General features: G+C 30.8%; 2 protein-coding genes across 9 annotated transcripts; one reads left to right on the forward strand and one right to left on the reverse strand.

The window, feature by feature from the left end:
• The first annotated feature begins 8,104 nt into the window (after positions 1-8,104).
• LOC118179824 (uncharacterized) lies at positions 8,105-25,234 on the forward strand. 2 transcript variants are annotated; one of them, XM_085822313.1, is made up of 3 exons: positions 8,105-8,464; positions 19,764-19,950; positions 22,928-25,234. In XM_085822313.1, the coding sequence occupies exons 1-3, from the start codon at positions 8,389-8,391 to the stop codon at positions 22,974-22,976; spliced, it is 312 nt and encodes a 103-aa protein (XP_085678439.1). In that variant the 5' UTR covers positions 8,105-8,388; the 3' UTR covers positions 22,977-25,234. The 2 variants fall into 2 exon arrangements, with proteins under 2 accessions (XP_085678439.1, XP_085678440.1); XM_085822314.1 differs by lacking the exon at positions 8,105-8,464 and adding an exon at positions 10,547-10,646.
• Positions 21,276-117,534, reverse strand: UbcE2H (ubiquitin conjugating enzyme E2H). 7 transcript variants are annotated; one of them, XM_085822307.1, is made up of 8 exons: positions 117,293-117,526; positions 115,969-116,045; positions 96,066-96,140; positions 95,918-95,957; positions 70,704-70,756; positions 56,724-56,852; positions 53,783-53,937; positions 21,276-33,565 (listed from the first exon to the last, which is right to left on the reverse strand). In XM_085822307.1, exons 1-8 carry the CDS (start codon positions 117,517-117,519, stop codon positions 33,530-33,532), a joined length of 792 nt encoding a protein of 263 aa, XP_085678433.1. In that variant the 5' UTR covers positions 117,520-117,526; the 3' UTR covers positions 21,276-33,529. The 7 variants fall into 7 exon arrangements, 5 of the variants coding, with proteins under 5 accessions (XP_085678433.1, XP_085678435.1, XP_085678434.1 ...); XM_085822309.1 differs by having other exon boundaries at positions 115,969-116,103; positions 117,293-117,457; XM_085822308.1 differs by lacking the exon at positions 53,783-53,937 and having other exon boundaries at positions 117,293-117,508.
• Positions 117,535-119,084: the final 1,550 nt, after the last annotated feature.

Below are 119,084 nucleotides of genomic sequence, written 5' to 3' on the forward strand. Positions count from 1 at the left end.
AGTAAAATAAATAAAGAAGAACTGAATTAAATCTGATATAACGTTATCAAGATTGATATACCAAGAGTTGCAATCCCCCCTTCAATTGAAAATCCTTCTGTATTCAAAATTAGCTGATTAACTATTCTTAAGTTTTTTTAATTTAATAGTAATTCGGATTCTAAGCCTGATGTCGTTCATTATGACAGGCTGGCCCGTTCATGCGGACGTAGTATGTAGTCGCCATCGTGTGTATAATATAAACAGTATACTAAGACCATGGTCTTATGTGTATATAAATTTATAAATGTTTGTTTTGTTATGCGTTTGTTTATTGGTTTAGTATTTAAATTTTTGTATGTTATTTAGTGATACTGTTTTAGTATTGCATTGCTTCTTCGTAAGTACAGTTTCTTATCAAGGAGTTTTACTGCCCGAAACGTGCAGTCCTTGAGAAGGTGGCAGTGTTGCAAATTTTGTATAATGTGACATTAACGGCCTGAAGCTTTACCGGAAAAATAAGATTACAGGGGCAAATCTAACATTGAGGTAAATGTTATCTTGCTAAATTGGTGAGATATTGCCAAAGTGGCAGTAATTTTGGCGTCTAATTTTTATCGCCAAATTTCGCAACATTTTGATCTGGTCCCTGTTTTAATGAAATTGGCCCAAAAGCCTATGTAACTGTAACCCGCCCATTCTCAGTTTTGAGTTCGAAGTATCTTGAAGACATCTGTATACTTTGTATGTCTGTCTTTTAGATGTGCTTTGAAGTAGTTGTGTTTAACATTCTTAATAGTTTGAAGTGGTAAGTACTGACTGTGTTCTTTCATACTGAGAAGAGCTGATGTGCTTTGCAGTAGTTGTGTTTAACATTCTTAATAGTTTGAAGTGGTAAATACTGACTGTGTTCTTTCATACTGAGAAGAGCTGTATGAGTACTTTTTGTGGAAAGCTCCAAAACTGTAAAGTATTTCTTTTATGAAAATAAATTTTATCAAGCTATCTGGTTGCATTCAGTCCATTACGAGGCCGTATGCATGCAACGTTATGGAAACAAACTTTGCATTATCTTCATGGTTTCTAAGAGTGTACTTGAAATTTCCCTCTTAATTTTTATTTGTTATTAAGAAACTTAAATAATCTATCATAAATATTGAATACCATAACTTCATGTCAAGGAAAAAAGGGTCCTAATTTTACATTATTAAAACTTAGTCGAAGCCAATTTTCTGACATCTGTGTTACATTATATAGCTCTTTTAACAAAGGTCATAAATAGCTGAAAAATTTTTGTAAAAATGTGCACTGATTTGTAATTTAAGGAAAGGAAGCTATTAGCAAATCAGTATGGTACTGAAAACAAATGATAAATAAAACAGGGTTCGTAGCCACATTTTAGTTAAAAAAAAAGGCACCTATAAGCACATTTTAAGAAAAAAAATAAGCACCTGTCTAATTACATTATACACAACTGCATAACCTTAAAAGTATTAGACTTGTAATTTAAAATATGAGAAATTCAGTATTTATTACGAGAGAATGAGAATTACTCAACCATAGAAAACAATTACATTTTTTTTTTTTTAATTTTAAATAACAGTTCAATTTACAGAACTAGTTTACAATAAGAGGGGGAAAAAACTATCCAGAACTAATTTACCAATTAAGATTTACCATTATGAGGACCGTCATGCGATCCATATAATATTACAAGATTTAATGATGGAATTTCAGTTCAAAATAGAGAAAATAAATAATAATAAGCCATATTTATTATATTAGCTTGGCACCTAAAAATAAATACAATTTATTTTTCCACTCCTATTAATATTTAAATAATTTAACTTAAATCAAAATTCTGAACATGTTCCAAATTTTCATTGTGTAACAGTTTCCCTTAACAGATATTGCAAGCAAAGTAATTTAAGTAAAAATAAGTAAAAAAAAAGAAACTTTTCTGAAATCAGAAGGCGGGAAATTGCTTCATGCAGTCATTCTTTAAAAGTAAAGCTTAACTAACCGGCATACTCGGAAATTGCCGAATATCTGAAAATTCTGGATAGTCGAGCGTAACTGGTAAAAGAGGAAAGGGGAGTAGATTGTAGCCGTTTTTTAGATTTTTCAGCTAAATAATGCTTTTGACATTTTGATATGTGAATTATATAAAAAATAGTCCAATGGAACTGAAAAATAATCTGCTTAGCAAGCACAGTAAAACTCTTTTATCTCTGCGAAATATGGCAAACATTATTGCGCAATACATGAGCCTTAATTCTTCCGCATGTGATATTACGCAATAGGAATCAACAGCTACCGGTATTCGGACCGTCATGCGCCCATGTGGCATATTTATCATTGAGCAGGACACGTCGTGCTCCGCGCGATATCCGTACTACACTCATATTGATTAATAAAGAGATTTACCAATATGAGGTGTTTTTCATTCTAATTTTGAACAAACTGCATTAAATTTCTGGAATAGAATCATTCTTTGCTTGGATTAGTAGACCACAGAACTTTTAGTCCTATTCAATCCAGGTTGGAAAGTGACCAAAAAGAAAAAAAGCTGTTGCTTGCTTTGCTGCTAACTGTTACGGTTTTAATATTCGAGATTTTGTGGAGAAAGGGGAGAACACCCAACTTGCGTAGTGTTTAATCCATTTGCCAAAAAAAAAAAAAAAAAAAATCTGAAATTTTTCAGATTTTAAATTACGTCGAAAGGGGCGTTTTTTTAACGTTTTGAGTGTTACCTTTATTTATTAAATATCATGTTCTTTGCACTTAAACCATAAAATTCAGTTCAAGAGCAACATCGCAAAATAATGTTAAATTAAGCATATCTTTAGAATTTCCGATATACACAGTCTCGCGAGCTGGAGATAAAAGTATTTTTTTTTTCTATATAACGTTGCCATTTCTCGCTTTTAAAGCATTGAGTTTGTAAATCAAAAATTCGTTAAAGTTTTACAAAATATAAAATCTATAATAAAACAAATTCCAAATTTGGGATTTCAGATGCCCATATTCGCAGTAGGATTTCGTCATTCAAAATTCGATGGCTCTATGTACCATTGTTTTATCACAATGCGAGAAATAGACAATCATTTATGCAGATTTTTCATTATTTAATTTCTTCAAATATAATGCAGGACTCTAACATTTTGTGGCAACAGTTTGAAAAGTGAACCGACGTTTATGAGTCCTACGCAAAATGCCAAAACGAAAGCAATAGTCCTTCGGGACTGAAATCCCTTTGGACTAAAAACTATTTTGACTATTTTATTACTTTCACTTTATTTATGCCATTCTGAATACTATTCCTTAGAAAACTAATCTGTGTTAAAACACACCCATTTTTGAAGTTTATCTATACTTCAGCAGTTATTGTAAATATATTATAAATATTTATACATATGCTTATAATATAAGCATACGGGTATAATAAAGCCTATGGGTGCTATAATGTATAAATTAAAACTGATGATTTCTGGTAAGAAATTCTCAGATGGTTAAATGTATCAGTGGAGAAAATTATTTGACAGAAAAATTAATATTAAAATAAATTGACTGCGCATTATGAGATTATTATTCTGCAAAATTATAAACTCTGTCGAAGAATCAGCATTATGAAATATGTCAATTTTAAAACGGCACAATTCTCTGTTCTTTTGATTTACAATTTGACTGCAAAACTAAAGCTAAGCCGAGTTTAAATCAAGGTCTTCAACATTAGGGGCTCGTTTGGCAAACAGAATGCGAAAAATATAAGAAATACTGATCATAATAAATGCGAATATGAACTGACCACGTGGAACAAGAATGTAAATTATTAAAATCTTGATAAAAATTCAAACGTGTGTAGTATTGGGTAAGAGCAAAAGAATACGGAATCTACCTGAATTTCTACCGCTTTCGCAATTTTTTGAACCTTGAGAACGACGTGCACACCAAAAGTTATGTTAATGCAGAGAAGAGAAACAAAAAGCGATTTCTGGGAGTATGATTCACCATCTGACGATCCATATAAGGAAGAAAAGTTGTTTATTTAGTTTCGGCTTTGGTACAGGAAAAAATGTGCGTTCGTTAAAAAGAAAAAAGCACTACAAAAAATGGTGCTACTTTGGTAAACGGTTGCACGGGTTTTTGGTGATTTACGTTGGCGCGATTTGTACAAACGTCAGTCATCTTGAAAAACGCTGTTTTTACGCATAGTAAAGTATTCGAAACTTTAAAAAAAAATATATCATTAAAAGTAATGGATTAATTTTTTGTTGAAAATGTCGATTTTTAAGATGGCAGGCAAGTGTAAATAAATACATTTACTATGAGTATAAAATACTAAAGTAAGGTTATTATTACTTTCATATAGCAAAGAAGAGAATAAAAACATTGGGCCAACGTTTAATTAGATTAAAATATTATTGAAATTGAATATCGAATTAAAAACCATCGTACCAACATTTAAAAGAATTAGAATATTATTAAATTCAAATACTTTAAAATACGCAGTGGCGTAAATAAGGGTATGCAAGGAATGCCGTCGCATAAGGGCCCGAAGGCTTAGGGGGCCCTTAAATATTCTGCTGAACTACATTTGCATGTTTAAACCTAAAAGACGGATTCCATTACATATATATAGAAGCTTTAATTCATTTTCCCTTGATGGATTCGGAATTAGAATTTAAATAAAAGAAGATTAACTATTATTTTTGTGTTTTATCTTGTATTTTTTTCCCTTTTGCTTATCATTTATATTTTTACAATTTATACTACTATAAATTCTTATTTTAATTTTGATATGTTTTGATTTTGTGTTAAACCCCTTTTACACGTTTGTTAATATAGTTGAGGAATAGCCTTGATTTGACTCCAGTTCACTTTTAACTTTAGAATCTTTAAGTATATTTAGATAATAGAATTCGTTTTCTTATAAGTTTTTAAGGGCCCCCTACCTATATGGTGCAGTGACGCAATTCTCTGTATGACGTAGATAGGAGGCCCTTGTAAGCACCTGAAACAGCTAAATTCAAGTGATTGCAAAAGTTAAAATTCCAGCATTCGACTATGAAATAATAACTTCATGACCTACCCCACTTTAGGGATAGCAGTAAACGGAAAATAGGAAAAGTTCCTTTGTATTCCTTAGTCTCAAACCTGAAAATTATTAAAGACGACCCCCTAAAGGAAAGGTTTCTCCTTTTGCAGTCCCAAATCAAAAAGCAGCGGAAGTGGAAATTAATTGTAACTATTTATTATAAAGTACTTATTTTATATATTCATTTCTTTCTGTATAATTCACTTTATCATTAATTGTAACTATTTATTATAAAGTACTTATTTTATATATTCATTTCTTTCTGTATAATTCACTTTATCATCGAATAATCAGTAGACATATTTTCTAAGTATAAATCAAAGAAGTAACTAGGCAGGATTCTTTGAACTTTGCAAGTTAAGAGAAATCGTGGTATATTATTTGCAGTTCGTAATATTCATAATATGTCATTCCGGTAACGTTTAATTTTTTGTTCGTATATTGAATCTCTTACTAACTTTTCCATTAAACGCAAGTCCAAAAATCAGTGCTAATATTCAATTTGAAATTGAATTTATTAATGTGAATGATTCTTAGAATTTAAATTAACATGTATTTCGTTGGTTCGCTATAAACGGCGTATCAACTTTCAAATTGTTGCCACCAAATAATTTCACCCTGCATTATTTTTAAAGAAATTAAATAAGAAAGAATCTGCATGTTTGAATGTATAATTCTCACAATGTAAAAAACGATAGTATTTGTAACCTGTGCAGTCGCACCAAGAGGCAAGGTAAGGGACAGAAGTATTTTGGATTTAGAAGCACGATTGACAGTACAAAACGGAAAAGTTAAAGGCAGATCGATTTTTTTTTTCCTCTGTTTTTTACAGTAATAAGCTGGAGGGGGGGATCATTCGTAAGTATTAATTGCTAATTCCAGAATACATGCTTTTATTTCTTAAGGACGCAAAATCATTGACGTAAGCTGAGTAGTTGTGGCATGAAAGGACTTTGCCCAACCCCCATGTCGAAATGCCGTTCTAGTCCAGGAAACGTAAAGAATTTATGGCACCACATTTGGAAAGGAGAGATTTCCCGTTCGGCTTAGGGATCTTTGAATGAATTCAAGGTCCGAAGAAAGAGGGTGAGTTTTACGACAGGCTACGAACACACAGATGCTCAAACATTTAAGCGGCCAAATATTTCAGTTAATTTCCAGCGTAAATTTAATGAAATTTTTTTCATTAAATTTATCGAAATTCGTTACTTTTCACTCCATGGGGGTAGGAAATGGAATGGATGAATATTTTTACTTGAAATAATGAGTAAATAAATATTTATCCAATTTTTCATATTAAAATTTTCAAAATATTCTCACATTGCAGATAAAATGCAGGTTAGGAATTCTTTAAAATCCCTGATCCAGAATTAAATCTGAAAGCACAGAACTCGTTTGAGGATTTGCTTTAGAAAAGAGAAGAGCTGTATTGTTTCGTAACCTGTAAATTACCTATCTACCAAAAATTCACACTTTTGTAAAAGATAATTCTGAAGACATTAAATTTATTTTGAAAGTAATATATTGATCTCTCTTCGTTCGAAAAAAATATAATAAATTACAATTTTTTTAACAACGTGAAACATTTAAGCGTATAATTGAGTAATGCGCAATAATTTGTACGCTATTTAAACGGAATTGAATTGAATTATTATATAATAATAAAGCACTTGAGAACTATTCGCCTAAGGGGACGAACGCCTTCATGAAGTACTTTCTAATCGTTATTTGAAATTAAATTTTACAATTTACTTTACTTTTGCTTTTAATTTACTTTCCACAGCATTCAGTACGTGAAATCATCAGTAATAGTATAATAATGATAATAAAAATGGTATCACACAACTAAAAGTATATACTACTTCGTAAATTTCGATAAATTAATTACTAAAAATATTAAACATATCAATGGCAGCGTTGCTCTAATAGTTTTAAGTTGCATTTCAACATCTGAAAGAACGCGAATTACATTGCTATTTTCACTACACAAACGAATGGAATATTTCAGAAAAGAATGCTCCCCGTTATTGAAATATTTCAATAATTTTTGCAAATTAAAAAATTTAATTAACACGTTTTAATAGTAAATGATGCAGTTTTCATTCATAAAATCCCTTTGTACATGATTCTCTTTCATTTCAGCATCACTGTATAACTTATCTAAGACATAAATAGCTTCCATTAATATATGTTCCCATACCTTATATTTATTTTTTATATTTTTGTCAATAAATTAATGATTAAGATAAAAAATTGATACTGTTTAATTTATAAGCAATGTAAAGATTGAAAATCTGAAGTCATTAATTTCTGAGACATAAATAGCTTTCTAAGACGCAAATAAAACAGATAACAATAATCATAAATATTGAAGCTCCTAAAATATATGCGCTTTTCCTAACTGATTTTTGCTTTCTGATCACCTGGGGTACAACAAACCTATTTTCATTAGATGAAGGTTTTCGCATTTCTCTACGAACTACGCAAAACTTGTTTCATACAATTTTATTTTTACTAATTATGAAGAAACTTTATACTTGTTTCCTAAACAAGTATTTATGTGTACTACTTTTAGAATCCATGCGACATAGTGTGAGTACTCATCTTCAAATATACGTTAGTGTCAATAAGCTTAACTCTAAATTACTAAACATTTCTCGGACCTTGAAACTTAAAAGAAAATCGTCATATTTTGCTACAGTGGGTATTTAAATTTAGATAAATCCTCATACCATAAATATTTTGTGTTTAATTTTAAAATTTCCATTTCGTATTACACAATCATTTTCAAAGCTCTTTGGATACATATCAATAAAATTTGTTTCTACCTGTTTATGATTTCATCGTAAACTTGTGAAGAATTTTCTAAAAATGTTCGAATATCCATAATTTTTACTGTTAAATATTTAATAATTATACATTAGCTGAAATGCATTTATAATACAGGGGGAATGTAGAAAGATATTGTAGGTGATGTATTACGTATCACTAGAATATGACAATAATAATAGTACAATTTGACTGAAGGGAAAAAGGAAAAAAAAAAAAAAAAAAAAACAGATGTTTCAGCATTTTAAAAGGGAAATGGACAACGCGCATCTTTACAGTAAAGTCTTGGATGAAAGTTTTACTGTGACTCAACTTGGGAAGACACTGGAAATTTATAGCGGAGGCGGGGCCCCTTTCTTCGTTAAACAGCTGCATTGAAGTGTCAAACGTATCAAGTATACTGTACTTGTAAATTGGCTGATGACTCAGAACAGTAAACTGAACTTAAACTTGCTCTTATTCTAATGCTATTTCTCTAGTCTATGGCGAGAACAAACAGAAGTTTCTCTTTTAAATTAAATTTCAAAGTGATCTCAAATATAATTCTTCATTATAAAGGTAAGTTATTGATTTGTAATAATTGTTAATAAAGGTAAGTTATTGATCTAAATTAATCATAAACTAAATTCTTATAATTTAAAACTTGCAATTCAATTCAGCTAAACAACTTTTAATCCATTTATCTGAAAAATAAAAAATTATCACCATTAACAATGCAGATGTCTACTAATATTAATAATGTATTGTTATATTAACGTGAAATATTTTATGATAAATATGAAATATAAATATAATCTATGTTTCATTAAGAAATAACATTAAGAAACATCATAACAGGCCAAAATTAAAAACAAAAATTTTTAAACACGTCCTGCGCTATAGTGCAGGATCGATCAACCCATCAATCGGATCGGCAATCGAAAATCAATCGACTTGAACGGAGCTCATCAACATCTAAAAAGCGTTTCTATTAATATGCAAGATATGAGAAACAAGTTTGAAGACATCATGAAAGAAGCTGACTTTATTGCAAATAAATGGGGCATAGAAACTAAATTTGAAAAATAAAAGAGAAATAAAGAATCTAAAACACTGTCATTGTTAACAAATACGGAAATTATTAATAATGTTTTAAAAATACAGAAAACATATAAAGAAGACTTGCACCAGAAGTACAACTTTTATTATTTATAAATACTTTCAGAACAGAAATCCAAAATTTGAAATCCGTTAAGGATTTAGCTAAATTAGCAATGGTAAACTATTATGACATGACAAGCAGTTATTCGGGTGTGTGCAATTCACTTATATTGTATTTATCATAATCTGTAACCACAGCCACTACTGAGAGGTCATTTTCAATACTGAAACTAATAAAAACAGTATGACACAAGATCGGTTGTCAAACCTTTCACTATTAAGCGTTGAAGCTGAGATGGCTGAGAGAATGGACGTCTAAGTATTGATAAACAATTTTGCGGAAATGAATGTTAGGAGACGCAAATTTTAAAACAATGTTTTTTTTTTTTTTCTTTATGATGAATTTTGGCCACCAGTGTTATCATTACACTTATTGAGGAAGAAAAAAATTAGAGAAGAGCAGTACGGACTGAAGAAAATTAAAAGGAAACAGTAAAAAACTTTAGCATTCATATTTTTTTTATAAAAATCATGTATTCAACTAATTTAATGTACCAAAAGGTTTTTTAAAAAGACAGAACAAAACTTTACCATACATATTTTCTATAAAAATTGTATGTTCAAATAGTTTTCTTTACGAAGTTTATGATAAATATGTTTTATATTTAACAAATGTTTTATATTAATCATTTACATTATAAAAGTTCTTATTTATTACTTGTATATTATTGCATAAATCATGTTCGTAAGGTGAGTAAATCACAGAGTACTATACATTAATGTAATAGCTTTTTTGTACATTTATCAATTATCTTGCCTGTCAGTTTCTAATATAGCTAATTATTTATAAGTTTGCTAACTTAAGCGAAAAAACTTAGATAGGCGCAGATTTTATATAAAAATTTAAAACGTTAGTATGTAAAACTTCTTGAATTTTATATAAAAATCTCCGCAAATCCAGGCTTTCTTCCTTTTCTTAATGGTATACGTTGACATGTTCCTTTTTTTATATAGACTTAATCATTTATTATCAGTATGCATCTCAGTGAAAGGAGAGAAAAATCTGTCTCTCGCACTCACACAAAAAGTCTTAAGTAACTGAATTAAAATCGTCTGACGTCAAAGACCCAGACTAAAGCAAATTTTCATTTCACCAGTTGGTCAAGGGAAATTATTTTCCTTTTTATTATTTCTTCATGTTACGTACCTTACAAGGTTCCCTAAGAACGTGCTTTTATTTTTTAACAATTAATCCAGATGTGATAAAAATCATCATGAAAACTTTGGCTCCTGGAATCCTTGATTTTTAGTCCAAAGGGACTTGAGTCCCGAAGGACTATTACTTTCGTTTTGGCATTTTGCGTCGGACGGATAAATGTCGGTTCACTTCAAGGAGGTTAGAATAAAAGGAGGGAAGGTTCAACTCAAACGGTGAAGCTTGGCGGCCATGTTACTGTTATCACTGTGACTTGTGCAAGGAAGTCTGTAATTGTAACATTTTTTTTTTTTTTTCCTTTTCTTTTTGAAGCATGTCTGCTTATATTGCATATGGATGCACAAATAGATTTTCGAAAAATATTCCTGGGATTACTGTTCACTCGTAAGTATTTTCTTTTTTTTTATGTAATTTCATAAATATGTTAAAAAAATGTCACAATGTTATGTTGTTTTCTTTCCAGATGTGACAAAAAAGACTTAATAATAATCGAAACATGTTAAATACAATACATTTTAATGCTTTTGCTTACAGCTGGTATCTTCGTTCCTTAACATACAATGATATATGCTAGGATTATATGCTTGCTGTATAATTTGAACGCTTAGATAATTCGTTTTATAATTTTCATGAAAAGTAAGAAATCAATTGTTACTATTTTTATGAATTGTAAAGGTGTTAAATAAAGCAACGCTTTTCCTTATGTATTAATTATTATTCATTCTTAAGTTTTGTGAACTGTTACGAATATAATTTGTGCATTTGATCAAGATAAACTGTTCTGTTGTTAAAATGTTTTTTGCATAAGCTTACAAATTTCTGGGCAGTATAGCGATAAACGTAAGTAAAATATTTACACAATTGAACATTTGAAAAGATATATCCAAAAATTTATATAGGTATATTTCTGTAATTCAGTTTAATTCAAGGTAATTTCTTTGAGATTCATAAATATGAAACGCGCATAAACTGAAATCATTGAATTCACATAAATCTGTTTTATTTTATTAAGATTTATTTTCTTGTTGATATAAGGTTGTTGATTGTGAAAAGAATCTATTTAAAACTTTCATTTAAAAAAAAAGCAACATGTTACCATTTTTTTAGATAATTATCTGCTATTAATTTCAGGTAAAAATGATTCTTTAATAAATTATAATAATATTGCGAATAAATCAGAAATATCACTTCTTAAAGAAACAATTGGAAAGTATATCAGAGAAGTTGCTAATAAAACCTAAACAAATTCTTGAAATTATGCAGAAACATAATTTGTAAAGGCTTTAATGTTATGCACATGCATTTAGATTTCGAAATATTTCTTAAATGATTTTCTGTACTTAGTAAATTACAGATATCACCTGTATAACTTTAAAACAAAAAACTAACAATAGCGAAGCATTTCATTATAAATTTAACATATTTTTACTAGAAAATTCATGCATAGAACAACTTAACACGTACGTTCCACTACCGTATTGCAATGTTTTGAAGTAACAAACATGGACGCCGCTTGTTCCGTGGAGTTTCATTCCCCGATAGTGGAGGAAACTGCGAACCCTCCCTCCTTCTATTCTAACCTCCTTGGTTCACTTTTCAAACTGTTGCCATAAAATGTTAGAGTCCTGCATTATATTTGAAGAAATTAAATAATGAAAATCTGCGTAAATGTATGTATATTTCTCACATTGTCATAAAATAACGGTACATAGAGTCATCGAATTTTGAATAACGTAATCCTCCAACGAATATGAGCATGTGGAAGACCAAATTTGAAATTTGAAATTTGTTTTATGATCGATTTCCTATTTTTTAAAACTTTGACGAATTTTTGATTAACAAACTCAAGGATTTCAAAGCGAGCAATGGCAACGTTGTGCAGAAAAAACATTTTTATCTCCAGCGCGTGAGTCTCTGTATCGGAAATTCTAAAGATATGCTCGTTTTAAAACTATTTTTCGATATTGCTGTTGCACTGGATCTTATGGTTTAAGTGCGAGGAACATGATATTTAATAAAGAAAGGTAACACACAAAATGTTAAAAAACGCCCCTTTGGACGTAATTTAAAATCTGAAACATTTCAGATTTTTTTATTTTTTTTAATTTTTCGCGTTTTTAAATTTATTTTTAAGCGCATTAAATTTATTGGCAAAGGGGCCCAGGAAAATTTTTTGCATAGGGGCCCAAGAGTTCTAGTTACGCCACTGAAAATACGTTATATACAGCGCCGGCGCTAGATTATAAGCCCCCCCCCACTTCTTCTAAATTTTTGTATAGGAGAAGGAAGTTTTGAAGAAAGCATTTGTTGAAATTGATTTTAACAATTTATTGAGAATAATTTATTTTTCTGCATTTCATATTTACAAATTTTTCTATAATTTCTTTTGCATTTAGTTCTTGACAGATTTCATTTTCAATGGCAATCAAAGCTAAATTTATGAGTCTTTCCTGCGATATACTTGAACGTAAATATGTCTTGATCAGTTTTAATTTGGAGAATGATCTTTCGCTACTAGCAACACTAACAGGAATGCTAAGTAGTATTCTCAGTACGAGCTTCAAGTTCGGGAAGCACAAATTATTTGACACAATTAAGTTCAAAATATGGAATGGGTCATTCATACCGGCTGTAAAAATGTCTTTCGAAGCTACTATTTCGTCATAGAGTTATTCTGTGTTAATATCTTTATTGGCACCACACTGTAACAATTTTTCTAATTTATCGCATTTTATTTTCAAATTTGCGTTATCGATTTCTGATAAATTACCCAGGAAACTAAAGTTATCGCAGTGATTTTTCATTGCATCAAATCTTTCGTTTAATGATGTAGCAAGTATCCAAGCAGTATCTCCAAATTCTAAAAAAGACATTTGCCCTAAACTTTTCTTCTGGAGATTGAGGGGATTCGTCAGCATGTTCGTAATCGAAGTGACATTTCTTTTTCCTTCTTCGGACTTCTTCAACAGTTTTAAATTGTGGCTCGCCATCCATTTCTTCACTAAGTTCTTCAGCTTTCTCAAAAATACTTTTGTAATTGATATCACTTCCATATTCTTCAATGAATGTTTTTAAGTTACTTATTGCCTTTAAGGCTAGTGTAACACACACACCCTTTTCTTGCCATTGTTTGCTCACAGGATTAATTCTGCTTAGCAAATCGTGCCAAACTATCAAGGAACAAATAAATTTATAATCCTTGATGTTGGTACACAGACTTCGTGCTTCATGTTGCAGTTCGTTTGAAAAGCATTCATCTTCGGATATTTCGAAGAGAGCATCATAGATTTCTCCTAGTTGATATCTTAAAGGTCGAATAGCTTCAATTTTGCTTTCGCATCGAGTGTTTGAGAGGGGTTTTTAAGGTTAAACAGGAAATGTTTTTTTTAAAAGAACTGCCCATCGCTTAGGAGAAGAAGAAAATAAATTGTATAATTCTTGAAAACTAACTGTATCTGCATCGTTAATCATTAAATTTAAGCTATGAGCGACACAAGGAACATAAAACGCAGGAGGATTTATTTTTAAGATGTTATTTTGAAGACAATTTTTGTTCCCTTTCATATTTGCGCCGTTGTCATACCCCTGGCCTCTCATATCATCAAGGGGAATGTTCCACATTTACAACATTTCCATTACTGTCTCACACCTGTAGAATCATCAACTTTAATGAAGCCTAAAAAATGTTCCTTGATTTCTCCCACTCTATCACTGCAGAGGACAAAACGTATGACGGCACTCATCTGTTCAGTTTTCCTAATATCAGGAGTACAATCTAAAATTATAGAATAATACTTGGCTTTTCGAAGAGATAGTAAGATTTTCTATCTTATACTACTGCCAATAATTTGAAGCATTTCATTTTGACTATCTTTGCTTAGATAATGAACTTTGCTGTTGCTACCTTCAGGTCGTAATACTCTTTCTATGTGAAATTCCGTAACAGGGTCAAAATTTGCAAACACTTCCACTAATTTTAAGAAATTTCCTTTGTCTTTTTGGTACAGCACATCAGATGAGCCTCGAAAGGCTAAATTCTGGTTGCCAAGAAATTTTGTGATCTCAATCAGTTTACCAAGACATTTGACCAGAGTTTTTTTTTTTTTTTCATTTTCATACATCTCTTGTGTTTGGGAATCAATTGTTGTTTTATTTTTCAAATTTCTCTCAAGCTCTTTCCATTTTAAGAAATTTTTCATATGTGTTCTACTAATCTCATGCCTATGCAAGGGTTTAGATACATTTAGCCAATCATTATAGCCTTTTACGAGGCTACTACTGTCAACCGATGCAAATATCTTGCAACAGAAGCAAAAAACAGAATTTGTACTTATAGAATATAATAGCCATGTACGGGGAACTAATTCTCCGTTTTCCATTTTTCTGTTATAATATTGTATCACTAAATTTACGCCCATTATTACTTTTCGGATACATTAAATCTTTCCTTTGAATAGGCCCCATTTCAGACATTCTCACTTTGTCGCTAAGAGTTGGCCACTTTGCAGGATCATCAAAATCAATATAAAGAAAGGAATTTTCATTTATGCCAGTCTCTTCCATCGAATTACCTGGATAATCTCTAACTTCCGATTTATTTAATTCCATGCTTGGATCATCTTTCTCTTCCTTTGGAGTTTCATCAGTCCTTTCAATAACTTCATACAATGTAGCTGATTTTATTTGGCTGGATGATGTCTGTTCTTTTGTAATTGATTCTGATGCTGATTCAATGTGAGCATCATTTACGCCCGAAGAAGTCTTCATCTTCTTTATGAAATGAGACATTGCGTCTGCCTGCTTCTGAAGAGCAGCATCTTTCTCGGCTTTGCGTTTACGATTCTGTGTACCGGATGATTTCTTCTTTGTTTCCGTGTTATCAAAATTTCACACTGAAATTTAAAAATTCAGTTCTAAATTTTAAATATCTAATCTTTCTTTTAAAAATAAGCCATAACATAGAATAAAGATGAAAAGTTTAAAAAAAATGAAGCTAAGGAAAAAAATAAATTTTATGATAACTTTTTCGAGCGGTTGGGAAGTATTAGCATCTTTCTAACAAACGATAAGGAAAAGTTTGACCGTGTGGGATGGGTTAAACTTAATGCTTGCCAAGGGCTCTGTGTACAATGACCACCAAACCTCTCTCTCCAAAAACACTAGCTAAGTCTTACCTCAACCCAGTGTTTCTCAACCTTTCAGTATACGCGGCCCAATTTTCATCGCGCCCCCCACATATTATAAAGTGTATGCAATTCTAATGTATTTTGAGTATTTTTGACGCTAAATCTTAATTACTAATTACTTACTACTTAATTAAACTACGACTTTAATTTTAAACTTTAAAATTACCAAGAATACGTAAATTTATTCATATTTGGCAACGTCGATCCTCAGCATTGACAAAACAAGAATCTGTTGCACTTTTATTGCTGTTCTGTCCATCATCTCAGAGGCCCACCAGCGGCCGAGCGGTAAAGACGCTGAACACTGGTAGTTCGGTCCGAGGTTCGAATCCCGCGGACGGGCTGGCTGCATGGGCGTTTTCGTGGTTTTCCCCATGTGTAACGTGTATAAGAGCCAGTTTCCCTTAGAAAGTCCTCCACGAAAGGCATCCCTCCCCTCAGGCAGATAGCCCTAGCGTGCTTTGCCATAATTAAATAGACCAACACCCCTAGAAAGTCCTCCACTAAGGCATCCCTCCCTTTAGGCAGATAGTCCTCGTGTGCTTTGCCATAATTGAATAATACCAATACCAATACCATCATCTCAGAAATACTCGCGGTTTCGCGAGAAGTTCCAACTTGTCTCGAACATTCTGGAGTATCTGCGTGAATGTCTGTATGTCTACATATCGCTGCCTGGCTAGATGGCGGTGCATGTCGTAAGGATTACCGTTTTTGGAGCCAAGATGCCGTCTCAAGCATGCACAGATGTCACAAAATGTTTCTCTATAGGGAGAAGGAGGAAATTCGATAGCGCCAGTTTTAATTCCAGCCAGTCTCATTCGAGTCTATCCTTCTGTCGCTATCTATTCTACCGTGAATGTTTATGTTATATGTTTTCGTGTTAATTGCAATTCACCGTGTTAAAAATTCACGGAGGCAGATTTATGCAGAATTATGGATAGATTTTTAATCGGGCGTAAGCGAGCATTAGACGATAGTCAAGCATCAACAAGTACACAGACGAACGTGGTTCCGAAAATAAAATCAAGAATACTTAAATTTTGGATTTACCAGTACTAAAGTAAATGAAGAACAAATACCATTATGTATCATTTGCTCAAAAATATTGGCAGCAGACAGCATGAAACCTACTAAACTTCAAAGACATTTGGAAACACTTCATAGTGAGTATGTCAACAAACCCAGATAATTTTTCAAATTAAAATTAAAATCATATGAAAAGAAAAAAAACATTTCTATAAAAAAAACTTTCTCTGAATAAAAAAGCATTAATTGCTTCTTACAAAGTTTCATGTAAAATAGCCAGATGTAAAAAGCCTCACACCATTGCTGAAAAGCGTATTTTGCCAGCAGCAATTGAGATGTTGGAGATAATTTTGCAAACCAATTGCAGTCCATACCTCTTTCAAATGATACTGTTGCCCGTTGAATTACTGATATAGCTGAAGATGTACAGTGTCAGCTTTTCTCGAAGTTGCGTAACAAATTATTTTCAATACATTTTGATGAGGCAACAGATAGTAATAAAGACGCTTATTTCATTGCCTATGTTCGATTTTGTGATGATATGTCAATAGTAGATGAACTACTTTTCTGCAAACCAATAGACCTCAAAGCAACAGCACACGCATTATTTGCTATCTTAAATGATTTTATGAACGAAGCAAATATAGAATGGAAAAATAGCGTCGGAATATTCACCGATGGTGCTCGTTCAATGTTAGGAAGATTCCAAAGTGTACAAGCACTTGTAAAGCAAAAATCGCCAGAGCAACTGGACACATTGCATGATCCACAGGGAAGCTCTAGCTTCAAAATAAAAATGAGTCCTGGTCTGAATATTATGTTAACTACCGTTGTAATCGTAATAAATTATATAAAAATGAGACCTCTGAAATCAAGAATCTTTTCCGCACTTTGTAAAGACATGGGCGCAGCACATTCAGCGTTACTATTTTATTGTGAGGCAAGATAGTTATCACTTGGGAAATTTTTGCAACGTGCTTATGAATTAAGAGATGAAATCGCTATTTTCCTACAAGAGGAAAACAGACCGGAAGCCGAGAATTTTCGCGATAGTTTATTTGTGATGAAATTCAGCTACTTGGTCGACATATTCGATAAATTAAATAACTTGAATCTTTAACTCCAAGAAGCAAATACACATATATTAAATGCGAATAATGAAGTTAATGTTTTCTGTAGAAAATTGGAATTGTGGAGCAGAAATGTAAAGCAAAAAAACTTAACAATGTGTAAAAATGTGGATGATTGTATTAAAACTTACAAGGCCGAAGAACAACATGTAAAAGTGGTTTTTGTAACCATTGAAAATTATTTAGCCATGCTGACAAAGAATTTAAAAATTACTTTCTTGCTGACGACATGTACTAGATGCGTGACATGTACTTATCTAGTACTAGATGCGAAGAAGGGTCATTGTGAGTAATGAACAACGTCTGCGTATGTAGTTGGTGTAAGTACGGTATTACCTAGATTTAAACTTGCTCACAGCGTGAATTCCCAACTCGAACTTCTTTGTATGTTACTATTCCTGACGATTGACGGATGGGTGACAAGGCATTGATGGATGAGGTGGGGAGGGGCAACACGGTGTTGGGAGGGGGCGCGAACTCCCATGGTCCCTGTCCTGTGTAAGCATTCAAGGAACATTTTTCTTCCCCGATAAGTGCACATTCTTTTGCATTTAAAAAAAAAAACCTCTGTGTCGCTTGCTGGTCGGCGCCTGCCTGCAAAGAAGGCCTTGCGGGCCCGTTTCCGCCGGCCCTGGTTATATAGAATATAATTATTTAACCTGTTGTTTATTGGTAAGCACCACAAAAAAAACCAGAATCATAATTTAGATAACATCTTTGAAGGAATTCGAAGATATGAATTAAATTTTAAAACGGCGCGGAAATGCACAAATTGTCAGTAACCAATCAGGGAGCTGATTACAGCTCGTCAATGCACAAATATTCTATAACTAGTCAGAGAGCTTATTACATCACGGCTAGAATTAAAATTATTTAAAAATTCATACATAATAAAATCATTTTTTAAAAAAATGAAAAATTAAACTGTATTTTAATATTTAACAGCCATAAATAATGTTTTAAAACATTAGATTAAATTTATACATATTAAAACGAATTACTTTTAAAGTAAGGTGACGTCATTGATTACATCATCCACAACATAAAATTTCATAAAATATGATAAACAATAAAATTTTTATTTCAAATAAAAATGCAAAATTAAAATTGATTTTTAATATTTAAAAGCCATAAATAATATTTTAAACACGGAATTTATGCCCAATAAAACGCATTATTTTTTAAATAAAATGACAACAAAGTATCGGTTACCATAAATAACTTATCCAGCAATGGGTTTACCATAAGTTGTATTACTCGCCAAAGGAAAATCGCCAAAATCCGTGCAACCGTCTACCAAAGTAGCACCCAAAAAATAAGCACTAAAAACAAAAAAATAAGTGCTTCAAAAAAAGTAAGCACCTATAAGGGCTTTTATTTTTTATCTTCAAATATAAGGGCTTATAAGCAGTTGTAAGGACCGCTACGAACCCTGTAAAAGTACAACGAAATCTCAGTTAACCGGGCCTTTATCAACCTTGGTCTCTATTGATCGAGTCAATAATCAGTTTAAAGAAATATAATTGGAAAATGTAGTAATATTAGAAAGAGTAAAGTGAAAATCAGTAACAATTGGGAATTTTATCCATGATTGATCTGGTTGGCTTTTCTTATCAGTAACTGGTGATTTAACGGCTCTCCTGTTTTGTACTATGGTAGAGAACAGATTTTATACGTGTTTTAGAAATGAAAGCAATGCTAATGCTGTCAGTTAATTTTGAAACATGTTTCAAAGGATAACAGGCTGGCATTATGGAATAGTAGAAAAGAGAGAACTAAATTTTCAACTTTCGAGTGACAAAGGAATTATTCACCGTATAGATTCCGAGAGCAATAAAAACTTCAGCAATGTTGAAACAAAAGATTTGAAAATTAGTCACACTGAAGTCATGGTTTATTTTGATTATGGCAGGCCTGTCCGGTGTTCATGATGGACTCTCCTGTCTCACCAGTTTTATATCCAAATGAATTGAACTGTTTCATTCTTCAGAAAGCAGAAGTTTTAATTTAGAGAAAAGTTTTGACTAAACATGTATTGCATTCTTCCTTTATTTTCCCCCTGAAGCTTTAAATTTTTAAGTATATGTTTATAATTATCTTGAAACATTTCAAGAGAAGTCTCAATTGTAATAAACTTCTCTTTTTTATTTTCCCAGCTTTCACTTCTAGCAAAAAGAGACCTCTTTTGGAAGGGTATGGTGCATTTTTTGATGATCCAGTGACAATGGATGCATTGCATTCCCAACAGACTGAACTAGTTCTTCTTGCACAGTTGCACCTCAGTAGGTACAACATATTGTTGTGCTCTTTCTCAGCTGACTCTTCTCTGCAAAAAAATATAGGGTAACAACATGTTAATAATAATCTAAGTTTAATGTATTACAGATCTACACATATTGAAGAATACATCTCACTTTGTTTTAACACAAACCTTTGACACAAATTTGATTTAAAACGAACTTAAGTCATTCCGTGTTTGCACATCGTTTTGATTTACACGAGCGGGCTACACCAATTTTTAAGACTCCTTTCCCCCCAAATTCAAAGAGAAACAATTTTTATTTATGACGAAGTAAATGTATGCACGAATAGATTGCATATGAAGTAGTGCAAAAAAATGAAGTTCCTCTAACTTAGAGTAGTAAGTTACATGACTAAATGATTTTTTTTCCCCTTTTGTTTTATGTAGTGTAGATTTAGAATTTGGAACTGAAATCAACATTTTGTATCTTCGTTAGACATGTAGTTACGTACTTCTGTTTCAAAGTGAAGGAATCTTTAGTGAAATTTATGCACATTTATAAATTTTGGCGAAAATCAATATACCTAAGTTTACTAATTTTTCATGATTTCTTTTTGTTAGTAATAACGCATTTTTCAGTAGCCTTTATATAACGTCACATTATAAACACAAAACTAAAATGAAAGGATTTTTTTGGAACTTAAATTTCAAATTTTACAGTCTTTCTACTGAACAAGTTGGTACATCTGTAGGAAAGCAATTTAGTATACTACTGTATTTTTCATTTGCGAGTGACAGTTTACTTTGCCAGAAATTTTACATATGGAGTGGTAATACTTGATTTTATTAAAAATGCTGATAAATATTTTCAAATGCTTATGATGCAATTTTACAATTATACTTCATGTACAGATTGAAACTATTCAAAGTAATCTACTGAAAATTTGTGAAAGCATTCTTCAGAAAAATTCTTGATATGTAAATCAATTTAAAAGTTATCAAAACCAGAATATCATGCAAAGACAAGGAAGGAGCATTATTCTCAATGCTCATTTAAGCTCTTCTTGCAGATTTTTTTTACCTGCATTTAATCAAAGTGACAGTTTACTTTACCAGAACCAATGTTTATACATTGTAATATGAGTTAGATAGTTAACATTAATGTGAGCACGGTAAAATAGCTTTCTGTTGGTTACTGAATTTATTTTTAAATCACTAGTTAGAAGACAAAAAGGACTTTAAAGTTAACATTAATGTGAGAGTGGTAAAATAGCTTTCTGCTGGAACTGAATTTATTTTTATATTACTAGTTAGAAGACAAGGAGTATAGTTCTGTAACTGAATTTTTAAGTGATGTGTACAGATTCAAATGCTTGTGAAACATTACAATGTTGAACTTTGTATTCCTTAAATGAAATATTACAAATCAAAATAATTAGTGCTTTATTTATAGCAATTACTAACATATATGTATACATATATATATATATATATACACACACATAGGTACATATATATATAAAATACATATACATATGTATTTATAAGCATGCAAATAAACATTCTTACATAAAATGACAACCAACACCAAAATGAGATTTTTAATTTAAAAATTTCACATTTAATGAAGAGCAGGATGAAATTATAAGCTTTTACAAAAACAGCAAACACTTCAAAGTAAAAATAACACAATTATATATATATTTATATATGTACAAAAAATATTGCCTTTCTTTTACTAAACAAGTGATGCCATGCTCTGAAAGTTAAGTTTAAAAACAGTTAACAATTGAAAGTATAAAATTTTTTCTATCCTTCTGTAGATTCTTATGAAAACAGCATTAAAAAGAAAAATAAATAAAAGATATTTTCAAAGAGCTAAGTAATTTAACTTCAAAGATGCATATGTCAGAACACTGGAAGTGAAGATTTTTACTGCACATTAGCTCAGAAGTGCAATTAACTAATAGAGAGATCTTGATTACAAAATAAAGGCTAAACAAGATTGTTAAATATCTAGCAGTCTGTTAGAGCAACACTAACTAGCATGACAAATGACAGTGTTAAAAAAAATAATGCTAGAATTAATGGCAATGTGTGAAGCTGGAAAATTTTTAATATGGATGACACAGTTCTGTGAAAACTTTACTATATTTTGTGTCATTCACATATATAAAGTTACAGTTGGCTGGGTTATCGCACATGCCTGTACTAAATAAAATTAGTACTAAGTGAATAAATTTTTTTGGGGAAAAACCCCACAAATAGCTTTTAGTACACTTTCTACAATATCATGTATGAATAATTAAATAGAAAAATCTGATGAGCATTTCTTCTAAAAATTCTCTTATTTATTGGTATATTTAGCTTTCAATATACCAAGCTTAGCTTCCCAATCTTATTTAGCTTTAAATATAACAATTTAAAACAAATAAGAGCTTTATATGTAGCAAGCAAAAATGGTAACTCCAATAGAATTCTCAGTAACAACAAGTTAGTTCACTTAAGATTCTGGTTATAAGTATATATTTGTTACAGATATGCATTCTTGTAAAATTAAAGTGCTAACCAGAAATACTAAACTGACATAGATGTAAATAATTAAGATCTGCGCTCTATTTATTGCTGAAACGGCTTTTTAAGCAAAACAGTATTTTAGTTAAGGAATTATACTGGAATTGTAAGCCTCCAAACTGATGACTAAACAGTCTTTTTTACACATCATTGGGTAAATTATCATAAACATTGCATTTATGGTGCTTCAGTGTGTATGTATATATCTTTTTGGGATACTCTACTATTGTTTGAAATAATTTAAAAAAATTAAAATCATTTAATGCCTATCTAGATTCAAGGCAGAGCCATACTGAAAGCACACACACACACACACAAAAAAAAAAACTGTATATCAATGAAATTCACAAATACATCAAGAGATATACATTATGTCCTCTAAAAATATATGCATATTTTAATAGCTGATAACTAAATATTTCTTTCTTTCATGTTGAAAATATATCCTAAAGTACTACTGGAAGTTTTAAAATGTAATTAATGTATATACTAAATACATTTTAGGACACTTTTACTTCTATCACATCCACCTGCACGACTTGCCATCACTTGAACCACAGGAATCATATGGAAATGTTTACAATATTCACTAGAGATCCCAATGAAAGCCACAGACATCAACAAACCCTACAAAGTCATGAAATTTAATGCAAAAGTACTGCTAGACTTCAAGAAAATCTGTATGGCAAGATATCGTGAGACAGGAATTTTAAAATCAAGCATTCATTGTGTTTTGAAGCACTGTTATTAAAACAGATACTTTACAATTAATAATAAATGCTGCCACTGAAAATGATTTGGATTGGATACTGCAATTTTGCAAATGGTACTTGGCCAGATGTGCAAAGGATACACAGACTCCAAGAAAGACTGTCTGGTATGATGGTTATATTTAAAAGGGAGATTTATAAAAATCTTTCTGGTGATTCTTTTACATTAAAGAAATAAATCATATGTTATGATTATTCAGTATGTACGTGTATAGATCTTTATGGAATACTCTATATTCTAATAAGATATTTCAGCAGAAAAACTAAAAATTTATATCCATAGACTGTAATTCAAGTAATTGGTTAAAGAATTGTTAATAGATGAATGCACAGACAGATATATTATCACCAAATTTTTATACTTATTCAATTTTTACAATGTTACTTTGACACTAGAACAAAATTTTCCAACAAATTTAAGAGATCCATTACGAAATTATTTCATCACAGTGTCTTTCTCCATGTCACCCTAAAATAATTTTTTATTGATTTGAATCTTAAGACTCTTAAATTTTGTAAAATTACCATAAACTTATCAAAAAATTTTCTAATTTTTTTTCTTTTAAAACAAACAGTTGGGTACACAAGCCAAAATGCACAGTTTGCTGTCCAGTACTATATACTTAAAAAGTCTTCATTTAGCTTATTAGACTGCAGTTTTGCATGTCTCATAAAACTTGCTCATTCATCCCCTATGTTTAAAAAAAAAATCAAAGTGAAGATTGTAATGATACGTAGGATTGTAAAGCAATAAAAAGCAGATAAGAAATTTGATGCTGAACTGAATAAAACAGCAATAAATAAAAAGGAATATTTTTCACTCTAGCCTTCTCTCAGGATAGCTCTGGCTTGATCTCTCAAGTTAACTAAAATACTGTTCATATTACATAGTATTCCATTTACACTGTAAATATATATTTATACATATCCGTAAAGAAATCAATGTGTAAATAATCAAATTTTTTTCTGAACAAATAAAAAATTTACAATAAAAAACTAGAAGACAAAATTATAAATTATTATCTTATTCATGAGGCACAATAAATTAAACTGCAGCATGCAAAATCTTTGGAAATTTTTTTATGCTTTACAACATCGTTCATATGTGACAGGAAAGAAAAACAGCAATTACAATCATTACATGCTGCTGTACAAATTTTAATCACTAATAAAACTAAGTTTGATTTGCCTCTATGAGAGGCACTAACAGAAGCTTTTGATTTGAAGAAATAAATCAATAAGGGGAGAAAAATTACTGTTCAAAACTGCATCACATGTCTATAACAAAGGTCAATAACAACATTTCAATGAAATACAAACAATTTCTTTGTTGAAAATGCTTCTAACAATGATTATATATTTAATAAAATAAAGCTATCACTACATAAAACATTTTTTATATGTTCTTTATTTAGTATTTTGAAAGAACAACATAAACTTATCACCATTTTATTACATTAAATATGAAACTGCTATCACACTTTTCTTTAACAAATTAAAATTACAGATAATTGTAGCATTTACCCTTAACTATCAAAATGTCAATTATTCATTCAAAATTAACACTGCTACCATTTAATATTTGTACATTTAAAAGCATAAAAGAAAAAATGAAATGAAAAACTCTTTATTTTCAATTAAAATATTTCTCAAGTGGTTTATTTTATGCATTATCTCTCTTTCTCTCTCTCTCTATATATATACATAGAGAGAGAGAGAGAGAAAAGTAATAAATTTAGAACCAGTTCCACAAAGACCCAAAAGAAGTGAAATAATGTACCTCCTCTTAATAACATTATATCAGATTTGATTGCACTCCTCTTCCTATATATTTATTTTTTTGTGGGTTTTTGTATTATGCATTTCTTAAATTCTTCCAACTTGTGGTTAACTTTACACACTTTTAGGGAATTTTGACATCTAATAGCACTGATTTTCACTTCTTTTGGGTCTGTGGGATTGGTTCTAAATTTCTTACTTTTTGTCTACACTGATTAATTTTCAGCAACATATTCCACATAAAAAACTTGAGAAAAATAATTTTTTAATTGTGATATTATATATATAAACAGTTTTACCATGTTTAAAATAAAAAGACGTAGCAAATGTTGATGGCATAGCCCATACATAGATAGCTTAGAATGTGTTCCATATTGAAGAGGAAGTATTCTGATAGCGCAGAATGCTAAAATGTTGAATCTGTTATGACTAGGAAAATTGATAGCCGAGTAAGATTAAATATTTATTTTTATTTAGATTCACATTTGTGGCCACAATTCACTTGGCATTCTAATAATTAAAATATTTACATTTTTGATACTATTGTGATAGGAAGAGAACACAGTGAAATAACATCCAGGTAGCAACAGAGGTATAAGCGAAGTACACAATATCCAATATAGCAGTTATATAACATGGATTGAATGATCTAGAAATGAAGCAGTTCAGAAAAATTAGTACGATTATTAGAATAGAGAAAGAGATTAAGGATTACTGCTAATTTATATTACAATTTCGATTTACATATTTTTTATCTTATGAATATATTAAACACGGCAAGACTGTTTACTATTTCAGTAAATTCCATCTTCATGAGAAAAATTAAGATTATGCGGGATACATTGCAAACAAGAAAAATTTCCTGATAATTTTAATGCAAATATTGTATTAACATAAACTTATTGTATTATAATGATAAATAAAATTACTTAAGAATTAAGTAATTTTATTTATCATATATAATACATTAAGTTTATGTTACAGTTTAAAAGCTCAATGTGACAAAAATATTAAAAGAAATATTTAACCACATGGCAATTTATATAAAATATTTTAAATCTGTAATGCGTAATAAAAAATGAAAATTATCTCCGTGGAAATTCTAAGTGAAATTTAGAAAGCAAATGTACACTATTGTGGTAATGATTAATAGGAATTTGTGAATAAATATATTGTAAATACTAATAAAATAAAAGAATAAAACAAGAGAACTATTGCTGATAAATAGAGAGAAGGGAAATTGAATTCTCTCCATACAACCATCAATAATTCAAGATAAGAACGTTTCATCATCTTGCATATCTGAACAAATCCCCTTTTAAATTTTAGAAAATTTGAATTACATCTATATATATATATATACGTGTGCATGTGTTGCTTTTAATATGAGCAAAAATTATAACTGTAAGAAAGTATTTCACTGTAGTTTAAATATTCTCAAACTTACATTAATTTTCACAACTAACAGTTCTACTTTATGACAAAAGTAAATGCAATAGTTAAAATTTAATTATTAAGTATCACAAATGACGTTGAATTGAATATTTTATCAATATCTCAGTCATTAAACTAAGGATACTAAATTTTGAGAACTGCATGATCACTACAGGGCATTTGTTTTACACCAAAAATTCTTTCTCTACTACAAAATCTAACTTAATACTTACTAACTTGCTTTTATATATAAAACAATAAATTTATATGATGCTTAACCATCATTTTTGTACAGATTACAACAACTAAGTCAATTTATTAATTTATATTTAAAATAAAAAGGTAATTTCATTAAGATTAGAAAATCAAATTATACCATTTTATACTCTTATTGTTTCAATTTAGTAATAAATATTCTTCAAAACACAGGCTGCTTTAATAAAGTTCAAAGATCATACATGACTATGTTTAAATGAGCAAGTGACTTATCAGAGGTCTACCAGGGAAAGCAAAATTGTAATCAACTGTCAAAATTCCATTAAAAAAACTCCAAATGCAGCAACCGACTACAAAAAAGAAAGCAAAAGGATCATCCAATAATTACTGATAAAAATAAAAGAAAAAAAGGCCTAAATTTAATGGAGAATATATTGACAAATTTCTGTTTAAAATAACTTTATAACTTGCAAATTGAAAAGAAACTAGAAACAACCATCAGCTAAAAATGAACATGAAATAAAAACCGAATTATTTAAAAAAAAAATATTTTTGAATAAATTTGGGCCACTGAGTTTATTATAAAAAATAATTTATAGCACAAGTTTAATTTTTTTTAAATTCAAAGTTTTACTACTTATTATGCAAAAAATATATATTTTGAAATTAATAATATAACTGAAAAACATTTCAAAACTTTATCCCTATTATGCTTAGTCATTTATGATTTCTCTATGAATTCAAATATTTTTCAATATCCTTACAACCCCCCTTTTTTATTTGCTGATATATTTTTCTAAGATTCCTTTTTCACAACTGAAATTTCTACAAAAACATATGCCAGTTTTCAAGGATTGCACAGGCTATATTTTACACATAAATGAAAACTTGCAAGTTGCTTTCAATATACATAGCCCTTTTCTTACAAACCTTATCTAATTTTTAATGTAATTTTGCTAAGAAAATCAAAGCAAAATAATTGATGATGAAAAATGTAGAATATTTCAAATAAAAATAAAATAGAAAATAATAATAATAAAAAAATATGATTTTGATTTTCTTTATAAAAGAACTATTTTGAACAAACAGAATGATTTAATTTTTATAACTTACAACAGAAAGAAAAAAAAAATAGGGATTATTTGGGTTTTATGACACACAAAAATCTAACAAACATGTTTTGGAACATTTTAACGAATAAGGGGATATCTGTCACTCAAAAATTTCTTCTCTGACCCTCTATATACGATATGTTTTCTCTTCTTTTAATAAAAAAGCAATTATTTCAGAACTCCTTTTAAATGTACTCCTTACCTGGAAAAGTTTGAAAAATTCTTTTAATACTTAAGATGAGGTTCCATGATATCTAACCTTAATATTTTCTTTCTGAATAAAGTGTAATATTCTTGTATGAGTAAGATTATAATTACTTTTTTTTTGAGCTATTGTAAGGGAGAAAAAGAAATAATTTTAACACTCTGCATATGGCCCTTCTACCACAAAGACATGCTCCTAAGTTTTTGCATGGTTTTCCTTATTTGTAATTCAGATACACGCTAGCTTTTCTCAAAAAGTTCTTGGGATGTAACTGAAACTATTTAAAAAAAAAAAAAAAAAATAATAATAATAATAAAAAGCTTAACACCTACCTGGAATAAAACTACCAAATAATTTTGAATATTAATGTAAAATATATACTTATACATTCTGAAGCTGATTAAAAATTAATTTATGCTTCATTTAACTATATATCACAAAGTTGCCTAGTATTTTGGTCTCTTAACATTAAAAAAAAAAAAAAAAAAAAAAAAAAAACTTGCTAGGTTTAGCTGCATTTGGAAGGAAAAGGGGGGCTTCAGTTTCTCCGAAAGCCGAGTTTATATTTTTCTTTGCTAACAGTTGAAAGTTTATTATGATCATTAAGACATTTTCAAACAGACAGTAGTTTTTCATTTAATCCTGCGCATGTATGTGATTAGAACTTCAAATATGCATATTAACAGGTGTTAGAGATAAATAGAATGGTTCACAGAATGTAAGAACTGTGGTAAGCTGTTCGGTTATTCAAATATTATCCCTAATAGGCCCTTCACTAGAAGGAATTTCGGTACTGTTCTGTTATCAGGTTCGGATTCAGAAATGCATTTTTGTATGTAAGCATGCATGAATGTATGTGTTCATGTATGCATGTATATATATATGTCAGCACGAATGTGTGTGTATATATATATATACACATGTATGCGCATATATACATACACACGTGCATGCATTCATACATTTCTGAATCCTGTCCTGTTATCAGAATAGTACCGGATTTTCTTATTCAAAAGCTGCACTATTTTGTAGCATGATGAGAATAAATAATATTTCACAATCTGCATGGCATCTCAAATATCAGTGTTCAAGGATGTTTTACATTCTGTTATAATATCAGCACATAAATAAATGAACTTTCCACAAAAGTTTAAAACAGATTTAATCAGTTTTCTTAATATTGGGCATTTCAGTTTTTTCATTTTCTTTCGACAAAAAAATTCACACTTTTATCTTAAGTTCTGTGCAATAGAAACAGCAAAAATACCTGCTGTGGCTGAATTTGCTCAGACAGAAAATTACATGAGATAAATTTTCTGTCTGAGCAAATTCAGTGTGCTCGTACAAGAAACTTAATCTCTCACTCAGCTTTACGCAGTCTATGAACACAGTTTTTATATAGTTTACAATATCTGAATGATATGCATGTTCTAAAATTAAATTTAAGGAAAAAAATGAGTCTGCATTTCATAAATCTGGAAGCTCCCGATTTAAAAACATAAAAATCCTGAATGCTGGCTATATGTGGAGAATAATCCTCCCTGGCTTCTTCCCTTAGGTAGCTGTTCATGCGCTTTGCCCTTTCAAATTAAACAAAGATTGTGTACCTGATTTAACCCCTCCTTAACAATCTACTGTCATTCACATGCAATATATCGAGACTGAATCACTGATAATAGAAAATGGAATATTAAAGAAAGTTAACCAGGAATGAAAATGCGTATGTTAACATAAAACCACCCGTTACTTTCTCGGAATACAATTTAACATGCTAAAAAATATTAGCCAAACAATTTCACTTTAATAATATAAAATTTATCAATGCCTTACCCCCTCCCCTGAAAAAAAATTGTGGGAATACAAGCGTTTTCTACTTAAAACTGAATAACCAGACAGCCAAAGTTTTTTTTTATTAATTAAATTACACTTATTATGATCATATTCAGTGCTACCCTTTGGAATAGGGTCTTCAGAATTTTTTTATTAGCATAAAGACATTTATTATTTATTACGTGTAATAAATTACTTATGATCGCTGATCATGCAAGAAATAACTATAAAAGTATTTTAAATAAATAAAAGAACAATGCATATAACCACTATAACAGAAATTTACGGCATATATATATATTTCAGCATACTTAAAATCATCAAAATTTATAGTCTACTTCGTTTTGATCTTTGTAGCAGCTTTAGTGTTATCATGTTTGCTAAAAATGCATCATCCACTTCTTGCAATTTATAATCAGTTTTACAATAAAAATGCATTGCAGCTTTTTATAGTTTCATCATAAAGTCAAAACCAGTTTTTGAAAGGCCCTTGGTAAAATTATCCACTTAAAGACCTGATATAGCACAAATGGTTTAGAAGGCCACAGCAATTTACAATATGACTACAATACAAAATTTGTAAAATGCATGCAAATGTTAATTTCCTTAATACTGTAGTACTATAAAAGATTCATTACTTAAACTGTAATCTTGTCAAAGTATATTTACTTTAAATTATAGAAACAAATTTTTTTAAGCAATTGTAATTTCTTAATTGAACTAAGTAATAAGATGCAATTATTACTATAATTTTACATTACATATGCAGAATAAATGCAGCCAGTTTTTTTATATAATTACAGCTTGTTGAATAAGATGAAATTATTATTTTTTTAACTTGGAAAAATTTTTCTTACTAATTTAAGTTTTGAATGTATTTTCACCCAAAACATTTTGGTATTTCCTATCAGAAAACTGAGATTTAGATATATTTTAGTAGTAAACGCTCATAGTCATGCACAACTGTTTTAATAATCAATACTTTCTTTGGTCTCTGTGCTGAAAATTGACTTTTAATAAAAATTTACACTGCAGCCTTCTAAACTGTTTGTGCTGCATAACAATTCTAAAAATCAGAAAAATTTAAGTAAGTACTGAAAGTTTTGTGTCCCTGCTTTTTCTCTCAAACCAACAATCAAATGCAAGATGTATATATCAAATTCATATTTTTAAACAAATTTTACCTATTCCTTTATATATATATATATCTTGAAATAAAATGTAACTTACAATCATACAAATATTTTCTAATGATGAATTACATAATGTTTGTGTAATTAGTTTCAATCTGTTTACATTAAAGTATAGAACATAAATCTTGATCTTTTTCAGAAGGCCCATCCACCATTTTTTAAATATGTATTATAAAATGTTAAATTACAAAACATGATTATAGGAATTACTTTGTTTAGTTCACTAAATTTTTTTTCATTAATTAATATAATAAAAATATTTTTTTAGAGAATTTCAGTGTATGTAAATAATATAAAAAATCTTCAAAATATAAGTATTTGCTGCAACATAATATAGACACACACTTATGAGAGACAGAAAGATTGTGACAAAACTAAAAGTGATCCTCTCCCAAAAAATATTGTTTTGAATTTATTTTCAAGCAGATTGAAAGCTATAAAAAAAATTCTACCTCCTTTGATGATGAAAATAAACTTTCCGATACATTGTAAATGTGCAGCATAACAATCTTAACATATTCCAGTTATTATTTCTTATATCAGTTACAAGCAGCCTTGTATGATCAGAATAAGCAGCCTTATGTTTGCAATTCAAGTAAAATAATGTATAAATTTTATTATTAGAATATAAACATAAATAAGATATCAATGAATTGTTATTCCTATAAAAATAATTTGTGACAACAGAAACCAGAATATTAAATTAAAGATGTTAATAAATTTTAAAATTATTAATATTTTAAATTATTTAATAAATTAGTTTTTTCTGTTTACAAAGCCCTTGCCTTTTCAAAAACATAGACTATTACAAAAATTGGGATAGTTCAAATACTTTTTTACTCACCTACTAAAGCTCAATGATTTGAATAGGCTATATAGTAAACAGTTGTAATCATTAAGTAAGTTACAAGCCAACTGATTAACATAAAGAAATAAGTTATACAATAGCAACTGCTTTAAGTCTTGCATTCTAATTTTGATTTAGTGCTGGAGATAAAGGTGAAAATAAAACAAATTCTGTTCTTAAATGATATCAATATTTAATAAAGATTAAAAATTTGACAGCTGATCAGTTGTTGCTGACATAAAAAAATTTAAATATTAAAATGAGGTAAACAGGAACTTATTATATTTAGTAGCTTTTATGAAACAAAAAGTGAATTTATAAATAATGACAGATCTAAGAAAAATAACGAAAGTCAGAGAGCTCAGAACAGTCTGTTAAGCAACACAGTAATAAAATAACTAGAAAAATATGAATAACATTTTTTTCAAATGATATCAATTTTTTAATATTCACAAATAAAAGCTTTATTTAATTCAGAAGAAAATTAAAAGAGCAGTACAAGAAGAGGTGTGAAATATGATATTAAAAATAATCACAGAAAAAGATACTCTTTCACTAAAATATCAATTACTTATAGTATCACTTTTGGTTACTTTGGTATACCATTGTAATTTCATAAAGTTATCCATAAAAATAATTAATTAATTGGAAAATCTCAACAAACATAAGAAAAATACTATTTTCATTACTACAAAATTTCTAACAATACAAGACGCTGATGTTTTAAATAAGCATGACTGGGAAAAAAGTGATAATGATGGGGAAAAATATGTTTTATTATATCAATTTAGCCCTTAGGTATTAAAATATGAAATTAAAAAGTTAAACAAAACTTCTGCCAAAAAAATGTTACAACACATAGTTTATGTAGTTTGAATATTTAAAAAAATGAAGTTAAAAGTTTCAATCACTAACAGGTTTTTTTTTTAAACACAATTATATAAATCTGTTTAAAAAAATAAGAAATTTTAGGTTTTGGGATACACACAAATGAAATTCAATTAAAAATTTTTTATTCGAAAATGTAAAAGCTAAAATAAAATTACAACACTGTGATACAAGCATGGGTGAAGGACAGAGAAGAAATACAAGGAACGATCAGAATGTAAACAAAAAATAAAAATTAAAAGTTTAACTAACACACAAATTTGATTCAAATCGACTTTTCAAATGAAATTTAGAAACAGAACTGAAATTTAAAATATAAAAAGATCTAAGAAACAAAGGATAAATATGTTTCCTTCATTTCAGAATGCAAAAGAAAAAGGTGATGCAATTCATAAACTTTCTAAATACAAAATTTCAAACTTTATAATGTAATGCATATGAACTAGTGCAATTATTTATATAAGAAACAGTTTCTAAGATTGTACAGTTTATAGATGCATACATTTCACAGCTATTGTTATTTACAAAAGAAATCTAAACACTATTATTGAGAGCACTGCTGGAAAAAAAAAATGAACTGCAAAAACACGAGATAAAGCAGCCTCTGTCATATCTAACATGAAAAAATTTACACATGATTTCACTGCATGAGTCCCAAATTTAACCCTCCCCACCCCCCTTCCCACAAGAAGAATATCCCCAATGTTTCCCACCCTTTCCCTTTCCCCCTAACCCCAATTCTGACTTTGTTATAGTTCCATGTCTTGTGTTTCGTCATCTGAGAAGTCGCTCATAGAGCTTTCACTACTTGATTGATCCTCTTCTTGCTCTCTCAAAGCTTCTTCTGTTGCATACTTTTTGACATATTCTGGAGAAGAAAATAAGATCATTAAATTTCAATATATTATTTAACATATTTACAGACATCATTTACAAAAAACTAATCTACATGACATTTATGACATCTATAACTTTAGAAGACAACCAGTTGAGTTTTGGATATAATATTTAAAAAGAGTGGTTTCTGAATTTGTAGCAAATTATTATATGCTATTTTGTAGTATATATCTCATACCCATATCATAATTAGAAGACATTTTAGAAAAGTTTTCATGAATGTTGCCAGCATGTAATTCATTAAGAGTCTGTTCCTTCCAACCAATGAAATCTTGAATAGTTCACAAGAAAGATATTTTCTTGACTATTCTAAAATAGCTCTACCCTTCTCCTTCATGATACCAGGGTACAAAGATTTGAACAGATTTTAGCAGGATTTGTAAAACTTGCTTAAAGGTATATTACCAGTTGTATATATTATGAATTTTCAGATAACCACCCAGAGTTTTACAAACTTTTGGTTTCCCCTTCCCCCGGAGGGAGTCTTCTTAGATAAGTTATGCTCAATACTGATGCTTATTTTTGCTCTCAGTCATTTTAAGAGCTAGTCATCTTAGAGAGACTGTCTCTGTTCATGTCGATGTCTTTGCAATATAGCCTTGTGACTTGTGATGGGGTTCAGAGTCGACATTGATGGCATACAAGAGAGACTATGAAATGGCTCGTTGAAAGCCATGAATGCAATTAATTTTCTAATTGTGAGTTTGAAATACATATTTCAAGATTAATAATGGACAGTCCACTTATATATTATTACTACTTTAAAGAATTTGATATATGACAAGCGAAGAAAGAACTAGAGTTCATATATGGAGGGTTCTTCACTTTCAATTTCGCATAAGGACAATTGATTCAAGCGAGTGTTTCATTTTATACATTTATGATGAGTTCAAAACAGCTTTTGGTAAAAAAGAAGAATCTAAAAACCTAATATACTAAGCTAAAATAGAAGTTAGGAGATCCTAGTTGCTCTAAAATCATGATTTTGATGTAACTGAAGAAAAGTTTAAAAAGTTTAGAATCAGATTCTAAAGCTATTTTCGAAACCATTTACAATGTTTATGATGAAAAAGAAACTGATACTTATGCTGGTGAACATAAAGAAGTTATTGAAGTAATTTAAAATATGACACCTGAGATAAAAAGAAACCTGTGAAATTCAAAAAATTTAGTTGCCACTTCAGACAAAACTTTAAATGGAATTAAGACAAAAATATCCATAACCATTTTCAGTGGCAATTCACATGATTGGTTACCATTTCAATACATTTTTAAAGTCAGTATTCTTAAAAATCCAAACTTATCAAAATTTCAATATTTCAAATCCTTTTTAAAAGGAGATGCTGTTTGAATCACACAATATGCTGCTATTATGGATGCAAATTATGATCTTGCTTGGTCATTGTAAGAGAAATATTACTCAAATAAAATGGAACAAATCTACATGCATTTACAGAGATGATGATGATGATGTCGTGTCTATGACAAAGTGCAATTATATAGCTTCGAAGCTGTCAAAGACAGCTTTTGCAACCTTGGCAGCTCTATCAGTATAAAGTAGGCCCACTGGGTCTTCAATGCCGATGTTAAACAATCTGGCCTGGATTGCGCGGCAGCTGAAGATGTGCGATTTGGTGTCGATGTTCTCTGATCAAGTTAAAATCCATTACTTGTTGCTATGACAACAACAATGGATTCTGTTTTTGCTGATGATTATCACGGCGTCTAATACAATGCTCTGAGTGATGCTTACACTCGAATTTCGATCAGTCACAGCTAAAGTGACTAAGGCAAATGATGATGATGTCGTGTCTATGACAAAGTACAATTACATAGCTTCAAAGCTGTCAAAGACAGCTTTTGCAACCTCGGCAGCTCAATCAGTATAAAGTAAATCCACTGGGTCTTCAATGCCGATGTTATACAGTCTGGCCTGGATTGCTGGGCAGCTGAAGATGTGATGGCGAGACAGTGGGATGTCATCTGGGCAATGAGGGCAAATGTTGGTGTTACGCTGTCCGTCTGCAGAAATCCTCATCCCTTTTAAGTGATTTGTCCTAAGTCTAGTTATGACAGTCGATATGGCTCTGTCGCAGTTCAATTCCGGGATGGAGTTTCCTTTAACTTGACCGATTAGTCTTTGGCTGGCAACTGCATTGGCATCAACGAGGGTTAGGCAGTTAGATGGCTGAGGAGAATCACAGGATGCCTTTGCAAGCTCATCGCCTTCTCAATACCAAAAATATTTACATGTGCTGGTATCCATTGTAAGATGCAAGATCTTTGGGCAGCAATGATTTTGTTTATGAACTCAATGATCTGATGACTGAGTTGACATTTGCCCTTCTGGATCGCTTGCAATGCTGATCTGCAGTCAGAGAAGATGATGATGCCCTTGGAACTCTGGTCTTCTTTAGAGAGATGGATCTCCAGAGCACTTTTGATGGCGACGAGCTCGCATGTATAGTTGGAGGTGATTTTCTCAACAGGAATACTGTGGCATTTCCGCACTCCGTCTGGTCCGATGAAAAAGACTCCCGCTCCATTTACAGAGATTTTTTTAAAAATCGAATATGCAAAATGAGTCACCATTTGCCATATTAAATTTAACAGATCGCATGAGTAAATGCATTCAAACATTTGAAATATTAGAAGAAAAAGCAGATGGATTTGCATCTATTATTTTTCCATGTGAGTTGAATCAAAAGTTAGATGCTAACATGAAAATTGGTGAAAAGAAACATTAAAAACAGAGTTTGCCTAGTTTAAGCGAGTAATTAGAATTTTAATCTCATGCATTGTTTAAATGTCCTCAATTTAAAAAACTGTCCACAGATAAAAGGTTAGAAATAGTAAAAAAACACGATCTTTGTTTTAATTTTTTTTTTCCTGCTAATCACAGAGTTAAAAATTCTAAAAGAAACATCTCCTGTTTCTGATGTAAATACACAATCAAAGCTTGTAGTTTTTACCAGACAAGAATAAAACCAATTCTTCTATAGTTAAATATATGGACAGTAATTTCAACACATGCTCCAAGACTGATAAGCTGAGGGCTAGGGACAGGATCAAAGTGCTAAAGCACTCCACTGTAGAGATGAGACCTGTGAATAATAAACTGGGAAGTGTTTTGTTGAGTACAGCTACTTGTTTAGTGAAGAAAAAAATTAGGTCAATTTCAACAGTGCTGAACTCTTCTGGATCTAGCTTACGGGCAAAAATCATGCAGATAGGCTTAAAAAAAAGCGGGGGGGGGGGGGAGGTAGTTTTCTGTTTGAATGATTCATCTATGATGATTAAGGAATGCATTAAAACCAAAAACAAAGATCAAATTTTTTGAAAGGAACTGGATTTTCTAATTGTGCAAAAAATAAAAGATTTAAAACCACCCAAAAGTGTATTACCCCAAAGTAACATTTGTATAGAGGGATTAAATAATATAAAACTAGCAGATCTTAACTTTAATACCTTGGCTGAAACTGACTTTTGGCAAAAGTTTTTTTATGAGCTCTTAAGAGCAAAACAATTACATCCACAAGATTTGAAACTAGCTTTACAAAATAAAGTGCTAAAAAAAATGAACTTTACACTCTTGAAAAAAAAAAAAAAAAAAATTATAGAATTTCACATCATGTTAAATTTCTGAAAACTAATAGAGAGATTTTAATGAAATTTGGCAGGAATATACATTTATAACAGAGAAAGAGATGTAGTATTCAAAAATCATTTTATGTATGCATGATTATCCGTACAGTTCATAGTCCAGTAATGTCCAAATTCCACATTATGATATCGAACTGAAAATGAGAATAATATGGGATATGGTATCCTCTCACAGCCAGACAAGTTCTGCAGAATGATGGCACACTAGAGATTAGGCAGATAAGGAGTCCCTATGGTAGTAGATTCCACTCCTGCAGCAAAAGAGTTTTTAACTCTGGGATGATTCTCAGAGAAGGATGGCCACATGAAATTGCCCTCCCAAGAGCATCCTAGACATGCTTTATAAGATTAAGGTCAGGAAAACTGGCTGGGCAATCCATACAGTGAATATCCTACCTTTTCAGGTAATCATTGACCAGATGAATCTTATGTGGATGAGCTTGTTGTTTGTTAACAGGGAGCCTAGGACCAACTTCACCCATGAAAAATGAATACAAAGCTTCAAAATCTCACAGCAGTCAAACAAACACATGCAGGGGTGTGCAGGCACCCAACATAATGTTTGCCCAAACCTTTACACCTCCAGTACCGTAATAATCCTTTTCCTGATAAGAAAGGTATGGTATCATGTTCCAGACTTTTTTCAGACACAGGTACGCTGAGAATCAGCATTCAGACTGAATCTCGATGCATCCGTAAAAAAGCACAGTGCTCCACTGAAATTTGGTCCATGACACATGTTGTTTGCTCCATGTTAAATGTGGCAAGCAATACGCAAACAGCAGGTCTTCTGGCATACAGCTCTATCTTGTGAAGCCTTTCGGCAACTGCAGATTGTAAAACTCGGGTTCCATACAGGTTATGCGAGAGCTGTACAGGTCCGTGTTGCTGTGCTGAAAATGCCAAACACGATCCTCATTTATTATGGTGGATCTTGGACTTTGTCAAGATTTGCTTCAGATGGATCATTTCTCAAATTGTTTCACAAATTGCTGATGACATTGAGTGTTACTTTGAACTCTGTATCCATCTGTGCTTGTAACTGGCTGTCTTCTAATCTACTGACAATTCTCCATTTCATTCCATTCATGGCTACTCATATTACCCAATACCTTACAAAATGTACCCAATTCTTGCAAGAAACATGGCAAAGGTCATGAAGAAGTATGAACACATAAATCGGTAAAAACCCCTCATGTACTCATAGCTTCTTCACAATCACAGCTCCGCAAACATGCAAGTGTATACTATGAAGAAAAAAAAAAAAGACAGTTCTATATCTCCCAATCTACTGGGACAATAGCGAAGGACAGTTAAATTTGGATGACGATAGCCGCTAATTTTAAAGGTTTTCCAATATCGCAAAACAAAGGTAAAATTTCTCAATTAACGGATTTGTAAAGAAATGTGGAGAAGCGGTAATAAATTAAGATGATATAAAAGAAGTTTTTCATTGTGATGATCTCAATCATCAATCAATGAATGTCAAAATCTGTAGTATGGTTTTAAATCCAGAAAATACCACTACCGATAGGGCAGAAAGTAACAGAGAAGTTATTGAAAACAAAAACAAAAACAAAAAATTCTTTTTTGATTGACAAGTTAGTCAGAATTCTTGACACAGCAGTTACAGGACTTTAACAATGGAATTGAACAAGAGATTATGTCTGTCTACAGAATTGAAGAGAAAGTATTAGCACAAAAAAACGAAGCAACTTAAACAACTTTACACTGAAAGAAGTGTATAATAAGGTCAGCAAATACATATTAAGCTTTTTTTTTTTTTTTTTTTTTTTGTAAATTTTGATCCCTTTAGATCATAAATACTTCATTATTTCATAAATCACGATTTTATATTTTTAATTTTATAATTTCTACATGTCATCTTACTAAATTTAAACTGATGATCTAATATCCAGAAAAATCCCAAATTCGGAATTGCCGAAGTCCAGACGGTACTGTATAAATTTTTGTTTTAGGTTGTATATAAATTGTTAGAAAGTACCAAAAAAGGTAGGTAATTTACAAGTGGGGGGATTAAGAACAGCTGAAGAAACTTTATTAAGATTAGTGCAAGGTAAGTATTTTAAAATCAAGATAAATGGTCTTAAAAAGTCAGGTATATGGTTCCAAAGGATAGTTCTATTAAGCATCTTAACTCCTTTATTCGACAAGAGGTAGTAAAACATAAATTAATAAAGTTAATAGTTAATAACTATCATTATAAATAACTCATTCCTTATTACATAAGACAAAAATTTTGGATGATATGCGGTAGAAATGTTTGTAGGAAGGTTGTAAAAATGTGTTCTCATCATTATGCCTTTCTATTCCTTTCCTATTATTCTGCCTTCTAAACATAAATTAACAGAGTTGGTAGTTAATTACCATCATTTTAAATACCTGCATGTAGGTTCTCAGCCTTTATTATATCATATAAGACCAAAATTTTGGATTGTAAATGGTAGCAATGTTTGTAGGAAGGTTGTAAAAATGTGTACAACAGATTTCAAGGCTAATCCCACAACAGCTCAGCAAATCATGGATTACCTACCTGATGAAAAGATTACAGCTAAATTTACACTTAACTGTACGGAATTTGGCTAAATCCTTTCTTATTTAAATACAAAAACAAGAGGAAATGTGCCGCCCAGTTGGTATAGTGGTCAGGGAAGCTGACTGCGATACCGAAGGGCCTAGGTTCGAATCCCGGAGAAGGCATGGTCGTAATTGTCCGTCCCTTCATAGGAAAGGCGATGGTGGCCCACCTATTAGGTGCCTCTATAATAAAGGAGACCACCACATCCGGCCTTGCATAGATTAATGGACTGGGTTACATTTGCAATTGTTCACAATCTGTCATTGGGGGGGGGACAAGAGGAAATGTATATATCAAAAGGTTTATATATGTACATCCATTTGGAATTGATAATTGTCCGAAGCATTAGTTAAATGTTCAAAACTATTTGGTGACCATGCTGATAATTTCAGAAGTGCAAATACAGAATTAAAAAAGTTAAACAAATTAGTTAATGAAAAAGATGAGCTTTTTGCTGACTATTTGTGTTCTGACAATATGCTCTGCATAAATTATTATAATGCAAGTTAATTTTATGTTGTATTACTTTTAGTTTAAATGTTGACTTATATGTTAAATGTTTGATTATAATTTTGATGATTTTATCTTAATTTGTTTACATACCTTTAAATTATAATTGTTTGAATTCTAACACATTGGAAAGCCGGGTAGTATGTTCACACCTATGACTCTGCAATGTAGCCATGTGACTTGTGATCTGGGTCAGCCATTGATGGCATACAAGAGATACTGTGAAACAGCTCATTGAAAGTCATAAGTAATTAATTTTAGAACTGTGATATTTAAAAGACTGTTGCAATCCACTTAGTCCACTTTTATTATTTTTGGAGATAAAACAATCTTCAAGAAAAGAATCTCTGCATATACCCTTACAAAGATTTACACAAGTTTATGAAATACTAATGTGTATAAAAAAGATAAATTCCAATCTAAAGTGGCCATGTAGCCAGCCCGTTCGCTGGATTCGAACCTCGGACCGAACTATCAGCGTTCAGCGACTTAACCGCCACTCGGCTGCTAGTGGGCGTCATTGGTTATTTTGGAATTATAATTAAGAAAATAGAATTTATTCATAACATTCTAAGAAACTTTGAAATTTAATTGCCAAACACATAATGCTTGGAGGGTTAAAACACCAAAATCTAACATTTTTTTCTCGTTTTTGAAATAAAAGTAAAAATAAGTGTTTAAAATACATTTACCACAAACATACAAAGTCTATCTATTGTTTATTTATTATAACAGATAGACTTTAAGTGTTTTATCAAACACACAAAGTCTACTTACTGTTTATCATACACCTGATTTTATTAGTTCTGTAATAAACTCTTATTTCTTTTATTCAGACATCATTTACTTTTTACTGAAACACAATTAAAAAAATCTGATGATAATAATAAAAAAAAAAATAAAATAAATAAATAAATAAATAAATAAATAAAAAATAATAAATTACATACATACATAATCATGGCTGTAGTTAGGATTTAATATCGAGAAGGGGATATTTAGGGGAAGCTGAGGCTCCCCCTAAATATGGCCATGCTCATGATATTTGAAAATAAAAGAAGATATTTCAAATGTGAAAAATGCCACACTTCAAAAAGATGAGAAAGTATATGACATACCACACAATTCATAGGTTTGAGGAATTATAGCAGTAAACAAGAAATCTTTAAATTTTCGAGTTTCTGATTTTGCTCTCAATTACTGTTTCAAACCACCTAATTTTAATCAGTTTGAATTTTGAATATTATTTTATATTTCACTACTAACTGCTCTTGGAAACTTCAACTAGCATTAAGGTAAGATGATGACTTGGTCAGTAACAGATGTTTTTCTCCTTATTAGAACTATGCTCTCAAAACTCTGCCATCCACATATTCATAAGCTCTGATATTTTCCACCTTTTACTGTGTTCTGCATTTGTTAAGTTTCTTAATGATTCCCTAGGATTTGTAAAATAATAAAATTAAATCATCTTCCTTTGGTACTTCATGTTACCAGTTTCTGTTTTTAGTGCCAAACATACAAAAATTGGTGCTACATCAAACTAGACAGTGACAACCATAATTAATCATAAAGCTTCATGAAAAGAATAACTATTTTGCATGTAATAAACAAATAAAATACACAATGTCAAGGTTGTCAGTGTTTAAAATGCACAACGTCAAGGCTGTTTAGTTCAATTCTCTCATGTTTTTGATTAAAAAAAAAAAAAAAAAAAAAGAGAATTCCATAAATTAGACATTATATATATAACCACTTGAAAGCTATTCATTATGATATAAAGAAGCTACCACATTTAGTAATTATTTAGTGCTTCAATGCATATTTGGTGAATGGTGCTGTAGTAAAAGAAAAGTACCAAATATTTCCACACACAAACATACATAAAGCTAAATCATACATAACTAATAAACATGGCTGGATAGAAATTTAAGGTCTTAAAAAGGAGAGGAAAAGAGCACATATGGTCACTGTACATTAACTTAAATTGTGAATGCAGTTTCCGAGTTTCATCAAAAACACTTTCTCAATATTTTTCTCCTTGCAAAAACCTTAAATATTTATTTCTAAAAAAACTCTCCAATAAACAATCATTATAGCTAATCACATATTAATACATAATTAGCATACTTACACTTTTACAGAATTACTAGCAGAATATTAGTTGCCTACAGAACTCTGGCTCAGAAATGTTTTAAAATATGTAAATACTGCCAAATTAAAAACTTTGAAAAACATATATTAAAAATGATAACACAGCTCATAATTTGTGAATCATACAGTACTGTCAAAAATCCTATAATTATTCTTTTCAATACAGAAAAACAAGATGCGATCTAGCAACTCCATTTTTGTCATGCAAACTAAGTATTTGCTGCTTTAGTCCATTACGTAAAACTAAGTAATTGCTGCTTCAGTCCATTACATAAAATTTGTGCTACTAAAACTATGAAGGTCATTTAGACCTACTATAGTTTTAGCAGCAAAGTTAACAGTCATTCCGTAAATTTCGCTAAAATGCTCTAATTATACGGCTCGTTCGAAAGAAGGAAAAAAATGCCATGGAAATGTGCTATATTTAAATTAAACACATCCCACTTAAAAATACAAACAGTGCAATCTTAGGTGCAGGAAATGGATTCAGTTTTAATAACAAATTACCCATTCTGTCTATCGTATCATTTTCATTGATGCTGCAGGAAGCCAAGGCAAAATCTAAATAATTCTAGAAAAAGCTCTCTTAACTTCTCTATTCGATTAAAATAATCCCTTCATCTATGCCAACAGTGACACTGAAGTGCAGCTATCCAGTCAATCACATTGCAAATCAACATACTTTTTTTTTTTTTTTTTTTTTTTTTTTAATGTAATGAATTAAAACTCCAAAGATGAAAACAAAAACAAAGAATTAGAACGGTTTCAATATACAGAAAAAGAAAGACTGAAATTAAAATTTAAAACAAAAAAATTTTACTTACATTCCAAGAGTAATTCTTTGTACACATCTCAATGTAATTTTTCAAAATGAAGTCAGAAATTAGATTATGATATTTAAAATTGAAGACTGCTTTAAATTTAGGAAACACAATAGCTAAAATATAATCTAATAAATATGGCTTTTTACAAATTTTAATGCAAATTATTTCATCTAATTTTGGCTGTATAAAACAATAATCATTCTGATGTATATATTCCTAAGAAGTTTGGACAGTACATTACTTTGAATGTCAAATGAAAATTCAGTAAGAGATAAAAATTACATAAGAAAAATAAGACATGTAATAAACAGACAATAATACATACAATAATAAGGAGTTTGAAAAAATTTTGAAAAAATATTTAAACATTTCTTAAAGAATTAAACTTTATTTCATAACCAGGGCTGACAAAATGTCATGAGAGTAAGAGGCATGTGTTTAAGACTTAAAGAAAGTTCAATAATTGTAAATATATTGTTGACTGTCTACAGATTCTTAAAAGATTAATTATAATCCAACCAAATTAGAGTTCTAGAGCTTTCCACAAAAATAATCATACAGCTCTTCTCAGTATCGTAGAGTACAATCAGTAAATACACTACAAAGTACTAAAAAGATTAAACACAGAGTAATGCAAAGGCAATCTGAAAGGTGAAAATCACATGCAGATCTCTCAGTACTCTGTACTCAACACTGAAACAACTGAGAAACTGATGCTCTTCTTGATCTTATACAGTTTACCACTCTCAATATTCTATACTCAACACTGAAGTAAACAACTGATAAGCTGATGTTCTTCTCGATTTTATACAGTTTAACCCCAGGCACCAAGAAATATCTAATGCTCTCCACTTCTCAAAATCACTGGAACACATGAGGAGTGAGTACAGTGTTGGAAAATGTTTTATGCCTTTAACTGTGGTGAGCAACTTTTTTGTGATCACACAGTATTCCTCTCTGGTTTAGAAACACATTTGCTCTAGTATGCTATGACATGTTCCTGTCTATTTATTTTGGAACAAAACAGTACCCAAATTCTCATTGCTCACATTCATGTCAAGAATGAATGATTTGTTAAGCTGAGAATACATCCCAATTGTTGCTGACGTTAAAGGTTACTTCGGTTTTTTAAAGGCATCTTCACACTCTTTAACCCACAAGAACTTTCACTCTCTGTTAGTTTGTTAAGGGGTCTAGTAATGGAAGAAAAGTCCTTCACAAGTCTCCTACAGTAGGTGCGAAGCCCCAAGAATCTTCGCAGCTGATGGGACATTTTCATTTGATTCACATTTCCGATCTTTAATTTGAGACATTTTTCATATCCGTACACACACCTTCACTAGAGATGACATGTTCAAGGTAGGTCACTTCTTGTCTGAACAAATTTACATCTGGCAGGACTTAACTTTAGATTGGCTTACTTCAGTTCCTGAAATGCCTTCCTAATGTCTTTTAAATGCTCTTCAAAGCATTTGTCGATCACGAAGATGACATCAAAGCATACCAGGCAGGTTTTGTAGGAAAGACCTCTCAGCATGACTCCCATGAGGCATTTGAAAATGGATGGCACATTACGTAATCCAAATGGTATCACCTTATACTGCCAAAGTTCTTGACCGGTAGAAAATGTCTTTTCTCACTCATCAGGGTATATCTTTACCTACCAATATCCACTCTTTAAATCAAGCATCGAAAACCACTTGCTTTCAAAAAGAGTATCCAGAATGTCGTCAGTTCTAGGAAGAGGGCACTCCTATTCCATCTCAAACATTGACTTGTCTAGTCAAATCATCTAGACAAGCAGTCAGTTGATCCACTGGTTCCTGGACATGAGAAGCTATGACTGCTGGACAGGAGGAGAAGAAAATTTCATGGTCTTTACAGGTTGCTCACCACAGTACCTCTAATTTCAAGGTAGACACTAAAGTGCTTCTCAAATTCTTGAAAAACATCATTCGCAGGACTTTCTGATGCTATCCAGGAAGTACTGCAGGGGTACGATTTCTCTTGTTTCAGATGGGCAGTCCAAAAAAGCGAGCTGCGACAGCTTTTGAACATCTGTGGCGAGCTCCTGGAATGTTTCCATGGGCTTCTGTTAGAGATATTTTAACTGAAGCATGCTATTTAAAAGACCGGCATGTACACACTTGCCAGTCTTTTGAATACTTCTTGCTCAAAACACAACTCCAATGCACTGAACAGAGCTTTGAAGTCTAGCCTTTTATTTTTGGACACAGGTTGATGGATATATGCTGCATCTTCTTTCAAAGAAGTGGTGAAATGGCAGGCTTTGGCTTCGGAATCCCATCCATTTGACACTACAGAGAACCGAGTCGTATACACTTGCCAGAACGTTTTTACATCATATGTGAACAGCTTTAAAGAGAGTCAGGACAGACAAATCTAAAGACATCAGAATTACTAACCAGCTGTCATTATGCATTATTTTGAGCTATTGATTTCTTTGGTGACAACAGCAGAAACTCTGTCATCAATTTGTTATTCAATAGTAGAAACTTTCTTCATTTTGTTATTGGACAGCAGAAACTCTTTCTTTGATTACTTGTTCGACAGCAGAAATTCTTTCTCGGATTTCTCCAACTTTATATTCAACTGTGTCTACTCTACATTCCATAGCCTCGAATTTGTTTTCTATTAGGGCAGTTATTTCTCTTTTCATTTTCTTTTGCAATTCTTTCATCTCTTCTTTGACTGACTATTGGCCAACTTTCATCTCATCTTGGATTGCTTTCATCTTTTCTTTAATGAATTCATGTCCTGTTTTCATCTCTTCTTTGAATGCAGTAAAGGCTTCCATGTGCTGTCTTAGTTGCTCCTTCATCGATCTTATCATCAGCATTCAATCCCACTGCTGACACCAAAAATTGTTGTGTGTATATAAGTTCATAATAGATTGAATGCATACAGAACCAATGACAGCTTGATAAAACTTATTTTACTAAGAAAAAAAGCTTTAAAGTTCTGTTACTTCCCACAAAACTTCTTATACAGCTCTTCTCAGCATCAGAGAGTACAAACAATAGTTATACTTCAAACTACTAAGAGCATTAATCACAGTATAATGCAAAGTGCATCTAAAAGGCAAAGCTCACATAGAGATCTGCCAATACTCCATACTCAAAGATGAATTAAACAACTGAGAAACTGATGCTCTTCTGGTTTTATATAATTTTCTCTCAGATAGTGAGGAATCTCTAGTACCTTCCATTTCTTGAAATTACTGGAATGCATGTGAGAACTGGATATGATTACAGTTACATATAGGGATCAATTACAGTTATGTAGTTACAACACCAATTACAGTTATACAGGGACTGGATGAAAATGTTGCCAGGTTTGACAACTTTTGATGATTTCTCAAATTTGGAGTTAAAAATTGGTCATTAAAGCATCTTCAGACTGGCAATATCTCGGCAGTTTAGCGAGATAGCCATTTACCTCAAAGTTAAATAGACGTGCCCCCTGTAATCTTATTTTTCTGGCAGACCTTCATCTCTTTCTAGTATTTTATATTACATTATATAAAAAATACTACAATTTCACTGAAATTATTTACATATATACAAAATTCATAATGATATTTCCCATAAATTTATATTTAGATCATTTTAAAAATAAGGAAATTTTTCAATTGAAAAGAAACATTTGAAATAAATTAATGAAAATTTCAACTTTTTAATATAATTAATACAGTTTCTTATAAACAAATCTCCTCCATATTTATGGAAGTGATATTCTAGTGTACACAAATTTGAAACTATTGCATGATGCAATAGAACACTTTTTTTTAAACTGAAGCATTTTATTTCTTTCTTTTTACTGTCCTTGAAAACATATGTAGAAACTAACTTCCCGTTCTAATATCAAATAATATCATGACATATCTGGCATGAATCATAGAAATATCTGGCATGAATCATTGAAATATCTAGCATGAATCATTGAAATATCTGACAGTTCACAAATGTTACATTATCAGCTGAAAAATGAAGAATTCTGCAATTTGTATATAATGTACTTGATTTTTCCCCCTATTGTTACTTTGCTTTCAGATTTTTTAATATGAACATGTTTGATGTTTGAAACAGAAGTTTCAGATTTGATGGTGTCTTTATAGATCTTACATTCAATTTTGACAGATCGTTCCATATTCCTTATAAAAAATCATACATTAATCCTTGATAATCTTTAACAGTGGGACATTTCTATATTCATATTATTTGCAGTGGAAGGTTTTAAGAAAAAGAAAGAAATTATGAATCAATGTTGAAATCAGTCATTTTTGTGGAGAAAACTTCCTTCTATATGACATAATTATGACAATGATGACTTTTGCCTAGGATTCCAAGACAGAATCATAAGATTTCCATGACAGGGTTCATAGCCACATTTTAGTTAAAAAAATAAGCACCTATAAGCACTTTTCAAGCACATTTTAAGGAAAAAATAAGCACCTGTCTAATTACATTATACACAACTGCATAACCTTAAAAGAAAAATTAGACTTGTAATTTAAAATATGAGCAATGCAATATTTATTAAGAGAATGAGCATTACTTCAACAATGGAAAACAATTAACTTTTTTTTTTTTTTTTAATTTTGAATGACAGTTCAATTTACAGAATTAGTTTACAATGAGAGAAAAAAAAACTATGCAGAATTAAACTATATTACACGATTTAATGATGATATTTCAGTTGAAAATATAGAAAATAAATAATAAGCCATATTAATTGTATTCATTTGGCACCTAATAATAAATACAATTTATTTTTCCACTCATATTAATATTTAAATAATTTAACTTAAATCAAAATTCTGAACATTTTCTAAATTTTCATTGCATAACAGTTTTTCCTTAACATATATTCCAAGCAAAGTAATTTAAGTAAAAGAGATGCACATTTCTGAAATCAGAAGACGTGAAATTGCTTCATCCAGTCATCCTTTAACAGTAAAAGCATAACTAACCCGCATTCTCAGAAATTCCCGAATATTCCAGATAGTAACTGGAAAAAGAGGAGTGAGGGAGATTGTAGCCGTTCTTTAGATTTCTCGGCCAAATAAATGATTTTGACGTTTCGAGCCAAATAAATGATTTTGACGTTTTGATATGTGCATCATATAAAAATAGACCAACGGAACTGAGAAATATTCTGCTTAGAAAGTACAGTAAAACTCTTTTAAGTGTTCATAAACAAATCTCAGATTGAACATCAACATTAATTATCAATGCAAAATACAGCAAACATTATTGTGCAATACGTGCGGCATAATTCTTCCATATGTGATATTATGCAATCGGAATCAACACCTGCCGGTATACGGAAAACAAAGAACTAAATAAAGGGGGGGGAAAAAAAAAAGAGAAAGAAAGAGACTTACTAATCTGGGGTGTTTCTGATTCTAATTTTCAACAGACTGTATTAAATTTCCAGAATAGAATCAATCTTCACTTGGGTTGGGTAGACTGCAAAAACTTTTAGTCCTATTCAATCCAGATTGGACAGTGACAAAAAAAAAGTCCGCTGCTTCAATATTAGAGATTTTGCGGAGAAACTCCCAACCTCCGTACTGTATAATGTATTGGCAAAGAAAATAAAATTATTTTGACTATTCGATTACTTTCCTTTTATTTAAGCCATTCCGAATATTATTCCTTAGAAAGCTAATCTGTGTAAAAACACACCCATTTTTGGAAGTTTATCTATACTTCAGCAGTTACTGCAAGTATATTATTATAAATATTCATACATATGCTCATAATATAAGCATAACGATCATAATAAACACGAATATGAACTGACCACGCGGAAGGAGAATGCAAATTATTAAAATCTTGATAAATATTCAAACGTGTGCAGTATTTGGGTGGGAGGAAAAGAATACCAAATGTACCGGAATTTTCTACCGTTTTCAATTCTTTGGTCAATAGAAACGACGTGCACCTGTCAGTACTCTCACGCGCACCATAGTTTACGTTAATGCAGAGGAAGGGGGAGAAAGCAATTTCCGGGAGTATGATTCACCATCTGATGTTGCATACAAGGAAGAAAAGTTGTTTATTTAGTTTCGGCTTTGGTACGGGGAAAAAATGCACGTTCATTAAAAACAAAGGATTAAAAAAAAAAGCACTAAAGGCCAAAAATAAGCACTTAAAAAAAAAAAAAAAAAAAAAAAAAAAAAGGCTTTAAAGAAAAAGTAAGCTCCTATAAGGGCCTTTATAACAAATCTACTGACAAAGTTTTCCTTCACTGATCATAAAATTCATATGCAAGTCCAAGATACATCAAATTCTTTCCCAAACCGAAGGACCTCTGTTCGGATGTTTTTCTTCTCTGAAAAAGATATCTTCAGCAATTACCGAGCCATCTTAGGATTAAAAGAATCTCTACAAGGAACAGAAATCTTCTGAGACATTGAATCATGGCTAATGAGAAATTAGAGAACTATGTAAATGAACCATAATGAAAAACTGGCTTAATTAAATTTGATAAAAATGTGAGAAAATATTTTTTTTACGTGAAATTCATACTTATAATTTGAGCTGCTCCGGTGTCCATTACTTATATGGACATATTGGTAATTCATAGAAACTGAATCATTTACCATTCCCTTTGTTATTCTCGCAAATTTCACACAGCTAATAGCTTGAGATTCAATAAACTATTACATGAAAAATGTCATTTAAAAGACTGAATCACTTATTAATACAGAAGAGTGTCACTTCCAGTTCCAAAATGCAATGATCTTTCAGGAATACTACTGCTTGTTGTAAATGAGCGACATTTAAGAGGCCATAGTTAAATGTCAAAAGACGTATTAGGTGAAATTGAGATTTATTTTTTTCACCTAAAATGTTATAAAAAAACTAAATCATTGAAAAAATTTTAAAAAAAAATTGCTTGGAAAAATTTTTCTCCTGTATATATAAAGATACCTGTCGACAAAAAACTCATAAAAGAAGCAAAAAAGAAACAGTTTTAAAAAAGAAAAATTACATGATCTAGTGTCCCATGTTTTTGCAATAATGTAATTAGAATCTTGAGAACATATATCCCAAGAAAGTGTAAAATATGTAAATAAATAGACAAAATTTTTCTCTTTCTGTTCCTGTAGGCTTTACACTGGTTATGTATGTCTTCCTCAAGAAAGTCTTACTGGTCTCAAGGAGACTGTACTAGTTGTTTGCTGAAGATGCCAGTTGTCCATTAAATTCATGCAGCAATGATCCATTCTATATATACTAATATTAAGTAGAACTTGAATTTAGATGATGAAAATGCACTGAATAAAACCAAAAAAATGTTCAATATTTGTCCCTACTTAAATATTTTACATGGCCATTTCATGCAGCATGTTTTTTTTTTTTTTTTTTTTTTTTTTTTTTTAACAACTTTCTATCAATGAGCAGATGGTATTTTGTTAGACATTCATACAAAATGATTCTCAAAAGAAAACCCGTTCATTTTGGGGTTGTTCAAATGATGTTTCTGTTCCTCTGAAGGATACTCTTATCATTCTGATTTATACTCAGATAAATCTGCACAGAAATTGACTGATTTTGGACTAGGTAAAGATGAAACATCTTTTAAGAATGGAGAAAATTCCTTCAAACCATTATGTATATTTTTTCAACTTTTTTACATCACACATGTTGTTTATGCAACTGAAGAAACAAAATGTTATGTGATTGGTACAATCCGTAAGAAAAGATTATGAATTTTTTTCATTCTACCTATAAGGAAAATTATAAAAGAAGAATGTGAAACAGATGACATCACATTTGATAAGTTTGATGGAATGACAATTTCATTGTAACTATGACAACTAACTTTGATACAGAGTGGCCAACAGATACTTAAGAAAAGAAAAAAAATCTATATCTGTAAAGCAACTTAAACTCATCAGAAATTACAACAAATACAGTCAAAAGTCGTTAATTCGGACACCCATAATCCGGAATGACCTATAATCCGGACCTCAAATCTACAAAATTTCTGCGCATGCGTCGCTCTGACGCATGCTCATATGCGCCAGAGCGACGCATAAGACCTTTACGGCTGCGAATATGCGTGTGCGCATGCACATAATACGTTTACGCAAGCGCGTTTAATGTATAACGGACGGTATAAGCTAAGCTGAAATTATCTAATTCAGGTAATGTTGCAGATTGCGTTGTTCCTTAATCTTCGAATTGGATCCGGCTTATTATTTTTTGCAGACTGTTACAGCAATTTTATAAAAGTAAGCTTGAACTTTCGATTATGTCAAATAGAATTTCCGATATATATTTACTAATATGTAAAGGATCTACAAAGCGAAAGTATGTTTCGAAGTCCATTAAACCAAAAGTGGAATTGCTGCAAAAGATGGATAAAGGCATATCCTTTGATTATCTAATCATTCCGAAATATGTTTATCAATTTCACGCTGCTCTGCGGGGGAAGGGAAACGACACGGCGCGCAATGAATTGGAAGTTGATCTGTCAGCACTATCCTTATCTTCAGGGCAGATGTTTTTATTTTATTTGTCTTATAATTCCTTACTAAATGCAGTATTTTATCTCCATGTACTCCGTCTTTGATATGATTTAAATCAAATTCCTCCTCATTATAATTCGCTTCCGATAGTGAAGAAAGTGACACAGAGGTTATTGAAAACGGAAAAATTTCGATTGACAAATTAGTCGGTATTCTCGACACAGCAATTATAGGACTTGAACAGCGGAACTTTGTAACTGAAGAAGAAATTATGTCTGTTTATAGAATTAAAGAGAAAGTATTATCACATAAAACAAAGCAACTTAAACAACTTACATTGAAAGAAATGTTTAATAAAAAAACAAATAAATATTAAGCTTTTTTTTTTTTTTTTTTTTTTTGTCAATTTTGATATCCTTTAGATCATAATTGTTCTTTATTTCATAAATTACGGTTTCATATTTTTAATTTTATAACTTCTGCATGCCATCTTACCAGATTTAAACTGATGATCTATAATCTGGAAAAATCGATAATTCGGAATCGCCGAAGTCCCGACGAGTCCGGATTAAAGACTTTTGACTGTATATGGGTGGTGTCCTTCTGGACAATTTTGTTGCACTGTGTATGAAGTGCAAGTAAAAGGGAAGAAATGGTGATGGCTTATTTTTATGATTTATATTGATGTAGATCAAATATAGGGAAACTTTATAATATTGCAGGTTATCCAAAAATTCACAGTTAGATTTTCAAATAAGTGTTGCTGAAAACAAGGGAAGAATATTCTGAAAATCGTAGCCTTCATCATCACATGCTCATAACGTAAGCAGATCATTTTCTTTCAGAATTTAGCCTTAAGCAAAATGAGAAAGAATTTCACAAATCACATTATCCAGATAAATTCAACAAACAAAAGAAAAAGATGAAAATACCATGATAGTCAAACAATAACTCTTTGTAATAAATGTAACGCGACTTTGGTAACCAAATGTTTCAAAAATTTCTGTGTATTGCAAAAGTAACTGGTTTTGACTAAATGTTGTGTTTCATAACATTTTGTATTTTCAATAAAAATAAATATGAAAGATGGTGCAGCTTATGAGCCACAGTTTAGACGTGTCTGTAATATGTTATGCAAGGTCTTTTATTATCATCCGTAGAAGAAATTTGTGTAAGCAGCGATATTCAAAAGCATTCAGCATTCAAACCATTTTACTTTTCAATCAATTCAAATAAAACCCACATATATCTATTTATTCAAATTCAAATAATAATAATAATAATAATAAAAAAAAAAAAAAAAAAAAACGCAGAAAGACATGCAGCTTCTACTGCATACAACAAATTAGTTTTGAGGATTATTAGGTAGGGAAGAAAACATATTAGAACAACACAGCATTTTTCTGGATGAGAATAATATAATCTTAATGCTTCAGGGAATTTGTAAGAAAAGAAATGCATAGAAATAAATCTAACTGAAAATTTTTAAATAATAAATATAGCAAACATTCAGCATTAATAACATATATTAGAATATGGGAAAGGGAATTTAATACATTAAAATAAGACTATAAAAAGTGAAATAATCAATGCAAATTTTTGAAATTCTGGTATGTTTAACATTACATGCAATATCATAATTATATGCTCTACTGAAGCACTTTTTAAAAACACTGCATTCAAATGCATAAACCTTAATTTTTTGCTCAAAAGGAACATTTTCCTAAAAACAATGGTTGAAATGACTACTACTTTCAGAAAATAATACAGTACAAAGTCCGTAATCCGGACTCATCGGGACTTCGGCAATTCCGGATTAACCCTTTGCGGTGCACTATACGTTAACGTCGGAATTTCAACACAAAAAGTTGTATGCAGTCTATTTAGTCCTAAAGGAGTATACAGGTAAAATTTTGTAAAAATTGCACTTACCGTTTTAATTCTGTGGGTGTTCCATGAGGTGGAACACTGCGCCGCCAGAGCTTTTAAAAGTGCGACTAAGTGAGCATTGCAGTGAAGTATGAAAGTAGTAGAAGCGTTTGTAAAAGAATGAAAAAACTCTGTATTATGGCTGTATACATGGTTTCCTGGATATACACAATATTCTTGAATATATACGGATAAATGAGATAAATATCTATATACACAAGCCCTATATACAAAAATATTTACAAATTTTCGGAAAGAGTTAGACCTTTCCGCGCCATTTATGGAAAAGAAATAATAAAAAAATTAACTACGATTAATATTAACAATAAAGAAAAATAAGCCTATAATATATACAATCATGAAAAATATCTACACAATTATTGAAAATAAACGGGAACGAGACTAAAATGTGACAGCAAAAAATTCGTGCAGGTCTAAAGTAAAGATGAGTCAAGCTGCTAATAAATTTCCCGCCTAAAAACTACTCCCAAAAAATTTGAGATGCCAATATTAGGGCTTTCATAACACAAAACACAGCTCACCCCTCAATACTGCTTTGTTTGAATTCATTCCCCCCCCCAAAACAAGGGAAACAGAAAACGTAAACAACGGATGTTCTCTCTCTCCTAAGCACAGATGTTCTGATTCGTAACAGCATGAGATCGCACCTGGTTTTATTCAATGATTCTGCGTATGGTTTTTGTATGAAAGATTAAAAAAAAATATAGAACAAATAATTTGGAGTACAGCCAGCAAAATTATGCCTAATTTTTTTTCCAAATAAAATTTTTTATATCATTAAAAAAATAGAGAAAATGACTTAAAAAAAAAGTAGATTTTAATAACACATAATAAATGAAAATTCTGTGTCTCCTTGTGATATGTTGCTATCTACTGTTTAAAAAGAAAAGTTCAAAGTATATTATAAAGGCATTTTTATCTATTTACGGTTGAATTTAAAGGTTTCAGAAGTGATTCAATTTGGGTGTTCCATGTAGTGGAACACTGAACCACAAAGGGTTAAGGGTTTTTTCCGGATTATAGATCATAAATTTAAATCTGGTAAGATGGCATGCAGAAATTATACAATTAAAAATATGAAACCGTAATTTATGAAATAAAGAGCAATTATGATCTAAAGGGTATCAAAAATTAAAAAAAAAAAAAAAAAAAGCTTAATATTTATTTGTTTACTTTTAAACACTTCCTTCAATGCAAGTTTAAGTTGCTTCGTTTTATGTGTCGAGGATACCGACTAACTTGTCAATCAAAATTTTTTCGTTTTCAATAGCGTTCTCTGTTACTTTCTTCACTATCGGAATCACGTATGGGTAAATGCTTTACTGTTTTTACGCGCATCAAACACGCATGAGTAAATGCTTTACGCGCATGTGCAAGTTTGTGGCTTTGAGGTCCGGATTATAGATCATTCCGGATAATGGACGTCCAGATTACGGATTTACTGTAGTAGCTCATTCTATCAGGAGTTTTCAAGCTCATTCTTCTTGCTTAAAGACGGCACATTTTTTATAACTAATATAAGGCTACAGGAATCAGTATGTATGAACTATTTTACCTTATTTGCTCTTAAGCAGAATTTTTTTAACCGTTTTTCTAAAATTTATGCTGTCCAAAAACTTATTTAATTTTTTTGAAACTGCACTGAATTTGTTTCTGTGAAATTCACAAAAACAAACTGTATTTTGAAAACTATTCCTTGCATATTGAAATGAATTTCTGTCACTCCTCTATTTCTGTCATTACACAGTTTTATAGAGAAACCTGATGCATATTCTATGTTGGGGATAAACTCTTACTATGGAAAAATCAAAATATTGTGTAAGTTGCCAAAACGAAACTTTATAATATGACAGCGAAAAATAAATATTTAATAAAATAAATAATTAAAATAAATTTTATTTTAATGTTATTTTTTAAGTATAATTTCAATATATTACCATTAGATTAATGAAATTTATCAATGTTACAATGTTTTAAAAAAATCATCAAAAAATTCCCAGATCCCGGAATTAAAAATTTTCTACAGAAACTGATCTTAAAATTGCTAAAATGTTGATAAGTCACCCAAATTTAGAACCATTTAATAAAAGAATTCACATCCCCAAAAGCAAAAAATTGTTTAAGAGCACTTCATTAGAAAAAAAATGAAATAATTTAGAAATGCTTATGTTTCACTTCTTGTCCAGAAACTCGAGTATATTAGAAATAGAAACAAATTATATAACTCATGAACCCATTCAAAGATAACCATACATGTTAGATATTGCCATATACATGCCTCCAAAATGCTAATTTACACTCAAAATGGCAGTTGTAAAAGCAGACAGAAATTTCATATGATTAAAGGACCTTTTGCCGATTGTGGAGAAAATTAAGAACTTTTAAGGACCAAAAAACCTAAGGACTCTTAAGGACCGTACGAACACTGTCATCATGGAGGACTTCCTACAAGAAACTGGCTTGGTTTTGTTAAAACATGAGAGGAAACTATGAAAATGCCTATGCTGCCAGTCCGTTCACTTGGAATCGAACCCAGTCAGAAGTACTAGTGTTCAACGATTTTACCGCACAACTGTTGGTGGGTAAAATTATACTATGACATTTTTATTGAAAGTAATACCTCTAAACTTAAAAATAGTGAGGCTTTAACTCCAATTTTTTTAAGATTTTAACAAGTGTCTGATTTCTCAAATAATACATAAAAAAACTGATTGACGCAAATAAGAAATATGTAAATATGTCATTCCAAAAAAGCTCCTTTTTTTGAACTCAAAAGTTGTTTATGTATGGATTTATATAATGATTAAACACCAAAATAAAATATAAAAGAAATCCATTCTATAGCAGTTCATACTACATACAACAGCCTTATTACCAATAAAAAAAAATATAGCTACAGAAATAATTCACTAAACAAAATTACCTTGTACTTTCTTTTTGTACTCTTCTGGTTTATGTAAATACATGGCAGCTGCATCCCCATTGAGAGGATCAATAGGATTAGGATATGTCAATAGTTGTGGAAGGAAAGACTCAAATATATTTGATAAGTCTGAAAGAAAATTATTTTAAAATTAAAAAAGTACTTAGAACATTACTAATAATGAAATTAAAGTCCAGTAAAATTTCAGATTATAAACATAATTAGAAGTGAATCTATTAAAGCTCAAAATTTCAATCAAGCCTTTAAAGGCATCAAGCTCTCCTTATAAAAATGAAGAGAATGATTTAAGTCTACACATACTTGTATGAAAGAAAGCAGGAAACCTGAAAATAACAAAAGTTTCCTCTAGTAAAACAGTCTGGGATCCCTTTGGTATGTGTTCATATTGTATATATATATACACATACATATACAATACACACAAATAATATATGTGCATTATGCACATAAAATAACTATTACGTTTAAAATCCATTTCATATTCTATTTGGATTAAACCATATGTAAAAACCAAACACCCAAAGTGCTAGAAAAAGGGGGCAAAACATGCCAAAACCAAAAATTAAATAAAAAATTTATATCTTTCGCTGCATAGCTATCAGGAGTTTGGTGCAATGAAAAAAGCAAATAAAACAGTCTGTTTCTGAAACAGTGGAGACACAAAGTTTAAAGCTTAAAGTAATCTCAGAAAAAAATCTAAATTAGAAAAATTAGAAACAATCACAATTAAGTTGAGATTAAAGTTTTAAACTTTGTGTCCTTATTGGTTCAAGAACATGCTGTTTTATTTGTATCTTTCATTTCATCAATGACCCGATGAGGATGCAGCGAAAAATGTAAATTTCTTACTTCATTTTTGGTTTTGGCATATTTTGCCTCCCTTTTTCTTAAAGTTTGCTAATGTGCTGCTTCTGGTTTTTGCATATGGTTCATTCTGAACAGAACAGGAGACGAATTTTATGGTATTATTTAATTTTTTTTTCTCATTATTACAACACTTGCTGTTGCTTTCAGCACACAACTGGATTAGTTTTAAACTGCATTTTACTTTGCATTTATTCATATATATATATATATATATATATATATATATATATATTTAATGTAAATATGTAATTTAAATCTTCAATTCTCTTTGTATAGCTTTCATTTAGTATATTATTTTTGAATATTTTACTATTCCCTTGATCTATTGGCCATCTTTCGTTTATACTAAAAAAATGGAGCCTATTTCGTTTCTTTAGACGTTTTTACAGGTCAATTGTGTGAAGAATGATACCTTTTAACTAACAAAACACATTTCCTTTTCCTGAACTTCTTAGCCAAGTAAAGCAAAGACTCAGTACTTAATCATTTTGTCCATCCTTTTAGAAAAATCTTCAAGCGTAGCCATCTTGTAGCTCATTGCCTCCAACTGGACACCCCTTTCTTCAAGAGCCTCCACTGGCATAGTGACATGTTTGGAAAGACCTGTTTCTTTTTAGAATGTGCTGCCATTCATTAAAAATGACACTTTCACTTTTCTGGTAACCATGCTGTAAAGCTGAATCAAGCAATGCAACCTTTTCGTAGCCGGATTTTGCAAGCCATTTTGCATCCGCAGCTCGCTTCTAGTCAAGGTAAAAATTTTGTCGTTCTATGGTTTTACTTAAAACATTTTAGCAAATTTGCTCTTCACCATTAGTAAATTTAGTTAAAAAAATGTTAGCAAAAGTTTATTAATTTATGGACTTGAGCTGGCACCTTTTTGCCTTTACAAATGCATTTATTTTATTCTAGAATGGCATGCTCCTTTTTAGGACATTTTTTGTATTTAAACATTTTACTGGTATTTGATAACATATTGGTTTTGCCTTTTGTAATGGTTTGTACAGTCAAAAGTCGTTAATTCGGACACCCATAATCCGGAATGATATATAATCCGGACCTCAAAGCTACAAACTTTCTGCACATGCGTCGCATTGACATTTACACGTGCGCATAAGACCTTTACAGCTGCGAATATGCGTATGCGCATGTGCAAAATACGTTTACGAATGCGTGTTTAATGTATAACGGACGGTATAAGCTAAGCTAAAATTATCTACCGTAATTTCCGGAAGAAACGCCGCGGCGTTTACGTGTTTAAAACTTAAATTTTCAGCGGGTGCGGCGTTTCTACCCATGTGGCGTTTAGGTGCACTAAAAATAAAATATTTCCTATGATGGTCATTGTACATAGTTTGGATGGCCTTGTCATTGTGCATAGACTGGTGCTGTTCCCACACAAAAGACCACTCAGTTGCTTTTCGCGAACATTATTTTGTTTACATTCTTTCCCTTGAACGGACCTACATGCCTTATTCACCCTAAACGAGATCTCAGAACAATAACATTCTTCCCCCTTTCAAATCAACATTCTCATCAGTTTGAATAGTCTCTCTCCTCTGCCATTCGATGAATCTTCCAGGACCCGTCCTCTCCCCACCCCTGCCTTTTCTGCAATTTTTTTCAAAGGCGGACACGACTCCACCTGCCTCGCAATAACGAACTCTGACATATTTCTCTTTCAACATGAATGGATTTTTCTTGGCATTCTGCCAGATACAGATCCCATCAGTTTGGGTACAAGTACTTGTTGGATAGTTTTTAAGTAAGAAAGGAGCGGAAAATTTTTGAAAATGTCCCTAAACGGCACAGAAGCTATACTGCTGGTTTTAAGCTTAATGTAATTTCACGTGCTGAACAAATTGGAAATCGAGCAGCAGCTCGAGAGTTTGAAGTGGACGACAGATGTATTCGACGTTGGAGAACTGAAAAAGAACTTCTTAAAAACAATATACAACAATTTACAAATATGGACTTTTTTAGTGGGTAAATATAAGTACACACGTGAAGGTAAATATATTTTCCACATTTCTTACCTTTAATTTATTTTTGAGTTATGGTTTCATTTCATGCATTTTTCTTAACTGGTGTGTCATATATCAGGACTTACATTGAGTTTTTGCATCTATACGGCTCACGACGATGTCACGCGCAATTTAATCTACTGCGCCGTTTCTGTGCAATTTTAATTTTTTTCCCGCCATTTTCTCGAGTGCGGTGTTTACGCTGATGTGGCCTTTCTCCCGGAAATTATGGTAATTCAGTTAATGTTGCAGATTGCGTTGTTCCTTAATCTTCGAATTGGATCTGGCTTATTAGTTTTTGCAGACTGTTAGAGCAATTTTATAAAAGTAAGCTTGAACTTTCAATTATGTCAAATAGAATTTCTGATATATATTTACTAATATGCAAAGGATCTACAAAGCGAAAGTATGCTTCGAAGTCCATTAAAAAAAAAAGTGGAATTGCTGCAAAAAATAGATAAAGGCATATCCTTTGTTTATGTAAACTTCAACGTTTGTTTATCTTTAACACCGCACGGTGCGCAATGAATTGGAAGTTGATCTGTCAGCACTATCCTTATCTTCAGAGCAGATGTTTTTATTTTATTTGGCTTATAATTCCTTACTAAATGTAGTATTTCATCTCTACGTACTCCGTCTTTGATATGATTTAAATCAAATTCCTCGTCATTATAATTCCCTTCCAATAGCTAAAAAAGTAACAGAGGTTATTGAAAACGAAAAAATTTCGATTGACAAATTAGTCGGTAGACACAGCAATTATAGGACTTGAACAGCGGAACTTTGTAACTGAACAAGAAATTATGCCTGTTTATAGAATTAAAGAGAATGTATTATCACATAAAAAAGGAAGCAACTTAAACAACTTACATTGAAAGAAATGTTTAATAAAGTAAACAAATAAATATTAAGCTTTTTTTTTTGTAAATTTTGATACCCATTAGATCATAATTGTTCTTTATTTCATAAATTACGGTTTCTTATTTTTAATTTTATAATTTCTGCATGTCATATTACCAGATTTAAATTGATGATCTATAATCCAGAAAAATCGATAAACCAGAATCGCCGAAGTCCCGATGAGTCTGGATTTTGACTGTATTACTTATTTCAACTTTCAAATTTTAGTGCATAGATAGCTGAAACAGGTTGGGAAAACAAATAGCACCTTTGTCTAATTACCTTAAAGAATTTAAGTTCTCTTTACCGTTCAAAGTCTCAGTGGGTTTGCAGGAATGAAACTTGTTTTAGCCTGTCTAGTTTCCCAACTTGGTTTGAAGCTTCAAAGTACTTTTCCCTTGACAAGTTCAGTTTCTGATACTCCTAGGTTGCCATTTTAAGGTATTTAGTAATTTTGGTTCTGAAGTTGTTTACATTTTGTTTATTAAAAAAATTTTCTTTTATAATGTGTTTCAGAAACAGAGATAGGTAGAGTCTAAATATTCTTATGGTTTTTACTAGGTATTTTAATCTTAACCTTTAAAATTCATTGAAAAATTAAGCAGTGCTAGGTGCAAATTTTGAACTTATTAGTTCTTTTGTATTTTTTATAAATTCAACTTAGTCTGCATTTCTAATTTCTCTCTCTCTCTCTCTCTCTATATATATGTGTGCGTGTGTGTGTGTAAAATATAAAATACCTAATATGAAAAATATAAAATATAGCTTCCAAATAATAAATTAATAGCCCTTTTAACTTCTGTTTCATTCTAAAAATAACAGCAATAAAATTTACTCCCTGCAGTTCTGATGTGCACTTGCCAAAGAAATCTGAACTCAAAATTCTGCACATTAAAGTGTTACGTGATCTGAAACGGAATTAGGTATAAAAAGGGTAGTTACATCAGAACTCCCTCTTCTTTTCTTTGTTTGTCTCTTCTGCTGCTTTCCGCTATGTCACTAGCTATGCAAAGTTTACTTTCCTAAATTTGTCCATTGTTTACGATGTAACCTGAACAAAATAAGGAGTTGCATAGTGCATCCACAGTGATAATGTGCATTATTATCCAGGAATAAAATTATTTGTGGAATTTAGGCCATGTCTGCAAGTTTTTTCTAGTTTATGCACCCATTGTTCTAACAATGCAGCAAAGTCTTCAAGTTATGCAGTCCTCTCCAACGCAAATCCGTTGTATCTCTCACCAAGTCATCTTACCACAATAAAAATGCAGTTTTATCATATCTAATGGACCAGTTTTATTTACACACACACACACATATATACATAAGCTCCTCATTCTTAACAAGAAATAATGTGAAGCATGATTTGATGGACATAAAAGCTTATCCTCCGATTAGTATCAAATATATTTTTAAAATGTTTTTTTCTCATGAGATAAGATTTTCTCCTCACCTAATGAGAACATTTATTATCTCAAATATGTACAAAAGAATAAAGTTTTGCAGCCTTAAAAACACTCAGCAAAGTATTTTATTTTTGATTAATTTAACTCTCTGGCATGCAGAACTGCTTATAAGTTGGTCTTAAACATTGTAGCCAATAATTATTATAATTATTTTACCAAGAAATGGTATGACACATAAGCAGCACTATGCTCCATAAAATGAAACTAAACTTTCATTGTAGATTATTTATATGAAATTTTTGTTAGTTTCCAAAGATACATTTTGCAAAATGTATGCCTTCAAATCCACAGAAAAGACTGTACTATGAGTGCGAGATAAAAAACCAAGAAAAATGCCTGGTAATCTTACGTATGCCCGAGTGTCTTAAGAAATTTTATACTAAAAGTGAACTGAATTACCTACCAGTATTCTCAGACATCACAATACAAGAGATGTACAATTCCATTATTTCAAAACATTTATCTAACATGAATAAAATTCAAATAAAAAAAAGTTTTGATTGAAAAAAAAAAGAAGAAGAAAAAAAGAAGCATGAGGAACAGCATTTACTATGCAAAAATTGATAAACCAGTGATTTTAAGAAAATAACAGTTATCTAATTACTGATTATGATTCTTGATAATCTAGAAAACATCCTTCTTCTTTTAATTAAGAGCAGAAAACTATTTTAAGATAACCAAGCAGATTGAAGGGTTAAGTACTTCACTCATTCTAATAGATCAAAAGTAAAACAAACCACTGCAAACAGTTAAGATCAGAAAATTGCCTACAGTAAAATTGGTGTGCAAATTTAAAACATTGCAAACAGTCAAAATGAAGTATAAATTTAAGACATTACTAAATACAAGACTTAAAGGTCTATTACAGAAAGACTGGCATGAACGACTTTATTGTACTGAAATTACCATATCTTAATATTGTACTGAAATTACCATTACTCGCTAAACAGAGTATGAAGTTTAAATGATTTAACAGATATTTCAAACTTCTACTACCTGACATCGGTAAATATTTAGGTTGCATTTTGTAAATTCTACTGACTTTCGAAATTTAAAAGTTTTGCCCATAGTTAAAAGTTGTATTTCCCCCCATTTTTGGTTCAACAATTCCCATGATCTAACATATTTTGAATTTATTGGTATTAGTTTAAGAATCTACCATTAAGAAAATCTGTTTATAATTTGCAAACAAGATTTTGATTTTACTGCCTGGTTAATTTCTTACATTCAGCTGTATTGTAACTTTTCAAAATATCAACTAAAAGACCAAGTTGGATGATGATGGATGTATGCATACACACATAAATGATAAGGAAGATGATGCTAGTACGCGTACATACATAAATTATTATCTATGTTTGAAACATTAAACACAAATTCTCAGCAAAAATGCTCATCAAGTCACATGGGATTGGTTTATCAACTACTCTTGATTCAAAGAAAGAAAAAAAGAGACTCTTCAAGTTTCTTGTTGAAGCTAGGAAAATTTTATAGCTGCAAAATTATTGAAAGAAGGCAAAATTACAAAATTAGAGAATACACTTAAAATACTTAAGTTTCAATGCAATGAAAGCCAGCTGGAAAATCCTCTTTCTAAAAAAAATCATCAGATTTATTCATAAATAAGTTAGTGCTGTTTGACTGTCTCCAAAAAAAGTGAGCTCCAGTCTGTTTAGAGAATTCTGGAGTGACCTGAAGAGATAAATATCCGAGGAAGAGAGAAAGTTCTGATGAATTTGGGGGATGACACAAAACATCCCAACTATACTCCATCAGTCTTTGTCTGACATTCACTGAAATAGGGAGCTGAACATTGCTATAATGGAAGATACGGTTTCAATGATTTGTTGGTTAGTTCTGAGCATTTTGCTTTCATTTCTGCTTTTAAAACTTTCATTTGGAAACAGTATTTTTTTAAAAACTTTTATTTTACTTTTATTTATTTATTTTTGTCTTATTTTGTGACAGAAATTCACTGCATAAAATTCCTTTGTAGTAACACCACACGCACAGAATTATTTGTTTTTTGGCATGCAGCCCTTCTCTTGATGTTTTTTTAAAGGCTCATTTGGTTTGCCCCATGATTTTTTTTAATCATGATATTACTGTATAGATCCACTTCTCTAGTAACGAGTCATTTAAAAAAATAGTCTTTTTATTCCTTTTCAGCAAAGAATCACATGCTGAAACTCGAGCAAACACATTTTCCTCTCTTAAAATATTGGGTACCCATGCCACTGGATTATATACCTGATCTTCTTCAAGTGATTATTTACTGTACTTTTCAAAATACACAGTCAGTCTGATATACCCTATTTAGACCTACCTCACTGAAATTTAGTACACACATCATATGGGTATAGGGAAAGGAAAACTGCAATACAAAATAATAGTTCAAATTTCAACTACCAACGAAAAAGAGGGCATGAAGAACAAAAAACCAAACTGGAAACAAAGAACTTTATTTGATTACATGTTCAAGCACCCTCAATCAACTCTAGCAACATGACCATGTTATACTTGCTTCCTTTTACTTCCACCATAGACATGATCTTTCAGATATCTCCACAACCAGAAGTCACAGGTGTCCAAGTCAACAGAACGAGGAGGCCAGGCAGTTGGAAAACTTCTTGTAATTATCAGAGCATCTACAAAGTGGGCACAAAGCAGTGCCTTTAATGGTCTGAAAATGAGTGGTGGTACATCATCTTCCATGGTGAGCATGGAAGCATTTTCATTCTTGGCAAGAATAACTTGCTACTGAAGAAGTTTGCAGCAACAAGCACTGATAATGAAACACTTTCGAGGCCTTGAGGAGAGTTCTCCTTGAAGAAAAAAGGACCAAGAATGAAATTAGCAGTAAAATCACACCATACAGCAATGTAACTAGGATGCAGAGACCATTCATGCACAACATTAGGATTTGCAATATCCCACATGCAACAGCTTTGAATATTAACTACTCCACCTAGGGTAAAATGGAACAGGCCATGCAAAGTCAGAGGCTATTTGGGCCAAAAGAAGGCTAGCAAAATCAGTGTGTTTGTCTAGGTCTGTAAGATGCAGCTCTTCTGGAACTTAGATCTTGTATGGTTATACCTTTTTAATGAACAGTAGAACCTCACGTATTGTCAACCAAGCTGAGAGACAAATCAGATGACACTGTTCGGGTACTTCTTGAAGATTACTGGAATCTCAAGAATCTGGAATCTTACTCTTTCAACCACAGAAAGAGCAACTTTGTCCACAGTTTCATTTAAAATCCATTTCTAATCTCTTCCTCGCAGAATACACAACTACTCAGTCTTTTCAAATTTAGTAATTATCTTTTTCAAACCTTGCCTTGAGATAGGCCCTTTTTTAAGCCATTCAAGGGTTGATATTCTAGCAATGCAGTTGAATTACAGCTGTTCTGATAAAGTAACTTGACCACTACAGCTAGATCTTTTTTCTGAAAGCATTATCTCAAAGATTTTACAGCAGTGACTACTGGTTTTTTAAAATGTTCTAAATTTGCATAACACCCTTTCTACATTGCATAAAAAGTATGGTTGGAACAAGGAAATTTGGCAAGTTTGAGAGGTGCTGGTGCAGGCAGAGTGATGTCAGCATGCATGGATTGATGCATCCATCTGCAAGCAGTGGCAGACCTGCAAGCCAATTCTGTGGCATGTTCAAGACACCCTGGATGTTCCCGTACCGACAGAACCATTTGCCGCTGATTGATGGCTAGTGGCCTGTTCCTGTAGTGTCCATTAAAAAGACTGCCAATGACCCCATATCACAGATGCCAACATCCGCAAAGGCGCTAGGCTCAAATAATGTGGATGATGGAATGGCACAGTGTTGTGTTCTCAGATGAGTCATGCTTCTGTTTCTCCAATGATAGTCGCTGCACACGAGTGTGGCATCAATATGGAGACAGGTCCAATTCGACAGCAACTGTGGAACACCCCACCGCACGACAATGCGGCATCATGGTTTGGGGCACAAATGCATATGATTCCAGGTCACCTCTAGTTCGTGTACAGGGCACTATGACGGCTCAACGATACCTGGATGTTGTGCTGTGGCTGGTAACACTCCCCGACCTTGAGGGAATGTCCAATGCTCTTTATCAGCAGGATAATGCCCGACTACACACTGCTCACATCAGCCAACATGCTCTTCAAGGTGTATGGATAACTTCCCTCGCCACCGTTCCCTCCTGATCTATCGCCAATCGAACACATTTGGAATGTGATCGGACACCATTTTCAGACCCTGCCATTACCAAGTTCAAAAGACGAACCGTGGCAAATGGTTGACAAGGAATAGGCAGGTTTTCTTCAAGACACTATTCGTAGTCTCACTGACTCTGTACCTAGACATCGGGTTTTGTGTATCACGATCCAAGGTGGCAACCTACTGAGAAGATGATGTTCTCGCTCTGTATTAGGCATATTATTTTGAAATAAAGATCATTTATTGTTTGTTTCTGTCTTTCTGTGTTCGCTGAGTTTCCGGCCACTCCCTAGTGTTGCATTTTCACTGCCAGGTAGTGTATATACCAAGTTTCAACAAAATAATCTACCAGAATGGGCTCTACATAACTCTGAATAGGTAACCTTAATTGTAATAGTCTGTACAATTTTGGATTAAGCATTAAAAAGCATAATTTGGGGAAAGATACTCTCATGTACAAATCATTACAAAGTATGCACAGACTTGAGTTTCTTTTTATTATTCATTATTTGTTTACTATTAGTGATATACTCATTCTTTGCAGGAAGGGAACAGCAAGAAAATATCTCTATATAAAGGAAAGTACTGAAAACGTTCATACATTTACCCCCTCCCCCCCTGAAAAAAAAAGTCAGTATTGAAAAAGTGGAAAATCGCTCATACAGTAATAAAATGTAGAATGTTAAGTCATATCCCAAACACATCCTTTTTGAAATGCATTTGAACTTGTTTGCTGTTGATCAGAAAATGAAACTAAGAGTTCTTGAGGAAAATTACAATTTTAGATACTCTCAGAATGAAATAAAAAAGAAACTTTAATGCTATCTAAAACTTAAGCATTGCATCTATAAGCGAACTTTTTCTGACCTTATTTCCATTGCAACTTTATGTAATATACGCAGTAAAATGGTTAAAGAAAAAACAGTGAAATTTCACAATGAATTATTTTTAAGATTTTATTGATATAAACATTTAGACGGGACGGAGTTTAATAAAAACTAACTTTTTTATTAGTTTTGCAGTTTGCCTTAATGTAAAATCGGCAGGAGTGGGAAGAAATATAATTCTACTTAAATGAATAACACTGATTTTAAAAATGAAACTCTAAGAACTATATATATAAACTTATCAAACTGCAAAAGAACAGCTCGTGAGCATATACTTTTTAATTTTTTAATTTATTTTCCCCCTTCCAATTCTAACACTATTGATATATGAATTAAATTAGGAGTAAACAACAAATCCAAATAAATGTTACAGCACACTTACAAAATGGCCTAATCTTTACAAACATTTTATGGGTTGAATAAAAGACAGAAAAATATTAAATGAGAAATGAATATGAAAGAAAGAAAACAGCACTGTGTATAGCAGATGCAATATCTTTATTTGTACCCCTTTACATGATTTTGCCTCCTTTTTTATGTCCCCTTTACATTATTTTTAGTAGAAATAGTGCTTTGAAGTGACATGATTTCCAAACGATATAATCTCTTCTATTTAAAATCATAATACTGCATACTTGAAAGCTATGGAGAAAAATCAGTATTTTTTTATCATATTTTGTTCTAAAAAGAGGGTGAAAAGGTTGTTCTATGATGCGTAAAATTTCAGAATTGTGTAACCAATAGACTGATGGATGTTGAAATTTTAAAATAATAAACACTGGTAAAAAAAAGGGGGGATTTATTTGATAGGAAAGGTCAGAAGTCGCCAGACTCTGCCAACCATGTGCACATCACAGTTCTTTAGATAATGACATTCACTATAAGTTGCAATCCGAAAATTAACTGAATCACCTTTCTTTCTGTAAACAATTGCTAAATTAAGCCAAGTTGGTTGCACTTAAGTACCATTCAGATAACTTTGTTTTATGATTAGATTTAAATCAAAAAGTAAATAAAGGATAAAGTAGAAATGCTATATTATTGAAATTAAATAAAAGACCGCTTTCAAATTTAACCAATTATCATCTTTCTCTAAATAAGATACATAATTTTTTTTCTTCCTTGCTACTCTTAATTTTACAGAAATTGTGAGTTTCATCTTATTTTTAAGTTCATCTTCTTTAAAATTACACTGATAAAAAATCATTTCATTAAAATGTTGTTAAATGAAGTAAAATTTAAAACATGATATTAGAATAAATTTTAATTATATGGATATACACAGAGTTGGGATTTTGGATAATATTATAATTACTTTGAATTCATTGCCACACATTTTAATGCTTAAATATATATATAAATGTTTATAAAATATCTACTCAAAGGAAGCATGTTAATTTTTATAATTTATGAACTTTTTAAAATTTTCATAAAATTATTCAAAATTAACGTTTTAAGAAATAATTTTAGAAAACTGAATTTTATTTGGATTTAGCTTAAACTGCAGACACACACACACACACACACACACACACACACACAAAAAAAAAAAAAAAAAAAAAGAAGGGAGGGGGGGGAATTTAATTGAAGAATTATCATACATAAAACAAAAATCATGGTAATAAAAATTTCAGAACAATTCTGAAAAACAACTTGTGCATTTTTTCTCCTTACAAAAAAAAAAAAAAAAAAAAGGGGGGGGGAAGAGGGATGCTGCAAAACTTGGTATTTTGACATTATAGAACTGAACTACAGGGCAAGAAAGCATGCTCCAACATATTTTTTCATAAAAAGTGCAATTTTTATCAAAAAAATTATGTTAGCATAGTACTTTACATAAAACTACATGCAAAGAAAGTCACGTTTCTGAGGTACATAAAATTTGATTTTTTTAAATTGACTGGATAACTAGAATAAGAGTTACACAGAATGGTCCTCCTTTTACTCGCTCAGAAATGGGATAGTATTTTTTGCAATTTGGCATTGGCAAGATACTAGAATTATTGGATTCAAGAGGTTCAACTAATAACATGATGTGTGCCCAATTAATTAAGACTTAAATTAATTTTTGTAACTCAATGCTATTATAATTTATTGGTTTATTAATTTGCAGCTTTAGTGCAAGTCATGGGCTTTTTAATTTACTTTTAATTACTTTATTTTGAATTTTTATTCTCACTAAATGCAACTTTCAGTGCTATTTAATAACAGCCTACTCTCTATTATTCCAAGAAGAATTCCAATTTTCTCGCCAATTTAAGCTAAACTTTCTTAACTGCACTTTACAACAACCCTTTTACTTCCATCAGTTAATACTTGAATTTCTAGTCATTTGGTCTTAAAATTTTGAAGGCAAGTTTGTTAATTTTAACTTACTAGTTTGATCTTTAAAATTTGTATTTAACTACATGACTTTTTTATTTTTTTTTCCCTTTGAGAACATACAGACTCCCCGTGCACCACATATGTACAACACGGGGCTTACAGAAGTAAGTTAATTAGAACATTAAAGGTTACATGTATAAATAAACATTAAAAATTACACGCATAAATAAAGCGAACAAAAGCAGAGAACAGCAGTCTGGACTTCACAACTACTACATGATTTAACTATATGATTTAAACATTATTTTTGATCTTCTTATGATTTTGAATTAACTTTTAATGTTCTAATATGTTAACTTCTGTTTTTGAAATGAATATGAGAGTGTAGGGGATATGTCTTCTAAAGTAAGCATCTCGTTCAGATTAATTGTGTTCTTAATAGAAACTTTAATTTTAAGATTATTTGCTATTTTATTTAACAAGATTCTAGCCTTAGATGGACTAATGTCCATATTTGAATTGAGTATTAATTTTGACTTCTGGTTTGAATCTAGCAAATAATTTGATGCTTACTTGGAAGTAAGATGAAACACCCTCTTAATTTAGTTGTTGTTAATCGATGGTAGATTCCTTTATCCCCTTGATAAGTCGATTAATCTGCGATCAATGACAATAACTACTTTTTCAATATTTAGACTTTAATTTTGTTTTGGTATTTTTGCGATTTAAAATTTTTCTTAGCAGATTTATAAACTAAGTTGAAATTACTAAATTCTGACTAAATTTTTTTTTTTTCATTCATGGCTTTAAATTGAATTTGTGTTCCTTGGAGATGGTACTTGGAAAATTTTCTTATTATAAATTATAAAATTTCATTAAAATGTTTTTGCAATTCAATGCATAACAAAATTTCAAGAAATACACGACCACTAAACTTTTATATTTTTGTCAACAAATGATCATTTTTAATAGAGCTAAACATTAAAATTTTGTCATTTTTATCATGATTTGGTACCTTATGAATACAAAAATTTTTTAGAACCAATATAATTTTAAGATATACAACATCTGAAAGCATGTTTCTCAATGCTGCTGCAGAAGTCATTCTTTAGAAGTTACAGTAGGTTTCTTTAGAAGTTTAGAAGCTTATATGATCCTTCAACAAAAATTAACTTACACAAAAAGAAGCATTAATGTTTCAATCAACACCAGCAATTACTTTATTTATAGCATGGATCTAAATGGGTAAGAATATAAAACTCATACCGTACAAAGCAGTCCATGCTTGATTTATTACATCCAGACAGACCGTTCCAGAGCTAAAAACAAATACATGTAAAAAATTTAGCCATACAGAATAGTTTTAAATACAACTATTACTACTACCACTAATAAATAATGTAAAAATGACTTTAGCACAATTCTTTCACATTATAATTTAAAAAATAGGGAATTCCTAATAATGACACAATCAATAAAATGATTTTCATATTTTGCATTCAATCAAAAGAAGTAATATGGACACAAATGGCCTTCTTGTAAAAATACTGTACATTAGTTTGATTTTTTTTTCAATAACATAAATAAAATATCCATATGTAGATCAAAAGCTAAATTATTCTATTAAATACTCATAAAAAACTGAAGTTCAAAAGAATGTAAATAAAAGATAAATTAATAAGGGTGAAAAGGAACACTAAAATATTGAAAGTTTAAAAATATAACAATGATACAAAAAATTGCACTGAACTGCTACTGTTTTAATTATCCAACTACGGCTGATTTTAACAGACGCATAGAAAGTCATATAAAAACACTTGCAATTCAATAATGGGAGTCGTTACAAACTCTTCTGTTAAACTTGCATTTTTTCGGCATGCCATAATTTTATATTTCACTCTATATAAAAACTGAAATAAACTAACAAAGAATGTAGTGTAAAAATATTAGTATGTTAAATAAATAAATAAAAAAAAAAAAAAAAAAAAAAAAAAAACAGTGTAAGAATAAAAATTTTCATTTACAAAAAAATTTATTTTTTTATTTAAATGTATCCTTACATATTTGTTGTATCAGAAACTAACAAAAATGAAAGCCTTTTTATAAAGAGATATTCAACTAATAAAATATTATTGCAGAACATTAATTACTTACAAACTTACAATACTGAATTAAAATTTAAAAGCCTAAAAATATTGTTACAATGGAAAACTATTTTAATTATACTCAAGCACTGATTAGGCCTCCTAGAATGCAATTTAATAATGGGAGTTATCTATTATTGAATCTAATATCCCAAGTTCTAAATAGCCCCCAAATTCTCTTTTCCCAGAATCCAGTTTTTATATTGAAAGGTCTGTTTACTATGATTCCAGTCCATTTACTCTGTTACAGTGCTTCCTATGGTTTTCTCTTTTTAGAGAGATTATGAAATTCTAAATATAAAGGTGAATATTTATACAGCCAATCCGTACAATTTTGCATACCCTGGCACATTTAGAATCATAAAACAAAAATTTCTAACACTATTTATTTAGTACTTGCAGTTGGCAAGACTAGAGAAGTAAAGTTTCGTACATATTGAAATACTGATATTCTGCCATAAAATTAAACTTTACAGCACATATTGGCAAAACGCACAGTTTTTTTTAATGATGATTTCTCCTAATGAAGATATATCATGAAAGCATTCACAATTTATCAAGTAACATAGATTAGAAACTTCTGGTCTCACAAACTGAAATAAAACTGCTGTATATCAGACAGAGAAAGTTACATGATCTTTCCAAAAACAAATTAGCTCAGTTTCTTAATAAGTTTTCTTTAACTTCTCAGGAAAATAATGATCTCTAATTACAATCTTCTTATATAGAACGCTAATAGACTTCTCTAATGACAAGTGTTACAGAACTTTCAGGAGTGATGAAGCGTGTGAAAAAATCCACAGGAGTAAAATGTATAGCTTTTTAGAATCACCCACCAGGGGTGATGAAAAGTGTGAAAAAAGCCACAGAAGTAAAATGTATAGCTTTTTAGAATCACCCACAAACTCAAGAACAGGACATATCAAAAGGCTTATTACGTTCAATATCTGAGACCACAGATTCGTAAATACAATGTATTTGAATTATAGTACTATTGTGTGATAAGACATATTCTTGGCATGTGGCATGAGTTTCATACAGCAATGATTATTGTTCGAATTATGTACTACAAGGAATACACAAGTTTGATTGCCAACACATAATATTTTGGAGTAATAAATATATGATTAGCCAATAGCTTGTAATTCTCATATCGTGGTACAAATATGAGTAATAGAAACACCCAACAGGCAACAAATCTTCAATGTACACAGAGTCAAAAAAGAAAATGGGACAGTTCTTTACCTTCCATTATACTATGGCGTTTCACAAAATTCAATTTGCATTTTTCACGTTTTGAAAGTGCAACTCAAGATACATATTAAGTTCATATATACATCGCTGTTCTCAAACATGTATTTTGACACAAAACTTACTTTTTTTTAAATGGCATGCCAATTTTTTCCCACATTTCTATTCTACAATTCAAATTATGCCTAAAAAATAAATTTTGCAAATTATGGTGAGGAATTTACCTAGCATACTTTTTGATTTTCCACAAAGAATAATTCACTCGGAGAACTTCTCAGTTGCAATAATCTTTTTACTTTCCTTTTGATTCAGCATATGTAGAAAAAAAACTTTTGTTTCTCCTTTCTTGGAAATATTCTTTAAAATTATTTTTTTAATCACAGTTATGTTTAGATAATTTTTCTTTTCTTTTTTAGAATTTTATTTTCATTATACGAGTAGCACAGTTAAATTATATTTCTGAATAATTATTTTAAAATCTCAAATACAAAATACTTCGAATAGCTGTCTTTTAAATTATGTATTCATTCGGACTGTGCACGTTCATATAAAATTTTTTAAAATTTAATTTTATTTCATTAACATTTCTTTCCAAAGAATATTCCGAGGCCCATTATTCAACAAGATGCATTTTAAGACTGCATAATATATTCAAAGAGCACAAAGCAGTGATTTCAAACTGGAATTCCATAGGCCACATGTGGTCTGTGAGTATATTACAATTATGTATTTGTTATGGTGTTTCAAAAGTTTTAAGATTTTAATTATTTGAAGACTGAGTTCACATTACTTATATTAACATTAAAAACTAACATGAATAACACACCAGGAAATCTATACACTGTCTTTTAAATTATGTATTCATTCGGACTGTGCACGTTCATATAAAATTTTTTAAAATTTAATTTTATTTCATTAACATTTCTTTCCAAAGAATATTCCGAGGCCCATTATTCAACAAGATGCATTTTAAGACTGCATAATATATTCAAAGAGCACAAAGCAGTGATTTCAAACTGGAATTCCATAGGCCACATGTGGTCTGTGAGTATATTACAATTATGTATTTGTTATGGTGTTTCAAAAGTTTTAAGATTTTAATTATTTGAAGACTGAGTTCACATTTCTTATATTAACATTAAAAACTAACATGAATAACAAATTCCATAGGCCACATGTGGTCTGTGAGTATATTACAATTATGTATTTGTTATGGTGTTTCAAAAGTTTTAAGATTTTAATTATTTGAAGACTGAGTTCACATTACTTATATTAACATTAAAAACTAACATGAATAACACACCAGGAAATCTATACACTGAACTAATTAATTTACAATGTGAAATAAATCATATTCAAAGGTTTGAAGATGTAGATTTAATTAACTTTTATTTCTACTACTGAAAAAATAAGTATGCTCAGTTATGAATTTGTGCCCTAAGAATAACGGCTTTATTTGACATTACACTTACACGTGAAAGGTTTTTCTTCACAGTTCAAAATTATTTGAAAAAGAATCAATTGACCAATGAACAGCTACAATTTGTAATGAAGATAATTTCTTATAACTTTTCTGTTGTATATATATGGACAATCTGAAAAATGTATTTATAAACACACAAACGTATTTCATGTGTTGAAGAATAATAATTCAATAAATAAGAGACTAAACTGGCATGATTGATTTTCAAGTTTAGTCCCACTTAAAAAATTTACTTTGAAAACCAAGATTTCATATTTTGTTTATTTTTAATTTAAAGTACATAATTAATGATTAATTAAATTTATTAGAAATATTTCAAATAAATGTCCTGAAATATTAATATTTAGCTGCTAACATATTTGAATTACAAAGTATAACCAATAAAAATATTTTGCAGGTACCAAAATTAAGATTTCAGATAGAAAATACAAATCTGAATTTTTATCCTTTGTATTACTAATATTGTCTATAATAGTACAGTCAAAAGTCGATAATCCGGACTCGTCGGGACTTCGGCGATTCCGGATTATCGATTTTTCCGAATTATAGATCATCAGTTTAAATCTGGTAAGATGGCATACAAAAATTCTAAAATTAAAAATATGAAACCGTAATTTATGAAATAAAGAACAATTATGGTCTAAAGGGTATCAAAATTATTTACAAAACAAAAGCTTAATATTTATTTCTTTACTTTATTAAACATTTCTTTCAATGTAAGTTGTTTAAGTTGCTTTGTTTTATGTGATAATACTTTCTCTTTAATTCTATAAACAGAAATAATTTCTTGTTCAGTTACAAAGTTCCGCTGTTCAAGTCCCGCAATTGCTGTGCCGAGAATACCGACTAACTTGTCAATCGAAATTTTTTCGTTTTCTATAACCTCTGTCACTTTCTTCGCTATCGGAAGCGAATTATAATGACGAGGCATTTGATTTAAATCATATCAAAGACGAGATGAAATACTACATTGAATAAGCAATTATACGCCAAATAAAATAAAAACATCTGCCCTTAAGATAAGGATAGTGCTGACAGATCAACTTCCAATTCATTGCACGCCGCTGCGGCGTTAAAGATAAACAAAGTTTAGATAAACAAACGTTAAAGTTTAGATAAACAAAGGATATGCTTTTATCCATTTTTTGCAGCAATTCCACTTTTTGTTTAATGGACTCCGAAAGATACTTTCGCTTTGTATATCCTTTACATATTATGAAATATATATCGGAAATTCTATTTGACACCGCTGACACGGCTTTGCGGGCCGCTGTCACGCTGGCGTGACAGCGGCCCGCAAAGTGTTAACAAACTTCTAATTTAGTTAACCTTAACTTTTAAAAAATACTCTTGAGTCAATGATAATTCACTAAAATCTCTTAAAACTTAAGTTATTAAATTTGCAAAAAATTTTTTTAAGCTGCATATTTTAATAATTGTTAAGATGACAGAAAGATATTTAGAAGATTTTATAGAAAATACGTTCCTTGAAAATTCGACACTTATGATCGTCTGCCATACCAAAGATTTAAAATCTGCATTTAATATATGATTAAAACATATCAGTAAGTGTGAAAAAAATACTATTATGCATAATAAGTAGATTTTAAAACATATTGATATAGCTATTGCAGTTTATTGATTACTTTTTATTTTTAAATTATGTTTAAAATTTTGGTGAATTATTGGTGATTAAAATTTGTACAGTCAAAAGTCGTTAATCCGGACTCGTCGGGACTTTGGCGATTCCGGATTATAGATCATCAGTTTAAATCTCATAAGATGCCATGCAGAAATTCTAAAATTAAAAATATGAAACCGTAATTTATGAAATAAAGAACAATTATGATCTAAAGGGTATCAAAATTTACAAAAAAAAAAAAAAAAAAAAAAAAAAAAGCTTAATATTTATTTGTTTACTTTATTAAACATTTCTTTCAGTGTAAGTTGTATAAGTTGCTTCATTTTATGTGATAATACTTTCTCTTTAATTCTATAAACAGACATAATTTCTTGTTCAGTTACAAAGTTCCGCTGTTCAAGTCCCGTAATTGCTGTGCCGAGAATACCGACTAACTTGTCAATCGAAATTTTTTCGTTTTCACTAACCTCTCTGTCACCTTCTTCATGTCTTTATCCATTTTTTGCAGTAATTCCACTTTTTGTTTGATGGACATCGAAACATACTTTCGTTTTGTAGATCCTTTGGGAGCTCCAGCATCGGAAATTCTATTTGACATAATCGAAAGTTCAAGTTTACTTTTATAAAATTGCTCGCTCTTACAGTCTGCAAAAAATAATAAGCCGGATTCGATTCGAAGATTAAGGAACAACGCAATCATCAACATTAACTGAAATAGATAATTAGATAATTTTAGCTTATACCGTCCGTTATACATTAAACGCGCACGCAAAAACGCATATGCGCAGTAGTAAAGGTCTTATGCGCACGCGTAAATGCCTATGCGCATGTGACAACGCGGCGCATGAGCAGAAAGTTTTTAGTTTTGAGGTCCGGATTATAGATCATTCCGGATTATGGGTGTCTGAATTAACGAATTTTGACTGTATTGTCTTTTAATAAATATTTAGTAAGAGGAAAATAAAATTTAATTGAAATATTTTTAATTTTGTTGATAAAAAATTTTTATTTTGCTAAAAAGAAATTCTGACCATCAAGCTGTTTCAGATTGGGCATCTGGCCAGCATGCTATTAAAGTTTTGAGACCAGTATCATGAAGAATGGTTAATACATCTTTCCGTGAAGATTCGGAAAAAACATATAAACGAGGAAGATATATAATAAATATTTTAATTTAGATACATATAATTTTCCACTGCTTTATACAGTTTTATCATCATGCCATTGTTTTACACAACTTTATCACCCTACTTTAAGGTATTATCCCTATTTCTCAAATTTTTAATTTTTTAAATTTCAAGATTAAAACAGCATAACAAAAAATTAATCTTATGATAATTTTTTTTTCTTAAAGCCTTATTGTTTAAATGATTTTGAGCATAAAACATGTATGATATGTCAATGTATTTTTAAATTTATACAGCCATTCAGTTGAAAAACAGTCATCCTTCATATTCACATGTAATGTATGCCTTTTCCTTTAGAACATGCCAGTTTGCAGGAATATTCGATGCGCTATATTGAATGAGAAACTTCAGTAAAATATGGTTTGAATGTCTAGATACTTTTGACTTGAATATGCAACTTCTTTGAAGTGGATTTTTCGAAAACTCTTATTCTATTTTGCAATTTCCTTCTTCCAGAAACATCTGTTTTCAATGCCAGCACAAGAATATTCCGCTTTTTCAACAGCTATACTTACATAAATTTTGTATTTTTAGTACAAAGGGGTAACTTGCCCAGAAGGACTATTAATTTCGTTTTGCCATTTTGCATCGATTCACGATAAACATTGTTTCACTTTTCAAATTGTTGCCAACAAATATTATTGCCCTGTATCCTGTATTATATTTAAAGAAATTAAATAATGAAGAATCTGCATGAATGTGTATATGTATAAAACAATGGTACCTAGAGCCATTAAAATTTGAATAATATAATCTTCCATAGAAATTTTTAAATTATTTCCATCATTTTGATTAAATCATTTCATTAAATCCATTCATTTGAAAATTATTTGCGATACTGCTGTTGAAATGAATTTTATAGTTTGAGTATGTAGAACATGATACTTAATAAGTAAAGGTAACACACAAAACGTTAAAAAAAGCCCCTTTAGATGTAATTTAAAATCTGAAGCCTTTCAGATTTTTTTTTAATATTATTATTAACTATCTTGGAACTTTAATTATAGCTTTCAAAGAGACAGCTTTTTATTTTCTAGACATTTTAGCTACAAATTAAAGCTTAAAGTAAAACTTGGAAGACAAATAGTTCAGTTAAAGTATGCTTTCCAAATGAAAGAGCTACAAATCATTTCCACAACATTTTTGTTCAACAGAATCCAGTATTGATTCTGTCCTACTTCACACAAGTCTTACCGACTGATATAATTCAAAGCCCCTGCTGCCGCTAAAGAATTTTCTGAACACAACCCTTCTGAGTCAGACGCGAAGAGAACACTTTTCCCACTCCCAACTAGAAAGAACATAAGTTAATTAATGCTTTTTCTGGCCTTTATATCTTCATGTACATTCACTTTTCTTATTATATATTTTTTATTTTTTGATTTGTTTTTACAAAGATTGCATTATTTTTCCTATATTTTGTAATTTTCTAATGTTTATTTCAATTACTTTGAATTCTATTTCATAATGACAATTTCCAATGCTTAATTTTTACAAATAATATTGAAATCAAATGCATAAACACGAGGGTGTCAGGGGACGGTTACTCAAGCGATATCAATTTTACTGCAGAAATTGCTTTTCACTCAAAATTGAATTAGCTAAAATACTTAATCGGAATGAGTTCTTTGGATCCCTTCATTGGTTCTTAATCCTTTCTATTCACGGAAACGTTTGACCAGACTTGAATTGCCGGTTTGGCATCGCCTTATTGCTCGAGTAAAGGACGAAACACCTTCGTATTTATTTCTTAATTATTGTTCATTGAACGGGAGTTAGTTTGTTCCCCTTGAAAAGTCAACGAATTTCCGATCAATGACAATGATTACATTTTATTTAATTCTTGCTTTTAATTTATTCCTTTTACAATTGAAATGTTGTTATTCCTGATTTAATTCCAGTCCCCGTTAAACATTTTTAACAATTTACATTCAAGTTACTTAACATCTTTCGAAATAGAACTTAGTATGGATTCACTCTTTTCATATAATTCTACTATAATTAATCTCAGGAGATAATATAATCAACATTATTTAGTAAATAAATTATTATTAACTTACTTTGCAGCAATTGCGCAAGTAGTAGAATAACTTGATTTCGCACTAAATGAATTTAAGATCATACAACATTTATCAAACAATGATATATATAACCCAAACTGTCAAACTCTTAAAGGCCCAGTTTGTTTAGTTAAATTTTTTTAACCTAATAACCATACACTGAGAGAAAAATGAATCCAAATATAATCAAGTTTTTATAAGACATACTGAAGAGACACACCCTTTATAAAAACAAGTACTAAAAATTTCATTTTGAATTAGTATCCATTTTGAACATTCGATATTCACTTATCTTTGAATTCTTAGTTCCCATAACCATTCTGTAAAAAATTTTGCCTAACTGAAGTTTTACTGTATATTCAGGGTATGACAATTAGGTTAGTATTAAAATTAGAAACATTCCAGAACTGATTCAACTTTCATAATGTAAATATAATATGTAATTAAAGAGAAGGCTTGTAGAGGTGTGTTCTTTGCACAACTCTACGAGTCGAATGCAATACTCATTTTATCCCTTTATTGTCAAAAAAAATTTCCTTTGAAAGGCCACTTAAATTTCTGGAAAGCAAAAATAATCAAAAGATGACAAATCTGGAAAGCATACGAGATGACAGACTACATACACTTATTTTTGAGTAAAAGCAACTCTACAAAGTGGTTATTAATTGGTGGGAAGATGCATTATCGTGAAATGCAGTGCATTTGGAGTAAACAGTTTCTGACTAAATACTATAATATTAAATCAATTTGCTTACTTCTTAGCCATTTAAAAATACACTACTCAGCCTAACATCTAATTTGAAGAATTGTTTTGATACCTCAGCTTGTAAGATAAAATTAACATCACTTAATCTAAACCCTTGTTTAATCTTAACAGAGTGAATAATGCACAGAGATAATCATCCCAATTTTAGCTTAGATTCCAACAAAACTATGTGACTATAATAATAGCAAATGTAACTAAACATTTATTTGCACAACTGTTTAAACTTCTGGCCCAAGCATGTAATAATACTTTTAATATTTGCATATCAAATAGTAAACTGGAGACTAATAACATCACTCCTAATTTAAGGGGCTTTACCAGTAGCAGAGGGACTAAACACTGCTGAATACCGATAGTTTGTCCTGAGTCTAACCCAAGTAAATGAGCTCAGAAAAAGACAACATTTAAATTTTAAAAATTATTTTAGAATTTTAATGAATCCTGATACAACAGTCATACGGTTAATCACATATCAAATCATTTGTATTTCACAAGTTCGGAAATACATTCTAAATTAGATCTTTAAGCTTATAATGAAAATATGCTACATAGGAAAACGCATTTTAAAATAAAAAATGAGTTTAATTTTTTAATTTAAAAAATGGTGCAATGATGCCAATGAGAAAAAATGGAGCAAGTGCATCATCTTAAATGTATTAAATAGAGACTGTGCCTTTGTTGGCTACCAAATCCAGAACAACTGAATATGATTTCTACATAACCGCTGAACTTCTGTAATTTGGCTGATTAATTTGATCACTACAGGATGAAATGTTTGTATCACAGTTTCTTAAAAAAGTAATTATTCTAAATCTTATACACAAATATACTGTGCCTTGGATTAAAAAGGGTCTTTGATGATAATATTAGGGACCTTTTCATAAATAAATAACAGTTTGTTTAAAAATATATTATATTGTTGATGCAACAAATTATCTTTGGATATAAAACATCTTTAGAACCACTTTCATTTGTTACATTTACAACACATAGAAAACTAGAGAAAAATTTGATTTTCTAGCCTACTATTAAACATTTCTGTATTAGTGAAAGCACTTGCAATATTTAATTACAGTATTTATATATGTTCTAGCCAGCTACAGCCCAAACAATATTTATAAGTTTTATGTACTGAAAAATTGAAAATAAATGAACTACTAATTTAATATACTGCATAATTGCTAACCTATGACACTCAAAAATCAGAAATTTTTTTTAAAGAAATCAGGAGGTTTTTCACAATGTTAAAATAACTTTTTAAATAATAAAAATATAGTTTTTAATAATGAATTAACTTTAAATAGTTACTAATTCTTAAATGGAAGCAACACAAAAATACCTTACACATAAAAAAAAACATTTTTATTACCTGCATCGTTTAAGGGGGGAAAAAAAAAAAAAAAAAAAAAAAAAAGACACTTTAATCAGTTTTCATACAAATGTTATAAACAGTGGCAGATTTTGCTTTCTTTAAGAAAGAAACTTCCTAATTTTGTTCACAGCAATTGCCACGTAGGCCTGCTTTCGCTAATAAAAGTTTTTCTAATGTGTCATCACTAATATTAGATCTAAATTTAGTCCTCTTTTTCTCAACAACACTGAAAATCCTCTCACATTCCGCATTACTATGGGGAACTGTCAAGATGGCCAACATAATTCTAGACAGTTCACTATATTTTAAAATTCCATTAGCACCTTTCAGTTTTCCAATTAAACTCCACTGGGTGTCAATCCTAGCCAATTTTATAACTTCATCCAAGTTTTCTAATTGTAAACTGCAAGATTGCGATTGCAATATATCAGTGGCAACATCATCATCTTTCATGACTAAAGTAACACAGGAAATCTGTTCAAAAAGTACTTTATATCAGAAAAAGATGCATTTGCTGGAGCAGAAACATCAGCAACTTTAGTATGCCAAATCACTTCATCGTTGACTGGAAATTTATGTAGTATGTAATCACATACTCGACAGAAGTAACGGATATTGTTCGGAAAACAGTCTTAACGCCAAAAAGGGGAGAAACAGCTTATTATGGTAGGCCATATTATGGTTGTCATCCAATGACTTCCTCTAGGAGGACAGCATGATACTTTTCCCCTGCTGAAGGGATTATCCGTACTAATATCTAACATGAAAATAAAACTTATTTTTGTCTTCTGAAAGTTCTTCCACTACTTTTGTAGTTGCAGCTCCTATTACCAAATCATCTTTCTTCTGATTTTCTATTTAACCATAAATCACATGATAGATAGAATTACAAGACAAAACACAGAATGGTTTTACAAACTTTGATAAAATGTCTTTAAACAGATCATAAATAATTGATTGTAAAACATGAATTAATGGAATTCTGCTTTGTAGAACTGTGTTAAGAACATCGAATGATGGCAAAATGAATTGTAAAAAAAGCAAAAAGCTTTGTTAAGATCCGAAGAAAAAAACATAAATATTCGTTCTTCACAAGATAAACTTACAGTAATCGGAAAATGTTTCATGTGTTGAGCAATTTTTTTAATTTGAGAGAAATTTGTATTAGTTTTATGCTTATATTTTGCATTATTATTTTGACAACTGCCAGTTGAATTGCTGAATGGTGCAGAAATTACTTAATTTTCTCAAACCTATTTTTAAAAATGGAAGTAGTAACTACATCTCCATTTACTTTAGGTATTTTATAACTTTCAATAGAGCCTTTTATCTTAACTCTCGAAGCATTTACTTCTTCTTTAAAAAATGCAAGACGTGGGTTCCATTGATCGAGGATTCTAGATAAGCATTTCTTTAAAGACAGCCACCGTGTACACACATTTCAAAATTTTTTCTCATTTCAGTATTATGCAGCTGTTGGAACTGTTTCAAATTTTCCTTCCTTTTAGAACTCCTTTCAAGTTATATCAACAATGTGTTCATCCACATTTATTGGCAAAGAAGCTGCCCCTTTTTCAGCTGCTAAATTTAAGAGATGACAGGTGCCCTTCATAATCTGAATTTTCCTTTCTTAAGATGCCTGCAACACCAGTCTTCAAGCCTACCATTACTGGTACATTATCGGCACCAAGTGCTAAGCAATTATCCAAAGGGACCGCATTTTCTTTTAAAGTTTTAATAATTAGCTGTCGTATATTAAAGCCTGTCAAATGTCTTTCTAAAGTGGGGACAGAAAGTAAACTGCACTCAATTTCTGAAGACTCTGGATTAAAGAAAAGAAACAATTGGATACAGTTTTTAATCGGTATTATTGCTTCCATCCGTAGAGAGGCAGAATGGAGCTATTTTTAATGCAATCAATAACTGAAGATTTATTTTTCAAACCCATTTCTTTAACAATTGCTCCTGTTTTGGTCCTTGCACTTGAGTATTTCCTAGCGATTTCACTATCAGGAAACATTTTTCTAAATAAAGCTGCCGCGTGATCCGATGCATTCAGTGGCAGGTTGTGCTCCAGTAAACAGGCAGAGAACAGACATTCTGCATTAATCACTTTTTTATCCTTTGTTTCCGAAGAAAAATTTAATTTTTCGTTTTTTTCAAAACAACTCATGTTGTCCTTGTGTTTTTGTGTACGCACAAGTTTGAGAACATCCGGCTTCCCATGATGCAAAATCGAAAAATCGCAATGACAGACAGTACACATCGCAAATTCATTACATTTTCTTGAAGAAATAAATGGAAGGAAAGTCAACTGTGTACAATTTTTGAAACGTACACGAGTATTTCACCTTTCTCGCAGATATAACAAAAGATGATAACATCTAAAACTCTTTCCCGAAGACACGAGTACTCACACAACTCAAGACAAGATGAACGAAATAATGAAAGAACATTCAAATAACAGCTTTGAGCTTGCTTTGTGCTCATTGGCTAATATATGCCAGATGACATGCAGTGGAGCTCGATGCCCATTGGAGAATGACATTTTTGGATACGTATGCTCTTACTCAGAAAGCAGAAATTCTCATCTGATTCGCAAGGTTTTGGTTTAGATATAATCTAGAGAAAATTCAATTGCTTTCAGATGCCCAAAATCACTTTTTTTTGTTTGTTCATATAACGAAGTATTAAGCCAAGTTCCATAAAAATCGTGAGAAATTTTAAGAATAAGATAAAGTCGGGAGAAATATATTGTAAATCGGGTTGGCGGGAGAGCAGTCAAAAATCGGGAAAGTTGGCAACTCTGGTACTGTATACAAAGTTGATAGCTGCAACCAAAGCAAAATATACGAGTTCTATGCACACCTGGGGGGGGGATCAATATGAATGAACTCAGTTTATTCTTTCTAGCAACAATCAGTTCATAATTTTGTTATTGCCAAACGAAGAAACAACAAGTTTGGACACTTCAGGTTAATATGCATACATATGACATGATTTAAATGTAATGTAATATAACAACTTTTTCTCTATATCAATAAAAGAATTAATGTGATAATAACATACCATGTCAATTATCTTAATCTGAAACAAAAAAGTTGTCATCAACAGCTATTTATTTAAAATACTGATATAAACAAAAAAAATTCGACATACAATAATGTCACATGAAATCACGTGCTTTCTTCAACCTCGAACATGACCGCATATAATAAAAATATATTTAATATTTAGCAACACTATTTTTATTTCATATTTTGAAAAACTTAAAAATGTTTTATTAATGAACTCTACCAATTTGAAAACGAGCAGTAGTAACCCTTCGAAATAAAGCACATTTTTATCTCTAGTGTGCGAGACTGCTGCCATTTTGGAAAAATATGGGTGAAAATAACAATTTCAGAGTTTTTAATTAATATATTGGATGATTAAAGTCATATGAAGATAAGAATGGTTGAAATAGCTTCCCATGGAATTTTTTGAATCCAGAGGGGTTCCTATCTCAAAACTCAACTCCCTGCCATTCCAGAGGAGATGATGCCACAAACAAACAGACAGATGTGCACAGATTTTAATAGTGTTATGAAATGTTTAGCTGCAGAAAGATAGCTTTCCTGCAAAGCAGGTTTAGGGTTGCCAGAAAATGACAAAGAAAGGCAGGTTTGTCGCATTTGGCGAGAAATCATCCATTTGGCGATATGCCAATTATACATATGGATATACATATGAAGAACCTTCTGGAACGAATTCTTACTGGTTTAGCCCAGAATGTTCTCAAACGCAGGCCAAAAGCTATATAACATAGTACATGGAGTTGTCATTCAGTCAGTGAGTGCTTAATAGAGTCAATTAAGAGTCAATGAGCGAGTGTCTCGTAGTCTAGTGCCGAGTTGGTCGTCAAGTGTGTTGAGCTATGGGAATGATTAAACCGAGTCAGGAGTCTAGTGTATTGTCGACTGCATCTCGAGTTGCAGCATGCAGAATCTCGAGAGTGGTTCTAGGAAAAAAGCCCACAGGAAAAAAGCACACACAGAAATATGCTCACAATGAAATAAACTCACATGGAAAAATGCTCACTTAGAAATATGCTCATACGGAAAAATGCTCACAGGAAAAAAGCACACACAGAAATATACTCACAACGAAATAAACTCACATGGAAAAATGCTCACATAGATATATGCTCACATGGACATAAGTCCACTGATGAATAAAATACATAGGAATATCCTTACATTAAACAATGAGTAATTAATCGATTTGAACATCGTACACCTACTTCAATTTTTTAAAGAAAAATTATTTGATCATTTGAAAAAATTATTGGACAAATGCTCATATTAATCTTTTCAGAGACGGTATATAAAAGAATGATAACTATAGTAAAGTTTTGCATGTACTGTAATATTTTACACCACTGCCCCCTGTAAATGCCAATATTTTCTTTTTCTTTTTTTTATTCTATTTTTGCATACTTTTGATGTGTATCTATAGAAATTGATGTTTGAATGTAGTTAAAGTTTGGAGCCAAAAAAATTTTGACCACAGTTTCCAATTGAAGTGAGGAATCATTATGAAGCAGCCTTCGAAAAATCTCCTAAAACAACAAATTGTTACAAAAGCTTTCATAAGTGCTAAATTCATTATTTAATTGTTAGCCATCTGAGTATGTGGTTTTTGTTTGACGGACTGAAAAAAGATTTAGTCTGTCAACGTTTATTATTCGCTATTTTAAATACAGGGCTTACTAAAAAAAAAAAGAAGGTATGAAAACTTACATCTAGTAATCGTGAAACATGTAAGAAACGATGATGAAATCGATGATAAAATTATATATTTACATATATTAGCTAATATTTAGTAAGTTTATGTGACATATATATTTATGATTTATATATAACAAGGTATTTTACGTAATTTAAATAATATAATTATTTCTATCTGCTTATTCTTCTAAATGTTTATATTATAAAATATGCAACTTATATTTACTATTATTTTATTTTTTTAACAATGAAATTGTAATTATTTTTCGCTGTATATTCTGTTTCATTTTTTTCCCCCTTCCTCTTCTCGTTTTTCTAATTCAAAACGGTCTATTTATTAATCTTATACAGCAAATGAATCTACACATAAGTCATACAGTTTTTGATATATATATATACCATAGATGTTTTGGTAATTTAAATAATTTTTCTTTGAAAGTTCAAGTAGGTGTTTGATGTTCAAATCGATTAATTATTTATTGCTTAATGTAAGGATATTCCTACACATTTTGCTTATCAATGGGCTTATTTCCATGTGAGAATATATTTAAGTGAGCTTTTTTCCGTGTGAGCATTTTTCTATGTGAGCTTTTTTCTATGTGGGCATATGTCTGTGAGGGCTTTTTTCCTGTGAGCATTTATACCTGCGAGCATTTTTCCTGTGGGCTTTTTTCCTGTCAATCTCGAGAGTACGTTGAGTTTAGAGAACGACCGAGCAAAGTCAGGAGCTGTACTCTGGTGCTTTGCAATGAAGCTGTCTCTACCGTTATAGCCTGGAGGCTGTGTAGCTGATTGCTTCAGCGTGTTTATAGTAGTTTTTCGATGAGTGTAAACATGCTTTTGGATTTGTCTTGAATAATACTGGCTAATAAATTGTGTTTCAATACTTCATCAAGTGTCGTCGTTATTCACTCCAAATCCACGAAACCCGTACTTGAAGAAAAACATAACAATAATAGATTACCCCATTTTTATACCTGCAAATGTATTTCTTTGTACATAAAACTGAAGTTAAGTAAAACAGCAGACAATAAAATGGTTAAAAAAATATAAAAAAATTTATAAATGTAAAAAGTAGTTTTCATATATTATTAATCATATACAGTCAAAAGTCGTTAATCCGGACTCGTCGGGACTTCGGCGATTCCGGATTATAGATCATCAGTTTAAATCTGGTAAGATGGCATGCAGAAATTACAAAATTAAAAATATGAAACCGTAATTTATGAAATAAAGAACAATTATGATCTAAAGGGTATCAAAATTTACAAAAAGAAAAAGCTTAATATTAATTTGTTTACTTTATTAAACATTTCTTTCAATGTAAGTAGCTTCGTTTCATGTGATAATACTTTCTCTTTAATTCTATTAAACAGACATAATTTCTTGTTTAGTTACAAAGTTCTGCTGTTCAAGTCCTATAATTGCTGTGTTGAGAATACCGACTAATTTGTCAATCGAAATGTTTTCGTTTTCAATAACCTCTGGGTCACTTTCTTCACTATCCAAAGCGAATTATAATGACTTATAATGACGAGGCACTTGATTTCGACATGAAATACTACACTTAGTAAGGAATTATAAGCCAAATAAAATAAAAACATCTGCCCTGAAGATAAGGATAGTGCTGACAGATCAACTTCCAATCCGGGGCATGAAATTGATAAACAGATTTCGGATTTCAAAACATACTTTCGCTTTGTAGATACAAATTACATATTAGTAAATATATATCGGAAATTCTATTTGACATAATCGAAAGTTCAAGCTTACTTTTATAAAATTGCTCTTACAGTCTGCAAAAAATAATAAGCCGGATCCAATTCGAAGATTAAGGAACAACGCAATCATCAACATTAACTAAAATACACAATTAGATAATTTTAGCTTATACCGTCCGTTATACATTAAACGCGCAGCAAAAATGTATTCTGCGCTTGTGCACACGCAAATGAGCAGTCGTAAAGGTCTTACGCACACGCTTAAACGCCTATGCGCATGTGTCAACGCGGCGCATGCGCAGAAAGTTTTTAGCTTTGAGGTCCTGATTATAGATCATTCCGGATTATGGGTGTCCGAATTAACGACTTTTGACTGTATATAGTTTATATGAAAATTTAAGGGTTAAAAATAACTTTGCAATTTATTGAAGACTATATGAAAATGCATACACCAAATTGGGTGTTGCTAATGCTTATAGCAAATATGACAAATTTCAAAATGTGCCAATATCTGAATTTACATATATATTTGAAAATTTTGAATAAAAACTAATCTTTTGTATGATGTCTAGAAATACATCCATTTTAATACTATTATAAAATTTCATATGTTATAATTCAAATTTCTTTTTGAAAAATTTATAAAAGTTACTTTAAAATGCAAATATTTAAAATAAGGAAAAACATTATCAATTTTACTTGGATTAAGTGTAAATTTTTTAAATTACAAAAGGATAAATTTAAAAAACAATATTATTAAATGTATGCCAAATCCATTTATCACTGCAGGGATAAAAGTTTGATGGCTAATTAAAAAAAAAAATACAGCCATGACTTTTACAAAACTTGGTACTTTGGTACAACTATGAGAATTGAAATATGGGAAAAATTCAACATGCCATTTCAGAAAAGTCTGATTCTGTTTCAAAATGCGTATGTTAGAACAATGATGTATATAAATCTACTATATGTATATCCTATGATGTATATAAATCTACTATATGTATATCCTAAGTAGTACTAATGAGACATCAAATAAAAAAACCCCGATTTTCATCAATCAACCACAATGGTAGATAAAGAACAACTCCCTCCCCCCCAAAAAATTGTGTACAACGACAAATACTTTGGATAGATTTTTTTTTTTTAACTTTGCTGAAGCAGCCAAAATCCTCAGCAGCAACAATAAAGTAATTCAAGATAACATCCAATAAAGGCCAGCAAATTATCATAGGTCTTGAGACAGATCGTACAACAGAAAACAAAGTGGCATTAATTTTTAAGCATATATAGATTGAATTCTAAAGAGTGAGTGACAGGGGACTCGTTGATGATAGAATACTTGAAACTTCACAGATACATCACACCTGACAATCAGCAGCTCAGATATTGCAGGATACAAGCCATTTCATACGCTTCACTCAGTGGACAGAAAAATGTCATTTGAATCTGCTGTTTTATTCCCATATTTAATCACCCCAGAAAGTTTCATAGCCATTATTATTGGGAAGTCTGATAGAAAAAGAAAATACACAAATTATATTTTATATAAATAAAATAAATAGTAAATAGTAGTTTCAATTATTAATAAAAACATATGAAAGAAAAAAAGTTTTCTGTTATGCAAATACCGCTTAAAAAAACTGGATCAAATTAGTACACGAGATAGTACAAATGCTGACATTAGAACAATGTATGCCACAGCAATTTTACAATAGTCTATGAGAAGCTAAGTGGCAGAAACATTGCAGGAAAACTGGATGACTCAATGTCACCAAACCCTAGTTTAGGTACTGCCTTAACTATAACCTATTTAACGTAACGACAATCTTCATAAACATTTGATATGGCAACAATGCTCCAAATATAACTTAATATTGCTCAGTTTAGAGACCAGGTCATTTTAAGAAGAAATTTGCTTACTTTAACTTCTTCACTGCATAATATACAATACAGATTTTACACACTAAATTAATATGATGGAATAACTGTAACAGATTAAAGTAAAAAGAATCATTAATGCAAACTATTATTCCATACTTCTGTCTATTATATTACAGTAAATATTAAGTAAAAAATTAAATGAAAGCATTATGCCAACCAAAAACGAAATGGAATAAAAGAATAAACATGCTAATCCTAGATCAAGCACACGAGTGACAGGTGTCCCACAGTGATATTTGTTGCAAGTTTGTAACAGTGTGATTGATTTTTGGTGTAGCGTTTTTCAGTAACTGAATGTTAATTATTGGTGCTTGTTGTGGCAGCAGTAACACAAAAATGATTTTCCTTATTCCAGATGCATTTTAATAAGTGGGGTGATGCACCCATATGCCTAATTGTATAACAAAAATGTACGTACCTAACACAGGATTAAATGTTTTTGTAAAATGATTATATAAGATCATCTCTCAGAAATTCAGAAAGCATTTAATAACTTTTGCTGGAAATTACTATAATTAATCTGATATTTGCAATGTCTATTTATCCAGATAATGGTATATCCCTTGATTTAATTCATTTCCAGAACTTAACCAACAAAATAAGATATCAAAAGATATATATCTGATGTCATCCTTTTTTTAAGAAAGCTTTACAAACTCATTCATGTTATTACCAGTATATCAACCAAATAAAGAGTTATATTGAAGAATTAAAATACACTGAAGAACTGACAATATAAAATATAATGCTATTAAAGCAACAAGGATTGCTGTAATATTCATAAATTTGCAGGACTAGTTTTAAAGGTTAAAGTTGAATTTCTATAAAATACATGCAATATTATAGCTAATCAATGGAAAGAAAGAAATGACAACAGAATTCTTATAATCTCCTAAACTTTACCACTCCTAAAACTAGAGGGTGCTTTTTGAGATGCTGAGTGAGTGAGTGAGATTATTGGTGCAAAATCAAAGGTGATTATAATGCACCAAAGACAAGGTGGGATGATCTAAATTTATAAAATCAAAACAATTTGCTAGTAAATAAATAAAAAAAAATTACAAAGGTAGACAAATGTACCAAATCCAGAGGATGAAGTCATATAAAAACAAGGTAAAAGCACACATTAAAATACAATACACAAACTTTCAAAACAAATTACATTAGGTAATAAAAGACAGTCTTTTTTAAATAATAAAATAAATTACTATTGACCTCTCTTCCGATTTAATGGTCAAGAGGTAAGTCAAAGCTATTAAAATATTTCTAATGAAGACTATTAAAACATGGACACTCAATTAAAATATAACAGACTGATACACAAACATTACATTTCAAACAAACAGGCTCATTCTCAGCTTTCAAAAGGTACTTATGTGTCACTCTGGTATGACCAATTCTGAGGCGAGTCAAAAGAATTTCCTCCTTATGATTTCCAGTAAAATCCCAATGTTGAATTCTAGGCTTAACATTTCTCAACTTGAAGTTGAATGTCCCAAATTTGCTGCCCATTTTTTTTTTTTTTTTCCAGATCTTCTTTTTGATGACACAACAGGAACAACTGTAAAAGGGATGAGGTGACTGGACAGTTCAACTGCAGATTTCGCTGCAATATCTGCCAGCTCATTTCCCTTTATTTCTGCATGCCCGGGAACCCAGCAGTACAGGACTTCATATCCTCGACTCGTTGAGTTTATACAAATCTTGAGAACAACCAATACCACATGATTCTGAGTGTTGGGAAAAGTTTCCATTGATTTAAGAGCACTCACTTTACGAGTGTATAAACTATGAACTTTTTGCGACAGAGCTTTAAAATATACAAAAGACCATAATATATTGCAATTAATTCAGATGATAAGACTGATAAAGCATGGTGCAAGCATCTGCCCTCTATATGATCTTCAATTACAAATGCCATCCAAATACGATCATTTCACTTATTTCCATCTGTATATATCAGATGATAACTGCTATATTTGTGCCTGTGCTCAGTGAAGTAATAATGTAAATGATCTCATTAGTGCTTCCCTTCACACGATGATTGAAAACATCAAGAAGCTGGATTTGTGCACTTTCCAAATGGGATTTCAAAAGTTTGCACTGCTTGGGGACACATAACAGAGAGGGAGAAATCTTCAATGGCAGGTCAAACACTTAAAGGAAAAGGAAGGCATGCAGGATGGACGTGCTTCAAATAAAGTGTCACACACATTATCAAGTAAGCACAGCTTATTAGGATGTTCAGGTTCTGACAAAATATTAAAATACTGCAAAAGGGACAACTGCTAATGCCTCGATTAAATGATGGTTTGTTACAGTCAACATAAAGGCTCTGGATAGGATATCTGAAGGCTCCAGAACAAATTTGCAGAGCCTGATGATGAACAGGATCTAGTTTAAGCAACACTGAAGACCGAGCAGATCCATAAACAACTGAGCCATAGTCCAAGATCGGACAAGTGCTCTGGAAATGCGAAGCATAGAGCAACGCTCTGCACCCCAGGAGGTGTTCGCCAATACTTTTAAAATATTTAGTGTTTTTAAACACTTCTTTCTCAGATTAATGACATGAGAAAGAAAAGTCAATTTTCGGTCGAACAATCACACCTAAAAATTTTACTTCAACTGAAATTATTGACCTATTGAAATAATAATTCAGGCTTAGAATGAATCTCTCGCTTTCTACAAAAGTGCACTCACACAGTCTTCTGTTTCAAAAACATAAATCCTTGTCTATTTGCCCATTCCTGAACCCTGTTCAAAGCAATCTGGCACTGCCTCTCTACATGTCTCATATCTGCTCCTCAACAGCTAATTTGTAGGTCATCAACATATAAAGATCCTGAAATGATGGGTGGAAGTTCTTTTAGCACAGAGTTTATTTTTAGGCTGAACAGGGTTACACTAAGCACACAGCCTTGAAGAACACCCTATTCCTGTTCAAAAACATCCGACAAAACAGAGCCTATCCTTACTTGAAATGTTCTAGCATTTAAAAAATTCTGAATGAAAAATAGTAGGTTGCCTTGCAAGCCACTGTCATGAAGATCCTGAAGTATATCGTATCTCCATGCCTTATCATAAGCTTTTTCAATGTAAAAAAATATAGAGACAAGACTTTTTTTCTAACAAGAGCTTTTCAAATGGATGTCTCCAAAAGGAGCATGTTATCTATAGTTGTTCTTTCCTTTCAAAAACCACTTTGGTAAGAGGATATAACATTATTCTTTTCCAAGTAGTAGCCTAAGCAGCCGTTTAACCATTTTCTTCAAACAGCTTGCATACACAACTTGTGAAGGGTAATTGGCTGATAGTTCGAGTGATTCCTTGTATCCTTCCCTGGCTTAGGAATAGGAATCACAACAGCTCTCCTCCATGCACTGGGAAAATTTCACTCCTTCCACACCCTATTGTAAAGAGCGAGAAGGGCAGTCAGTGACTTATTGGATAGTTGCTTCAGCATTTCGTAATTCATGCCATTAAGACTTGGACAAGACCTACGTGTCTGCAACAAAGCTCTCTTTAGCACGGTAAAGTCTCTATTATAAGTTGGAAGAGATAAAAGCAATCGGATTTCTCTCAGTGCACTGCCTGATAGAAAGAAATGCAGGTGAATATTTTCTGCTGGAAGAAACAGCAGCAAAGGTCTCACCAATAGTATTCGCAATTTCTTCTATAGAGCTAATCACTCGCCCATCTTTTTCAAAGAAGGAAAGTGAGTGGTCTTTATATATTTCACACGCTTTTCTCTTTCCTAAACTCGCTTACCAGGCATAGAGGATGTCATTGATGATACATACGATATCCAGGAAACCCTTTGGCTCTGCTGTCTTACTTTTCGTGCATTTGCTTTGGCTCTTTTAAACGTTAAAAGGTTTCGCAAGGTAGGGGTACCCATGCTAAAATTTCCCATGCTAATGGAGAGCACAGCTGCCTGAATTATAGCATTAGTAACTGGATCACTAAGGGGCTCTAGGATCGTGACCCATGTCTCACCAAAAAGATGATCCCCTTAAGGGCTAGGGTACCTCAGGATTGCCACACCCATACTCACAAAAGTGAGCCCCTGAGGGGTTTCAGATGAGAATTTTTTAATTGCTTAGTCAGTAATGTTAAGTGAAAAGCCTGTGTCAACAGAAACTGTTTTTAAGTAGTTTAGTTCATAGTCAAGAGCCGATTTGGAGGAGCAAACTTTAGTGCACAAAAAACAAAGCAATCAAATGAAGCTAACTTCTGTTTAGTCAAATGACATGATTTAAAGTGTGGTAGAAGGCAGACGGATGAAGGCATATGGTATACAATAGTACTGAAGTTGGATATGTTGCACATAATCACGAAGGGAATTGAATGTCTTAAATTAAAAACTGAACTAAAGAGCAGGATCAATAGAATTCATTATCGAACGAAATTTATTTAATCATGTGATATTAAATATATCATCAACATAGGAGAATTATATGCAGAAGTTTAAAATTTCAAATAACTTGGATTCATGATAATGCATGTAGTTATCAGCTGGGATAGGGCTAAGAGTTACATCATAAAAAATTCAAAATAGTTCATCAAAAAGTAAATAAATAAATATACAGCACTTTCCCTAAAAAATTCATGGTTTCTTTTGACATAAAATCATTATTCACCAGTGTTCCAGTGGAAAGCACACTTAAATATTAGAAATGAGACTTTACAGAATTTCACTTCTGTATTGACACTGATGAGTTAATTTTCCTTACTCTGTCTGAAACCAACATATTTTCCAAATAAGTATTAGAACCAAACTGAAGGATTAGCCATGGGAAGCCCTCCTAGTCCTATCCTTGCTGATATCTGTATGCATGAGTCAAAATTACTTGAAATTTTAAACATCTGTGTGTGGTTCGGCTACGTTGGCAATACCCTGTTTGATGATAAAGATGGTTTAAATACGGTTCTTTCAATAATGAATTCCACTGATCTTGCTATTCAGTTTACTACCTCGACATCTTGGACATAGGCAACATATCCAACTTAGTACTACTGTTTACCGTAAAACCTTCATTAGTTTGCCTTCCACCACACTTCAAATCATGTCATTTGACTGAACCGAAGTTAGCTGTATTTTATTGCTTTGTTTTCCATGCGCTTCATGTTTGCTGCTCCACATCAACTCGTTTCCAAGAACTAAATTACTTGAAAGCAGTTACTATTGACAATTGGTTGAAAAATTCTCATCTTAACACATCAAAAAGGACCCTCTTATTTTAGGAGATAAGAATCCTATTGTCATTCCCCTTTTTTCCATCAATTAGCTATAAAATTACAAGTATTTTACAGAAATTCAACTTTCAGATTGTTTTCTGTTTTTTCAATAAAGTTTGAAGTTTTATACTGAAGATTTCATTCTGGATATGAATTTCTGGATACATACAGGATTCATTGCCAGTGTGGTTTAATGAACATTGGTCAAACTAAGACAGCTTTAAAATTTCACACTGAGGAACATAAGGCTTATGCTAGGATAAAATAAACACAGTTGGTAAGAAAAATCACATTTTTCATTTTTCAGCTTTCAGAATTATTCAAAAAACATATTTGCATTGGTGATTTGGATTATCTAGAGACATCACAATTCCAGTCTGTATTTACCTCAGCTTTTATGGAAATTATTTCAGAGTTGTTTCCATTTTTTATCAATATATGGCACCATTAGTTTGACTTCCTCCTTCTCATTCTTATGGCCTTATCACTGGCTTATCTTTCATCATTTGCACTTCTGCAGCTGAAGATGAAGCTTCTAAATTTAAACTTTTGAAACTAGTCCTGCAAATTTATGAATATTACACTGGTTCTTACTGTTTTAACTCCTCCAATAATCATTATTCAGCCTGTTATTTAAACTCAAATACAAGGTACAAATAAATATAATCAAGAAACACTTTTCGTGCATAAAAAAGCAAATATTAACTCTTTCTAAACCAAAAATGGAAACAAAATTAATTTAATTTATAAATAAGATCTAGAAGCACTGATTAATTTGAAGTACACACTAAACAACAATTTTTATAGTAAAAAGCATTGAAAAACTAAGATTTTAAACTAATTACTAAAACCTGACTACTTCCTGCATACTTAAATTATTTATACAATTAAAAAACTTACACTTCATCAATGTTTGGATGGTATATTTTATTCATAAAACCTAAAGAGAATAAAAAAACTAATTAGGAAATATATTTTTCATCCATTTATGAAACACATGTAAATCATGCAATAAATTTGTTTGAATTGCAACAAAATAATATATTACCAATAGATGGTGATTTGAAAGGATATTTTTCTGGTAAATCAACTCTGACTTTCCATACACCACCTTCATAAGGGGCTGAAAGAATAAATTATACAAAATAGTCTATTAAAAAAAAAGTGTCACATGTGCATATGTGCGTGAGAAATGTTAAATATCTAAAGACTCAAATGGTCCAATTTTAAAGATATTATGAATATAAAATAAAGGAAAAAAATGAAACCACAGATTAGTACAAATTTTGAATAAAATTCAACTGATTATAAATATGATGGGACACACCTCACTTTTTAGGGATAACTGAAGAAGAGGGACATTTTTTAAACTGATAGTTTATTAAAAAAATTATGCAAATATAAGGTTGCTTTTTACTTTTCTTTTTAAATTAGCATATTTCTCTAAGATACTTTCAATTATAAATCATATTAATTTATTTGTAAAACATTTAACTTTATTTAAAATTTTGCATTTTCTCCTTCTATTCCTAATATACCAACCAACAAGGGGGGAAAATAAGTAAGGTTTCTCCTCTAATAGTGATTACTTCCTTATGATATTTTTGAGAATACAAATAATGATAATAATTCTACATCAACCATTCCTTAACCTGAATGAGATCGTAAATAAAAAATGTTCCATTTCACAATAAAATTGACATATTTTATGTATCAAAGAAATCACAAATGATACATATAAATTTCTAAATTTCCCATAACAATAAAACTGTAGAGAAAATAGATGTTAATTGCATCTATCATTAATTTTACACTTTCTCAAAATAGCATAATTTATCACATAGGCTTAATTCTGTGCTGTGAATATCACCTTTAAAAGATCCATGCATTTCTAAACTGTTTATACTAATATTTTAGTGCTTTTTTTTAATTCCTTGTCTGAGTAATTAAGATGTCACAAATCAACAGTCAAGAACTGTCAGAAATAATTCAGTTCTGCTTTTATGTTATTGCAATTGATTGTGTTTATTTCCAAGTTCACATTTTATCATATGTATTCATGTTAAAACTTAACTGAGATAAAGACATTCTCAAACTTGTCAAGTGTCTCTAATACTAAAATGTGGAAGAAATACCAGAGAGAAAGAAGAAATCCTGGTTGTCTCCTTGAATGAAGTTCTAAATCCCAAACATAACTGAAAATAATCGGGTCATAATCTGGGAATTAAAAAAATGGTTGATTTATTTTATGAATTTTAAAACTATGTTAGAAAAGGAAATGATTAACAGAAACACATGAATAATCAAATAGACTGCATTCCATAGAAGAACTGTTTAAGGAGTGGTAAGTATTTCAATGCTACTAAAATTTAAATTTATAATGTGAATTCCCATCCTTCATCAACAAGATCTCTTTTCATGTTTAAAAAATAGTTCATTTACTACAATTCTGAAAATAACCAATTATTTTCTTAAATTCTGTTTTATTTAAAGATATCAATATTCAACTTTAAATTAATTTAAGTTAATCCATTATTTTATTAATATAAACCCATGTACTACATCTTTCAGTGTTTTTCTTTAGATAATGCCGACAGCACTGAAAAAATTAAAACGTCACCATTCAAATTAATAATTGACATGATTTATAATCATCTCTAACATGACCGATGGCATGCTGATAAGAGACTGTAAATAGCAATGAGCTCATTTTTCCCAAAAATTTCTTCTGCTATCCAAATGAAAACTTGGACTCAACTGTCACAGGAAAACAAAACCTGAGCATAGCATACCACTTTGACCAAGTAGCAGTTAAATGAATGGGGGCAGCCCTATTCATCTAAGCTGTTAACAAACCTGTTAAAGTCATGGCAGCTGTGTCTTGGGACTAGAGAGACGTATTATAGCTTGATTTTCAGACTTACAATAAATGCTGACAGGTACTGTGCAACACTGAAGACACTCAGAAGGGCAATTCAGAAATGGGTAAGAGGAATGTTGAGCAAGGACATAAGCATTTTGCAACAATGCCTGCCCATGCATTGTCCATCAAACCATCACTCTCCTACAAAACTTTAATTGGAAAATCATCACCCACCCACCATGTATTTCGGACTTGGCACACAGTGACTACCACTTAGTCCCTAGGGTGAAGAAATTATTTGTCTGAATGAGGGTTACTCTCTAACAATGAGGTGAAAGATGAGATCCACTTCCTGAAGGCAGTGAGCTGGTAAGACATGGTATCTACAAAAATGCATTGACCAAAGTGGTGATTATATAGAAAGAGAAGGTAGTCTTCAACCTCTTAATTGATACAAATAAATCAGAAAATAAGTGGTTGTTTGTATATTAAAAAGTGCAGGAGACCTTATTTCTGGAATTGCTCCTTATATAATCAATTATAATAACTATTATATTAGATTTAATAGTAATGATAATATTACAATATAAAAATTCAATAATTATAACAATTCTTATACAGTATATAATTATTTATTACACTTTATTATCAAATTATGTACATACAGCAAAATTAAGCTTATAAAACACTCATATTGTTAACAATATATAAATACATATATGCACAAAATTAAACACAATGTAATCAAACATTTAGTTACAAACAATGATCAGCATATTTTCTTACATTACTTAAAAGTAATTTTTTGCCTCCTGAAATTTGTGCTCTTTGAATGCAGTGAATAGTAACTTGATCCCAATGGCACATGCGTGTTTGTGCTCACAGTTGCCCGGTGAGGATGAACTATATGATCCATTCAAATACTTTTCCAAAACCAGTAATATTTTATCAGACTTTAAGTGAAAAAAAAGCTTAAAATAATAAAAAATAAGCATTTTGTTGATATAATATTTATAGCAAATAGTATTTATGTTGCACGCCAGGTTTTTTTTTTTTTTTTTTTAAGACAAAAATTTGGTTTCTAATATATATTCTACCTGTACTTTACAGCAAATGAATTTTTAAACTAATTGAAATGAAATAAGTAATGTAAAAATTTGTATACTTTTCACAGGAAAATCTGCTATGTAAGTAAAAAAAAATTCTAAAATAAAAAGCAGAAGTAGCTATTTGAGTTGCAGTCTTAAAAAGTAACTCAATCATATACTGAATTATAATATACATAATACATCCTCTGTATTCACGTATTTTTAGAATGAATTCAAGGCCATTTTCATTACTGTTTAAAATGTAAGGAGTGTTTTTTTTTTTTTTTTTTTTTTTTTTTGATTTGATAGAATTTTCAGGGGTACTGATTTCCATTCCTCATCCTCTACTTTACAGAGTCCATTAATAATCCATAAGTGACACAGTGAAGAGATAATAGTCCATAGGTGAAATGTCAAAGAACTTTGCAAGAATCAAAAAGGCATACAGTCAAAAGTCGTTAATTCGGACTCCCATAATCCGGAATGATCTATAATCCGGACCTCAAAGATACAAACTTCCTGCACATGCGTCGCATTGACGCATGCGCATAAGACCTTTACAGCTGCACATATGCGTGTGCGCATGCCCAAAATATATTTACGCATGCGCGTTTAATGTATAACGGACGGTATAAGCTAAGCTAAAATTATCTAATTAAGCTAATGTTGCAGATTGCGTTGTTCTTTAATCTTCGAACTGGATCCGGCTTATTATTTTTTGCAGACTGTTAGAGCAATTTTATAAAAGTAAGTTTGAACTTTCGATTATGTCAAATAGAATTTCCGATATATATTTACTAATATGTAAAGGATCTACAAAGCAAAAGTATGTTTCGAAGTCCATCAAAGAAAAAGTGGAATTGCTGCAAAAAATGGATAAAGGCATATCCTTTGTTTATCTAACCATTCCGAAATCTGTTTATCAATTTTACGCTGCTCTGCGGCGAGGGGACGCTGCGGCGCGCAATGAATTGGAAGTTGATCTGTCAGCACTATCCTTATCTTCAGGGCAGATGTTTTTATCTTATTTGGCTTATAATTCCTTACTAAATGTATTTCATCTCGATGTACTTGTCTTTGATATGATTTAAATCAAATTCCTCGTCATTATAATTCGCTTCCGATAGCGAAGAAAGTAAAGTAAACAAATAAATATTAAGCTTTTTTTTTTGTGTGTGTGTAAATTTTGATACCCTTTAGATCATAATTGTTCTTTATTTCATAAATTACGGTTTCATATTTTTAGTTTTATAATTTCTGCATGCCATCTTACCAGATTTAAACTGATGATCTATAATCCGGAAAAATCGATAATCCGGAATCGCCGAAGTCCCAATTAACGACTTTTGACTGTATATGAAATACCTGGTTTCAGTTTTTATTTTTTTTAATGAAAGCAATGGTCCTTTTCGAAGTATGATTTGCTGCTTTGTCATAATGGAGATTGATTCTTTGAAAGTCACTGGGATAAAGAAACAGAATTTCTTCTGTAGATATCAAACATAAAACTTGATGGTACAATGAATTGAGTTTACTCTTAATGGTACAACACTAAGCTGATTTTAATATTTTTTCCATTCTTCTTATTTTTAATTTCCTTTGTAAGAAAATCCTGCAACAATCGCATATACCTTACTGAAACATTCTTTGCGCTGATGGAACCAGGTTTGTTATAAGAAATCATTTAGGAATACACAAACACTTAGTGGTAGACGTAAGATTAGTAAGTTTTTTTTTACTAAAATATAATGAGTTCATTGCATCAGGTGTGACATTAAATTACAAACATATTCATATTCAGATAAATTATTCCATAAACTTGGAGAAACTACAGAAAACATTCATCCTGGGTGAATTCATTTCAGGCTCCAGCTACAATACTGTTTGGATATTTTTTTTAACTCCACACATGCAAAAAAACATAACATATTACGGACTGTACGGGAGATTCCTGCAGACACGTTACTTTCTGCTGTTGTGCATACTGTGCACAGAATGCAATATGTGGTCCACAACAACAGCAGCCACATTGAACCTCATTTGAATGCAAAATAAAAGGTAATTTCCGTATTGATTTGAATTTATTAACACTCTATTTTCTATTACACAGCGGCAAATATTCCCCTAGCGGTGACTTCTGGAACTAATTTTTTTTTTCCGCGGAATCCTTCTTCCCCTGTTTTGTTTAATCTTCCTACAAAATGTGGCATCATTCTCGCAAACAGATCGTGCTACAGAACGCTGTGAGTTTAATTATGGCCACCCGTTATATATAATCAGAAATGATGTTAAAAATCATGCTACTAATTATTGTACTTTTAATAGCTCGCTATTTGAAACACTAAATGATTTTTTATTAATTGGAAATAGTAGTTCTGTTAATTTTTTTTGGTAACTTTCAAACACTGCATAGTTTATGTTGTTTTTTTAAATACTGTCAGTTGTTTATGTTGTTTGTTATGTTATCTCATTTCGAATATGAATGTTGGAAGGCTTTTTTGTTATAAGATTTAGGTATGTTTCTTGTATGAAATATTTTTTATCACATTTATTAGCTAATTTATATAGTATTTCATTTACATATGTTGGATATATAGAAGTTGATGGTTATATATTTTGCTCTGAAACACGAATATATTAATACTTGAGCATAGATAAAATATTAATTATTATCCTAAGAACCCCTTCCCAATTTATCACGACAGTGGCAACTTTCAACAGTGTTTAAATTTTTGTAAAATGTTCGTTTGTTCTTCGGTTCTTTCAGGTTCAATATTTATGCACAAAAATTAATTAAAATATCTGTAAAAAGCCTAAAAAGTGAAAAAAAATGTATATAAAGCCTCCTTTCTTTCAGCTATTTTAATTAACTAAGCAACATGATAAAGTTATATTTCTGACAAAAATTTTAAAATCCAGATGACTTTTCGACGATAACATCGGACGGAAAATGTCCCATGTTTATAAAGTGTCATGGCCTTCTCCCTCTCAGAGGTCACGGCTGCAGCCAGAATTTCTTGGGTTTGGATGATGAGGAATGTAGCCATTTCTTGCTTGCTCTCTGTTTTAGTGGACTACCTGTAATGACTCTCACAAGGAAGCCATTACCTTCTGCTTCAAAGCACCGTAAAAATTCTTTGCAGGCATCAATGCATCAGTCTTTCAGTTGTGGAGTCAGATGGTGTGGTATCCATTTTGAAAAAACTTTGGGATACTTAAACACATCATGAATAAAGTGACGTGTCGAGCCATGGCTAATGTTCAGATTTGTGGCTATTTCATCCACTGTCACACAGAGATTGTCCATCTCAATGGCTTCAGCTGCTGTAAGACTTTGGTGTCACAACATGGTGTGCCTGATATGGGTTGAGAGCATATGCCATAAATGTCATGCTATTTCTGAACTTCCAACTCGTACACTCGCTGCTCATACAATACTAGATTTTATTTGCCAATGGATTTCAATAGGCTTTGTACCTTCAGTGCTAAGAAAATGTATGACAGAATGATGTTCTTCACTGATACACATCGCAGTTTGGGCAGCCATTTTAAACTGATTTTCTGGCCACATTTCGCTTCTCTGCAGAACGTTGCCATACGTTGGGCATTCTTAAAAGCATTGGTAACTGTACTGCCAAATTAAAAAATGGCACTGGAAATGTTTATTACGTTTTTAAGGTTTTCATTTGAACTCCCTACGTATTATGATAGCCTACTATTTAAGAGACTGCAAGCATTTTCCACGAATTGGCAGTTGTGGAAAGATAAATGTGATAAATGCCTTATTATGGTATTATGAAAAATCCCAAGCAGTTATATAATTTATACCATTTATTATTATTATTTTTTCATTATATATTGAATTTAGAAGTAGAAAAGTATTTATTAAGACCTGCCTTCTATTTTTTTCAGGAAACTAGGGCTCAAAGTTTTCTTCAATAACTCAGTTTATGCAATTAAAAATCAAAGACAAATTTAGAGCTTTTCCAAAAGCCTTTTCTAAAATTTAATATACCAATACATCCTTTTAATGAAAAGTAGTATGTGCAGAAGAAGAAGGCCAATAAATCTGCAATGTACATTTCTTTCAAAAATCAGTATGTACAGTGAATAAGTACTTCTCAGTAATGTATGCGTGCAAGAATAAAAATTAAAAAAATTGCCCAAATAAAGATAATAGTCTAACTTTTAAAGATGTTGCTCTAAAAATTTCTGGTATGCCTTGAATTTTAGAAAGCAGGTAGAATAAATTACTTAATATCCAATTTAAACATACCCATTGTGTCTAAGCAAAATTATAATAAACTTCTGGCATTGAAAATCTTTATTTCAGGTTTTTCACGACTGTACTTTTAACAGCTAAAATAAGACAGATTTTTAACGAATTGAAATAATTTTAATTATACACTTTTTATCAATAAAATCTCCAGGAAAACACAAATTCAAAATTCTCTTAAAACTTTTCTGGCTCTAATTTTTAAAGACAACCAAGCTAATTATAATCTTTGATAATCTGAAGAAATAATTACATTTTAAAGATTATTTTACACTACTAAAAGAAATTAACATATACATGATAAAAATTTCTACAATGTCAATCCACTTCTTAATCAATGTGCTGCTAAAAAATTATGGGATTCTGTACTGCTCTTACCATATTTATGTTTACTAAATTACACAACAGAAATATTCTTTTTTCAATATAATCCTTTCTCTGCTAATTCCTTCATCAATTATAACATCAACAATAGTTTGTTCATCAGCTCAGTTGTTTTTTATTTCTTAGCATCAATGGATCCAATAGCTGGTTCCTTCTAATACAGATTTGATTTCTGGAAACAAACTTGAACAGAGTTAGGCGAAAGCAGCAAGATAGATATCCTAAAACCAAGATCTTCTGTTTAGCCAAAAATGATTGAATGGATACAGCACTATGGAAAGGCATGTTTTCATGATAAAGAGCTCCCATATTTCAGGATTTTTCTTCTCATTCATTTACGAATTGTCTGACCTCCTTGCAACACGCTTGATTAACTGTGTATCCTTTGGGTACTCATTCTACATAAACAATTCTTTAGATACAAAAAAAAAAAAAAAAAAAAAAAAAAAAAAAGGTGATACAAAACTGTATAGAAATAAACTGCACTATAAATATAAAATTAAATATATAAGGCATTGAGGAAATTAAAGTCTCTCAACTGAGATTCAAATTTTTAGATAAAATCAGACAGCAGCTGAAGAAGTTTTTGCAAACTCTAAACATATTGATTCGGTAATCATTAGGAAATAATATGACATTGGAATATATTTTCCCAGCAGAAACTACTTCCGGTTCTTTCAGGTTGATTTTTTCTTTTTGATCACAGCTGGTTTTTCATAAAATACTTGAATCTTGGTCTTAAATTGAATAAAATATAGTAATTAAATCATATTCATAGCTTTAATCAAAGGCTGAGACATATAAATAAAAATTAAACTTTATTACAACTAGATTGTTTCAATAATAATATAGCCAAGAGGTTTTAGAAAATTTCTGCATTTAGAATAATGCTACATCTGATAATTTGATACATCAGTTTTGTTCTAATAAATGCATTTTAATTCCACAATTTCCTTCTTAACAAAAGTTTTACTAGTTTTATTAAAAATTCCATTATTTCTAAGCATGAATTTCCATATAATAGAGATACACATCTAAAATAATATTTTCCCAAGAAAATGCTTCAACAAGCTTTACTGATTGTAACAAAAATATTATAAGCACTGTATGTTAAATTTATACAGATTTTATATCTATGAAACTCTTTTTAAAACAGTTTTTAATCATAAAGAAATAAATTCTTGATCAATTTCTAATTGCACTCTTTAAAAGCATATTGTCAGTTTAGTTGATCATATACAAAACAATGATTACTTTTCAAACTTTTTTATTAGAGATCTCAGCTGCACATTCTGTAAAGGATTTAAGGGAGAATTAATTACTGCCTTTTGTTCTACTTCAAAAAACATCATCACTACTTTCAATTTTTAGAATAATCAGTACACAATAATTTAATGATTTTCTTAACTTTGCCCTCAGTTTTTTTATAATTATTTCTATAATAAAGAATTTTCGGTTGATCTTTACATTATGGTAACTTGGCGATTTTTTGGCAAAAATTTGGCAACCAACTCTCCTACAGCAACCCTCTATTTTTTTTCCCCGTCGCCATTTTGTCTTCATGAAGTAAAGACATGTTTCTTTTCTTTTTATCTACTGAACACTTCTTCAAACAATCTACTAGCCGAATTACACTTATGCTAGAAATTTTATCAAACAAAACTGCTTAATCATGACAAATATTCACTGCAAAATTGGGAAAAAGTGCACAATACCATACTCCTTACGCGTTTTTCAAAATAACACATACACATAAACCATGTACACGCCGACTTATTTTTACTTAAAAAAACAACCCAGAATTGCACAAAAATGGCATTGCGCACACTCTTCACTATATCCATGTACACTGCTTTTTTCTCATAAATTAGAAAAATTTTACGAAAATACATGACAATTTTCTCAATCTTTAAACCCGGTAAAAGGAACATATATGAAATTACCTGATCACGAAAAAGTATTTACCCTTTACAAATATGAACATTTCCACATATAAAATAAATAAAATATCCAAAAACTTTTACCTCTAAATCATCTATTACATTATACACATCACCAACGAATTCATACCGCAAGCATTACAAATACTTAGTATCAAATATTTAAATTATTTCCATGCACGTTTATTTCAACTTAAACGTATACCAAATTCCTACAAACATAAAATTCACAAAATAACTATCATTTAATTAAAATATCACTAAACCATGTACACGTCGACTTATTTTTACTTAAAAAAATATCCCAGAATTGCACAAAAATGGCATTGCGCACACTCTTCACTATATCCATGTACACTGCTTTTTTCTCATAAATTAGAAAAATTTCACGAAAATACATGACAATTTTCTCAATCTTTAAACCCGGTAAAAAGAACATATATGAAATTACCTGATCGCGAAAAAGTATTTACCCTTTACAAATATGAACATTTCCACATATAAAATAAATAAAATATCCAAAAACTTTTACCTCTAAATCATCTATTACATTATACACGTCACCAACGAATTCATACCGCAAGCATTACAAATACTTAGTATCAAATATTTAAATTATTTCCATGCACGTTTATTTCAACTTAAACGTATACCAAATTCCTACAAACATAAAATTCACAAAATAACTATTATTTCATTAAAATATAATTAAATTCAAAAACACTACTTAAAATATAAATGAGCACATACATTAAATTAATAAAAATTACCTTACAATCCTAATTAATTGAAACTAAATGATTGCTAATAACAATTTTCCCAATAATACCAAATTCCTTTCCACCTTACATTTAGAACAATGCATAAAAATAATATCCTCAAATAATTAAAAATACTAACTTACCTAATCTTCTTCAGAATCTTGATTACGTGGCGGATACACTTTTCTAATTCATTCAATAAAATTATTGAAAGATTTTTTCTGCGAATTTTTCCTCCATACTTCCTCCGCTAAATAAAAAGCAAACTTCTCTTTATCACAATGCCTAAATACCCATTTCGAATTCACTTTAGTTAGGGCCATGGGATCCAAAAATTAAACAACACTGTTTCACACAACACAGAATAAAGCTAAATACAAAATTTCCACATTTTTTCCCAATTTCCCCCCTTTTCCGATTAAAGAACCGTAATTCGTCCATTAATATCACATGACATATCCCATGATCTCTCATTTCCCTCACGCAAAATAATGCGTAATCGGAACTGAGTACTGCTCACATTATTACCAAAGTCCCAGGTAGTAACCTTTATCGCCTCCAAAATGTCGCCAAACTACCAGTTACCATATTGTAAAGATCAACCTAATTTTCATTATAGCTAACAATAGACTATATACAGTCAAAAGTCGTTAATTCGGACGCCCATAATCCGGAACGATCTATAATCCGTACCTCAAAGCTACAAACTTTCTGTGCATGCGTACAGCTGCGAATATGCGTGCGCGCATGCACATAATACGTTTACGCATTCGCATTTAATGTATAACGGAGGGTATAAGTTAAAATTATCTAATTATCCATTTCAGTTAATATTGCAGATTGCGTTGTTCCTTAATCTTTGAATTGGATCCGGCGTATTATTTTTTGCAGACTGTTAGAGCAATTTTATAAAAGTAAGCTTGAACTTTCGATTATGTCAAATAGAATTTCCCATGCTGGAGCTCTCAAAGGATCTACAAAACGAAAGTATGTTTTGACGATGTCCATCAAACAAAAAGTGGAATTGCTGCAAAAAATGGATAAAGGCATATCCTTCGTTTCTCTAACCATTCCGAAATCTGTTTATCAATTTCACGCTGCTCTGCGGCAGGGGGGGAGACGTCATGGCGCGCAATGAGTTGGAAGTTGATCTGTCAGCACTATTCTTATCTTCAGAGCAGATGTTTTTATTTTATTTGGCTTATAATTCCTTACTAAATGTAGTAGTTCATCTCGATGTACTCTGTCTTTGATATGATTTAAATCAAATTCCTCATCATTATAATTCGCTTCCGATAGTGAAGGAAGTTACACAGAGGTTATTGAAAACGAAAAAATTTCGATTGACAAATTAGTCTGTATTCTCGACACAGCAATTAACGGGACTTGAACAGCGGAACTTTGTAACTGAAGAAGAAATTATGTCTGTTTATAGAGTTAAAGAGAAAGTATTATCACATAAAACTAAGCAACTTAAACAACTTACATTGAAAGAAATGTTTAATAAAGTACACAAATAAATATTAAGCTTTTTTTTTTTGTAAATTTTGATACCCTTTAGATCATAATTGTTCTTTATTTCATAAATTATGGTTTCATACTTTTAATTTTATAATTTCTGCATGCCATCTTATGAGATTTAAACTGATGATCTATAATCCGGAATCGAAGCCCCGACGAGTCTGGATTAACGACTTTTGACTGTATAAGACATAATTAAGACACAATAACACGCCGAATAAATACTAAATCAGAAGTCAAACAACAAAAATCAGCGTTATATTTATCAAATTTTCACAGGACTAGTTTCGATGGTTTTACCAAACCACCATCTTCAGCTGCAAAACCGCAAATGAACCAGATAGGAAATAATGATAAGATAAGATAAGAAAGCCTGGACAAGAATAAGCAAGTGGTGCCATCTGTTGGTGAAACCAGAAGTAAAACGTAATTTCTTTAAAGGCCGAAGGCAAATTTGGATTGGAATTAGGATCGTTAACTAGAACAGAAAGATTTTTATGAATGTGAAATGCCTCTAGAAAATCCAGTTCTCCAATGGAAGATGTTTTTTTGAATAATTTTGGCAGCAGAAAAACTGAAAGTGTGGTTTTCGGACCAACAATGTTGAGCAACAGAAGACTTCTGTGTTTCCTTTTTTCTAACATATGCCTCGTGTTCCTTGACGCGAAATTTTAAGGCTCTCTTAGTCTGGCCAATGTAAATTAAACCACACTGGCAAGGAATCCTATAAATACCCCAGGAATTCATATCCGGAATGGGGTCCTTGAGTATGGAACTCGGAATTTTATTGATGGGAGAATAAACAACCCGAAAGTTAAATTTCTGCAAAATATGTGCAACTTTATAGCTAATTGATGGAAAGAAGGGAATGACAACAGAATTTTTATAATCTCTTAAAACAAGAGTGTGCCTTTTAGTGTGTTGAGATGAGAATTTTTTAACTGCTTGATTAATAATGTTGGGTGGAAAGCCCCTGTCAATAGCTATTGCTTTTAAATAACTTAGTTCTTCATCAAGGGCTAGTTTGGAGGAGCAAACTTGAAGAGCACGGAAAACATAGGAATAAAATGAAGCTAATGAATGACAGGGGCTTTCCACCCAACATTATTAATCAAGCAGTTAAAAAATTCTCATCTCAACACACTAAAAGGCACACTCTTGTTTTAGGAGATTATAAAAATTCTGTTGTCATTCCCTTCTTTTCATCAATTAGCTATAAAGTTGCACATATTTTGCAGAAATTTAACTTTCGGGTTGTTTATTCTCCCATCACTAAAATTCCGAGTTCCATACTCAAGGACCCCATTCCGGATATGAATTCCTGGGGTATTTATAGGATTCCTTGCCAGTGTGGTTTAATTTACATTGGCCAGACTAAGAGAGCCTTAAAATTTCGCGTCAAGGAACACGAGGCATATGTTAGAAAAAAGGAAACACAGAAGTCTTCTGTTGCTCAACATTGTTGGTCCGAAAACCACACTTTCAGTTTTTCTGCTGCCAAAATTATTCAAAAAACATCTTCCATTGGAGAACTGGATTTTCTAGAGGCATTTCACATTCATAAAAATCTTTCTGTTCTAGTTAACGATCCTAATTCCAATCCAAATTTGCCTTCGGCCTTTAAAGAAATTACGTTTTACTTCTGGTTTCACCAACAGATGGCGCCACTTGCTTATTCTTGTCCAGGCTTTCTTATCTTATCTTATCATTATTTCCTATCTGGTTCATTTGCGGTTTTGCAGCTGAAGATGGTGGTTCGGTAAAACCATCGAAACTAGTTCTGTGAAAATTTGGTAAATATAACGCTGATTTTTGTTGTTTGACTTCTGATTTTGTATAAGACATGTTCCAGCAAGTGAAATTCCACAAATATAATATATAATCCAAGATTTTTTTTTTTTCTTTCATAGCAATAATTATTCATATACCAATTTTTCACAGATGTCCTCTCACTTAATGTTAGGCTAATTGCTATTTAAAAAACACATAAAGCTTATGTGTAATATGTCACTATTTCTTGCCCATTTTATGTGCATGTCTTATTACAATTTTTAAAACTACTTTTGAAGACTGAAAATTTTTTCTTTGCCAATAACAAGGGGCATATGCACATACTAATATATGTTCTTTATCAAATTACCAATAAGAACTTCATGATTTATCAGTTAAATAGTAAACTTATTACATTACATGCAGTACCCATCTGATAATTTATTGTATTTTTTTGCTCTCCACAACAGAATAGAAAAAATTATTTAAAAAATTGATAAATTTTGCATACATGTTATACAATCATCAATATACATGTAAGAGAAAGCATTACTTTAGCACTAACGCTCTTTAAAATAAATAAGAAAGCCAACATTTTTATCTCATTAAATCTCTTATATATTTTTTCTTGAAATGCTTCCTAACATAATTCTTTCAAAGTTTCACTGCTTACACATAGCTCACAAAAAAGGACTAATCATTATTATTCACCAAAAAGACATCAAATAAGGCCCATAATGCACAATATTAAGCACATTTTGTAACAGAAATCTTTAAAGTACAAAAACTATACAACTTTTTAAATTATTATAATTAGAGAATTAAACATATGTTAATACTTAAAAAATTACAGATCAACAAATTTTGATACTATAATATACTGTCTCTTAAACATGAGCATTACTGTCCACCGCTGAAACTGAAGCAATCTCTTGAGAAGACTGCTGATCCTAGAATCAAGAAGGTACACTGACACGTAAGTGGTTTACAGAAATATGATTTAAATATCTGATCACTACAACAATTTTTAAATAAATACTTAAACCTAATCCAAGTATTTTTTCACATGATTATACAATATTTTAACCAAGCATTTTTACAAGAATCCTACTTAAATCATGTCAGTTGATCCTTCATACATATTAACTACTACGATTTATCTTTTCTATCCTGAAATCCGCAAAATCCTAAAATCCGCACAACCTCTGGTCCCAAGCTTTGCGGATTTCTGGATTTCTAATGTACTAAAATAATATACAAATTCAGCCACTAAATGCTGTTTAAATACAGGTCTTCATAACATATCCAAAAACCCATGCTGCTGCTCAAAGAGTTATATACTGAATATACAATAATAACAACAGGAACAGGGAAACAAAGAAACCTATCATGGATTATAAAGGCAAAAAATACATTAATTTGTAGCATCCAAAACAATTATAAACTTTATCGCTGCTTGTTTTAGCTATTTAAGCTGCAGCAAATTAACATGAAAACAAAACTTTTTTTAATTCATAAATTTACTTAAGAATATGAAAGATTTAATCAACCTATACAATTTAGTGCCTTTTTTACTTATTAATGAAGTTTTTAATGAGAATCTAGGACTATAATGAATGATATATAGAATTTAAAACCTTTTCAAAGATTTACTACTTTAATTTTCATTACATACTGCAATATGCTCCCCAAACATATACATAACAAACACCAGAAAGAAATGTAATATTTTCAGGTATCAAGATTTGTTTAATAATAATCAATTCATTGCACATGGAGAGGTTACGCAAAATATTTTTACAAGTAACAGTCTTGTTTTACAAGTCAATTTCTTTCTTATAACAGTTCCTATTTGAAATGCAAAATCAAAAACCAGAAGGGATACATATTCAACATTGCATGTTATTACAGTTTCAAAAAGGTATTAATGCAATAAAAGCTACAAAATTCATTTCATGTTTATCCAGTCATGTCAGGTGTCTCTAAAGGCTTGAGATGGTTTTCTAGGTTCAGGTTGGGATCTTTGCAACACATCTCATTCAGAAATACCACTGTCCCCTGATAATGTTTTACAGATAAGTGGAAACAAATCATCTTAAAACAATCAAAAAGCTATTGGACAAGCTTAACACTCCTTAGTTGACCATTCCAGATTATCTGAAGCATCTTGGTAAAGTTAACAGAAAAGACACTTGGACTCTACACATACTGTCAGCAGGAAACAAAGCTTATGTTTCAATTACCTGTAATTTGTTGTTGCAATCATCATCAGCATTGGCAGGACAGTCCCTTGTGGGCCTTGGCCTTCTTCAGAAGCCTTTTCCATTCTACTCCCCTTACAGCAATTGACATCCAGTTAATTTTTAGATTGGCAAATTCCTCATTCAGGCAATCCTTCCATCTTTTCTTAGGTCTTCCTCTTGATCTTCCATAAAAAGGAGTTGCATTAAGGACTGTCCTCTTTTCATTCATTCTCAGAAGGTGACTGGCCCATCTCATTCTACTTAATTATATGAACTTAATCATATCATCATCTTTATACATTTTGTAGAGATTGAATATTATTATCATATATTATTCTCCAAAGCAACACCAAAAATAACTTGCCAAGGCTCTTTCTTCCCTCAGTGTCCCTGTCTTTAAAGCATAAGTTAAGAATGATTTAATTAATACCTTGTATAATATAATTTTTTTTTCTTCTCTTTATTAGATGGGATTTCAGAAGAGGTCTTAAACGAAAGAAGCAATGATTTGCAGCAATAATCCTTTTTCTGATTTCATGATTAGTAACATTTTGAAAGTTAATTTAGGAGCCCAAACAGGTGAAATTCTTCACAGATTTAAATTTAAATGGGCCAATCTCGAATACTTTAGGTGGATTTTCTCTTTTACCACAATACATATATAGTACAAAGTCTGTAATCCGGACGTCCATTATCCGGAACGATCTATAATCCGTACCTCAAAGCCACAAACTTTTTTTTATGCTTTATGCATGTGCGTTTAGCACCAAAAAACGAAGCAACTTAAATAACTTACGTTGAAAGAAATGTTCAATAAAGTAAGCAAATAAATATTAAGTTTTTTTTTTTTTTTTTTTTTGTAAATTTTGACACCTATTCGATCATAATTGCTCTTTATTTCATAAATTATGGTTTCATATTTTTAATTGTATAATTTCTGCACGCCATCTTACCAGATTTAAATTGATGATCTATGAACCGAAAAAACCTTAGTCCCGACGAATCCGGATTACGGACTTTGTACTGTATTTAGTTTTTTTCTACATTTACTCTGAGCTTCATTTTCCTGGTTGAATTCTCTAGGGCCAAAACGGTTTCTCCAGAATAGCTGTAGATCTTCCAATTGTATCATCAGCATAGGCCAGAAGATGAACTGATTTATTACATATAGCACCTCTTATAATAATACCAGCTTCTCTTATAATTTTGTCCAGAGCTAAATTAACCTTTTAACTGTCATGCCCGAGATCTGATGTTCGAAAATGTCACGCACGAGTATTACTCGGGGTAATTTTTTTTTGAGTGCGTATCGTTATACCCGAATATATATCGGAAGACATTTATTTCGTCTTCATCTCTTTGTCAAACCCGAATGTATCTCGGGAAAAGTTAATGTGCGCTCAATTCAATAGATGACAGCACTTTACTGAAGATTTCAAAGGTTAGAGGTTATAAGTTCTTTAGTTCAATGTGCACGGGATCTTTTTGTTGTAAAATGGCATCCAGGTCTTTGAAACGTTATATAGATGATTTAGATTCTTCAACCGAAGATGAAGGATGTGTGCTTGATGAGCAGTATTCATGATACTTCCATGGTCAGCCTCAAAAATAAAAAAAAAATGAAGATATACTCAAGCGGAAGATTGTTTCTGACTACAGTTTAACTATGGGTGGTATAGATCACTGTGATCAGGAAATATCCTTTCATCCAACAATCCAAAAACGTTAGAAAAAATATTATAAAAAGATATTTTTACATTTACTAGACAAGGTACTCTGAAACTCATATTTGTTCTATAAAAATGTAGTTGGGAAACATATTACATTTTTAGAATTTTGAATCCAAGTTGTAGAAGAGCTTTTACATAAATATGATGATGCAACTTCTGGACAAAAGAATGTTGGCAGACCACCTACAATAGATAACCCTGCCCGTCTTACTGAACGACATTTTATTTCGCATATTCCTCCTACTCCTGCGAAACGTGAGCCTACAAGACAGTACAAAGTGTGTTGTTCGAAAAAGGGTAACAATGGGAAAAAGATAAGGAAGGAAACACGATTCTGGTGTAGTGATTGTGGAGTTGGTTTGTGCTTGGAAAAGTGTTTCCAATTGTACCAAACAAGATTGAATTACTGAACTACTAATAGGTATTCACTTTTATTTATTTATTTTTTAGAAAATAATTAATTTCTTTCATTTTTGGAAAATAATGCTCCACTAGAAGCGAACTTTACAACTGCCATGTTGAGTGGCAGCCGCCTCAAGCAAATATGCAGTGGCTACAAGACTTTAAAAATTTTACCCATGTACTTCAAAATATCAATTTTTAACTCCTTAAGTATATTTTTGTACTAAACATTTGATTTTTCCAATATAAAAATTTGACAATTTGTGTACCCAAATCATCAAAATAACTTGACAGTTAGGGTTAAAAAAGAGGTATGTGTTGCTGCAATAATATAACAAAAAATATCCCTTGATTATGTAGCAACTGAAGATGAAAAATGGATCCTTTATCACAATTCCAACAACTATTCTAAAGCCAGACTTATATCCTAGAAAGGTAATGTTATCTGTTTGATGAAATATTCAGGGCATAATCTTTCTGATATGCTAAAGTCAGGTCAAACTGTAACTACAGACCTTTATTCTAAAAAATTACACTGAGTAAACCAAACTTTAATTAAAAAGCATCACATCTTCGTTAACAGTAAACATAATCTACAGGATTCTGGATAAAATCAAAAAATTGGAATAGGAAATATTACATAAATCACCTTATTCACCTAACATCGCACCTTCAGATTATTGTTTACTCAGGTCATTCATTGCATTACTCCTTGAGAGGAAAAAATTTCAAAATGTAGAAAAAGTCAAAAATGGAATTTGCAATATTATTGATTGAGAAACTTTTGTTCTACCAGGTCCAGAATTGAAAATTTGTACACCAGGTGACAAAAAAATCATTGATAATGGTGATGATTATATCATTGACTCAAAATCAAAATATAAAATTATTTGTTTCAATCTACTTGAAAATACATTACTTTCTGGTCCCATTGATATATATACGTTATTACCGCTACATTATTAAAAATATGCTCAAATTAAATTTTGAGATAGTCATAACTCTCTTTAAAACAATGTGAAAGTTTAAAAGTTTGTAAACTCTCATTACTGGAAAACAGGCACAGAAATTCAAGAAAAACTACCATAAATTTGAAAAAAATAATAATAAATGAGGAAATAAAGAGCTTTGCATTATTAATTCATATTTCATTAGTACAAATCCAGCTAAAAATGAAAGCATAAATATTAAAAGCTTTTACAATCAAATTACATAAAACTAAGTTATTGCAAAATCACTATTAAAATATATATATATATATATATATATTTCTCCTTTTTTATGCTAAACAGACTTTAAAAATTTTATATTCAAAGTTATTTGTGAACGAAACTACAAATTTAATCATTACTGCATTAATTCTAACAAGCTGTAAGATACAAAAAAGAACTAACGGATCCATATACGAGGGAAAAAGAGAAAAAGGGAAAAAATTAAAAATTATGATAATACTCACCCACAAAAAAGGTTTGTAAAAAATTATATACAATTTGGTAAATAAAATATAAAGTAAATATAAATTAACATAACAAAGAATGCTTAAAAATTTAGAGAATCAGTATATAAAAAAATGCTTTTTTTTAATCAACAAATTTCCTTCACACTTTATATGACAGTCGAGAATGACATTTCATTTTACTCATGTAATACAAAATTAAGTGAACCTGAAACTGAACTTCCTTGAAATTTTAAAATAAACTCAGTGTGAGGACTATAAGTTTTGCATTATCTGATCAGTTCTGCTGACAGGGGCCAGGCATGAAATTTGAATGGTGCAGTACATTTGTCAAAAGGTAAAACAAGTAGGTGTCCTAAAGCCAGCTCGGTGAGGACAAAAACCTCATGTGCAATAAAAGGGCAAAAGCTGGCTTCATCTTGATTTTCAGTATAAATACAGACTGCAAAAGTAGGGCCTATTGAGTTTTAAAATTTTGCCATCAAAATTTCATAATAATATATAAAATTGTACTTACTTCCTTTAGGACCATAAAATTTCACACAGAATTCATTTAGACCTCCTAATATGGTTACTTCGTGTTTACTTTCTATACTTTTAAAAACGTTAAGTCTAACATTTCTGTTCTGAATAGATCTCTTAGCAGCAATTACTATATAAGTCATGGATAATGATTATACAACAAGACAATATGTACAGATAAAACAATTTTTACAGAAAATTTTATGGGAAGAATATGTAAGAATTGGAGAATGATTACTACTATTTATATTTCAAAAAGGAAGACTAATGTTTAAAAATTGCTTACACGCACTTTTTAATAACTAATTTAAAACAAGTTTAACTGATCATTTTAAGTATATTTACACGATATATAATTTTAAATAATTTCATCACAAGCAATACAAATATAATGACTACACAACAAAACAACATGTATAGATAAAACAATTTTTACAGAAAATATTCTGGAATATGTGAAACAAAATTTTACTATAAGTTTTCGAGAATGATTACTACTATTTATATTTCAAAAGAAAGAATAATGTTTAAAATTAAATGTTGTTTTACCTACACAAACTTTTTAATAACAAATTTATAACAAGTTTAGGTGATCATTTTAAGTATATTTACACGATGTATAATTTTAAACTGAACAAAGTTTATAATTCCATATATTAATCGAAATAATTTCATCACAAGCAATACAAATATGTACACAATAACAAACCAAAAATGTTCATAATCTTATACCAATAAATCAAAATACTGGCTCTCAATTCGACCCCCCTCCAGGAAAAAAAAATATATATATATATATATATATATATATTTTCTTCATAAAACATCCTGGAGATGTTCAATGATAATAGCATAGAATGTCCCTTTAAATTACTGTTTGACTACTTTTTACAGGAAGTATGAATAATATTTAATAAACAACTTTCCTTTACTCAAATTCATGTGATTAAATAAATGTTTAACCAAATATACGCATTTATAAATACGAAAACCAAAAATAAAATGTTTCTTTTCTCTTATAAAATCTTCAACTTAATAACAAAGGGTTAATTTAATAAAGCACAAATCAACTTCGCTCGACGAACAAATTTTAGTAACGCGTAAAAAAAACTTATGATGCAATTCACTTAAATGCATACTTTTTCCATGTTGTCAGATTCATAAAGCGAAGGATGGTACGGATTTTTTAGGCCTACTTTAGGCTTACATAAGCTTTATAAACTTTAATAAGCTCCAATCTAAATAAGCAAGACACAATCAAAACAAAGCTCTTTAAATGATGCAAGGGGTATAATTCAAAATTATTCTGAAAAGGATACAGTTTAATAACATCCGTATCCATTCGTCGCTTGCCAGCGCTTGGTGACGACATCTTTTGTTCGGATATTTTATGCGTTTGTCTCTTTTTACTTCCAGCTGGAGTAACTATCAGATTCTCAAAATAACACGGGACTCGCTCAAATTCAGCCCTTTTCCAACGCGCTGCAACACCAAACCTTCCTTCACCTTCAATGCAAACAGCTTGGCAACTGTCCTCTGACGTCATTTATCATGTGATCTATATTTTGTTTTCATAAAAGTTTTGTGTTATCTGAATCTCATATCTTTTTCGAAAATATTTTCTTAAATTACACAATTATAAAAATTTTTATTTCTTTTGGCCTTGCACATATTCAGAAATATAAAAGTCAATCTTCTTCCGTACTCCCTCAGAAACATAATAGAATTAATTAGTGATATCTTTTATTCATTCAATGATTTTAAAGTATATTGATAGTCATTTCTAATATTTTTAAAATGTTAAACTGACTGTTTTTGCCCAACAAGAAATATACCAGTTAAAAATATATAATTACAGCTATTACTAAAAGAGATGCTCCACCCACTTCTTCATTTATTTTTCTTCCTCTGTAAGCTAAGCTCCGCCCAATCATCTGACAATGGTAAACAACTGCTTAACTCCTTGATTGTTGCTTGGGTTTCTGCTTGGAGTGCAAAATCTTTATTAAAATTAATTTGCTAGAGGGCAAAAATTACACAATGCGCTGCTAAGTATCGTTATTTCCGATTATATTGGAATGACTGCACATAATCGTATGGGATGGATATTAAAATAACGTCAAAGCACTGGACTATGAAGGCCATTGTTTAAGAATTTTTGGTCTTGAACATTTGATTCAAGTTATGCCCGATTTTCATTTCTACGCATAAGCTAGTTAAGTATGCGTTATACTTGTTTCATGGTATAAATTGAATGTACTGCGTGAGTTTCGCTCTATTAAATCGTTTTCAATTTATGCGCGAGAAAATCCTATAGATTTATATATATATATATATATATATATATTGCATGTTTGAATAAATTACCATAATAAGAGCTTTATTTTTCTCATGCCCTTATAAGGTGTTTATAAAAAATAAATCTAGACTGAATGCATTTCATGGTCCTTATGAGAAAACGACTAACCGTGTGAGAGGCATGCAGCCCCCACAAGTCAAGAGAGAGAAGTTAGAACAATCAGCTCTACTGTAACAGTGAAACCTATGGCATTTATATCACATAACTTTTTTTGATTATTAAAATCCAACATTTTATGAATCATGAGGTTATGGAATTCATTGTTCTGATAAATATATTTTGTGCATTTCTTCATGCATAGTTCTTGTTTATAAATATCTATATTCTGGTAAGGCAGTAGAAATATTTATTCTGATAAGCTACATTATTCTAAAAATTTGAATAGTAATAGCAATATTTAAAATAGGAAAAAAAAAAAACCTGAACATTCAGCATCGATTTCAAATAAAAAATCTTGTATTTTGAATGTTAACGAAACTCTTTATATAGGAGCAAATTTACTGTATGTAATTTAGCCACTTAATTATAAGCAGTATAATTTACTTTCATTAAAAATTTTTTTCAAAATTCATTGAATCAAGATTTGTTCTGAAGTTTATGCCAAGGAAATTTTTTTAGTTTGCATAATCATTTGAAATGGATTCCACATTTCATTTAAATTCCTGTTACTTCATTTGTTCTGCATAGAAAATGCATCTGAGAATTTTTTAGAGATATATATTTAATTTTAAGCATGCATACTTTTTATTAGT

The sequence above is a fragment of the Stegodyphus dumicola genome, chromosome 8 (genome assembly GCF_044657685.1).
Source record: "Stegodyphus dumicola isolate Sdum_Otavi_A_Nest chromosome 8, ASM4465768v1".
NCBI classification, from domain to species: domain Eukaryota; kingdom Metazoa; phylum Arthropoda; class Arachnida; order Araneae; family Eresidae; genus Stegodyphus; species Stegodyphus dumicola.

Excerpts from the sequence above, each read along its gene's own strand:
- LOC118179824 (XM_085822313.1), top strand. The coding sequence starts at position 8,389 with ATGGCGAGAACAAACAGAAGTTTCTCTTTTAAATTAAATTTCAAAGTG. Across the intron at positions 8,465-19,763 it reads TATAATTCTTCATTATAAAG|CTTTCACTTCTAGCAAAAAG; the intron begins GTAAGTTATTGA and ends TTATTTTCCCAG. Across the intron at positions 19,951-22,927 it reads TCTCTGCAAAAAAATATAGG|GACACTTTTACTTCTATCAC; the intron begins GTAACAACATGT and ends AATACATTTTAG.
- UbcE2H (XM_085822307.1), bottom strand. The coding sequence starts at position 117,519 with ATGACGTCAGAGGACAGTTGCCAAGCTGTTTGCATTGAAGGTGAAGGA. Across the intron at positions 96,141-115,968 it reads ATTTTATGGTCCTAAAGGAA|CCCCTTATGAAGGTGGTGTA; the intron begins GTAAGTACAATT and ends TTATTCTTTCAG. Across the intron at positions 56,853-70,703 it reads AGCATGGACTGCTTTGTACG|ACTTATCAAATATATTTGAG; the intron begins GTATGAGTTTTA and ends ATTTTCTTTCAG.